This window comes from Cnephaeus nilssonii (genome assembly GCF_951640355.1).
Source record: "Cnephaeus nilssonii genome assembly, chromosome: 21".
Taxonomy (NCBI): Eukaryota; Metazoa; Chordata; class Mammalia; order Chiroptera; family Vespertilionidae; genus Cnephaeus; species Cnephaeus nilssonii.
The window spans coordinates 38,467,004-38,608,529 of record NC_137092.1 but is presented as its reverse complement, the minus strand read 5'-3'; the positions used below and the strand labels follow the sequence as shown (position 1 = coordinate 38,608,529).

Below are 141,526 nucleotides of genomic sequence, written 5' to 3'. Positions count from 1 at the left end.
TCAGCTGCCTCCTGTATGTCCCCCAATGGGGATGGAGCCTGCAACCTGGGTATGTGCCCTGACCGGGAATCAAACCATGACCTCCTGGTTCATAGGTAGATGCTCAACCACTGAGCCACACCAGCCAGGCTCATAGTGAAACTCTTAAAACACATCAGATCATGTTGTTCCTTGGCTTAAAACCCTTCAATGGCTCCCAGTCCCCAAAATGAAGTCAAATCCTTAGTAGGACATACAAGTCCCTCTATATCTGGCGGTCTTCAACCTTATATCCCATCAATCTCTGCCTCATTGTCTGCACCCAGTAATTAGAAGGACTAGCATTTATTGGGCATCTACTTACAAGCACTTCACAGACATTAATATGTTCACCTCATGATGACCTTAAAAGACAGATTCTATTATATCCCCAAATTATGGTTAAGAAAAATAATTCACAGTGGTTGCATAATTTGCCCAAGGTCACAAATCTTGCAAAGCTTGGAGCCATGCCCAGGCAGTCCAGTTCTAGAGCAGAAATGCTGAGCTTTTTGTGATTCCTACACACAAAAAAGCTGTTTCAGGCTTCCGTGACTTGACTTATATTCTTCTTTCTATCTGAAACGCCATTCTCTTCTTTCTTCCCCTGAATAGAAATCAAGATGTAATTTAGTGCTTATATTTTCAAAGTACTTTTCCCCCCCCATAAATTAAGTTAGAGTTTTTACATTTTTCTAGAGTGTATTGCTATAGAACCCGGTGAACGTCTTTATGTGAACATCTTTATGACCTCTGCTTATGTGTCTGTCCCATTTCATAGGTTTAAAGCAACTTGAGGACAGACCAGACCATATTTACCAAGAAAAAAGCTTGACCCCCTTCCCCCTCCAGCTGCCACTCATTTCTTTCCTCCGTTTTACAGCATAACTTCTCTAACCATTGTCTATAGTCACTGATCAAGAGAAGCACCCAACTGAGCCCGGCACGAATAGCCTACAGATCCATGGGCTAAATAAATGTTTGATTTTTAAAAACTGTCTTGCCTTATATTCTTTCTTGAGCGCACTTTAGCCAGGCCTCAACCCCCATCACACTACCATGAAGGTTTATGTCAAGGTCACTCAGGATTGCTTCATGTCAGTTCTCATGTTGACCTACTGTCTCATCTCGGCCTTTGACACAGTTGACCACTCATTCCTCCTAAAAATTGCCCCTTCCTTTGGCTTCCAGGACACCACACCCACTGTGTTTCTCTTGACTCTCCTCCAAAGTCTCCTTTGCTGGTACCCTCTCAGCGCCCTGACCTCTAAACCTTGAAGTGTCCCCAACTTCACTCTTTGGATCTTATCTGTACTCATGTGTTAGGTGATTCCATCCGGTCTCGTAGCTTTAAGTACCATCCAAATGCTAATGACTCACAGATTTATATCATCTGCTCACATTCTATACTGAATTCTAGATTCCATTATCCAACTATTTACCAGCTATCTCCACTTGGACGTGTAATACACACCTCAAACGTAACACGTCCAAACCAAGCTCCTCATCTTCCCTCGTGTCCTCCGAGCTCACCTGCCCAGACCTGCTCCTTCTGGATTCTTTTCTCTCTCAGTCAATGGCAGTGCCTCATCCTTCCAGCCACTGAGGCCATAATCCCAAGAGTCATCTTTGACTCTGCTTTCTTTCACCTCTTACATCTAATCTTTCAATGAATCATATCCTTCTCAGCATTCTCACAGCTCTCACCTTCGTCCAAGCCATTCTTACCTGATTGTTGAGCAGTCTTCCATGATCTCTCTCTTCTGGCTATTACCTGTGGCAGCCGAAATGTTCCTGTTAAAATATGTCAGGCCATGTCATCATCACGCCTCTGTTAACACCTCCCATGCAGCACGTCTTATTGATATTAAAAGCTCAGTGTCTGCAATGATCGCTAAGGCCCCCATCTGCCTTTCTGGCCTCTGACGTTCTGATCTGTCACTGTTCTCCTCGCCCTCTCAGCTCACCCTCTTTGCTGTTCCTTAGACACAGCCTTTATACGTTCTCTACCCTCTCTAGAATGCTTTCTTCAGGCTGGCCGGAGTGGCTCAGTGGTTGAGTGTCGACCTATGAACTGAGAGGTCACAGTTCGACTCCCAATCAGGGCACAGGCCTGGATTGCAGCCTCTATCCCCAGTAGGGGGTGTGCAGGAGGCAGCCAATCCATGATTCTATCTCATTATTGATGTTTCTATTTCTCTCTCCCTCTCCCTTCCTCTCTGAAATCAATACAAATATATTAAAAAAATAAAATGTTTTCTTCAGATTGCTGCATGCCTAACTCCCTCACCTCCTTCAAATTTTTATTAATATCACCTTTTTGGTGAATCTTTTCCTGGCATACCTCTCCTAGCATTTCCTATTCCTCTTTCTGCTTTAGTACTTACCTTCTTAGTAGTTATCATTATCTTACGTTATATATATATTATCTTACTTGTTTATAATATGATCTATTTCCCCTTCCTAAAGGCAGAAATGGCTTTTGTCTGCTTTTATCACTGTTGTTTCTCCAATGCCTAGGACAATACTAAGCACATAGGAGGCACTCAATAAATACGAGTTGAATGAATGAATGAATGAATACATGTAACCCTAGCACCTGGACACTCAGTAAGCCTTTATGGAACTGCACAAATCCTCTAAAGTCCACTCTATAGTGGTGTTTCAGCTAGCTGCAGACTTTCAAAGCATCATATGCCACTTCCTTCACATGTAAATACAGAAACATAGCCCCAAGCCAAAATTAGTTTTGTGTTCTGCTGTGTAAGTGGGTTGCTGTCCCATCTATCAGAGAGAACAGACATTGACTGGAATGTAGTTCACTAACAAATGGAAAAAAAGAACTTGAAAACCAGTTACTTGATGATCAAAGTTCTGGAAAAATGTTCTCTTCAGAAGGAGAGAGGCAGTTTCTGACTCACCTGGGAGGACATTTCTGGTTTATTGTGTTTCTCTCTGAAGTTACGGCTTTCCAATTCTGCCAGGAGCCGCCGAGGGAGCACTGCCTTTTACAGTGGGGCTTCCAATTCTGAAAAATTAATTTTAAATGGAGACACATTACACCTCCCCGCAGAGCATTTTAGCAGGAAAGTGCTGCTTAGACTCGGCTTGGCTGCCGAGCTGCTCAGGCGGGGTCCTGCCGGTGGGTAGCTCTGTCCCACTAGCTCATCCCCACAGGCCCAGCCTAGCTTCCAGCTCCACCTCCCTTCCAGAATGTTCACACGCAGTTTTGACTTCTCTTCTGCTTCTTATCAGCCATTTAAATTTCACAAATATTTATTGAATGCCTGTTTGTTATTCTGCACTGTGCGAGGTTCTAGGAAAGGGAATGGAGATAGAATGGGTATTTCATCATTTCATTCATTAGAACTGATGAAGATACATTACAGGATTCCTCAAGGACCACAGTCTTAACTAACTCACTTTTATTGAGTGCAGGCACTGTGTACAGGTCAGCAGACAAAAATGTACATTTATATTAAACATTGAATACTAAGAAAAATCTTTCAGCGCAAAGAGAGCAATGAGGCAGTTTGCTGTAGGGGCAATGACATGTCATTGGGATTCTGATAATCTGGGTTCAAGGTCCCTCACTGCTGCTTCCAGGTTATGGGTAAGTTTCCTTGGTTTCCTCATCCATGAAATAGAAATAATATTAACGCTCCTTCATTAAATAATGAATGGGTTGTTACTTAAATTGCTATTGCTTCTGATACATCTGCTGCTGATACCAGGCATAAGCATTGTTGCCGGTGGGGAGAGTCCTGTGAGCTCTCCAGGAGGGGTTCTTGGAGGAGCCAGATCTCAGAGGTGGGGTGCTGCAATCTACTCCCCTCTTTCTCTGTGCAGCCTGGCCTTGACCACCAGCAGCCAGTGAACTCTCTTCCCACAAGTCTGCTGCTTAATAACCTCATTACAACACAGATCACTCACTCCCCTGGTTCTAGCCATTATTATTATTTTTTTTTTTTTTTAAGGAGAAAGGCAGTTTTATTCTTCCAGGAACAGATATCAACAGAGCTTGGGAGCAGCTCATGGGACCCCCTGTGGCCCCGGGAGAGGAGGGGCAGGCCCAGGGGGGACTTTGTTCTGTGAGCACCGGAAATGGCGCAGTTGCAGCTACACTCACAGACAGGACAGAGGTGCTGGTCCCCTGTCTGTGATTCTCAAATTCTCACCAAGCCTTGGTCCCCCAGCCCTGGAAACAGGAGACCAGGCTCATGCCTGCCAAGCCCCTCAGGACAAGGACTAGGTGCGGATCTGAGAGCCCAGGAGCTGCCGGGCTTTCACCGGCATAAAGAGCCCCCCCTGCCCCCCCCCGCCCCCATATTCCAGGCGAGGGTCCTGGGGCAGGCGCTTCGGGGCGATCCCCAGCTCTGGGGGCCTGGCCGCGGGAAGCCCTAAATGAGCAGGGGCCGTGCTCTCTGAGGCGGCGGGACGTGTCAGCAGGAGCAGAGCCTGGGCAGGTGCACAGCATCAGCTTCCCGTCCTCAGCCGCCTTCAAGCTAGAGGGACTTGGGACTTTCCCGAGGGCTCCACACAGCCCAGCCGTCCTCTCTGCTTCTCCAGCCGACTTCGTTCCCAATGATTTGCTCGATGCCAACCTCGGAGCACAGTCCCCATTGCCGTCCTCCCCGCCGAGGGTCTGGGCAGGGGCTTCGGGGCCAGACTCCTGGGGGCGGGGAGTCCATAAAGCACTCTGACCTGGGGACAGAGGCCGCGAGTTTCCGACGCAGGGGCATCTCCCCCCACGCAGGGGCATCTCCCCCCACGGAGGGGCATCTCCCCCCCACAGGGGCATCTCCCCCCACAGGGGCATCTCCCCCCACAGGGGCATCTCCCCCCCACGCAGGGGCATCTCCCCCCCACAGGGGCATCTCACCCCACAGGGGCATCTCCCCCCCACGCAGGGGCATCTCCCCCCACAGGGGCATCTCACCCCCACAGGGGCATCTCCCCCCCACGCAGGGGCATCTCCCCCCCCACGCAGGGGCATCTCCCCCCACGCAGGGGCATCTCCCCCCCACGCAGGGGCATCTCCCCCCACACAGGGGCATCTCCCCCCCACGCAGGGGCATCTCCCCCCCACGCAGGGGCATCTCCCCCCCACAGGGGCATCTCCCCCCACGCAGGGGTGCGGTGAGCTCCGCCTCCGGCTCACACTGGGCCATGTCAGGGAGGAGCGCTCAGGGCGTCCTCCGTTCCAGACGTTGAGAACCGGGAGAGAAAAGGCAGGGCCTGGCGGGGTGTGCTCTGGGGGTGAGGCCGCAGGGGCCCAGGAAGGACAGGCGGGCAGTGTTCTCTGTGCCGGGGTTCAGGGCGGCAAGCTGCTGCTTCCACTGCGGCAGCACAGAGGGCGGGTGCCCGGCCGAACCCCCACTTCAGTGCCTCCAGCTCAGGTCCAGGTGGTGTGGCCGTGAGGCTGGGCCCGGGAGCAGGAGGCAGGCCAGCACCTGCTGCTGCTGCGATGGCTGTGACTGCGCTGGGCTGGGACGGATCCGCAGGGAGGCCCAGGGACTCGGTCACACAACGCGCTGGGAGCCACCTGGGTCACGCTCAAGGCTTCCGACCCCACAGCCCAAATCAGGAGGTGGCAGCCTCCAGCAGCCACCTGTGGGCAGGCTGGTTTCTGGCGAGGGGCCTCCTGGTCTTCGCCCTGCCTTGGGGGATGGGCCAGGGCTGTTGGCTGCAGACTCCCCTTCCCTCTGAGGGGTGGGCCCCCTGTGGCCCCCTCCTTCTCTAGCTCCACCAGCGAGCGCCCGGGGGCTGCAGGCTCTGGACCCTCTCAGGAAGCCTTGTTATGGCCGGACCTGGTGGCGACTGGTCTGAAACGGGAGGGTGTTAGGGGCTGAATTGTGTTCCCCGAATGTAGATGTTGGAACCCTCACCTCAGGACCTCAGTAGGTGACTGTATTGGAAACAGTATCTGAGAGATGTAAGTTACAGTGACGTCGTTAGGGCGGGCCCTGACCCAAGCTGACCGTTTGCTTATAGAAAGAGCCAGCAGCACAGACACAGACTCAAAGGGAAGACCGTCGAAGGCGCAGGAGAGGACAGCCTGGGCAAGCCAGACGGGGGTGGGGGGGTGGGGGGGGGGGGTGGGGGTGGGCCCAAAGGGAGCCGATCTTGCTGACACACTGATCCTGGATTTCCAGCCTCCGGAGCTGGGAGGAAATCCGTTTCTGGTGTTCAGGCCACACAGTCAGTCTGTAGAATTTGCTACGACGGTCCTAGCGAACCAACACAGAGGGGAACCGGGTGGGGGGGGGGGGGTGAGGGGGCAGGGACAGGGTGAGCCCAGGAAAGAAGCAGAGCCAGGGGCAGTGGAGAAGTGCGGGGGAAGGACAGGACCCGAAGGAAGGCGCAGCCTCTTTGGGGGATCCTGGGAGGAAAGGAGAAGAGCATTGAAGAGGGGAAGTGGGAACCGTGTAGGGAGGAGGGGTTCCGGGGGGCGGAAGGCAGCAGCCTCCTCTCCCTTAGGGACCAAAAGGGGCCACGTGCTAACCCTGACCAGCTCAGGGGAGGCCTGCGGCCCTACAGACTCAGAGACCTAAAATCTCCACAAAATTAAAACTTTTTAACGAAAATCACTTTATGGTGGGCAGTCCATGGCCCAGGCGAGAAATCTTCCCTGACGAAGGTCAATTTTCACCTTAACCAAGCCTGTCCGCTGTCTTTTTGCCTCTACGCTAACATACCTTTGGAATGTCAGAATAAACTCCTTTCTCCAGACCCCTCAGCGCACAGGTGCCACACCAGGTCGGAGACCACAAATCCCCTCCATCGTCATTGAGTCAATGGTTGGCTGTTAACTATCCTGCACCCACCTATGTAAAAGAAGTGTGTGTCTATCATTTTACTTTTTATCTAGTCCCCTCCCCCCTTTTTGCTCCCCCCCCCCCCCCCCCGCCTCCCCAATCTATCACCAATGAATTTCATGTAGCTCCCTTACGCTTCCTCCACTGTATAAAATAGGGTACAAAACTGCCATTCTCTGGAGCATTTTCTCAATTCATTGAGATTCTGCTTCCTGGCAATTGCCGTCAGTTTGGCTCAAATAAACCCTAAAAATTCTCCACAGGTTTGAATGTTTCTTACGATCACAATTGTATCCAGACTTGGCAGCCTCCCAGCTGAACAACCTTGGCAGGCTACCTGGCATCTGCGAAATGGAGAAAGCAAGTGGTTTCCAAGGAGAAAACAGGAAGTTATTTAGATGGGTGAGTGAGATTCACAGTAAAGCACTTGGAATAATGTGGGAACACAGTAAACTTAAGGAAAAGTGCTGCCACCACCATTATTATTATTATTATTATTATTATTATTATTCAGCATTATCTTAATAAAATCCAATGCTGTAAACAGATGAAACTAACTTTATGGGGCCTAAAGTGTATACAGTACTATTCGGCGGGGGTAGGGGGGGGTCCCTTAAAAAATACAAAATTTAAAATAAAAAATTAGATACAAAAATGAACATTTATTTTTAAAATGGAAAAAGGAATCATAGCAAGTTACAAATTTTAAAAAGTTAACAAAGCAGCCCTGGCCGGTTTTGCTCAGTGGATAGAGCGTTGGCCTGCAGACTGAAGGGTCCCAGCATCGCTTCCGGTCAAGGGCACACACCCAGGTTGTGGGCTCAATCCCCAGTGGTGGGCGTGCAGAAGGCAGCTGATCAATGATTCTCTCTCATCATTGATGTTTCTATCTCTCTCTCCCTCTCCCTTCCTCTCTGAAATCAATAATATGTTAACAAAGCAAACATTATTAAAAATTCAGAAAAATAGTCTAAATTACTTTTATTAATATACCTACCCATACATATTTTTCCAATTTTCTGGCTATATACCCTTTGATTCTTCATAATGATTTTGTATATAGAGAAGAAAGATAATTCAATTTTCCTCTAGTATGATTGATCAAAATTTATTTTTTATAATCTTTAAAAATGTCTGTCAACTTTTTAACATTCCTATTGGTAATGCCATATATAATTTTTGGATTGTTGTCATTTTTTTAAAGTACACTTTTGTCATAATTTTTAAAAGATATTTTTCTTGATTTCAGACAGAAAGGAAGGGAGATAGAAACATCAATGATGAGAATCATCCATCGCTGCTTCCTGCATGCCCTTTACTGCGGCCTGCAACCCGCGCATGTGCCCTGGCCATAATCGAACCATGACCTCCTGGTTCATAGGTTGATGCTCAACCCCTGAGCTGTACCTCCTGGGCCACCTTTCTCATAATTGAGCAGTAAGATTTCTGAACAGTTAATGTTTTCTCATGTTGTAACTAATCCTAAATACTTGTTATTGTGGATGAATACTAAGGAGTCACATACTAACCCTGACAGACGCATCTACACAAGCTAAGAGGATGCCTGCATGGTGTCAAACTCATGAAGAATTTTTGTGAGTTCATTTGAACCGAACTGTTGACAATTGCCAGGAAGCAATTGAATTGAGAAAATTCTCCAGAGAATGTTATTTTATACATTACAATCAAATGAGGAGATGGAAGTGGGAGAAATGAAGTCCATTGGTGATAGATTAGGGAGGTGGGAGAAAGCAAGTTGGGGGAGGGGGAGACCTCTGGGGTTGGATAAAGAGTAAAATGAGAGACACACACTTCTTTTACACAGGTGGGTGCAGGAGAGTTCACAGTCAACTATGAACTCAATGACAATGAGGGGATTTGTGGTCTCCACAGAGCAGTGCCTATGCTTTGAGGGGTCTGGAGAAAGGAAGCTATTTTGACATTTCATAGATATGTTACTGTAGATGCAAAAGACAATAGAGAGGCTCAGTTAAGGTCAAGATTGATGTTTGTCAGGGAAGATACCGGCCTAGGACATGATTACCTTCCATAAACAGCTTTTAGCTAGAAAGTTTTCATTTCAGACCATTCTTTGTGGTTATTTTAGGTCTGAGTTTGTAAGGCCACCCCGCAGGCCTCCCCTGAGCTTGTCAGGTTAAGTATGTGTCCCCTTTCCGTCCACAATGGCAGCATTACAAAGAATTTTAATTTTGACAAAGTATCCATGAGAACCAAACTACTTGCTGAACATTCGGTGTTTCGTGGAATTTTCTATGGACTGGCTCCTGGCTTCCTTGATCTCAAACACTCCCATCGCCACCACGGCCCCCTGGTTCTACTTCTACACGTTGGGACGCTGCATGAGTCAGTTTGGTGGCCACAGGAGCATTCTTGGAGCCACTTTACACCAGGAGACGTAGCATGACCACACATGCAAGTGGTTTTGACCCGCGTTACATAACCTTTTAATCCAACCTTTATATACTCGCAGCTCAATTTCCACTTACCCAAGCCCCTGAAATGCCTGTGGCTTCTCTACTACCTGACCTGGGGGCAGGAGGGATAGAGCAAAGTCCTATGGCAGAAACAGCAGTCTTAATAAAAGGCACTTACAATAGCTTGCTCTTGCCTCTTTTATGCAGAACCCATGTACACACACCGGCAAGGCCCTTAGCAAGTGCACTCCCTTAACGTCATGGTGAGTCTGTCTCTGGTTGTAGACTCTTGGGCTGGGTATAAGTTCAGAGGCCTTAGAAGGCATCTCTAAGCCTAAAGGTGTCTATAATTATATTGTTACCAGTGTGTTCCTTCGTTAGAGCATTGCCCCAGTGCTAGCTCTCGTTAACATACACCAGCAGGGGTGGGGGAGGACACGGAGTCCTCCCCATTTTAGTATAAACACATTCATCGGGGGAAGCTCCGAGCAGATGGGTTGTGGAATAAAGATTCAAAAAAGGGAGACCTGTCACCAAAGGCAAACTGCCTTGAGCTCACACTTTGCCTGGGGAATAGATGTGCTGGGTTCAGTGGCCAATGTTGGGGTTGCAAGTGGCCTATGTGGGAAGGCAGAGTGGGGGAGGAGCCCTATAGCATGACAGCATCATTTTGAGTCAATTTTCAATTGTGAGAAATAATAGGGAGATAGAAATTATTAATATCAACAGCAATTTTTCAACAAAATCACTTGGGAAATATTTTGGATTTTATTCAATGCGTTATACCACATGCTGGTGACTTAGCTGAGGTTGAATTGGAAAGACAAATAATGTTTCTTTTTTTAAAATATTTTTATTGATGTCAGAGAGGAAGGGACAGAGAAAGAGAGATAGAAACATCAATGATGAGAGAGAATCATTGATCAGCTGCATCCTGCATGCCACCGACTGGGGATCAAGCCCGCAACCCCGACATGTGCCCTGACAGGGAACCGAACCATGACCTCCTGGTTCATAGGTCGACGTTCAACCACTGAGCCACGCCGGCTGGGCAAGACAAATACTATTTCTGATTTACTCTGGCTTGCTCCCCCCACCATCATCTGCCCCCGTTTCCCAACCTCTGCTTGCAGGAGACCATGACTCAGGTCCCAGTCTAGCTGAACTACACCCACACTACCCCCTCCCACCGTGGGTCGTTCCTACTTTCCCTCAAGTAAGCATTGATGCTTTGTTGGTGAGAGGGAGACTGTCAATGCAGTTTGGCTTCCCTTTCCATTTAGACTAGATAGAGGTGGCAGTAAAGTCACCCAAGAAGATCCAGAGCAGAGGGGAGAATGGAAAGGTGACCTTCCTGCTGGCTCGGAGCTTTCTTTCCATTTAAATGAGACAGGAGAGGGCAAGGCCCACAGAACACAGACAGGGACGGTGATTCTCGGATAAACCTCCTCAGAAAACTCTACTTCGATAACCGCAGCACCTAAGTGAGACCCACTGGAAGCAGCTGGCTGTGTGCAGTGCCTTTGACAAAAGAAAGCAAATCCCAGAATATTATATAGAAACCAGGCTACAAGCACACAGCCCAAGGTCTCCAGGAGTAGAAGAAACATGGTAGAGTTTGACAGACTGGGTGAGTGATCCCACGGTCACATTTACTTGCTGTGTGCCTTTGGGCAAACTACTTAACCTCTCTCTTCTTGTTTCCCTACACCCACCTTGTCGTCACGAGGATGGAAAATAGTGCTGGGACAGTGCTTAGCACAGTGCTGGACAAGTGTAGATACTCAAGGGGGACAAGCTCACAGAAGGGATGGCCATCTGATGGAAGACAACATTCTCTAATCTTCTCCCATGTGGCAGGTCCGGGGCAGGAACCAATGTGTGGGCAAGGTGCTCACAGTGTGAGAGCAGACAAGACACGTCTGGACACGTAAGTAAACAGGGGGCTTGAGGAAGGGAGAGTGGAGAGTTGGTGGCGAAGGTGCATCATCCCATCGGGCAATTCGGTGAAAATGTTGCATCTGACTTGGGCCTTGAATGAGGAGTTTTGACTGGAGATTTATGGGGAAAACAAAATAAAATACATCACATGGAGGGGAAAGCACGAGCAAAGGAACAAGGAGTAAAAACCTAGGGTGTATTTGGGAAAACACTAATAGGTTGGAGATAAGGGACCAGGTGGTGTATGTGATAAAGCTGGAAGGCAATAAAGCCGTCCCTGAAGCCCAAGGGAAATGTAAGGCCTTTGCATGTCTTCGATGCCTGGCCTAGGAGATGGGGGACTATGGCAGGGTCTTTCTGTTCGTTTGTTCTGTTTTTTTAAAAAATGTTTTTATTGATTTCAGAGAGGAAGGGAGAGGGAGAGGGAGATAGAAACAACAATGATGAGAATCATTGATCGGCTGCCTCCTATACGCTCCACACTGGGGATCGAGCCCACAACCCAGGCATGTGCCCTGACCTGGAATCAAACCATGACCTCCTGGTTCATAGGTTGACACTCAAGCACTGAGCCACGTATGGCAGGTTTTTGATGGACATTTTTAGAGAGACAGCTTCATTCTTCAGAGCATCCAAGGAGGAGGCTGGCCCTGCCATTCTGTTTCATCGGGAGAACAAGCAACGTGGCCGTCATCAAACATGGCCATGAGGGAGGCTGGCGGGCAGGAGTGAGCACTGGTGACTTACACCATAAATACACGCTAGGCCGCGTGACGTGGCCACTGTGCTCAGGTGATGTCACTGACACTGTTGTATTTATAGCTTTGTTCACTGTTCTTTGGGATTTTTTTTTTTTTCCACATTCAAGGTAATATATCTCTCTCCCTCACAGTCATGCCATTGCCGCTCTCCTTCCAGGGCCTTGGGAGGATGCTTTTCTGGAACTTACCAAATGCCTAGTTAGTGGGGACGCGCCTCCTGTAGTGTAATTGCTAGCCCTCTGGCTCTGCAGTCTATAAAATGGAACTCAACCCCCTTTCTGCTATAGGAAATTATCAGTAGCATTCAGAATAGGGAACCTCTCTCTTTGTTCAGTCCTAAGACGCTGCTGTGTGCCAGGCACTATGGTGACAGCGTGAACAATATGGACACAAACGCCACTTGTCCAGGTCTTACCAGCCAACAGGGGGAACAGACACGGGATGCCTAATTACACGTGTGATTGATGCTGCCGTGGGAGTAGGGAGTGCTTGAGGGCCCTAACAGGGTGATCTAACCTGTTTGGAGGAGTTCCAGCGGCTTCCGGAAGAAGTGACAATTGGTGTGAGGTCTGAGGGAACAGCAGGACTTAGCCTGGGGGATGAGGTAGGGGTGGGGCTCTGAGGGAAAGTGGAAAAGGACATTGCAGACAAGGGAACAGAGCATGCGGGGGCCCCAATAACGAGAGATAGGTGGCCAGTTCCCAGAACTCAGAGAAGCCTATAGAGCTGGAGTATCAGGGGCATCAGGGATACTGGGGGGCAGTGAAGCTGGGAGGCAAGACACCTCCATACCAGTGAATTTTAGGTCAGGGAGTGAGGTGGTCAAATCTGAGAAAGACCACTGCAAACAACAGAATGGAGGAAGGGGCAGGAGCAAACTCCCAGCGGCCATTGCTGGTGGGCAGGGCAGGGAGGACGTGGGATGGTGACAGGAGATGGAAGGATGTGGACCACTCCCTTGGAAATAACAACCAACAGGAGCTGGAGGCTGATTGGGTGGAAGAGAGAGCCGTCAAGTACAGTCGGGCAGGTCTCTGGTTTGAATAACACGATGGAAACTAGTGCCATTAGAAAAAAATATTTTTATATTAGTACCATTTTTTTAAACCACATTATTGAGGTCTGATGACAAACAAAAAGCTGTACATATTGAATGCGTACAAATTGATGAGTTTAGAGATAAGTATGCATCCATGAAATAAGCCATCACCACCATCTATGCCATAAACATATCTATCACCTCAAAGTTTTCTCCTGCTCCCTTTGTTATCATTTTATTTTGTGATAAGAACACTTAGCACATACCCTCTTCGCAAATTTTTAAGTATACCATACAACATCGTTAACTATAGGTACTGTATGCTGTACAGTAGCTCTCTAGGACTTATCCTATATAACTGAAACTTTGAATCCTTTCGATTAATGCCAGCCCTCTCCCCTTCCCCGTCTCCGGAAACCACCATCCTACTCTCTGGGGTGCCCTCCTTGAAGGAGGACCTCTGAAGGAGCAGCCAGATTTCTGACTTTTCTCCCCCTCGGGGGCAACTTTGTCCTCTACCCTGGGTCTCTTTGCAAAGCCTCAATTTGGGCTCTCCCCGGGGAGGACTTAGTGTGCGGGTGGAAGAAGATAGGCTGAGGGCTGGTAGAGGAGGGAGACCGCCATGGCTGATGGAGGAGGATTTGGCACCAGACCTCATTGCTGGCTGAGTGTCGAGGCTGGAATAGAGGCCCTGGAGGGACGATAAATCAGCATTTTCTGCCTGTGCATTTAGGAAATGCTACCAAAAGTAGCCAGACCCTGCCTGGCAGCCACAGCCAGGCCTGTTTCCTGGCACAGAAGCTGGAGAGCCAGTGGGAGCAGGGAGCAATACCACTGGCCCAGAGTGTGGCTGTCACACACAGGAAGTCCTGCCACATCATGTTCAGAGAGTTAGGAAATGGTCCCTGACCCTGGACCTTGAAAGGAATTCTGCCTAGAAACAGGACTCAAGAGTTTCAAGAGCAGTCCTCGTCAGGCAGCGTTTATAGGGCACCCCTGTATGCCAGGATAGCACACCGCAGCAGGTATCTCAAGGGAATGGCCCCCAACTTCTTTTTAAAAATATATATATATTTTATTGATTTTTTACAGAGAGGAAGGGAGAGGGATAGAGAGCTAGAAACATCGATGAGAGAGAAACATTGATCAGCTGCCTCCTGCACACCCCGCACTGGGGATGTGCCTGCAACCAAGGTACATGCCTTTGACCAAAATCGAACCTGGGACCCTTCAGTCTGCAGGCCGACACTCTATCCACTGAGCCAAACCGGTATCGGCTTCTTCTTCTTCTTCTTTTTTTTAAAGATATATTTTAGCCGAAACCGGTTTGGCTCAGTGGATAGAGCATCGGCCTGCGGGCTGAAAGGTCCCAGGTTCGATTCCGGTCAAGGGCATGTACCTTGGTTGCGGGCACATCCCCAGTAGGGGTTGTGCAAGAGGCAGCTGATCGATGTTTCTCTATCATCGATGTTTCTAGCTCTCTATCCCTCTCTCTTCCTCTCTGTAAAAAATCAATAAAATATATTTTTTTAAAAAAAGATATATTTTATTGATTTCAGAGAGGGAGAGAGAGAAACATCAATGATGAGAGAGAATCATAGATCGGCTGCCTCCTGCACGCCCCCTACTAGGGATCAAGCCCGAATCACCGGCACATGCCCTGACCGGCAATGAAACTGTGGTTCAACCGAAACTGGTTTGGCTCAGTGGATAGAGCGTCGGCCTGCGGACTGAAAGGTCCCGGGTTCGATTCCGGTCAAGGGCATGTACCTTGGTTGCGGGCACATCCCCAGTGGGGGCTGTGCAGGAGGCAGCTGGTCGATGTTTCTCTCTCATCGATGTTTCTGGCTCTCTATCTCTCTCCCTTCCTCTCTGTAAAAAATCAATAAAATATAAATTTGAAAAAAAAAAAGAAACTGTGGTTCATAGGTCGATGCTCAACCACTGAGCCACACTGGTTGGGCCCAACTCCTTACTAAAGGCAAAAATAATACAGTTGTCAGAAAAATGAGTCCAGAGAGGGGGGCGGTCTATCTTATTTAAGGCCAATCTTGAGACTTTGACTGAAGGTCCTAATCTCAATTCTCAGTTCCAGGTAACTTTCCCTGATGCCTCCAAGCGGAGTTCAGTAGCTCTTGCTATGCACGCTTTAAAAACATGGGCATTTCCCATCTCCGCACCTCCCAGCTCCGCTGTCATGATCTGTTGGTCTTCCCATTAGACTATGGACTCCTGGAGAACAAGGGGATGCGCTTTATTCATCTCTGAATCTCAAGTGCTTAGCCTAGTGCCTGGCGCAGAGCAAGCTTTTAATGCCCGTTTGTAAGATGAATAGAGGGATGAATGAACAAATTAATTAATCAATCATAACCCAAGTCCTTAGCAAGCCTCTGTTGGGGCTATAAGGGTTAGAGTGACATTGTTAAGGGTTACACTTTAAGTTAATGGCTCCTCTTATAATAGGGGTCAAAGTAAGCCTACTTTGACAGGGGACCCCAGGCCGTACCCCCCACCCAGCGGGACTTGACAGGGGACCTCAAGGTGCACCCCCAGTGCTGGGTCGGGGGAACTCAGGCCGTGCCCCCCACAATACCCCTTGTATTCCCATTCATATACACCTTATTCAACATCACCCTTCATCCTTTCAAGACATGTGGTGACTTTGATACAACTTCAGGCCACAATCTTAGCTTCCTACTTAATCTCGTTTCTAGCTTGGATGCAAACATAAACCATAACCCTGGAAGCTAGTCCGATACTAATGACGGTGTGTCTAGGTCTTTGGAAAGCACTGGGGAATGCTAAGGATCAGAAGACTGTGGGCTGGGGAGTAGGATCCGGGGAAACAGGAGAGACTCCGCCTTCTCTTTAGCACCCTCACGTCTGCCCGCCTGATTCTCTGGTTTTCTGATACCGGCAGGAGACCAAAGCTACGCGATGGTCGGAGATGTCTGGACATAAGAGGGCCTTTGCTGATAAAAGCACGTGGAAGAAGCCCGGGGCGCAGGGCCGGGGAAGCTGGAGTTTGTGAGATGAATGAACAAATCCTGACCTAAGAGGCAAGAGGCCTGGGTTCTGCTCCCAGTCTTGCTCTTAGCTATAACTTGCTTTGTGACCTTGGACAGGTCATTTCACCCCCGGGAAGGTGAATGGACTTAGGGCTCATCTAGTTCTGTAGTTCTGAAGTCATTAGTTCACATTCCTTTCTCTATTTTTCCTTAATTAAGTCTATTCTCCATTCTCTCCCCCTCCACACACCCACTCCCCACCCCAGGGGCCCTGCCCGGGACCCCTAAACTTTAACCTTCTCTCTTTCGCCGAGCTGGGCTGCTGATGGAAAGCAGGACGCTTCCAATTCCCGTGAGCGTAGGCAATGAAATCCTCATTAAACCTAATAAAAGAGAACTGGTCCATTTAGCACAAATTGTCTACCGAGTTGGAGCTCGGAGGCAGAAATTGCTTCTGTATGGAAGGGCTGCAAAGGGGTGTCAGAAACGGATTGCCGTTGCTCACAGACCAGGCTGGCTCCTGTAACACACCTCGAAAGCTCGCCTTGGGCAAGGTCATCTTTGCTACGCCCGTGCCTCTGAGTAGCTCCCACCTATCCACGTCTCTACCTAAGGATGCTGGACACGCTTCCTCAGCAGACAGTCCCACCTAGGGTCTAGCCTTCAGTCGTCCTGCTTTCATTGCAGCACTGCTCCCTCAGATACCCTCTGACACCCACACCCCATCAAGGAGCCTGACCTCCCTGGTCTGCCTTCCCCGGAGGGACCACGAAGGAGTGGTCCGGGTGCTTCAACTGCTACTACTTTCCCCCCTGACCCCCGCCCCCTCCCCCGCCCCTCCCAGAGCACACCTGAGCCTCTCCCCTTGCCATGGAGGCTGTCCCCGGTCTCTAGTCTTAGTCTCACACATAGAAAATCCTAGCCTCTTAAGGGAAAAGAGAACGGGAGAAGACGGATCGGTATACGGCAGGAGCGTGCAAGGCCTAACCTCTGGGAGGACTTTCAGCGGCCACCTGGGCTACAAGACACACACACGGAACAGGAGTAGGGAGAGCCCCTTGCTGGGAAGACTCTGGAAAAGGGGTGCACCTCTCCCTGCTCCGGTGACAGCCTCTGCAGCAGGGGGGAGACGGTGGCCACTGGCAGTTCCTCGCCCTGGGGGACGCAGGCCTTCCTGTAGGGTCCGATTCTCCTCGAGGCTGAAAGTCAGTATCTTGGCCTTTCCCCGGTGAGCGGCAGGAACGTAATGTCCTGCCCTCTCTCAGGGCAAATAGGACAGTTTATAGAATTGTTCTGCTGCCGTTAGCCCTCAGTGAGGCACATAATTCATTGCCATCGCTCAGGCTGGCTTCTCGGGCTGGTGGACATAAATTGCCGAGCTGCTTACTCTCTGACCCCTTGACCTTGCTGCTTTCGTGTTCAAAAAATATTATTCGTACGTCTCTTAACTCCACAGGCCACCTTTGACTGCTTCTCTCCCTTTTTTTCTGAGTAAAGCAGCATCCTTGGGGATTACCCCTCTGCCTCTATGCCTGCAAGCTTCTGTCTGGACAGGGCCCTGTGCACGGGGGTGAAGATGAATTCTGCGAGAGGAAGACTTGAAAGGTGCCGGCTCTGGGGCGCTCCCAAACCAGGAATAATCACAGCCATCATCTGCTACTCCCGCCATCTGCTACTCCCGTCATCTGCTACTCCCGTCATCTGCTACTCCCGTCATCTGCTACTCCCTCCGCGCCCAGCACTGCTCTAGGAGCTGCGTGGACATCGACCCACTTAATTCCCACGGCCACCCCATAAAGTAAGTACTATTATTATCTTTCTTTCCAATGAAATAACCGAAGATTAGAGAGGTTAGGCCAATAAACCGCCAAGGTCACACCAACAAGAAGGGGCAGTCGCTGGGTTCGAATCCCCTTGGGCTGGTTTTGGGGCCCAGGGACTTTGTTTGCAACCACGCTGCTGCCTCTCTGGTAGGGAGGGAGTACCCAGGTCAGTGATGGCGAACCTATGACACGCGTATCAGCACTGACACGCGGCCGCTGAGGCGGCCGCATGCCGAGGATGAAACATTTGCGAAATAATGTTTTTTCCTCAAAGTGACACACTACCCGAGTTATGCTCAGTTTTTTGGCGAAGTTTGACACACCAAGCTCAAAAGGTTGCCCATCACTGACCCAGGTTCTCCCCGGCCCCCAGGGAGCTTCAGACTGAGGGAGCATAGCCCTTGACCCCAAGGAGCCCCAAGTTTGGTAGGGGAAGCAGATATCCTCTCCTGGGGGAGTGTCTAGTCTGATGGCAGGCTTTGCGTTGGGGAGCATGTGTCTGACCTCAGCCCCAGGATGCTCCCAGCTTGACGAGGGTTCTGATTAGATCCCCATGGAGCCAGTGAGTCCAATAGGACTGAACTGTGAACAGTGGGGTGAGAAGGATGAGAATGAAGCGAATGTTGAAGGAGCTTCATTGGAGTTCTCCCCTGACGGAGGGGAGTGTGACGCAGGACTGACAACAAGCAGAACGGCTGGTGGGAGGCAGAGGGCAAGGCCCCTGTGGGGAGCAGACTTGCTGACGGCAATGCCCAGAGAGCAGGGGTTTGCTTAGCTCAGGGATCCTCAACCCTGGCACCCATTAGAATTACCTGGAAGGAGAGGGGGGGGTGTGTGTTTAAAAATAGTCATGCTTGGCACTTCACCCCAGAACAATTAATCTCTGAGAGGGAGGCCAGGGCACTGGTGTTATTAAAAGCCGAGCAGGAGGTTCTAATGCACAGCTGGTGGTGAGGACCATTAGCTGGAGTTGGCATCTTCAACTCCGGGAACTGGGATTTTATGCGAAGTGTCAACCGACGGTTGTTCGCCATCCAATTCAACACCAACAGGAATCCTCCGTTTGGGTGCAGTGAAGAGGGAAACTTTATTTAGTACAAAACGGCTCAATTGTGGTGCAACACAACAGCATGGCTGTGGGGCCGCTCCCCTCAGCTCTGTGCTGGCCTGCTCCAGCAGGACATTTTCAGTGTTCCAGCTCTGCCACCGTCTTTGGCCTTGGCTGGAAAGGGAGAGTTGCTCCCAAAGCCAGAGGGGAGCTGACTTATACAGACAGAAGTCCCCACCCCTGCTCCCTGATTGGTCCACCCTCAAGCATAGGAAGACTCCAAATGCTCACAGTTTGATTGGTCCAAAAGTCACTGTTCTGATTGGTTAGAACTGCTCTGGTTGGGCGGAGCTGCACAGCTTAGATCAGATGGGGAAAAAAGCCTCAGTCCTATTGGTTGAAATAGGATTCCAGGAACTCCTTTATAAAGGCTGGCTCAGCTGACAGTGCAGGTAGGCAGTTCAGTGCTGAGGCAGATAGCTCACTGCAGGCTTCTACCGGAAGTGCAGTTTTAGTGAGAGGCCCTCGAGTGCAAATGGCTGGCAGGCTGTTTTTTTTTTGTTGTTGTTGTTTGTTTGTTTTTTTACCTTCAGTCCAGTTAGCCACCAGGATCCCTTCTTAGTACGTGTCTTCTTTCTCAGAATTCACACTAGGAACTGAGCTGTTAAGGGTTTGGGATTACAGAGAGAGAGAGGTGAGATTACTGCTTTGGCTGCTACGGATCTGGAGAAATTTGGTTCCTCTGTTGCTAGGGTTTGGAGGTGAGGTAAGAGGCCTGAGGAGAAGTAAAAGCTTTGACAACCCAGCCCCACCTCACACGGAGAATAACCATCAAACCTGCATACCAGAAGCTGGAAGGTGGGCAAGAAGCACTATGCTAAGAATACTCTCTGCTTCTGAACTTTTTCTTATCATTTTCCTCAGTCACTCTCACCATGGGCCCCCCTTCCATGAACCTTCATGCAGAGTGACAAGAAGAAAAGGCTGCCTCACTGATACTCCCAGAGCACTGCTACCTCAGGGCCTTTGCACGGCTGTTACCACCTACCTGCTCCATTCTCCCCTCAGAAGCCCGAGTCCACGAACCCCCAATTCCTTCAGGTGTCTGCTCAAATGTTACTTTAGCACAACTTTCTGTGACTGCCTATAAGATCAGTCTCTCCCTCCCTCCCACTCCCTATTCATTTGTCATGTTTTCTTTGTCTCAGCACTTACTACAACATGGTATATTTTTATACTGTCTCTTCATCTTCTACAGAATGAAACACTATGAGGGGAGAACTTTCTCAATATTTTTTTCTTTTCTTTTTGTGTTTTTAAACAATATTTTTTTTTTCAGCGAGGAAGAGCCAGTTGAGAGAGAGAGAGAGATATCAATGATAAGAGAGAATCATTGATTGGCTGCCTCTTGCATGCCCCCTACTGGGATTGAGCCTGCAACCCGGCATGTTCCCTGACCTGGCATTGAATGGAACCATGACCTCCTGGTTCATAGGCCAATACTCAACCACTGAGCCACACCCGCAGGACTGTCAATATTTTTTTTTCTCATTGTTATATCTCCAAAGCCTACAATTGTGACTGAAACATAAGCAGGTACACATTTGTGGAATGCAAATAAATGAAAATCACTTATGTATATGCACATTGGTGTGTGACTGTATATATTTAATTATATTCCTATTTCGTTGGGCTAGATATGACTATTTTATTTTAAATTTTTTCTTTAATTCTTTATTGTTTAAAGTATTACATATAGTATTACATATGTGTCCTTTTCCCTCATTGACATCTCCCCAGCCACCCCCACCCCCAGCACAAGCCCTCCCCTTCCCCCCAAGTGTCTGTGTCCATTGGTTATGCTAATTTTTAAAATTCTTTATTGTTTAAAGTATTACATATAATATTACACGACTCTATTTTTAAACTCTGTGTCTGCCTTTGCATATGTGTTTTTGAACATATGAAGGACTCTCTGGGTCTGCGCATCACGTTCTTCTGAATGTGAGCTTGTATGTTTTTCTGCCTGTTTCTGTACCCTCCAGTGTGTGTGGATGTGTCTGGACCATTCATCCTTAGAGGAAAGAGTGTGGCCGCCTCATGCCAGCAGAGGGGGCCAGAGAGCCATGCGCGGCCTCACGGGGGCTAAGATGGAGAAATCTTGGCGGGTAGCGTTAGGGACCCAGGAGACCTAGAATCCGCGAGGAGGCCTCTCTAAACCAGCAAAGTTGTGCAATGCCTGTTATTTCTCCTCAACCCGAACCCTGGGACGCAGACGTCCTGGCATCACCAGCAACCCCGGGGCAGAAGCACCCGGGCAGGGGTTGGAAGCGGAGCTGGCTGCAGAGTGGGCTCCTGAGGAGGAGACCCCTACGGAATGCCCTCCTTCCCATACCTGGATCTCTCCGCCCCACGGATCCCACTCCTGCCTGCCTAGCGGTCCTGTGACTGTCCTCTCCTTGTCCCTTCGAAGCGAGGAGTTGGCTACTTTCTCCTTCTGGAGGGGAAGGGCAAATGCCCGGGGTGGAGGCCGGAGTCCACTGCCCTCTCCCCCCGGGGGCCGGCGGGGGACTCAGCCTGGCTTCGCCGCGCGCTGGGGAGGCGCCCGGCAGGGGCCCCGGGCGGATCCAGGAAGCAGATTCCGCAGCTCCGGGGGGAGGAATGGATCCTCCGCAACCATCCACTAGCACATCGAAAATTCCCCGTTTGGGGAACCTGGGGATTCGATTCTGGGTGTGGGATTAGCAAGGAAAACAAAACACGAGAAAAGGATTTCATGCTTTTTGATGCCGCGAACCACCGCCTGCCCACCCCCACCTCTCGCCCCAACACACTCGCACCCAGACACACTCGCACACTCTTCCCCCCTCATCTCGGTCCTCCGCGGGGCTGGAGGCTCGTCCCCAGCCCGGGCCCCGCCCCCCGCATCCCGCCGAGTTCAGCAGCCCGGGACCGCGGCGGTGCCGACCCCGGGGAGGGCGGCGCGGGGGGCCGGTGCCCCGCCGTCCCCGTCCCCGTCCCCGTCCCGGCGCCCTCGATCCCTCTTTCTCTCCGCGCTCCTTCCCTCTCCGTTCCGGCGCGGGGTGCGAGTGTGCGCGCGCGCGTGGGGCGGGGGAGGAGGGGGGCTCGGAGGAAGAGGAGACGTCAGGGGGAGGAGGGAAAGCGGGGAAGGGAGGGAAGGGAGAGCAGAGATGAAAGAGACCCGGAGAGATAAAGCTGGAGACGAGAAATAATCCAAGCGGGAGGGGGAGGAGAGCGGGGCGAGAGAGAGCGAAGAGCCGGACTGGGAGGAGAGCGGGGCCGAGTGGAGGGAAGGGAAGTAGTTGTGCGCACGAGTGTGTGCGTGTGCGCGCGTGTGCAGGGCGGGCGGGCGGGCGGGCGGGGGCCGGCTCCTCCTCCCCAGCCCGCTCCTCGCTCCTCGCCAACTCCGGGCCCAGCCGCGGGGGCGCACGGCGGGCGGACAGCATGCTGAGCCTCCTCATCTGGATCCTCACTCTCTCCGACACTTTCTCCCAAGGTAAGGCTCCGGCCCGCCCGGGACCGTCTCCCGCCCCGCTCCGGGGGCGCCCTCGCCGAGGGAGTCTGGGGGGCCCCGGGGTCCCGGCGCCATGAGGCGAGCGCTGGGTCCCCCGCGCGGAGCCCGGGGCGCGGGCGCGGGCGCGGAGCCCGGGCTGGAGAGGACTTTCCCGTGGATCTGACCAAGTTGCTTCCTCGGCGGCGCGGGGGGACGGAGGGAAGAAGGGACCCGAACGGGAAAGTCCGTCCCGAGCCGCGGGCAGCCCACCCGCCTCCCCGCCCTCCGAGGCCGGGCCGGCCGCGGGTCCTGCCTGCGGGGAGGGCTGGCGGCGGGTGGGACTTCAGATTTGGGGGTGGGGTGGGAGGCGCGCGGAAAGCGGGGGACCCGGGCTCGGGAAGGTGTTGCGAAGGGGATCCCCTGCTCCAGCCGAGCCCCTCGGGGGACCGAGTGGGAGCCGGGGGCTGCCCGTCCGGGGGAAGGGGGCGCCTCGGGCTCCCGCCCGCCGGAGGCTCGCTGGGGAGCGGAGTTCCAAAGGCAGTTGCTGGCCGGCTCCATCTGGAGGGGCATTTTGGAGGGGTCGGTGAGCCCCCCACTTTGGGTCCGGAAAGTGTTGATGTTGTGAGCGTATTTGGAACTGTCAGGGGAGAGGAGGGAGAGGTGGAGAGAAAGGAGGCTAGTGGATCCTCTTGGGGGCGGGGGCGAGGGCAGGGGAAATGAGCCCAGACTCCGGGGTTCTGGGTTCTGGCCCTGTGGGTCTGACTCTGAGGAAGATTTAAGACTGCTGAGCGAGCCCCTGCCCTCCAAAAACGGCGCTGATGGAACTGACACACACACACACACACACACACACACACACACACACACAAAATAGTCCTAGACACTGAAGCAGACTCCTCACCTACTCACCTACCGAGGTAGACAGACCCACAAGCATCGCCCACACCGAGACAGACACATCTACACAAAGACACCGACACATCCGAGGAGACAGATTCCTCTCCACAGCGACACGTTTGCACATTCATGCACCCAGACACAGCAAACTCAAAGGCACAGTACACGTATGTAGGCATGTACCAGGACACAGCACACACACTCACACCGAAAACCTGCTTGTAGAGACCAACCGTCCAGCAAACAAAGAAACTCGAGTAGCCATCCGTATAGTCAGACACCTCTGGAGATGGACAGACTACAAAATGGAAGAGGGGGTGGTCTCTTTTTTTTTGGGGGGGGGGCGCGGATCTGAGAAGAGGGAAGTCAGCTTGGATAGAACATTCCCAATCGTCATGCCCTGCATTTGTGGGTGTGTTCAGGGGTGGAGTGTTACACTGGACCCCTTGTCTCCTTGTGGGGCCCCTCCCAAGCTCCAAAGGCTGAGTTAATGGGGGTAGATCTTGATCCATCTTTCCCCATAGGGCATCTGTGCCCCCCCCCCCCACATACATGAATATGGGAAGGGCACACACTTATGGGGAGAGCTGAGGAGGAACTGGTGCTGGGGTGGAAGGAGGCCTGGTCCTGGGGGTTGGCTGGCCAAGCTGCCACTTGGCAGAAAGTTGGGAAGATGACTGAAGTTCTCATTCTGCTCGGCTAGGCTGCTCGGGAGAAAGAATTGGGGGGGGGGGGGGGCAGCTGGGTCAGTGTTGGTATGTGTTGGGGGCGAGCTGTGTCTGTCCTTTCTCTGCAGCCCTTACATGTCAGCAACATGGACACGAATGAGCTTCAAGAAACAAAAGCTGCCGTTAGGACACAGGAGAGGCGTGTGGATTGGCTCGGGGAGGAAAATGGCCAGAAAGAGAGAGAAGGGTGTTGTGTGCCCCTCTCCCTTTGGGAAGGGGGGCGGGGTCAGAGGTCAGCTGAGCTCCCTGGTCCCTGCCTCCAGCAGGGGTGAAAGCAGGAGCTGATGGAAGTGTGCAGAAGTGTTGGGGGTGGGGGGATGGAGGATGAGTGGAGGCCGAAGAAAAGAAAGACAGAGAATAGACCAGAGGGGAGAGGAGCCACTGGGAGAGCGGAGCCAGGCCTGGGGTGGAGGCAGGGGCAGAGGCCGGCCATCTGGGGCGACGGTGTGGCCGGGAGGCTGGGACCTCCTCTGGCGGCCTCATCTTTAGAAAGAAGGAATTCCAGGTCAGGGACTGGGGCAGGGAGAGAGGAAAGGGGGGTGCCAGGGGACTGAGGGATGGGGGTGGGAGGTGGGAGGAGGTGGCAGGAGAAAGCACATAAACAGGGGAGCAGGGAGGAGAGGGAAGGGGAGACTGAGCTCAGGCAGAGAAATAAGAATCACATTTTAAAGAATGCCAATGGGCTTCATCAATCTTCATTTTTCACTAAATAATTTTCTGTATCTTATCTAAATGAAAACCATTATCCTTACCCCCATTTCCATCATGCGTCAGCTCCTCAGACTGATTGTGCCGAAAATTGAAATATTTAATCATTTTCTGGGCGATTTTCTCGCTCCCAGTCTTGAAGAGGAGAAATTGAAAAAGAAAGATTATAGCTAATCAGAGCAATGTGGGATGACAGGCTGGCTCGGGGTGGGAGCTGCCTCCAGGGGGGAGGGCAAAGGGGGGGGAGCAAAATCTGTTCCTTCAGCTCCCAGAGGTCCCCTGGGTATCCCTGCCACCACCTGGGAGGGGGTGAGGAGTAGAGGTAAGAGGCCTGGGGCTCTCCCAATTCCCAGGATTCAACTCCCGGAACACAGCTACATGCTGGCAGAGAACTTGGGGGTCTGGAAAGGAAAGTAGTTGGGAACTGAGTCTCCCCTCCCCACACCGCACACAGACACACACAGACGCACACAGACACACACAGTCACACACAGTTCTCATGCCCCGCTTCGGCCTGCTTAGCCCAGAGCAGGCCTTGGGGGTGAGGAAGAGGCAGGGAGACAAGGCAGAAATCAGGATATCGGACTCCCCTTCTGTTTTCTTTTTCTTTTTAAAAAATCTTTGTTATTGAAAGTATTACACATGTCCCTCTTTCCCCCCAATGACCCCGCCCCCACCCCAGGCCTTCACTGTCCCATTGTCTGTGGCCATGGGCCATACATATATGCATACAAGGTTCTTGGTTGATTACTTTCCACCCACCCACCCACCCCCGACTTCCCTCTGAGATTCCGCACTCTGTTCCATGCTTCCGTGTCTCTGGATCCACTCCATTCATCAGTTTATTTTGTTCATTAGATTCCACCTGTGAGGGAGATCATGTGATACTTGTCTTTCTCTGGCTGGCTTATTTCGCTTAGCATAATGCTCTCCAGGTCCCTCCATGCTGTCTCAAAGGGTAGGAGATCCTTTTTTAGTGCTGCATAGTATTCCACTGTGTAGATGTACCACAGCTTTTTATCCACTCATCTGCTGATGGGCACTTGGGCTGTTTCCAGATCTCAGCTACTGTAAATGGCGCTGCTAAGAACACAGGGGTGCATCCATTCTTTCTGATGGGTGTTTTGGTTTCCTTAGGATATATTCCTAGAAGTGGGGTCAGTGGGTCAAATGGCAGTTCCGTATTTAATTTTGGGGGGGGCTCCCCTTCTTGACTTTGATTGGACTCCCACCTTCCACTCACTCAGACCTGAGGGGAGGGCGCACATCCAGCCCTCAGTGCCTGGCGCTGCCTCTGGCCACAGCCCTGGGTCAGCAGGACACGGAGGCCTCCAGCCTTCCCGCCTTCTGCTGGTCACGGGAGCCGCACGGTCGGTTGTCTTGCGCTGCCTTGGCCTCTGGTGCTGTGGGGGGCCAGGAGGGCCGTCCTGTGGTCCTAGCGTTCACCCCCTGGGCCTGAGGACTGCGTGCTCTGATGGTCCTCTCTGTCCTCGGAGACCAGGTCTTAGTGTCTGTATGTCCTTTCAGTTTCCGGCACAGAGCTATGCACATGGTCAGTGGCCCTCACGTGTCTGGGTGATCTGATGAGAGCGCCACGGTGTTAGGCAGACTAACCGGTGATTGAATCACAGCCCCCTGGTTAACCCCTCCCTGGCCACGTGGTAGTTTCGACAGCTTAAACAAGGTGTGTGCCTTCTCTCGGCCTCAGTCTGCTCATCTGTAACGTGAAGACAGACGTAATACCGCGTAGGGTCTCGATGGCAGTTGAATATGCTAATCCTTGGAAAGAGCCTGGGACCGTGTCTGGCACAGAGAGATGCTCATAACGCCTCTGCTAGGACCCTGTGGCTGGACATAGGTGGACCGCAGTCGAGCTGTCTCTGCCTCTTTTTTGATGCTTCTCTTTTGTTTTCTTGCGCCAGCTGCCCAGATGGCTGATCCCGGCTTCAGCGCCCCCTCTGTGTCTCATGGAGAGGCCGGGGCTGTGGCAGGCAGACCCAGAAGGGGAAGGTGACCGGCCTCTCGGAGAACTCAGTCAAGGAAGGGGACTGGGGAGCGGGCAAAGGGGGAGAGGGTGGCACTCTAGTGAGAACTGGGAGGGACACTCGCCCCAGGTGGCAGCGTTTCAGAGTCTGGAAATAACACGGATCATTTATTGAGCCCTGCGCTAACTACTTTATATGCATTATCTAATGCAATCTATACCACGACCCCCTGAGATCAGCGCTGTAATGATCTCCATTTCATGGATGAGAAATCGAGGTTCAGACAGGTTAAGTCTCTTGCTGGCAGCTGTGGGAACCGGCTGACCTCAGAGCCTGCACCCTTCCCCTTTGCTGGGGTCCCACATGCCGGCAGTAATGGATGCTGGGCCAGCACAGGGTTCTTCCTGGTCCAGAATCCTCCAGAGGTGAAGCGCCCAGGGGGGACCTGGGGGCGAGCCCAGGACAATCAGCTTCCAAAGCAGCCAGGCCCTGGCAGACATGGAGGCCGGGTGGGGGGTGGCCTGTCCCAATCGGCTATGGGAGGCCTGGCTTTGGCTTTGGTGGTGAAAAGTGATTATACTGGTAGGAGGTGAGCTCCATACCAAAGCATCCAAATGACTTTTTATTGAATTCCTACTGTGCTTTTCATATGCATTGTTCTTTTATTTCTTTAAAAAAACTCTTTATTATTGAAAGTATTGCATATCCACCCCCCCCTCAGTTGACCTCTCCCTGTCCCCCACCCAGGCCTTCACCACCCTGTTGTCTGTGTCCAGGTTATGCATATATGCACACAAGTTCATTGGTTGATCCCTTCCCTCCCGCCCACCCTCCCCTGCCTTCCCTCTGAGGTTTGACAGTCTCTGGGTTGCTTCTCTGTCTCTGGATCTATTTTTGTTCATCAGTTTATGTTGATCATTAGATCCCACATATGAGTGAGATCATGTGATACTTATCTTTCTCTGACTGGCTTATTTCGCTTAGCGTAATGCTCTCTAGGTCCATCCATGCCGTTGCAAATGGTAAGAGTTCTTTCTTTCTCTTTTTTACAGCTGCATAGTATTCCCTTGTGTAGATGTACCACCGTTTTTTAATCCGCTCATCCGCTGATGGGCACTTGGGCTGTTTCCAAATCGTAGCTGTTGTAAAGTGCACCGCTATGAGCATCGGTGTGTATAGTCTTCCTGATTGGTGTTTCTGGTTTCTTGGGATATATTCCTAGAAGTGGGACCACTGGGTCAAATGGGAGTTCCATTTTTAATTTTTTTGAGGCAACTCCATCCTGTTTCCCATAGCGGCCACACCAGTCTGCATTCCCCCCAGCAGGGCACATACTCCTTATTCTTTTAAAGGACTTTGTGGAGTTAATGTCATTCCCACCGTGTAGAGGAGGAAACCAAAGCTGAGTTTAATTAACCTGCTCAAGGCCATCCCTGGGGTGTTAGACCCCAGAGGTAAGCTCTGTGTCTCAGTACAAACCCGGGCTCTGCAGGCCCCTCCACTGCGGCCACAGCACGTCAGGGCCTCTCTCAGCCCAGGCAGCTCGCAGGGAGCGCCTTCTCCTGCTCCTCCCTCCGCGGCAGGCAGGCTCCCGGCGCCCCTCGGCCTTCTTCCCCACGACCCCTCGCCCGCCCCAGCCCCGTGCCCTGCTCTGGTAACTGTTTACACACGGGCTGGAGAAGGCCACACGCCACCCCTCGGCTCTCAGGAGAGGGAGGGAGGGTTATCATAACTCAGCCCCTTTCGGGTCTTTTCACTTTATAAAGTGCTTTCCAATTTTAGCAACCTTTTCACATGTCCCGTCACATGTAACAAGCCAGCCCGTGAGCTAGGCAGGGTCGTTGTTATGTGTCCATTCACTAGATGAGAAAACAGTCCCGAAGAGGTTCCGTGACTTGCTAAAAGGTGGAGGTTGGACTGCAGGGAGGGCCTGGGGCAGTTGCTCCAATATCAATGTCTGGGGGCTCTTTCCAGCTGAAAACGGGGGGGGGGGGGGGGGGGGGGCGTGGAATGCTCTCCAGGGCTCCAGAGCAGAGAAAGCTGCTCCCTCCCGACCTACCGGGCAGGAGGACCTACCGGCTCCTCCCCGGGCCTTTCCTGGGCCTCCAGGCCATTGACTGGGCCGTGTCCTGGGACGCTTGGACCTGAGGGCTTGAGTGGGGTGGGCGGGGTGGTCCGCAGGGAAGGAGAGCCGGGCAGCCGTGTCCTTGATCCTGAAATGGGAAGCCAAGAGGAGGCAGTCTCAGCAGTCAGGACCGAGCGTGGGCTCATTCCACGCGATGGAGAGAGCCCTTCACGCTTGTGGAGGGGCCGCTTCGTGTTAATTGAATACCGACAGCGATCTGTTCGAAGCAGGCATTATCTTCCTTCTATCAGTGAACGAAGAGAAACCCTAAGTCCAAAACGATGCAGCTAGGAAGTGACAGAGCCAGGGCCGGGCCCCAAGCAGGAGGTTGGCGTGGAGCGAGAGGGTGATTCCCAGAAGGAAGCTCTGAAGACTGGCAGGTGCATGTCTCCTCCATCCTCCTGCACGCAAGTCTGCACACCTAGTCTGTGTGCAGTGTGTGCCCACATGCAGGTGCACAGATTCACACATGCCCTTACATACATTTTACACGTAGCCATTTCTCACCCCGTACACCTGTGGACAGATACCAGGGCCTTTAGCCCAGTCCTGCCATTCACTGGAGCATGGGTGTGCAGCCTGCCAGGTTCCTGCGTATTGTTTACTTCTGGCGATGGCAGCCACCATTACTTTTTGTTGTTGTTAATCCTCACCTGAGGATATTTTTCCATTGATTTTTAGAGAGTGGAAGGGAGAGAGGAAGGGGGAGAGAGAGAGAGAGAGAGGGAGGGAGAGAGACATTGACTGGTTGCCTCCTGCACATGTCCCAACTGGGGCCAGGGTACATGCTCTTGACCGGAATCGAACCCGGGACCCTACAGTCCGAGGGCCGACGCTCTATCCACTGCGCCACACCGGCTAGGGCCATCAGTGCTTTTGGAAGGCACAGCTTTTTTGTCTTGTCTGGCACGTTCTGGGTCCCCTCTGACAGAGGCACACACGACAAGGTTGGGGGAGTCAGACCCCCTGGGCTCCCCGTTCTCTGGCTCTGGTCCCTTCCCCTCCTGCAGCCAGTGCTCAAGCCTTCCTGCCCCTGACTCCCCGACGGTGAACCTGATGAAGGTCTTTGACCCCCGGGGATAAAAGCTGTCGCTCCCAGACATTGCTGATGATCACAGTTCTTTCTTTTTCCCCTCTCCCTCTCCCTCCATCAGTTCTCTCCAAGCTCCCCGTTTCTCCCTCCTCCCACCCCCCACCCCTCCCCAGCAACGTTCACCAACCTCTGCGGTCCGCAGGGGCCGAAGCCTCCTTCCTCTCCGCCCTCCCCTCCGAGAGCCCATTCAGCGACATTGGGATTGTAATGAAACCAGTGGGCCTTGCAGCCAGCAGCCTCCTCAGGACGAAGGGTCTTAAATCCCGGGCTGGGAACCTAGCACTTCCAGCAAACGTTGTTCCTTTCCCGGAGATAATGCTGTGGCTTTGCTCCTCGGGCCTGGCTCTGGGAAGGTGATGGGAGAGTCTCCCGGAAGGCAGGGGTGAGCTGGAGCAGGGAAGGACAGGAGGAGCCTGAGTCCCTGGTGCTCCGTGACCGCACGGCTGCGCCACCCCAGGCCACGTGGGGAACCCTGGATCCTTCCGGACTGGGCCATTTGGCGCTTTTCCTCTCTGCCCCTATTTCCTTCTGGAGCAACATGAAGATGTGAGGGGCAGTGAGGACTTGGTTACTCCATTCAGTAGGAACGGTTGTGTGCTTATTATGTGCCAGGCACTGGGATTGCTAAAGGAATAATACTGTCCCTGCCCGGCCAGTGTGGTTCAGTGGTTGAGCCTCCCCCTATGAACCAGGAGGTCATAGTTCGACTCCTGTCAGTGCATATGCACAGGTTGCAGGCTCGATCCCCAGTGGGGAGGCCTGCAGGAGGCAGCCGATCAATGATTCTCTCTCATCATTGATGTTTCTCTCTCTCTCTCCCTCTCCCTTCCTCTCTGAAATCAATAAAAATATCCTATCCTCTATAATAAAGAGGTAATATACAAATTAAACCTCATGCCCTCACAAACATGGCTGCCTACGACCAGGCCGGCAGGGGGTTAGTAAGGGATGACCAAACAACTGAACAGCAGGCTGCGGGGGGCGATCAGGCCGGCGGGGGGGTTGTGGAGGGTGACCAGGCAGGCGGTGGGGGGGGGCAGTTGGGGGCGACCAGGCCGGCAGGAGGAGGCAGTAAGGGGTGACTAGGCCGGCGGGGGGGGGGGGGGGGGCAGTTAGGGGCAATCAGGCTGACATGCAGAGCAGTGAGGGGCGATCAGGCCAGCTGGGGGGGGGGGGCAGTTAGGGGTGACCAGTCAGGCAGGCAGGTGAGTGATTAGGAACCAGTGGTCCAGGATTGTGAGAGGGATGTCCAACTGCTGCTTTAGGCCCAATTCCTGGGATCAGGCCTAAACCAGAAGTTGGACATCCCCAAGGAGGTCCCGGATTGGAGAGGGTGCAGGCTGGGCTGTAGGGACCCCCCCCCTCCCGTGCACAAATTTTGTGCACTGGGCCTCTAGCATTTAAAAAAAAAAAAATACTGTCCCTCCCCTTAAGGTTCTCACTTCCTGATTTAGGTTCAGATGACTGAACTTCGGTTAGACCTTAGTTTCCTCTTCCATAAAATGGGGAAAATTATTAATATTTTTTTTTCAAATCAGCAAATGTATATTACCGATGTGTAAAATATTGGAAGGCTTATGGGGAATTTTTTTTAAAAGGCTAAGCTGTGCCTGTGCCAGGGTGGTTGGTGCCTGGATAGCAGGTGCAAGGGCAGAGCTGGAGTCAGGAGAGGGGAATTGCTGTGGACGAGAGACCAGGGAAGGCTCCAAGGAGGAAGAGGACCTAAGGACGGACAGGACGTGGGTGTGGCAGGGAGATGGAGTGTTACCAGACTGGCTGGCCTTCCCCTGCCTGGTGTGGCTGCCTGAAGGCGCAGGGTACCTGGAGGCTGGCGCCGCGGAGGAGGTGGGGTGGAAATAATGAGGTGATCCAGAGCAGTGGACTGGGGCCAGACCTCTGAGGCCCGGAAACACCCGTCCAGAGACTTTCCCGTAAGAAGAGAGCCAGGGATTGATGTTTCTAAAAGCAAAGAATGTGTTAAAAACCCGTAAGACTCCCTAACTCATTCCGCACCAGCCCTCCTTAAACTCATCTGCTGGAGCTGCGGGAGGGATGTTCAACCCCTTCCATTAAAAAAGCAGAAAAAAGTGAAGTAGACAGACCGTCAGGGTGTGAGCACACAGCCACAGAGGAGTACCAGCTCCCCCTGGGGAAGCCTCAGATCTGCGGCGGAGCTGGGAGGCCTTGGGACGATGAGAAAACCTTCCTTTCCCAGAACCTCGGGGGCAGACACAGATGCCCGGAGGCAGAGTTCGGTGCCCGGAGGCAGAGTTCAGTGGCGAGAACCGGAGGAGAGCCCTGGGCCCTGGATACCTGAGGTCTCTTGTTGTTCCCCGGAGCCGAGGCGAGGCCTGAAGCTGGGGCGCAGAGTCGGAGGCCCAGTCCCGCAGGGTCAGGAGGGCTGTTCCCTCTGGTCCGTGGCCATAGATGTGTGTTCATTTGGGGAGCTGAGACTAGAGGCTTTTAAATCTCTGCAAGGAAGGGAGCTCCGGTTTTCCAAATGGAAACCTTTGAAGAGGGCGCCCGCCAGGGCGGTAACAGCCCGTGTGTAACTAAGACGGTGTTTGGTTTGGTTTTCATGGCTGGGCCGGGCACTCACCTAGGCACCAGGGTAAAAGGTAAGGGAGACCGAGTCCCTTTCCCGGAGGCCTCTCTGTGGGTGTGGGAGGTGGGTGCATAAGCACAGACTGGCGGCGCTGAGAGAGAAAGGCTGTGAGAGAGAGAGAGATGTGAAAACGCCGAAGTCTAAGTGTCCCACACGGAGACCACGGAGGGAGCGGAGGGGATGGAGGAGGGGACCCACCGATGTGAGGCCCGGGGGCTGAGGCTGGAGCCTCCGGACAATCCCTGATTGTGCCCCCTGCTCCGGATGGAAGGAGCGGAGGAATCTGGAGAAGCCGTTCCTCCCAAGGATTGGGATTTCCAGGAACAAAGGCCGTTTCTATGAAGCGCACTTTCCCAACTCTCCCAACCTCTTGTGTCCAACTGTTCCCTTCCCCGCCCCCCCACAACCCCTCCCCACTCCACTGAGCTGATTTCTGAATTAACTTTGTCTTTGTAATCAGTTTAGCTGAGTTTCTTTTCTCTCCTCCTTCCTGAAGTTTCAGCGGATCCGCCTTGGGGCCCTGCTTGCTCCATTACCCAGTATTGCCAATTGCCAAGCCGGGGGGTGCTTTTAACGGCTCCTTCCCATTGTTGCCCAACTGGGAGATTATGCAAAAGGCCAGGGACTGAGAGGGGAAGGTGTGGGCAGAGGAGGAGGGCGAAAGGGAGGGCAGAAGATGTATTCAAAGGAGCAGAAAGCCAGGGATAAGCAGGCTGGTGGTGGTGGTGGGGGGGGGGGGGTGGGGCTAGGGAGATGGGGGGGGGGTAGGGGATGGGGAGGGGGCGAGGGGCGGGGCTTTCTTCATCTGGATTCCCTGGTCACCCAGGCCTTGCCTCTGGACGGCAGGGCTCCTGGGTTTTAATCCCAGACCCTGAGCATTTGACTTGCTGCTCTATGTCTCACGCCCAGCCTCCTTGGAAATCTGCCAGCTTGACCTCACTGTGGGATGGGATGGGGGACACCCCTTTGCCTGCCTCTCCCACATACTTACCGGCTGGGGCTGCCGCTGCCAGTGGGCCACCGCCTGGTCAGCTCCCGTGTGCGTGACGCTTGGTCCCGGACTGATGTGCCCAGCACTGGTGCACACACCTGGGAAGTCGCCCCTCACCAGCAGTGGGTGAAGTGAGAATCTAAATGCATTTGAATGTCGGTTTGAACTGAATGTAACTAGGAAGGAAAGTCTGGCTTTGGAAAGAGAGAAAGGGAAGGAAGGAAGGAAGGAAGGAAGGAAGGAAGGAAGGAAGGAAGGAAGGAAAGAAGGTGGAAGGAAGGGAGGGAGGAGAAGGGAAGGGAGGGAGGGAGGGAGGGAGGGAGGGAGGGAGGGAGGGAGGGAGGAAGGAAGGAAGGAAGGAAGGAAGGAAGGGAGGAAGGAAGGGGAATACATTGCAAAACCGAGGTGAAGGGACTTCCGGATCATTGAGCCCCTGCTGCTCTCCGTTTATGCAGACAGTGGAAGGGCCTGGTGAAGCTGCACAAGGGCTGTAGCGAGTGCACTGCCTTTGGTTTCTGTACCAGCGTCACCTCTTTCAACACAACCCCGGAATTGGGTAACCAAGTGCGGAGGGCGCTCCTGGCCAGAGGGCCTGTGGGTAAACCAGCCTCCTTTTCAGCGGGGGTGCCACCTCTGCAATCGTGACCAGGTCACCATACTGGGGCCTCAGTTTTCTCACCTATAAAATGGACGCAGGAATACCTACCCCGGAGAGGTGTCGTGAGGACTGAATGAAGGAATCTATATTAAGAAACAGTATCTGTAACACATTAAATATTCTGTAAATCACAGCGATTCATATTGCACGGTGCCTGCTTTTTACAGCTCACAGGCGAAGGCAGACCTGAGGGGGGCAGACGATAGGATGAGTGAAGCACCAATAGTCCAGATACAGAGACGTCCGTTAGCTGTGCTGAGGGAGGGCGGTGGCCAGCGCGGTGTTAGCCCCGGATGTAAGGCCTCTGGCTGGCGGTGCGGTGGGGGCTCGGAGTCGGGCACAGCAGAATGGGAAGCACCTGCACGTAGAACTAGGTCTGAGTCCTGGCTCTGAGGATCGGCCCCTGCACCTCTGTGAGCCTCGGTTTCCTCATTTGTGAAATGGAGTGACAGCCGCCACCCGCCTCCGCCTTAAGTCCCGGGAAAGCAGTCCTGGGACGTGCACGGGAAGCGTGGCCATCCCGTTAGCCCCGTCTCTCCAGAAGGTCGCACCCCACCGTGTCAGAACGATGTCCCAGACGTCCGCCTGCTGCTGAGACACCTGGGGATCTTGTTCAAGCGCACGCTCTGAATCAGGGCGTCAGATGGAGTTTCTGCATCAGCACCGCACGCCCCGATGCTGCTGATGCTGCTGGTCCCAGGCCCACACTCGGAAGTGTGAGAGGGAGCTTCCTCCAGGGAAGTAGGTCTTCAGCAGTTGAATGGGAGGCAGGAAAAGACAGGATTCACTGAACGGAATTCACTCTTCAGCAGCTTAGTTGTCTAACAGTTTCGGCGGGGGGTGGGTCATTGCTTCTGGAGCCTCTGTACGTTTGTGGGGCAGGAGCAGGGATAGTACTTGCCACCGGGCCCATCTCTGACCCCAAGATGAACCTGCCCTGCCTCCTCTCTCCCTGCACCTCACAGCCCTCGGCCTCCCCCAACCCACCGCACTAAGTGTGTGCACTCATGCCAGTAGCTGGCAACTGCGAAGTTGAACAGCGACCAGCCAGTATGCTGATGGAAACCCCTCCATGCCTGAGCTAGCTGGTCATTTGCACTCAATTTTATTTTTCACGAGCTGCTAGCCAGGGCTTTGGCTTGGAAATTGGGTCATGAGCAAATTGTGTGATTGGGGCAGGAATGTGGCTCCCAGGCTTCGCTGGAGGCATGATTTGGGGGGAACAATGGAGGACCATCTCCGGACAGGTCAGTTTCTCACACTCACATGGAGTTCATGGTTGTTCGGCCAACGGGATGAGCTCACTCAGGCTTCCCTTCTCTTCCCTGCCTGTGTGCAGAGCCGCGGGCTGTAGAGAAGATTCACAGGCCAGAAAAAAAGAGAACCTCAACCTCCAGAGTTCTGATTCAGTGGGGGAAGCGTGGTCGTTATAGCTAGGGGATCCTGTCCGCTAGGGGAGACAGGAACGCCCATTAATGGCCCTTCATCTCTGTCCCCCAGAAAACAGACACATATTCTGCAATCTGCACGTGCAAATGGGGTCCTATGCAGACCACACACACAAATCCTGAGAGGTTTCGGAGTAAATGAGTAGGTGGGGTCCATCAATTTAGCTCCCTAGAACCTAGGTCCTGGGCTCGGGAATGAAAATGAGGAGCTGATTCTTTAAGAACCCCACCGTCTTCGGGCACTCAAGATACCTCCTTTAGGCAAGACTAAATTTGAATCAACCTTGACACATCAGTGTTTGTCCTTTTCCCGAAGAGAAAGGAATCTTATTAGCTCTCCCTGCTCACTTTTATATTTCCTAATCCCTGGCAAGCAGGAAGTTCTTTGTGTCTAACCTGACCCCTCCTTCTCTTGCATGAAAAAAAAACCCTGTCTTATTAGGGACTGTAATTGAATAAGCCTCTAGTATTCTCAGTATCTGGATAAATAACATTTTCCCCAGTAGATTAATTTTCTCTCACTTCAAGGCAAAATTCCTTCTAACAGAGAAGCGCACGCAGGGAGGTGCTGGGGAGATGGTCTCTGCGGCCCCAGGTAAGCCCGAGCAGGCTGTCTCCTGAGGGGTCAGACTGTTTTCCAGGAAACCCCCCAGGCGGTCCTGCCAGGGTCCCCAGCCAGGGCCAGAGGGACAGCTCCCAGGGACCTGGCTGAGTCACCATGCCCTTGCTTATCTGGTGTGCTCTTCTCAGAGCAGCTGGGGCCTGGAGGGCTCTGACGTCCTTCACATCTTCTCTAGCTGCGACCTGAGAGCCCCTCCTCCTCCCTTCATGGGGCCCAGGCTGAGAGGGGCCCTGGCATCTCTGCTGAACCAGGAACCTATAGAAAAGGGGGGCATGGTGGGGAGATGGCCTGGAGCCTCCCCGCAGTCAGGGCTCATCGAGCTTCCGAGCAGGAACATCCTTTCGGAATCGCCCAGGAATGCCCTCGGCCAGCCTTGCCGAGGTGGACTGGGGGGACCCCCAGTGACATCTGTGTGGGCAGAGACGGAGGGGAGGGGATACCGAAATGGGGCGTCTGCTTTTGGAGACCTGGTCTGACGAAGGAGTGCGGCATCTTCCTGGGATGCTGGGTCATTTGAGGTCAGTGCAGACTCTTAGCTCCGCACTTGAACTTGAGGGAAGAGACTTGGTCTCTGCTGTCGAACAGCTAATTGTCATAGGGAGATAGGTTTCCCCATCATCCTAGGGTCTGCACACAGACCAAGATCATCTCAACCAAGGGAGGGGGTTTCGCACTCTCTGGCGCATCTTCATTGAAGATGGAAAGAGATACTGAAGCTGGTGGGTCGGTTCAGGAAGCTTCCGGAAAAGGCCAGAGGGAACAATGGACCGGGGAGGAAGGACTGTCAGGGCAGGACCCCTGGAGACAGAAGGTAGAGGAGGCCTGGAGGAGGGCTGGGTGGATGGAGAGGGGGATGGAGAGCAGGGGCCAGCTGGGGCTGTGTGGGCTGGGGCTCTGGTTGCTAAGAGCTTCAGTGTCGCCTTGTCAAGTCGCAGCCCCAGCAGCATTCCCTCCGGCGGCCTTGTGACACACTCCCCCGCGCACAGGCACGGGCACCTCCGGAGAGGAATGTGAGCAGCAGCTCGGCTCCCTTCAGGCCTGGGAATGCGAGTCCTCCAGGGAGGAGGAGCGCTGGGTCTGGGGAGAGAGGAACTCGCCTCCTGCCCTCTGTCCTCCCCGAGGAGACAGGGAGGCTGGTACGGGCTCCAGCGTGGGCCCGCCTGTGGGCAGCTGCCTTTGCAAGGGCAGCTGTGGCTGGGGTCCCGGAGGCCTGGACGGTAGGTAGCCTGGCACGGCCCGTGGGCAGCACCCTCGGGCTGGCATCCACCAGCAGAGGCACGGGTTCCAGGACTACTCCTGGCTGCTCTGCCCGCAGCTGGGGGCGCCCCGGCCTGCCCGTCACTTGCAGGAGTGAAGTGTGTCTGCTCCTGAGCATTTGGTGCCTGATAATTTGTGGATTATAGCTAACTCTCGATAAAGATTCCCCTAATTGCTTGGCTCACCTCAGGTTCTGTCATCAAAGCAAAGCTGTGAGCTGCCCCCTCCTCCCTGCCCTCCTTTTCTTTTTATTATCTCTTAATTAATCACTCTGGCTTTCACACTTAGCAGGTAATTACAGTCTCCTGGATACAAAGCTCATTTTCATAACCTCCTGTTCCAAGCTGGCAGGGGGTGGGGATGGGGAGGAGGTAGGGGGTGGGGCGGCAGAGTGGGGAGAGAGATGCCGAAGGAAGGTGGGGGCAGCGGGGGGCAGGTGTGTGAGACCGAAGGAGGAGAAGAAAGGGACATCTGGGCCGCAGCGAGGGGGCACGTGGGGTGGTGAGCAGAACCCCTGGTCCGCCCAGCAGGCCCTGCCAGGGGGGCAGGGGGCCCGCAGTGTTCTCTCCGGAAGGCCCACCTGGGCCCCATCCCTGGTCCTGTGGCCTATGGGGTGGGGTGGGGCTGAGCAGGAGATCATCCAAAGTGAAGGTCATTTACCCATGTGCTGGGCCGGGAGGCCAGCTGAGGGGACGAGGTCAGGAAGGGCAGGGCCACCATCCAGGCAGGACCCAGGGCTCGGTCTGGGGATGTGTCTGTTTGGAGCAGAGCCAGACGCTCACTCTGGGTCTGACACCCATGGAAGCGACTAGGATATGATCTTAGTCAGACACCCATGGAAGCGACTAGGAAATGACCTTAGTCACGTGATCAGACGAAGAGGGAAAGACCTAACAGCGATGCACACCTACATCAGTAGGCGCTACACCACGTTTTCACAAGGTGCTCATCGCCCCCCTCTTAGAGGTGAGAAAAGGTGTGGGGCAAGGAGCTGCGGAGAAAACAGGTAGAGAGACTATTCCTGCCGGGCCTCCCCCACAGACCCGGGACTTCCGGTTCTGCCATCCCCACAGGGATTGGGGCTTTACTTGGGCTCCCAGCCCAGAGAGAAGGGGCGAGGACAGGTGTCCAGGCGATGGATGTGAGAGGCTCAGGAGACACCAGAGTTGACCCAGAGAGTTAGGTGCCAGCTGGATGAGAATGAAGCTCTGGCGTGGACTCCCGGGTCTGCCCCTCATTCCTGTTTATCATTGTGCCTCTGTGGCCGGGGCTCCTGCCAGTCCCGAGGAGGTGATGGAGAATGGGGGCCATTTACTCTTCTCTCTTTCCTGGTTGACTTTCCTTTAATACCCAACCCAATGTGCTCGGTCTTTAGAAGGAAATATGTTGGATCCTACTACTTTTTTGCCACTAACTAGCTGTACAACCTTGACCTTGTGATGGAACCTGGGTCTTAGGTTCTTTGTTGGTAAATGGAAAGCTTGAGAAGGTATATAAAACAGAATCCCTGGCGTCTGACAGGTTCTAAACCAATAGTCACTGTTACTGCTCTTACCGCTGTGGTGTTACCACTATCCAGGAGAGCCCCTCGCCTGACCCAGCAGAAACCACATCACGCAAGTTAATTTTGTAGAAAGCTGGTGAGGGAGGGCGGGAGGGTGCTTGAGCTCAGCCTCCCCAGGAAAGGAAGGCACCAGTGTCCGCCCTGCACTCCTGGCTGTGCTGTTGAGCCAAGCCCAGGCCACTCTGTCCCAGTTTTTCTTTCTACAAATAAGCCGTCTGCTCGAGCCAGGGCTGCTTCCAGGGCACAGCTTATTGGCCACAGCTCCAGGCAGGGCTGATACTCCCATTACTGCCCCGCAGGCCCCGGGCTGCCCCCTGCACCTGCTGCCTGCCTGCAGCACGGCCCGTGTTCACTGTGTCGTCTCGCGTGGCTCACAGCTTCAGCTCAGCCCCGGGGCTCCTGGGTGTTCCAGTGGGCGCACCTGTGTTCAGGAGGCAACGCAGAAAGAGCACTGTGGCGGGAGTCGAGCTATGGATTTGAGCCCTGTTGGTGCCTCTAATGGGGTGACCTTATGCAGTGATCGGGCCTGGTTGTTTTTTTGTTTTTTTTTAAATATGTTTTATTGATTTCAGAGAGGAAGGAAGAGGGAGAGAGAGAGAGAGAGGAACATCGATGATTAGAGAGAATCATCGACCAGCTGCCTCCTGCACGCCCCCACTGGGGATCGAGCCCGCAACCCAGGCATAGGCCCCGACCTGGAATCGAACCGTGACCTCCTGGTTCATAGGTCGATGCTCAACCACGGAGCCACACCGGCTGGGCTGGCCTGTTTTCTGAACAGAAAATGAGAAGATTAGTTTTCCAGCTCTTTGCCCTCCTGTGGGAGTTCACAAAAGGGACTGGTTCTTCCTGAGCGAGGCCCGGGTCGCGCTGGCTGGGTTTGCACGGCTGGAGGGGCTGATGCCGGAGGGCTGGAGCAGGGTACCCCCAGGGTCAGCCCATTTGCTCAGGAACCGGGATGGAAGCACAGGTTGTATACACTTCAGCTCTGGTCTGGACTTGGGATAAGAGAAGTAGGGGTCCTGCGCCCACAAATACCCCACTGTCTTGGGAACAGTCTGGGCTGCTCTAGGAAGGTGGGGGGCTCCTGACCCAGGGTGTGGGTGCATGTGGATAAGGGTCTCTCCCCGAAGAAACCGTGCTCTGGCTTTACCTTGAACTTGAGCTTTCGGTCTATGAAAAGGTTCAGCAGAGTCTTGTGGGAACACAAACATTTGGCAGGTTCCTTTCCCTGAAAGCTATTTCTTCTTTCTTTTTCTGGGAAATTTCAGCAGCAAGATCAAGCCTCCTCCACCCTCCGCGCCTCCCTCCCCTTTTCCTGAGGCACCCAGCCCCCTCGCCTCTTCTCCCCAAAATGTAAACAAAGTGAACTGGTGGGTACTGGGAACCAGCTCAGAGCAAACTGGGCCAAGAAGGAAGGACCCAAGCAAAGCGCTCTCTCAGGAGGAGAAATGATCGGGAGGGAGGGGAGGGAAAATAGGCAAATGCCATCGGTGGTGAAAAGTGAATTCCAGACATTTAAAATTCTTTTGGTTTTAATCATCTGGGAGGCCGACCGGGGCCGCGCCGTGGGGGAGGGGCAGGAATGAAAACCAGAGCCGGCCACCAGAAGCCAGCGCTCAGGAATCCGCGCTGTGGGCTCCTCGCCCTTCTCCATCCCTGCCTCCACCTCCCTCCCGCATCCCCTGCTCAGAAGGTTACCACCCCCCAGGCCCTCCCTGACGTCCCCGCCCCTTATCTCACTCCCCTGGCTCCCGTGGAGGCACTGACCTTTCAGTTTTCTACCAGATTGCAAGTTCCCAAAGCCCTGGATTATGTTTTGTTCAAAACAAAACCCCAATCCCAACAGCAAACCCCAGTCTCTTTCGTCAGTCACGCCTGGACCTTCCCGGCGAGGTCAGGGCCCCAGAGGAGCTTCTGGGCCCGTTTTCCTCCCTTTTAAATGGATTTGAAGAGATGAGCAGAACCTGCAAGAGACTCCAGAGGATCTGGGGGTCTGGGGGGAGCTTGGCAGGTCCCAGGGCCTGCTCTGCTCTGTGTTCTATGTTGGGAAGGTCAGGGTGGTCTAAAGGACTGTCCTGTTGGAGGCCTGGGGGACAGGGGCGGGCTTCATGCCCCCTCCCTCAGTGTGGGCGGGGGGGGGGGTGGTTGTCAGGAAAGGTAGCAGGACAAGCCCTGGGCGCTGGTGTGGAGGTGAGGGATCCTAGCCTGGGGGACAAGGTCTTATTTTTTTATGTTTATCCTGACCCAAGGACTCACCCTTGTCCCCCCACTAATGTTAGACATAGAGGACGGGAGAGAGAGAAACATCGATGTGAGAGAGGAACATCCATCGGTTGCCTCTCGTACATGCCCCACCTGGGGATCGAACCTGTAACCTCTTGGTGTACGGGGCGACTCTCCAACCAACGGAGCCGGGGCCAGGGTGGGGTTTAAGGAGGGAAGGAGTCAGGGACTCTCAGCCTGAGGTGGCATGGTGAGTGGCCAGATCAGGAGGAAGCAGAACCTGGGGTTACCCGGGAGAGGCAGGAGGTGCCAGGGAAGACGGGGTGATGTGGCTAGAAGCCATGCTCACAGGTCTCTTCTTCCAGGCCGGGGCTTCTCCTCCTAAGCATCTTTCTTCCTTCTGACCTCCCTCCCCGAGGCCTGCACCCCACCCAACTTTGCAATCTCTACTTCTCCTTCTCCATCGGAAGGCAGCTCTTTTAATTCTGACCACCAGCTGTTTCTCCCACTTCCCACCCCACTTTCCTCAAACTTTAATTCTTGGGCATTTGGACTTTGTTTCCTTTTTAAATATTTGTTTGTTTGTTTATTTATTTATGTTAATCCTCACCCGAAGATATTTCTCCATTGATTTTTAGAGAGAGTGGAAGGGAGGGGGAGAGCGAGAGAAACATCGATGTGAGAGAGACATATTGATTGGTGTTTCCCACACATGCCCTGACAAAGGCTGAGCATTGAGCCTGCAACTGAGGTAACTGCCCTTGACCAAAATCGAACCCAGGACCCTTCAGTCCTGGGGCCACTCTATCCACTGAGCCAGACCGGCTAGGGCTGGACTTTGTTGCTGATAGTGTACACCCCCCTCCCTGTCTTCAATAAGATGACAAACATTGAGAGTCTGAGGGTATGTTACAGTTGATTTTGGCCTGGGAGTCAGATGACTGGGGTTTTCATCTTGACTCTTCTTGGACTGTTTCTTCTTGGGCAAGTGACGCGTCTTTCAGGGCCTCCGTTTATTCAACTCTAAGGTCAGGAAGGAGCTCTCTGATCATACCCGCAGCCCGATGTGCTCCTCAGCTTGGGGATAGAGCAGCATCTGGAATACAGACTTCTCTAGGTTGAATCCAGGACCTACTGCCTCCCACCAGCGTGCAAGTCCTTTCACCTTTTTATTTTTCCCCTTTCGCCTTTTTGTAGAAGAATAGCAGCATCTGCTTCATAGGGTGGTGGTAAAGATCACATTCAATAATCTGGGTAGAATGCCTGGCAAGTGTCGGAGATGCGGTAACTGTGCAGTAGATGGTGGCGCTTATTGTTGATGAATCCTAACAGTCTATGGTGAAGAGCAGGGGTCCTTAAACTTTTTAAACAGGGGGCCAGTTCACTGTCCCTCAGACCGTTGGAGGGCCAGACTATAGTTTTAAAAAAACTATGAACAAATTCCTATGCACACTGCACATATCTTATTTTGAAGTAAAAAAACAAAACGGCAAAAACACCCGCATATGGCCCGCGGGCCGTAGTTTGAGGATGCCTGGTGAAGAGTAACAACACAACAACAACAACAAAAGCCCTGGCTTTGTAGCCAGGAGACCTGGGTTCAGATCCTAGCTTCCTTCCTGACTTTGTGTGACCCTGTACAAGGTCACATGGGGCTGTGAATAGAAGTTAACGTAAAGTCTTTGGGGACAAGGATCTTCTCTGTCTTGGTCTCGAATTTACTCAATTACCCCCCATGCCCTGTGCCTGGCACAGACACTCCGAAAGTGTGTGTTCTATGAATGACTGAGTATAAGGTACTTAATCTGTGAGCAAGGAAATTGAGGCTCTGAATGGGGCAAGGATCTGCTCGAGACGGATTAGTGAACGCTTTGTCATGGAGGCTGGTCTGTGAACTGGAGGGTGTTCAGCGGCATTCCTGGCCTGACTCACTGGAAGCCAGTAGCAACTCCTGCCCACAGGTGTGACCATAAGAACGTCTCCGGGCATTTCCAAATATCCCCTGGAGTGAAATCCCCTCGATGGAGAACCATGAGCTAAGCAGGGGAAGAGCTAGACCTGGAAATCAGGTCTTCCAACTCCCATCCGTATCGCTCTCTAACATACCACATTGTTGTCCATTTCTCTCTTCACCCAAATATTTAATCTCGGCCATGTCTCATAAAATTAAGAGAGTTTATGTTGTTGAGCAGAAAGTAAAATATTTTACCTTGCAGCCCATTTCAAAAATGATTAGGTTTCCACCAAAGCCATTACTTACCTCTATCCAAGGTTGGGGCTCGGGCAGAAGCCGGCAGGTGAACAAACCATGGGGTGGGTCGGGCTGGGGGGGTGGGTCGGGCTGGGGGGAGGGTGGATGGAGGCCCTGAGTTCCTCTAGAACCATCTAAAGTCCTGTTGTTAAGGATTTCTGGAAGGTCTAGCACATCTTGGCTTTAAGTACATACAAGCAGACCCCTATAGTGCCAGACAATAGGACTAACTGTTTTGGGTCCCAGGTGCCTTCTGCACCCCTTTCTCACCTCTTCCCTTCACTCCCCACCCCACCAGCTCTAGCTGCTGAGACTTCTCAGATGGCCTAGGGCACCTTAGAGTATTCTTTAAAAATCACAGATTTAATCCAACCCCGAAAGTTACCAATGAAAACCAAGACTCTGGAGGGTACGTGACTCACTGCCCCAAAGCAGACAGTAGAACTGGCAGCGCCACGTTGACCTGCCCACTCCCCGCCAGCACATGCACCTCTTCCCTCAGCTTGGAGGGCCCCTGCCTCTCCACGGACTTCCCTGCCTGCCCCACCAGTGTGAGCTGCACAGATCAAAAAGTCCTTTCTGGGTGACATAAGGATCCGCTAAGGAATTGAGGCCCATAGAGGAAGGTGGTGGTCCCCAAAGAATATGGGGGACACTCCTCCTGAGACTGCCAGCAGGATCCCACCTTCCCGGGACATGCCCTTATCCTTTGGCCCTGCCCCCATCCCCCCTCCTCGGGGGGTCTACTCTTGCTGTCATGGCAACCAGGGGATTAGGGCCAGCTTGGAAGCCCAAAAATGTGGGACAGGGAGGGGAGGCAGGTGGAAGGAGGAAATGAGCGAATCATGTAGTGATAAGGAAACAGAGCTGGGGTGGGGGAGGGCCGGGCCGAGAGGGAGGTGAAGGGAAAGAAGGGATGAGAGAGAAAAACCTCATTTATCCTGAGAGAAAAGGAGGAGGGAGGAGGCGGGGGGGGGGGGGGGGATGGAAGAAGAGAGAGAGAGAAACCTCAACTTTTATTTAAAAATCAGAGAGCAGTTGTATGCCTGGAGTCGTTGCCATGGCAACGGCAAAGAAAAGGAGATAGCTTGTGAAGCCCTGCAAACCCAGTAGGGGTAAATGTTTAAAGCCAGGAACAAAAACCATTGAGAGATGATTAACAGGCTGCAGGTTCCAGACTCCTGCCCATTGTCAGGGGACTTGGCCCGAGATGCCAGCCTGCTCGCCTCTCATCTCCACTCTCCGCCGGCCCCCCGCTCACGGCGAGGGTTTCAAAGTGGCAGCCGGGGAGCACCCGCCCTCCCTCCAACCTGCTTCCCTCTATCAAGGACGGCCCTTCTCACTTCAGCCCCGCCACCCCCAGGCCAAGGCTTTCTCTCCTGAACCGCCGGGGGAAACACAGCCTTTGTAGGGAGAACAGCAGCAAAGGCTTCGATCAGATAAACGGGAGAACTTCGGGACGCGGAATTAATTTCTGGGTGGGCAATTAAGCTGTGGATTCCCTTCCCCCGGGGTGGTTTCCAGGGTCGAAGATTCGGATGTCACTGCCAGGCTGACCTCTGTGCTGGCTGGTGGCCTCCCGAGCTCTGAGATGCTAGGGACCGGGGTGCTTCCGCCAGAGGGGCAGGCACATTACCGTCTGGTCTGGGGGCTTTGCTGGGGCTACTTCACCTGCTGGGGCTACTTCACCTGCTGGGGCTACTTCACCTGCTGGGGCTACTTCACCTCCTGGGGCTACTTCACCTGCTTAAGGCTGCTTTTACTTCCTCTTTTAAGGCCTCTTAGGATTTTCTCAGGAGGCTTTATCTTCCCAAGCTTTGTCATGGCCAAATGCTAAACTGATATATTGGGGTTAATTTTTTTTTTAAAAGATATTTTTATTGATTTCAGAGAGGAAGGGAGAGGAAGAGAGAGATAGAAACATCAATGATGAGAGGGAATCATTGATTGGCTGCCTCCTGCACGCCCCCTACTGGGGACTGGAATCGAACCTGGGACCCTTGAGTCCACAGGCCGATGCTCTATACACTGAGCCAAACCGGTTAGGGCTAATTTTTTTTTTTTTATGCCAAAGTACAATTTGCCTCACTCAGTCATCTCACTCGGACCCCAGACGTCACCACAGCTGCTGGCCCCTGCCTCCGCTCCCCAGGGAAGTCATCTTTAGAGCGCTGCCTCCCTGCCTTCAGCTGCCCCCCCGAGATTGTGACTCTCAGAAGGCTGGTGTTCTTTTCTCCCTCTGGTCTCGGGGTGCAGCTCTGAGCTAGAGGCCGAAGCAGCTGCGTCGCAGGAGCCCCATCTTCTTTCTGCAGCTTTCCCTCCCACTGCTCGGAGCTGCCTCCAGTCCATCCTCCTCCTACTCCAGACTTTCTCCTCAGATTCAGCCAGACCGTCAGAGAGTGGCACACGGAGGCCGAATGGTCCCTCAAGTGACTGCTTTTCCTGAGCAGAACATTGGCACGGTGCCACCCCCTCAGCGGAGGAATGTTCTAAGGAGCAGCCATGAAGCTCCTAATTGTGTTGGTGGTGGGGATGCTGCCCGGGACATGGCTCAACACATCACCGTGTCCTTTCATGCGGATCCACGGGAGAAAGTTCTGTAGTGGTACTTAAAAAATATATATCTATAATAATAAAAGTGACTATCGCAACGAACAGGCTGTGTGGGGCAACCAGGCCAGCGGGTGGCGGGGAGGAGTAAGGGGCGACCAGGTTGGCGGGGGGGCAGTTAGGGGCAACCAGGCTGGCAGGGGGGCAGTAAGGGGCGACCAGGATGGTAGGGGGGGTAATTAGGGGTGATCAGGCAGGCAGGCAGGTGAGCAGTTAGGAGCCAGTCATCCCGAACTGTGAGAGGGATGTCCCGGATTGGAGAGGGTGCGGGCTGGGCTGAGGGACCCGCCCCCCGTGCACAAATTTCGTGCACCGGGCCTCTAGTATATATATAATTGATTTCAGAGAGGAAGGGAGAGGGAGAGAGAGATAGAAACATCAATGGTGAGAGAGAATCATTCATCGGCTGCCTCCTGCACGCCCCCAACTGGGGAATGTGCCCTTGACTGGAATCGAACCCCGGACCCTTCAGTCCACAGGCCGATGCTCTGTGCCAAACCGGCCAGGGCTGTAGTGGTGCTTTTTCTAGGATACCGGTTAGTGTTTATTTTGTGGACACTGCCAATTGTGTTCCTAACGCTGATTCTTTTTGCACTGGCCGCTTGGAAGCTCAGGGCTGCCCTTGCAGTGCATCTCTGGTGAGACACTGTATTCAGGATCTTGTGGCATCTATTTGGTATTACCCCAACCTCAGCGTATTCCTCCTGTCCTCATTCTCTTTCCCTGGTGTGTGATCACACCGTCCCCTCCCAATGTCCATAGTCTTCTTTTACTTCATTGTTTGTATCATTGACCACATGTGTCTATGTCTTCTGCCTCAAGTCTTATGGAACAAATTAATTAATTAAATGGATAGGATAGGGCCTGGCAAACAGTAAGCAAGCAGCTACTAAATGACTAAATGCCGCTATTTTAAGTAATAAATAATATAAATTGTCTCTGATCTTCCTTTCAGAGGGGCCATAAAGGTGGGCTGGAGCCTGTAGGAAGCTTTTTTTTTTTTTTCCCCAGAGAGAGGGGAATTGGGGGGTGAGGGTGGGGAGAGGAGGGGAGAGAGAGAGAGAGAGAGAGAGAGAGAGAGAGAGAAGGAGAGAAACATTGATCAGCAGCCTTCCCCCATGCACACGCCCCAACTGAGGACTGAACCTGAAACCTAGGTATGTGCCCCACCTGGAATCGAACTGGACACCCACTGGTGCATGGCACAACCCTCCAACCAACCGAACCACACTGGCGAGGGCTCTGGGAAGCTAAGTCCCCAGATTTATGGCCATCTGTAAATAGTTAACTCCCAATGAACCCAGAACCCCCCCACCCCAACCCCATGGATAATGCCCAGTCACTGATTGTTTTAATCTCTTTTTTTTTAACTTCAGAATGCATCGTGATGCTAACGATAATAGCAATCAGATCTGCCTTGCTTATTAGAGTTGGACTCTTACTTGAAGGGATTTCTAATGCCCTGCTCACACCTAGACTGACGACTGGGTGGCGAAGGGAGTCAGCCTGCCTGAGATTAAGATTTTCCATGGAAAGCACCCACAGTGAGAAATCCATGTGCCAGTGATTGAGCGCTAACAGGGCTGTGCCTGGCCAGAGGAGGGAGAGACCGGAACCCCAGGGAAAGAAACTCCGGGTAAGACAAGAAGAGGCTGCCCTAACCGGTTTGGCTCAGTGGATAGCGTATTAGCCTGCGGACTGAAAGGTCCCAGGTTCGATTCCGGTCAAGGACATGTACCTTGGTTGCGGGCACATCCCCAGTAGGGGGTGTGCAGGAGACAGCTGATCGATGTTTCTCTCTCATCGATGTTTCTAACTCTCTATCCCGCTCCCTTCCTCTCTGTAAAAAATCAATAAAATATATTTATATATAAAAAAAAAAAGACAAGAAGAGGCTGACACATGTGACCTGTGTGCGTGAGCCCTGCCCAGCCCAATCCTGGCCAGGTTAGGTGCGCCCTGCCTTCTTCCTTTCTTGTCTATTCGTTTCCAACCAACCTTTCACTTGGTCCTGAGGGGAAAAGAAAAGAACTCCTGGCAGCCTTGTGTGGTTCGGCCCCGCATTTATTGAGCACTTGCTGTTTGCTAGGCACTGCTGGGTGGTCGGGTATGCAGAGAGAGGGGAGTGGGCTTGACTTCCCAAAGGCAGGATTCCAGCTCTTTCTCTGTTTGCCTAGGTTGGGTGAGCTGTTCCGTGGATGAATAGCCCAGGTGACCGGCCTCTCCTAGTGCTCAGCCGTTTTCCTCCCCCCCCCAACCCCCCTCCCCCTGCTCCCCCTGCGCACGCATTTCCGAAGGTCCTGCTTCCGCCAACTCTTCCCTCTCCTTCCCTCAAGGTCTCTCCCTCCAGCTCTCTCCGTTACCTCTCCCTCTTTTTCAAGGATCTTTTCCCTTCACATTTTCAATGTCTTTTCTCTTCTTTTCTGTCTTCTATTCTTTTTTTTTTATTTTAAAGTAACTCTTCCCCAATTACTTTCAAGAGGGGAAAAAACAGCCCTCTCAACCTCTCAGTTCTTCTGCTCAGAAGACAAAAGATCCTTCAGAATTGGAGAGGAAGGGGGGGAGGGGGGAGGGAGATTCCAGTTAAAAATCTTGATCAGGGTCAAAAACCTGACAGAAAAGCTTTGTTTGAAGGGAATGCGCAGGGGGAGGAGGAGGGAACCGGCAAAAAACAATCCTCAACCTCAAAAGGCAAATGTCTTGAGAGCGGAGGGAATCTGGAGATAGGGAGCGTTCTCGCTGGAGTATTGGAATAGCTTTGATTCCCTGTTTGACCCGAGTCTTCTCCTTTTGGGGCCTGTGGACTCTGCCGAGGACGGGGGTGGGGGGGGGTGGGGGGGGTGGGAAGGCGAGGGGAGCAGGCACTGCTGTGTTGATGTTACCGGGGTCAGAGTTGTCCAGAGGCGGAGTCAGGATCACGACAAACAAAGCTGAGGCCTCAGCCTGGGGCCCAGGGCGCTGCCACACCGGTCCTGCCCTCACACTCTCCCCGAGAGAGGACAGAGAGAGAAGTGAGCAGAGTGGAGGTGCAATGGGAGAGCCGTGGGAACTGCTCCCACGTGGCCGGTGACGCGAGGCTAGTGAAACCCTAGGAGAGGCCTGTGGGCAGGTGGGAGGCCACACGGTGGTGTTGCCATGGAGTCGGGATGGGAGAGATGGGTGCTGAGCTGGGAATGGAGCATGAGAGGTATGCGTTATGTGGACAGAGATGGGAAGGGGGGATTAAGGTGGCAAAGGGTCAGAACTTCCCTAGGACTTGGGGAAGAAGAAGATTCAGAAGTGTTCTTTGATTTGAAAAGAGGGAAAGCAAAGAGTAGCATGGGGCATTATTGAAGGGTGTCAAAACGGAACTACTAGGCCCCAGCTGGTTTGGGTCAGTGGGTAGAGCTTCGGGCTGAAGGGTCCCGGGTTCGATTCCAGTCAAGGGCATAGGCCTGGGTTTCGGGCTAGATCCCCAGTAAGGGGTGTGCAGGAGGCAGCCAATCAATGATTCTCTCTCATCATTGATGTTTCTATCTCTCTCTTCCTCTCCCTTCCTTTCTGAAATCAATAAAAAAAAATATATATCCTATCTAATGAAAGAGTACTATGCAGATTGATCATTACTGCAACACACAATATAGCTGCCCCCATGTGGTCAAAGATCCTGCCCCCATGTGGACACAAGATGGCCACTACAAGATGGCCAGCAGGAGAGGGCAGTTGGGAGGCACCCGGCCTGCAAGGGAGGGCAGTTGGAGGTGATCAACCCTGCAGGAGAGGGCAGTTAGGAGTGACCAGGCCAGCAGAGGAGGGAAGTTGGGGGCAAACAGGCTGGCAGCAGAGTGGTTAGGGGGTGATCAGGCTGGCAGGCAGAAGCGGTTAGGGGCAATCAGGAAGGCAGGCAGGCAAGCAGTTGGGAACCAGCAGTCCTGGATTGTGAGAGGGATGTCCGACTGCCCGTTTAGGCCCGATCCCTGGGATCGGGCCTAAACGGGCAGTCGGACATCCCTTGAGGGGTCCCAGATTGGAGAGGGTACAGGCTGGGCTGAGGGACAACCCCCCTCTGTGCACGAATTTCGTGCACCGGGCCTCTAGTATATATATATTTTAAAAAGGAACAACTAGAATGAGGACGAAAACACAAGAGAACACTGGAATAAAGAGGCAAGGACAAAGAGGGGACTGGGACCCATCACTCATTAGACCCCTATAAATGCCCACCTTCCCACAATGCCATGCTGATGGCGGAGGAGCCAGCTTGAGAATTATTGGTGGAAAGTCTTTAAGTCCCAGGCTGCTTTTGCCCGGCGCTTGGCATCCAGCCATCGATTAATGTGTGACAGGAGAATATGAAGCAATTTTAATATTAGCCCGAACAAAACATAATTAAGAAGAGAATTTACTTCTGCTGTTCTAGCTGCTGCAGAAAACAAGTGACACAAGGGTCCTTCTAATGACTGCGGAGCGGTTTTTCCTGGTCCTGTCCCCGTGTTTCTGGCGTGAACCAAAGAATGAGAAGCCAAGCGCTTCCTTCCACCCCTGCCCTCTAGAAGTCCCGGAGCCAGACATGGCACCAGGGGGCCGCTCTGAGACCCTAAGCCCGCAGACAGACACCGGGCCAGGGCCCCCCTCGAACAAGTCGGTGCATAATGAATGTGCGAGCAAAGCGGGAAAAGGGAGACGAGGGCAAGAGAGAGGAACGGATCAAAGCGGGGAGGAGTAAAGAGCGGGCCTTGGGGGGTGGGAGGAGTGGGGGGGAGAAAGAAAAAAACACAGGGACTTATCCTGAGATAATCGTGGGAGAACAAGATGGATTCTGGAAGGATCTGACTTTATGTAGGCCCTGTATTATTACTATTTCCACAACCTCGGGAAAGGATGTGAACATTTTGGCAGATGCGCTTTGGGAGGCTGGATGGGGGTGACGGTGGGGTGGCTTTCTGGGGGTGATGTTCCGATGCAGTTTTAAGGCCACAGACACATCCCCGGCTGAGCTCCACCCGGCCCCCTTCGAGCAGGCTGTTCACTCCGGGCACTGACTGGGTGGAGGGAGCAGGAGTGGAAACTCCAGGCCTAATTGCTAGGTCTCTCTCAGCTCTTCCAGGGAGCACAGGGCAGGAAATTCCTCAAATTCCAGGCTTGTAGGATCATTGCTGAGCTTAACCACAGAGCCAGGGAGAGACGCAGAGGGCTGCCTCCTCTCTCCATCTTTTCCCCTGGCAGCTTTAAAGCAGCAGCAAACCAGAAGGGTTTAGAGGGGCTGAGGCTCAGAGGCAGGCCCCCAAAGTAATGGTCCACTGTCAAGAAAGTCCCGGGTCTGGGAATCCCAGGAAGATTGGCTCTTAGTTGAGTAAGTTGAGGTTGCAAACACTGCTGTGAACTGGAACTGGGGCATTTTCCAGGGCGATTTTTTTTTTTTTTTTAAGCTCTGAAGAATAACCAGTGGGAAGGAACTGGCTTTAGGAGAACCTGAGCAGGAACTGTCTTGTAGAAATAAATGGTGACCGAGCAGGGAGCGCATCGGAAGGGGCCTGGGGTTTGCAGTTTTCCCTTGGCTGTGAGGGGGAGCCGGTCGGGTCCCCCCCCCCCACCCACACTCCTCCATGCACTGGGTGGGGAAGTGAAAGGAGGTGCTGGTCCACGGGTCGCCTCACTCTCCCCTAAACAGCCCCCCTCAGTTCCTCGCCTCCATGCTCCTTCAGCCCAAATGACCTCCTTTGCCCCTTATTTGCCCTTTGAAATCCGGGTTTGCCTTTAAGATGCACTTTAATATGTCTCTCTCTTACGGAATTCTCCACTCCCCACAAAGAATAAAATACTCGTTCCTCCTGGCTTCCAAAGAGAATTGCTTGAATTTCAACATACTTATCCTTGGTCTTAATCACAGCGAGCCATGCACCTCTGCCTCGCCACCAGCCTGTAATACTCCAGAGAGAGGGAGTCTTGCTCATATTGATAACTAGCTTCCTTCTCTTACCTCTTCTCCCCAGCACATAGCAGAGTTCCTGCCACGCAGTAAGTCCACACACGCACGCGCGCACACACACACACACACACACACACACACACACACGCCTGTTGAATGACTATTGCAGTTATTTCACTATGGTTTGTCCACTTGCTGGGTCCCTGTCATGAACGTTCAATTCGGAGTCTGGCTCCTCTTCCAGCTAACCACATCTGCTCCTTACTCTATCACCTAACGTGTGTTCAGAGAAGGCAAACACGTTTTTCATATCACCTTCCGCAGAACATGGCTAGACCCTGCTAAAAATTCACGATCATGCTTTCCGAAGCGAAAAGGAAGTGGCTCTCGTATTATCTGTAGCCCTGCTCTTCCTGGGGGAAGGGGGGGGGGCGGAAGGGGGGGCGTGGATGACTGAGGTGTGAGTGTTTTCATCATAGCTGGTGGTGGGCTGCCTTGGGGCAGTTGGGTGGACTCACTGGGCTGGAGGAGGAAGCTGCTGTAATTCTCCGTTAGACAGAGCACATGCTGTTGGTGGTCCCACCCTCAGCAACCTAAAAATGTCCATGAGGGCTGCAATCAAGGAAGTAGCTCCACCAAAACCTCAAAAATTCACAGCAAAGAACGCTGCATCCCGGGCGTCACCCCAGGCTGTTAAGTTCTTTCTCGGGATTGTACAACCTCTTCAGTTCTCCAGACCTGGTGTCCCCTTTTGTTACAGAACTCTTTTCCGGTGACCAGGACAGGCCCTTTATTGCCCTTCAGTGCAGATCCTCCACCAGGAAGGACGTCAGCTGGCTGCACGCTGCCGGCAGGGCTCCGGTCCCACTCACTCAGGCAGCGGGGAAGGCTCAGTCTGCGAGGGGTTGCCCACCTCCCAGCTCCTTCCTGACCGCTGCGTCAGCTCTGTGACTTGGAGCCGGTGCTTGATCTCGCTGGTCCTCCGTCATCCCTAACATGAGGAGTTTGGTTAGGTAAAAGCCGAGGCTGAGTTTAGCTGTTTTTTGTTTGTTTGTTGGTTTTTTGGTGTATTTTTTAAAATATATTTTATTGCCCTTACCGGTTTGGCTCAGTGGATAGAGCGTCGACCTATGGACTGAAGGGTCCCAGGTTCGATTCCGGTCCAGGCCATGTACCTTGGTTGGAGGTGTGCAGGAGGCAGCTGATCAATATATTTTATTGATTTTTCACAGAGAGGAAGGGGGCGGGATAGAGAGTTAGAAACATCGATGAGAGAGAAACATCGATCAGCTGCCTCCTGCACACCTCCTACTGGGGATGTGTCCACAACCAAGGTACATGCCCTTGACCGGAACCGAACTTGGGATCCTTCAGTCCGCAGGCCGACGCTCTACCCACTGAGCCAAACCGGTTGGGGCTGTTTTTTTATTTATATAAAAATGTATGTTTTTAACCTTCCTCCCTTAACCTGAGGAAGACTGAAGGGCCCCAGCGCTTGCGTGGATGTGGCAGCTCTGGTGGGCTTTGTGAAGGGGCTTCCCTGAGTCCCGTAGGTTGACTTTGAAGGAATGCTCATGCTTACCACACATACATGCCACTTCCGATAAATACAGTGCAACCTGAGGCGCTGAATGCTGAGGGGAAAGAAATAACATTGAGTATGGTTACAGATGTGGCTAGTTTGGCCAGACTTCCTTAAAGGGCTAAGTCCGGAGAGGGCTCAGAAGGAGGAGACCTGGCATGGATGGGAAGGCGAGAGAGCAATCCCGCCCTAGCTGCTTTGGCTCAGGAGGTAGAGCATTGGCCTGCGGACTGGAGGGTCCCAGGTTCGATTCCAGTCAAGGGCACATGCTCGTGTTGCGGGCTTGATCCCCGGTGTGGGGCGTGCAGGAGGCAGCCGATCGATGATTCTCTCTTATCATTGATGTTTCTATCTCTATCTCCCTCTCCCTTCCTCTCTGAAATCAATAAAAATATATTAAAAAAAAAAGAAAGAAAGCAATCCCCTCCAGGTGTGTGGGTGGGTAACGGTTGGGGGTTGGGTCTTGGGTCTTGGTGGGCGGCTATGAGAACCTTATTATACACCTGGGTTCTCAGTAGCCCGCTGTTGTGGGTTGTTGAAAAGTGGACCAACAGAATGACGTTTGAGAGACTATAGTCAGGCTTCTGGGCTTACGAAATTAGAGAAGGCCAAAATGCAAGCAAGATGCTGAAGGGACCATTATCTACACGAGACCAGTGGATCTGAGCAGTGTGGAGAGCGTTATAAATATCTGGAGAAAATGAGTCTTGGAGTTAGATCTGTTCACTCATTTAACATGTGCTAAACACTTGCTATGTTCTGTCTGGGGCATCAGTTCTGGAAGGACCTTCTTAGCGGTAGTCTATTCCTTGAGTTAAGAAATTGAAGACCATACATGCCCTAGCTCCGTGGTCGGCAAACTGCGGCTCGCGAGCCACATGCGGCTCTTTGGCCTCTTGAGTGTGGCTCTTCCACAAAATACCACGGCCTGGGCGAGTTTATTTTGAAGAAGTGGCGTTAGAAGAAGTTTAAGTTTAAAAAATTTGGCTCTCAAAAGAAATTTCAATCATACTGTTGATATTTGGCTCTGTTGACTAATGAGTTTGCTGACCACTGCCCTAGCTGGTTTTGCTCAGTGGATAGAGCGTCAGCCTGCGGACTGAGGGGTTCCAGGTTCCATTCCGGTCAAGGGCACATGCCTGGGTTGCGGGCTTGATCCCCATTAGGGGATGTGCAGGAGGCAGCCAATCAATGATTTTCTCTCATCATTGATGTTTCTATCTTTCTTTCCCTCTCCCTTCCTCTCTGAAATCAATAAAGATAATATTTTAAAAAAAGAAAAAGAAATTGAAGACCAGATAAGGGATGGGACCTGCCCCTGCCACACAGCTGATTCTGACCAGCGGATTCCTGATTTCTATTCCAGTGCTCTTTCTACCACAGCTCAGTGCCACCCATATTCATTGACCGCAATTTCCCCATTAAATTGGCGTTTAGTGCCTGAGGGGTTCCCCTAGGTGCAGAGTGACCTAACACATCCAGGATCTCTACTATAGATATGCTGCCTCCCTGTAGCCAAAAGTTAGGGTTTACCCAGATCCTTTGCCAGTCACCCAAATCCTAGGCCTGAGGTTTGAACTCCCCACACAGCCTCTTGCACAGGTTGCACAACAACGTAACCGGAAGGGAGGGAGAGGAGGGTCCACGTGTTCAGTCAGGTGCTGTTCCACTAAGCTCCTCCCTTGCCCATCCACATTTGTATGCCTTTGAATAGTGTAAGGACACGTGCAGGCCTTCTGCTGAAGTGCCCGGGCCTTGTTCCCAGCTTGCTGCTTCTTCCTGTGGACTATTATCTGCATATTCCCATGCTAGTGAGGAGAAAGCCAGGATTTGGTCCAGGAGGAGCCAGGAGCGACCACTCTAGATGACGTTGGGGTCCACGGGTACCTTCTGAAGTTCTTCTGGAGCCCTGTGCAGCCCCTGCTCTGACCTGCAGCCATGAAGTGGGCCAAGCAATCGCAGAGTTCTGGCCTGGAAGGCGATGCCTTCCTCTTTTGACCTTCACGGGCAAAAAGTGAGAAAATTTTTACTTAAGACCAACATAACGCCCATCTCAGACATAGCAGAGACTGACTACAGGGAAAGGTATTGGAGGATAGAGAACAAGCGACATCCCTGGCCACCAGACCTGCCAGCAATTCTCCCTTCTCTGATTAGAAGGCACCTTGGGGTAAGGGGAAAAGAGCACAAGAGTAGGAGTTAGGAGACTTGGGTGTCTAATCCCAGCATTGCCATTAATATTCTTTTTTTAAAATATATTTTTATTGATTTCAGAGAGAACAGGAGAGGGAGAGAAAGGAGAGAAAGATCAACGATAAGAGAGAATCATTGATTGGCTGCCTCCTGCACACCCCCTACTGGGGATGGAGCCTGCAACCTAGGCATAGGCCCTTGGCCGGAATCGAACCTGGGACCCTTCAGTTCCACAGGCCGACGCTCTATCCACTGAGCCAAACCGGCTAGGGCTGCCATTAATATTCTTAAAAGTGAGTCTTGAAATTAGATCTATTCACTCATTTACCATGTGCTAAACACTTGCATCAGGCAAAACAACGAATTACTCTGGCCCTCAGTGTCCTAACTCTAAATTGAGGTGCCATCAAACAAGTTCTTAGTTCTCTTCCATCTTTAAGATGGAATCAATCTAGGAAGGCTTTCTGGAGGAAGTGCTATGTCAGTGTTTAAAAAATGGGAAGGAGCCCGGTCAGTGTGGCTCAGTGGTTGAGCGTCCACCTATAAATCAGGAGGTCACGGTTCGATTCCCGGTCAGGACACATGCCCACGTTGTGGGCTCCATCCCCAGTAAGGGTGTGTGTGGGAGACAGCCCATCAGTGAGTCTCTTTCATCATTGACTTTTTTATCCCTCTCTCCCTCTCCCTTCTTTTCTCTGAAATTATATATATATATATATAGTTTTTAAAAATGGGAAAGAAACATGGAGTTATTTTCTGGGAAGGAGTGGAGGGGGAGAGAATGGAGACCAAGGGTTTTGAACAGATACTGTGAACAAGCAGTGTAGGAATTGGTCAGCCTGGAGCATGCGTGCGGGAAGGCCTTGGGCCCAGATGTAGACGATCATACCTGAAGGCATAGTGCTTTATGGTGGGAAACTTGAAACAGACCTGGCAGAGGGAATCCAGATGTTTGGGCGGTTTCCCTACAAGGCAAGCGTCCCCTCCCCCCACCCCGCCCCGCCCAGCTGGGCAGGATTGCCCTGACCTCAGAGCCGAAGGCAGCTTACCGCCAGCTGCATTTTTAGAAGGAGAAAGGGTGGTGTGCAAACCCGAGCCGGTCATTTCTCCGAGGTCGGAACTGCTTGCCCTCGGTTGTGGAAACCAGATTTAAAAGGAGGCCCTCCCTTCCGATTCCCTCAGCACCGGCTGTGGGCGGCCCAGGTGCGCCCGGCAGACACCCCGCCTCGGAGGTGACCCCCGGTCACTCCTACCCAGAGCTCACTCCGGCCCGTGGAGAAGGCCGCATCCGTTGTGTTTTTCTCCTTGGCCTCGACGTTTGGGACTAACTAGCGGATTTGGAGCCCAGAGGGGCACTTAGGATGAGATGAGCCAGAAGTGCCCGCCCCGGCGTTCCCCCCGGCCTCTCCTCCCACCGGGAAAGGAACGGAATGTATACAAATTGCTCAAAATACACATTTCTTTCCGTGAAGTGGAAGCGCTGAGTGGGAGAGGGGAAGAGGATGGAAGGAGAAGAACTGAATGAAGGGGACACAGGAAGAAAAGGAGAAATCGGGGAAAATGGACCAAGAAACAGGAGCTGGGGGTGGGGGGTGGGAGGGGGGCAGGAGCAGAAGAAAGAGATGGAGCGAAAGAGGAAGAGCAGCAGGGAAAGGAGGCTGCTGAGGCCAGAGCAAGGCTGAGGCTGCCGCGGGGCGGCCAGGTGGCGGGAGCAGGCAGCTGGGACGGGAAACAAAGGAGGGGAGGGGAGGGATCTCAGCCAAGGGGATGTGGGGAGGCTGGGGGGACAGGCAGGGGGGAATAACCAGAGAGAGAAGCCGGGCAGAGAGAGGATGAACATCGAGGTGAGAAGGGAGAGATCTAACCAGGGAAAGGGGAGGACAAGGAGGAGAGGCGGAGGGGCTGAGGACCAGGAGAGGGCGGTGGGACGGAGGAGATCCAGAGGCCAGGGCCGCAGACCCGGCAGGACCCAGGGAGGGAGCTGAGGAGAGGCGCGCACGGGTGGTGTAATGAGCCTCTCTCCTCTCCCACTTCCCGGGGAAGCGCAGCTAATCATGCCTCCTTCCTCCTGGGCAGGAGGAGGGCAGGAGGAGGGCAGGAGGAGGGCAGGAGGAGGGCAGGAGGGCCGAAGAAATGCCCTCCCCAAGCGGAACAGCAGGGAGCACCGGGCAGGGGCAGGTGGGAGAGCTGAGCTCGCAGGAGGGCAGGGGAGCCCTTTCCCGGATCAGCCAGGCCTCCCTTACAGGGTGGGGCGCCCTGCCAGCCTGGAGTGGGCCGGGGGTAGGGGACCCCCATGTCACTTGGCGCACTGGCACTGCGTCCTCTTGGGGAAGTCGTAGGAGAGCGGAGGCTCAGAGAGGGCGAAGGGGAGGAAGGCGCTGCAGGCAGGGGTTGCCTCCCCGGCACCTCCATGGGGCCTTTCCCCCAGCCCAGTCCCGTCCATCCAGCGCGAATGCTTCACCTTTAAACCTCAAATCACGGAAAGCAAACCGGGGGACCTGAACCTCCGGCCTCAGGCTGCTCACGCTCCTCCCTGCGCCTGTGCTGCTGGGTCGCATGGACACTGACTGTACTACGCGAACACCTGCACCTGCTCATCGGCTCAGACTGATCTAAGGCTCTCTGGGTGCAAGGAGGCCAGAGGGGTGAGCAGAGGCCACCCCGTCCCAGGGGTAGTTTGTAACCTCACGGGGACTTGTGAGAAATGGGAGACAGTGTACTTAGGGGATCTGAGGGAGTGGGACCCGGTGGGACGGTGGAAAGAGCGTGGCTTCTGAAGTCGGACGTACTCGGTTACAATCCCAGCTGCACTAACCCCGTGCCAGGCACCCTAAGTGATGATGCATTCGATCCTCACAGCGGTCCCATGAGGCTGACATTTTCTCATCCCCCCCCCCCCCCCCCCCCGCCCATATGACAGAAGAGAAATCCGAGGTACAGAGAACTTACGCGGATTGTCCAAAGTCCGGCAGCTAAGGTGTGACCGGGCCGCGGGGACCGCCATCAGAAAGGCTGGCCTGGAGACCATGCTGCGAAGCGCTACTCCCAGGCCTTCTTCTGAAATGGGGCTCATGCAGCTGAGCTAAGGGCTACGGGGGGATTAGATCCGCTGAAAGAGCTTGGCTCATAGTAGGGCCTCAGAGTCTGTGCCATCTCAGAGCAAGGCAGCAGATTAAACTGCCGTGTGAGCAACCTCACCATGAAGCTCAAAGCCAGGACAGATCCCTTGTCTTTAGGGTGCCCGGGGGCGGGGGGCTTGGTCGCATGGGGAGCAGGAGTTCAGTCTCAGGGAGAGAGCAGGGCAGCATCAGGGAAGGAAGGGCATTGCACAGAGCTCACCTCAGAAAGGACCAGCACTCCCACCTCCCCCCTGCACTCCCGCACTGATTTCTCCTAACCCCGCCCCCCCACCCCCATGCAACCCCTTCCCCAGCATCCCCCCAACTCCTGCCAGGTCTGAGGTAAGGCCTGCTCACTCTCACCTCCAGGCTGAGAGCATCCGCGGCCACTACCCGAGGGCCCTGTGTTACTCCCCCACCCCTCCTCGGAACCACCCTCAGGTCCTGCGGGAATCCTGCCTTTATTTGCTTCGTTGCGCAGGGTCCCAGTGTGCTGCGTGCTCCTTTGTACTAGTTGGTTTATTGCTTGAACAAACCATCCAGAATGGCTGGAGATGGGTTAATGCAGCTTACGTGAAATTTAGGGAGAATTCGGGCTATTTAATTTCTCTTTGGCTGTTCACAGACATGGGTGGAAGTCTAACTTCATTGTAGATTTTCAAGCTTTTGCAAGGACCTTTGGAGTATTCTTCCCATTGCTGCTGTGCCAGGCCCTGAGACAGGCCCAGGAGACCCCGGGAGCAGAACCGCTTTTGCCACCGGGGATGGAGAGCACCGGAGGTTCGCGGTGGCATCGTAGGGGCTTGTTCAGTTATGTGTTCATTTATTTTCCGCCCTCTTTTCCTAAGTAGCAGATACACGGCACTCTTCCGTTTACTAAGCATGTCTCAGTCCCTTGGTTTAACCTTCGCCCCAGCCCCGTGAAGTAGGTATTCGTACCTCCCTTCTGCAGGCCGACGCACTGATCCTGAGGGAGGGTAGCTCTCTCGCTCCGGAGCTGGGGAGAGCCGGGATGCAGATCTGGCCCTTCCTCTGGGTGTCCGTACATATTTCACTGCGCAGCCCTGGCTGGCAAAAATGACTCCACCTCCAGGCTTCACTTCTCTGTTAGTTGGAATAAATTACCTTTATCTCTGTGGTCATCTGCTCCAATCTTTATTAAGCACATAATTGTGTCTGGCTCGGGATGGATGAAATATGAAGAGCTACATATGGCCCGGCCCCTGCCTTCCAGGGGCTGTAACCTAAGCCAAGGCAGTGCCATGGATAATCGTGCACAGGGCATGTAGGCGGCGGCGTGAAAACAATAACCCCAACGTGAATCAGCAGCCAGGTAGCCACAGGACTGCGAGGCAGGGGTGAGGGTGCTTAGGAGGGGGCAGAAGGAACGGCTCCTGCCAGGCCGCCTGGGCAGGTCTCCACAGTGCCCGGGCAGGGGAGGGCATCTGGGTACCCATCCCGATCCTCCTCTTGCTCTAACAAAAGCGTGTGTGTGCATGTGTGTGTGTGTGTGTGCGTGTGTGCGTGTGCGTGTGTGTGTTCTTCGTCAGGCTGCCAGTACAATTGGGCAAGTAGTTATGGAAGTCCCGTGTTTAGGTAATGATAGGGAAACTGAGCTCTCCGGTAGCAATACAGTAAAATGTACTCTCCTCCAATATACATCAAATGTCAAGTTTATCTCCTAATACCAAGCTTTTATGAGATAGAATGAACACCTGTCATATCAGAGAAAAAGAGAGATCCAAATAGCAGCTCTGAAATCAGAGAAATGTGAATTTTAATGCTAGACCTGTTACTACTGAGTCACTTCAGAACATTGGGCAACGTATGCAAGTTTGCCAAACCTCAGCCGCCTCTTGTGCAACCGGGGACATTATCTCTGCCGCGCAGGGCTGTGAGAGAATTAATGAGATTGTGTGCCTAAAGCTTTCTATAACCTGATGACGTCGTGCATTGGTGTTCAGTTTTTACTTTTGTGTTTTTAGTTTTGAACACAGTACAACATTTAAAAAATGCAGAAGGGTAAACAGTGACATCTCTCCCCCTGCTACCTTCTAGCCACCATTTCTCTTCTCATTATGTGTTTTGGTCTCACACATTCTCTTGTGTTGGAGGCAGGACAGGGTTTGATATCTGTTTTTCAGGAATGGAAACTGAAGCTCAGAGAGGTTGAACCATTGACCTAAACTCACCCAGGTTAAAATGGTAAGGTTAGAACCCAGGTCCCCGTAATAATGACCCAATCTGTTGTATTCTACAATTTACAGTAGAAGGCGTGGTCAGAGATGGGACTCAGGTTACTGAATCTTACGATTTTGAAGCCATAGACTCTTTAAAAAAATCTCAGGACAGCTATTGATCCCCCACACTTCCTCATGCCATTCAGACCCTCACATATAATTTTATATGGTTTCTCTTCCGCTAGAAGCCCAAACCACCCCAAGGCCTTCCTTACGTTCTCAGCAGGTTTTGCTCTGTGGAGAGCAACACACGTGCCCAGGGCCTGCAGACAGGGCCTGGTCCCCAAGAAGCCTGGCTTCTGGAGTCAGAAGAACGGACGCCACTCCTGGCCGTGGCATGTCTTAGCTTCGCGACCTTGGTCAGGCCCCTCAATCCTCTGAGCTTCACCTTCCTCACCTGTTAAATGGGATCGGTGTTCTCTGTCCCCAGCGAGTGGTCTGTGCACATTTACACATTCATTTTGCAAACTGCAACGTTAGAAACAAATCGGAGGTATTATTTCTCCCTGCAGAGCTTGGCGGGAGTGAGGGAACTAGAAAGGAAACTCATCCTTGGAATCTCACCCAGTGGCTTGGAGAAGGACTGTCCTCCTGGCCGAAGCTATCTAGCCAGGTGCCCTCTCCGGATTGGGCACCCGGGATTAAGGTCCCCAGTGACAGGCGTGAGTGCTGAGTCCCGTAGCATTGAGCATCCCGTCATCAAATCTCAGCTCCATCTGCTTGTCCTGGTCGGAGGCGAGGGATAATCCCGTCATAAGACACGTCTCATTAAGACGTCGGTAAGATGGAGCCAGCGAGCAGCGCGGTGGATCCGAGGCCACTGCTGGGAGCCTTCCCTTTCCTTCCCCCTTTCGTTAATGATTATGGGAGGTTTTATTCCCTCCAACAAAAGCGTTAATTAGACATCATTCTGAACAGGGATATTACACAAGTGAATTAAACTCAATCTAATCATCAAGCCCGCGCTGAGCTCCAGGTCCCCTGATCGGAAAGGAATTGAAGGCAGTAACAGGACACGTGGCGGGACGTTTCCCTAATAGCGAAGAACAGGGAGAACGATTCCCTTTGCTTCTAGCATGGCTTCCTTGAGGCCGGATCCTCAACTGTGTCCTCCGGCTCCTTTGTCTTCTCATTTCTTTCTCTTTATTCCTTTTTCCCCATTCCGCCCCCCCCCCCCGCCCCCCGTCTCTGCAACACACACACACACACACACACACACTCCTGCCCTTGAGGCTTGCACCTTTAGGATTCCATTCTTGTTACAGACACTGCCCTGAACTGCCCAGGGGATGTTGGTGTTGCCCAGGTGCCCTGGTCTCTAAGCTTGGGGCTAGGATGGGGATGAAAAGGGACTAGACCCCGTCACAAGACCTCAGTTGCAATCCTTTTTGTCAGTCACCATCTTTCATTGTGAGTTAGTTGTCTCATCAGAAAATAAGGTATAGAATACTCGAGTCCCGTGGGTATTCGGTTGGTACTCCATAAATATTCCTCGAATCTAACGGTTGGGCGACATCTGGAAACACTTTGTGGCCTGGCATTGAATTCCTTGCACCGATCGCCCCCTGTGGGCAGAGTGGGAAGAACCGAGGGAAAAAGAGCCCCATTTTGAGGGCTCCCATTTGATGGGGAGAGAGATTGCAGGAGCCCGAAGCATCTTTTAAAAAAAAGACAAATGAGCACAAGATAGGGAAAAGCTGGTATTAAACATTTGGTGTGTGATGGTAGCTGGGGGGGTGGGGTGTGCTTCGGAACCAGGGCAGGATGGGAAAGTCCAGGGCAGGGATTTTTCTTGCCATGGGAAGGAAGTCACTTGAAACAGAGTCTGGAGATGATGGGGAGAGGCCGAGGTGGAGGCTGGGTCTGTGGCCAGAGCAGAAACCCACCCTGGGCAGGCAGATGAGGTCGGTGTCGGTAAGGGGCTGGTTGGGAGGGCAGGGCTGACTTCTCTAGCACCTCAGTGCCTGGCACATCATTGGTGCTCCAGGGAGTATGGAATTGGATTTGATGTGTGATAAGTTATAAGGGAATTGGGAGCTCATCTCTTTGCCTCTGGGATCACGAGTGTATTGAAGGCAGACTTTTTAAATTCTTTTCCTTAGGAATGGGATGCAGAGGATAGATTATGGAAAGGGAAGTTTTTCCTGGCATGTCTGCCTTAGGAGTAAGACACCCCCCCCCCCCCCCACACACACACAAAGTACCCTTTTCCTAGTTGTCCTTAGTCTTTTTAAAAAATATTTATATATTTTTATTGATTTCAGAGAGGGAGGGAGAGAGAGAGAAACATCAATGATGATAGAGAAACATCCATCAGCTGGCTTCCACATACCCCCTACTGGGGATGGAGCTGTAACCCGGGCATGTGTCCTGACCTGGAATCGAACCATGACCTCCTGATGCATAGGTTGACACTCAACCGCTGAGCCACATTGGTCTGGCTGTCCCCAGTCTCTTTATAAATCTTCCCCAAGCTAGGCTTGGAGATCTCTGCTTTTTTTTTTTTTTTTTAGAACATCTCCCCCGCTATCCCTATGACGCCTCTTTGCAGGAAATGTGAGTGGCCACCTTCCTACTCTCAGAGCGCGTCAGAGTTTTGGACCAGACGGGTGAACCTTTTGGTATCATCACTCCTTTCTTTCAGCTCATTTTCTTGTTCATTCCCACCACCACCCCATCCGGAAGTTTGATACTTCTCTCTAGGCCTACTGCTGCAGTCCACTTCCTCTTGCTTGGCCCTTGACAGAGGGTCACTTGACACTGTGGAGCTCACTTTAGAGAGAGAATATGAAGTTTTTCTTTATCCTTCTCTTTGAGTCTTGGACCTTCGTTTCCCATAGATTCCCCTCTATTTCTCATTCTGTTTTACTAGTATGTTTCAAGTGCCTGGCATACGTTAGTCATATCCCTGAAACGCGGGTTCTAATGGGATCCTGAGCAGTGCCCCCAGCAGGAGGAAGTTGCTGTCAAATCTCGGTTATCTCCTTACCAGGTCTGCGTGCCCATGTGCATGGGCCACTGGCACGTAATGTTATGTTCCTCCCTTGTGATTGAGTGAGAAGAGTGAGTGCATGTCTTAGGTAGGGGTCAGGCGATGTGGGGTCAAGTTCATAGCCCCTTCTTACTGGCTATACGACCTTAGGGAAGTCACCGAACCTTTCTGAGATTCAGCTTCTCATGGCTAAGGTTTGTGGTTTAAAATGTAAAATGGATATGACGGTGACTGATGAATTCTAAAGCTGTTCATCAAATGGAAAGGATTATTATGTTTTGCAAATTCTATGTTAGTCCTGTTGTCACTTACCCAGTCCGTAGGGGTTGAGGGATAGGAGGCCCTTATTGATGACCCACAAGTTGGGCAGCTAGACTAGGCATTTTTATTTTTTTTTAAAAAAATATATTTTATTGATTTTTTTACAGAGAGGAAGGGAGAGGGATAGAGAGTTAGAAACATCGATCAGCTGCCTCCTGCACACCTCCTACTGGAGATGTGCCTGCAACCAAGGTACATGCCCTTGACCGGAATCAAACCTGGGACCTTTCAGTCTGCAGGCTGATGCTCTATCCACTGAGCCAAACCAGTTAGGGCATGGCATTTTTAAATAACGCAGGGCTACTCAGTTATTTCTGCAGATCACACATTGTTTCCCCTCCCACCAGATATAAATGAATATCCCTTTTTCATTAAAGAAAGTGAGGGTTGCTAGGGAATGCCAACATTTAGATTCTTTCTACTCTATATTTTCTACCTAACAAGCATTTATATTGAACTGTGTGTGTGTGGGTATTTGTTTTTGTCATTGTTTTGTTTTGCTTGTATCCTTCTCTTCCGCCTCTTTTGTTGTATCTTGGAATCTGGGGATTGAAGCGGGGACCTGTAGGAGCCAACCTCCCTGCCTCCCGGCTTGGTAGTCTATTCAGGCGCCCTCCCTGCCTCTTGTAAAGGATCATTTACGTATCATCCCTCAGTTTCTTTTTTCATTTGGAAGGAAACCTGTCTAAAACAGCCCCCTTGGGACTGGGGCCCTGGGCAGTGAGTCCACCAGAGCAGGGAGTCCAGGTGCCGTGCAGCCGCACTCGTGGATGCTGACGGCGAGGACTGCAGAGCTCTCTCCCCTGTCTCTGGCACCTTCCATCCATCAGTGGAGGCGCAGAGGTACCACCAGGAGGGAGACTAGAAGGACCTGACCCTCACCGGGAGGGTAGGTACAGAGGAAGGAGGAAAACCAGGGGGGAAAGAATTAATAGGTAACGGGTACTCTGCACTAGACACACTCCTAGATAGTCTACTTACTGTTGACCCACTTAACGGAATTCTCATGGAGCTCCGTTAAATAAGGATTGTTAACCTGATTTTCTCGTGAGGTGTTAAGGCCCAGAGAGGTGATGGTGGAGCTGGGATTCAAACCAAGACTTTCTGACCCCAACGTCCTAGCACTTGTGACCAGTCCACAGTGTCTCAGGGCTCAGAGAACCGCTCTGATGAGGCAGACAGGGACGTCCCTGCTAGATGGAGACCGAGTGGCTAATCACAGTCACTGGACGTTTGGGTGACTTTAGCCACAGTTTATATTCTGGTAGCAGTAGTGCCAGTAATTTGGGAGGAACATGGCTTTGCCCCTTAAAAAGACAGTTTACTACCCCCAAAGTCCTGGAAATCTACAGAGTCCCACAGAACTACAGAGCCAAGGGGACAGATGTTCCCAGGGGTAGATTTATATGTAGACAGCATGTGCTGCCCGCCCACAATTCTCAACAATTGCGGAGAACGAAGGTGTGGAGAGATACTTCCCTAAAACCACCAGTTAAAACCAAGGGATGCTGGGATAGTCTGCAAGTGTGTGGCTGGTTTGCTCTTCGCTTTAGAGGGAAGCATGGGCATGGGCATTGCCAGACGAGGGACATGGACTGCAATGCAGGTGGCATCCCCTGGAGTACAGAATCAGAGTATGCAGTTTCAGAGTTTTAATTTAATCATTCCTTTATAAATCATTGTTCCCACCTTATCTTCCTGTTGGGACTTACGGAGGTGGAGACTGTGGGAAATGTGCCATGCTGAGTATACACATCAGCTGGGGGTGTTCGGGGCAGTGGTGGACAGTTAGGTGTTTAGGGAGCCGTGCTGGGTGGAAAAGGCACAGCTCCTTTACGGACAGGGGCATGATGGGACACGCGTCATGCTCAGGTAGCAGAAGGCAATCTTTTGGGTAACCTGTCTTCACAAATGGCGAAGGGGAGTATTTGTTTGCTCGGACCTCCATAACAAAGTACCAGACAATGGGTGGCCTAAACAACAAAAATTTGCTTTCTCGTAGTTGTGGAGGCTGGATATCCAAGATCAAAGTGTTGGCAGGGTTAGTTTCTCTGCTTGGCTTGCAAATGGCTGCCTTCTCTCTGTCCTCACCTGGTCTTTCTTCTGGGGCCACACCTTTGACATCTCTTATGCATGTCCAGATCTCCTCTTCTCATAGGGACCAGCCAGATGGATTAGAGCCCACCCTAATGACCTCATTTTACTTTTTTTAAAATGTGTTTTTATTGATTTCAGAGAGGAAGGGGGAGGGGAGAGAGAGATAGAAACATCAATGATGACAGAGAATCATCGATGGACTGCCTCCTGCACGCCCCCCCCCCCCACCCCCCGCCAGGGATTGAGCCCACAAACCCGGGCATGTGCCCTTGACTGGGATCAAATCTGTGACCCTTCAATCCGCAGGCTGATGCTCTATCCACTGAGCCAAACCAGCTAGGGCTTATTTTAATTTAGTTACCTCTTTAAATGCCCTATTTTCAAATTCAGTCACATTCTAAGGTACCAGGAGTTAGGGCTTCAGCATATGAAATTTGGGGGTGGTGGTTTACAGGGCGGGGACACAATCCAGCCCATAACAACAGGCACAGAAAATGTAATCAGAGAGGGAGCCTGTAACTCTCCAGGCCTAGGCAAGACCTTCATGGAGCAAAAGATGGTGCCGGTTCTCCCAGACAAGGTATAACCGTGTGAGGGAGGTGGCCCCATAGAGGGGACAGTCATCCCACTGAGCGCAGAGGCTGGTGGGACATGGGTCAGCCTGCTGGGGCTGATGTCGCCACTGGAACGGGCGGGAATTGGACTGGGTGATGCTAAGGCCTCCTGATGGCTTTCATGTGCCCTGCTCCAGGGATTGAAGCGGGGAGAAGGCGGTTGGGATGGAGAGCAGTCAGGCTACAGAAGAAACACTGGGAAGGCTGCCCCATGAAAGCAGGTCAACAGCAGGGAGGCCTCGGGGTGCGGGCTGTGACGGCCGGTGGGCTGTGAGGCCTGGCTATGACCTGTGTGTCTGAAGGGCCCGGCAGGTCTGTAGTGAACTTGAGAGCTTTGGACGTGGATGGTACAGTTTCAGCTCTGCCCTGAGGCGTGGCTTTCTTATAATAGAGAAATCCCAGAGGGTGCCCGGGGCTACTCATGCCCTGATGACACTGGTGCCAGGGGACCCACTGAGGCCACGCAGCAGTGAGTTCAGATTCGGAGCCCTTGACACCGTGGGTTCAAATCCTGGTGCTGCCAGTGACTAGCCTTGACCTTAGCCAAGTTACTTAATCTCTCTGAGTTTCTGTTTCTCTGTTTGTGAAAGGGGTTAAATCATATCTACTTTTTAGGGTGTTGTGAGCCTTAAATGAATTGGTGTCTATAAAGTGGTTACCAGAATACTTAACTGTTCAATATATGAATATTATTTGAAATTGTTAGCTATCAAACCCCTCTCTCCTTTTGTTCCCCTTCTATTGTTTTAGGAAGAGAGAGGGAGAGAGAGAGAGAGAAACATCAACAATGAGAGAGAACCATTGATTGGCTGCCTCCCCCATAGCCCACACTGGGGATCGAGCCTGCAAGCTGGGCATGTGCCCCAACCATGAGTCGAACCTCAGCCTCCTGGTTCATAGGTCGACACTCAACCACCGATCCACGCCGTCCGGGCACCCCTCTCTCCTTTTAAACCTTATTCGCGACTCCCCTTTGACCGAGTTCACAGGAAGCATCCTCTGACTGAGCTCACAGGACTCCGGTTGCTCTTGGACATGGAGCCGGCTCTTGTGGCCTTACTTCGGGTTCCTGAGTAGCTGTTGGCTTGTTGTCCCAAGTGTCCTAGACACATGCTCTCCAGAGCCAGGGCCTGCCTCTTGTTGTCCCCACATCTCTGCTCAGGCCCGGAGCGGATTGCCTCAGGGCCTGGGATGAGCCTGGGGGACCGACTGACTCCCTGCGGCTCACTTTTGTTTCCTCACCAGGAAACAGTCCCAGGATGTGTGTCCGCGAGACAGACACCAGGCAAGACCGGCACGCCAGCTGCCTGGTGGCTCTGGTTGAGGATTGGCCTGGCTCCGTGCCCTCAGACGTCCCGGGGAGGCGCCCCTCAGGCCTGCTGCCCATCTGCTTGGCTGACAGGGGAGGGAGCCAGCTCTTTCTTTCTTGGGCAGGAGATGATGCCTGAGCGATAGAGGTCTTTGCAGAGACCCCATTGGTTCAACAAATGTCTACTCAGTCCCTTCTGTGTGCCAGGCATTGTTCTCAGCCTGGTGATCAGCAATGAGGAGGCAAGCCAGGCTCTGTCCTGGCGGAGCCAGAGAGCTGGTCAGTGGTGGTGGCGTGGGTAGAGGACAGTAAGTCTATCAACCGGAGCCACTGAAAGCAGTGTTATGACCTGGAAAATAACGCAGGGTGACACGAAAAAGACTGACATCTTCCAGTTCCTTTAAAACTTTCTCTTCCTCTTTTAAGAAGGGCTCTTGGTGACCGTGGGGGCACCTGATCTTAGCCTCAGAGAATTCATAACCTGCAGACGGAACACAGCTGGGTCTGGGGGAAGGGGAAAACCTTGTAGACAGGGGCACTTCACGGGGTGTTGTTGTGCTCACGGCGGTAACTTCAGAACTAGAATGGTGGTGGGTCCTCACTAAGTATGGACTGGATCCAGAAGCCGGGGCTGGGATGAATGAATGATCGTGGACATTACAGAGGCAGAGCTCCATAGACTAGAAAGAAGTGCTTCTTAAGAGCCAGAGCTGTCCAGCCAATAAAAAGGGCTGCTTCACACCATTGACCATCGCCAAGATCTGGAGACAGCCCGAATGCCCATCAGTAGGTGAGTGGATAAAAAAAGATGTGGTACATTTATACTATGGAATACTAGGCAGCAGTGAAAAAGGATCTTCTACCCTTTGAGGCAGCATGGAGGGACCTGGAGAGTATCATGCTAAGTGAAATGAGCCAGTCAGAGAAAGACAAATACTATGTGATCTCACTTATATGTGGAATCTAAATGAACAAAATAACCTGATGACCAAAATTGAAACAGAGACATGGATACATGGAACAGACTGACAGCTGTCAGAGGGGAGAGAGGAGGGAGGACTGGGTGAAAGGTGAAGGGAAGAGACAAAGAACATGTATGCATAACCCATAGACACAGACAACGGCATGGTGATGGCCAGAGCGGGGGGGGGGGGGGGGGGGGGGCGGGCCTGGGCGGAGGCAGGCAAAGGGGATGGGGGAATTGGGGACATTTGTAATAGTGTCAACAATAAAAACAAAGAAAAAATGTTAGTTATCATTAGGGAAAGAGGCTCTGCCCTTGTGTAGCCAGAGGGAGCTGGCTAGCGGTGGTGGGAGCAGGTAGAGGACAATAAGTATATCAACAAGAACATTATCCTTTATAAAAAGAGGGGGGGCTGCTTCGTGAGCCCCGCTGCCTCGGGGGGTTCAAGCAGGGCTGGATGACCACACGCTGGGCCTGTTGGATCTGGGACTTCTGAATGAGAAGGAAGGTGGACAGTGATCGCCATTGCCCCTTCTAACACGGAGCGTCTGCCATGCCATCCCCACCTGTCGCCAGGCCCAGCCTGCCTGGTCTTGCATCATAAACACCTGCCCGGTGCTGACAGTGCCTGCGTCTTGCTTGCAATGGAATTGTCCACGATGAGGAGCCCTGGTGCCCAGCTGGCGTGGCTCAGTGGTTGAGCGTTGACCTATGAACCAGGAGGTCACGGTTCCATTCCTGGTCAGGGCACATGCCCAGGTTGCCGGCTCGATCCCCAATGTAGGGTGTGCAGGAGGCAGCCGATCAATGATTCTCTCTCATCATTGATGTTTCTATCTCTCTCTCCCTCTCCCTTCCTCCTGAAATGAATTAAAAAAAAAAAAAATTTAAAAAAAGGAGCCCTGGCTACTCAACACTAAAAGGGAAAGTCAGTTGGAAATAGACTTCGCTTTCCTGACCCTGCAGCTTAGTCCCTGCTTTATTTTTCTGTATCAAATGGCCAACAGTAAGATTTCTGGACTCACGGCACGTGCTGTTTACTTCCTTCATAGCCCCTCATCCCACCAGTTGGCCAGCGAAGAGAGCAGTTCGTGGCAGGCTGCAGGCATGAGAACATGGCCGAGCCGGGTGCGGGCTTGGCAGGCGGGATGGCGAGGCCCGCTGAGCGTGCACTCGCGTTGCCTTTGCGTAGAATGTCCCACTGCCTGCCCCCCGCCCACTCATCGGGCTGGTTTCCCTCCAACCTCGCTGATTGTTCCTGAGCTTCCCCCTCCCCCCCCCCCCGCCCCCCGTCTTGGGGAGCTGGGCCTGAGTGCAGTGTTCCCCTGGCCTCCCCATTCCTACATGTCTCCTAAGGGGCCGCTGGTGTAAATACAGTCCGTCCACGAGTGTCTATTCCTAGGCCTCTTTCCAAGTGGCCTAGTGTCGCTACCTGTGTTGGTGTGCGGGGCTCAGAGGGTGGTCCCAGGAGGAAAAGGACGCCTCTGTCTTGCTCTTTATAGGGAGCTGCGCTTGTCACCTCGGGGTGCTGTTGTTATGTTTTTTGGTTTGTTTTGATGTGTTTGATGTTTGTTTTTTGGCAACCAGGCCATCTCCTTGAGGGCTGTTGGTTTGCTTCCAAGCAGAGCTCCGAAGAGAGGAGACAGTTGGTGCTCAAGGGCTTCTCCCGCTCAGAGCATGAGGCCGGGTTTCCCTTGTGTGTTTTCCCCCTGGACAATTCCTTCATTGCTGCTCGTGCCTGCGGAGTGATGTAACCCTCAGTTCATCCATTCTGTCGCCCATTTATCTGCTCAATTAGCTACAGTTATTGAGGGCCTTCTGTGAGCCCATTCCTGGGCTTGGCCTCTGGGAGTGTGGATATATGTAAGAACAACCTCTATCCATACGTCTAACAGGGAACAGACAGGAACACCAGTAAATGCCATAAAGCATAGCGAAGAGGCCCCATAGGAGAGGCAGTGATCAAACAGAGGGAATAGCAGGGACTTCAGCGTCAGACAGATCAGGATTCAAAACCTGACTCTAGCTTTTCCTAGTTTTGTGCCCTACTTAAGCCCACGTTTAGCACAATGATAATATGATGTCTAGCTTCTAAGAACGTTGTGAGGGAGAATTAAATGAGGTAATACGGAGCCAGCACCCTATAAGTATGGATCCCTCTTCTCTGTGGTCTGAAAGAATATGGAAGGAGTTCGCTTCGCCTGGGGAAGTAGGGCTTCACCATGGAGGTGGCTGTGGAGCATGGTCTGACAGCACACAGCCGTTGTCCAAGTGGAGATGGAGAGGAAGAACATTCTAGAAAGTGGGAACAGGTATTTCCTTCATCTCTAATGCTAAGTAAAGAAAAGGTCTGACCTATTCAGAGAAAGAGGGCAAGAGTGTATGCTGTGGTCCAGCTGGCATGGCTCAGTGGTTGAACGTCAACCTATGAATCAGGTCACGATTCGGTTCCTGGTCAGGGCACATGCCCAGGTTGTGGGCTCGACCCCCAGTGTGGGGCATGCAGGAGGCAGCCAGTCAATGATTCTTTCTCATCATTGATGTTTCTCTCTCTCTCTCTCCCTTTCCCTTACTCTCTGAAATATATATATATATATATTTAAAGTGTGTGCTGTGTCGCCGAAACCGGTTTGGCTCAGTGGATAGAGCATCAGCCTGCGGACTGAAAGGTCCCAGGTTCGATTCCGGTCAAGGGCATGTACCTTGGTTGCGGGCACGTCCCCAGTGGGGGGTGTGCAGGAGGCAGCTGATTGATGTTTCTCTCTCATCGATGTTTCTAGCTCTCTATCCCTCTCCCTTCCTCTCTGTAAAAAATCAATAAACTATATTTTTAAAAAATAAAGTGTGTGCTGTGGAGTGGGTGGCAGGAGGTAGGTGGGGAGGAGGTTAGGGATCTGGCTGGGAAGAGCCTTGGGTGTCAGCTACAGACTTTGAGCTTTATCCACTGCAGATGCAGGAAAACAGGGTCTTCGTCTGTGCTTTCTGTCTGTCTGATTGTGGCCGCCAAGATTGAATTGAATGGAGGAATACAGGGGGGAAACATGGAGTTTTGGCAACTCAGAGATAACCTTGTAAACAACGAAGAGCTTCTTTATCGCCAAAGCAAAATCTAAAATATGAGTTTAATAAAATAGAATGTGAATTTTATTATAAACAGCAGGGGCATAATGGAGGTTTTTAAACAGTAAGTGATGTGAATCAGTTTTGTGCTTTAGGATAATAACTGGGGAGCAGTGTGGCAGTAGGGATAGAATAGGGGAGAGAGTGCAGGTTTGGTGTGGGCTGGAGAGAGACTATAGGCAGTCATTCAGCAAAAGTGTATTGAGCAGCTATTATGTGCCAGGCACTCTGCTAACTGTTGGATTACCAAGGTGAATTAAATAGGGCCCCTGAGGGAGACAGGGAAATGGAGATGACAATCAGCTGGGAGAAGAGTTGTGCTAGAGAGAAGCACAGGTCGTGCGTAGGCCCGCGGGAGGGACAGCTAATAGGCGAGGCTATGGACAAGGCCTCTCACTCACCTATACCTCTGCGCATGCGGGGGGCCCGATTCCCGGGGTGTCATTCACACCAGCAATTACACCAGGCGGTCCTGGTATGGAAATTGCCCAGGGGAGAGTTCCAGTTAGAACCAGAGGAGCAACAATTCAGAAGAGGAGGCATTTCACTTAGAGAAGTGTTGAGGAGTGGAATTGAGTAGAAAAGTGTTCTGGAGTGGAATTGAGTAGAAAAGTGTTCAGGAGTGGAATTGAGTAGAAAAGTGTTGAGGAGTGGAATTGAGTAGAAAAGTGTTCTGGAGTGGAATTGAGTAGAAAAGTGTTGAGGAGTGGAATTGAGTAGAAAAGTGTTGAGGAGTGGAATTGAGTAGAAAAGTGTTCTGGAGTGGAATTGAGTAGAAAAGTGTTGAGGAGTGGAATTGAGTAGAAAAGTGTTGAGGAGTGGAATTGAGTAGAAAAGTGTTGAGGAGTGGAATTGAGTAGAAAAGTGTTGAGGAGTGGAATTGAGTAGAAAAGTGTTGAGGAGTGGAATTGAGTAGAAAAGTGTTCTGGAGTGGAATTGAGTAGAAAAGTGTTCAGGGGTGGAATTGACGATTGGTTTGAAATAAGGGTTGCAGGAGAGGAAGGGGTCCGGGCCCTGTGGGAACAGTGCCTCGGCAGGTACTAAGCTCCAGTATAAGGAAGGGGCCAGGAGTGGTGAGGGGGGCTAGCAGGCTGGGGGTCTCTGCTGGAGACACACACCTTGGGCAGGCGCTGGGGTCTGGGCTCTTGTGCTGGCTGAGACCACTTCTTACCTTTCGAACCTGACCCTGAGGGAGGGGGTGCTTTCCCGTCACTTCCTTGGGCTGTCTCTTCGGATCCCTCAAGTCATCCTCCCTCAGAAGAACCAGATTCCAATGTCCCCTTCATTATCTGCTAATGACTGCCTGATGGTGAGCAAATCTGCCTGTCCTCGGTGAGACGGGATAATGGGGGAAATGCTTTTTGTACATTGCACAGCCCTGGGCTGATCTAGGTAAGTTTTAGCTGTCATCATTGTGGGCAGCAGGTGGGCCTGGTTGCAGTGGAAGGGAATAAGTTGGTGAGCTGGAGATGGGGAGGAGGTTAGGTCCGTTGGTCTGTTCCAGAACTTTCTGGGGAAGGAGGTAAGGACAAAGTTCAGAGCCTTCACAGTATCTCAGAGAACTCACTGCACTGCCCAGCACCTGCATAGCAGCCGGCAATGTCGGGGGAGGCACGGGGTGAGAGAAAACCAGAGATCAGAGGCAGGCCAGGCCTGCGAGCAGACAAGGGGGGGTATGACCTTTCCCCAAGACGAGATATGCGGTATGTGTGTGTTGGGGGACAAGAGGGTGTACGGGAGAACTGGTAACTGAACAAGGTTCCCAGGTGAATATGCAGGTGAGGGGGTCCCAGATAAGGGCATGGAGCGGGTGACCCTTGGGTCTTTCAACCACTTCTTGTTTCGTTAGGAGGCAGCTAAGCTAGGAGACTCAGGAGGAATCCTTACCAAGGGCCCAGACGCACGTGCATCCTTGGCTAGGCTGCCACCTAATTTTCTGTCACCTGAGCCTCGTGTGTGATGTGTAATGTGGGGGAGGAACAACTTTCCTCCACCCTCAAGGATCTTCTGGCTGGTCTAACCAAATAGAATGAGACAGATGAACAAGAGAAAACAACCAAATTTACTACATACTAGTACAAATGTATGGGAACCCCACATACATGAGAGCCAGAGACTCCACGTGCACAAGAGGTTCAGGGATAGAAAGGGGGATTGAGGTTATCAGCCTCTGAGCTAGGGATTAGCTAAGGTGCCTCGAGAGCTTCATTGCAGGCTGACAAAGACAGACATTTCGTAAATGGAAATGTGCCCTGCCCTACAGATAGGTCAAAAGAGGTTATCACTGATAATCTCTTACTCTGGCAAGGCCCCTAATTCAAGTTCTTCTAGGTAGTTAAAGGGAGGGGCAAAAGTTTCTCTTGAGCCGGAGGCTAAAATTGCCTTCAGCTCAAAACAATCTGCATACCGCAGAAGCACATCTTGGGTGGCTTGTTCCGAGCCCCACAGTGATATGCACGCTAGTCCCTCCCTCACAGCGCTATTGTGAGCGAGGTGAGTGAGACCTTGGAGAAGAAAGCACTTGCTCTCTGCCCTACTGCGGTGCAATAGCTGATGTGCTTTGAGTGCTTCCTAAGTGCCAGGCACTGTTCTGTACACGTTGCTCGTTGGATCTCCACCCAACACCCGAGGTGGGTGCAGTTGTTCTCCCCGCTTCCGCAGGGGAGAAAACGGGTGTCCAGACAGGTGGCGCAGCAGGTCAGCACTCTGGCTGTGCTGTGCTCTTCACCACCGGCTGCACGGTCTCGGTGTGGTGTGTTACTGCGTGCTGTGTGAGGATGGTTGGTTATTCATCACGGTAGGCACCAACACCTGCTGCAAGGAGGTGGGCTGAGGGGAGCCTGGGGGAGCTGCATGCGGAATGGGCCTGGGCATCTACACTGGGAAAGAGTGGATGGAAAGCGCCTGAACGGTTAGAAAGGTAGCCCTGGCCAGTGTGGCTCCGTTGATTGGATGGTCGTCCCGTCCACGGAAAGGTCACGGGGTTTTGATTCCCGTTCAGGACACATACCTAGGTTGCGGGTTCGATCCACAGTCGAGGTGCGTGTGGGAGACAACCAATCGATGTTTCTCTCTCACATAGATGTTTCTCTCTCTCTTTGTCTTTCTCTCTCCTTCCCTTCCTCTCTAAAATCAATAAAAACATATCCTCGGTGAGGATTTAAAAAAAAAAAGTAAACATTTATGTGAAAAATAAGAAGAGCTGGCATGGCTCAGTGGTTGAGCATCAACCTATGAATCAGGAGGTCACAGTTCGAATCCTGGTCAGGGCATATGCCCAGGTTGTGGGCTCCATCCCCAGTCGGGGGCGTACAAGAGGCAACAGATCAATGATTCTCTCTCATTGATGTTTCTCTCTCTCCCTTTCTCTCTGAAATCAATAAAAATATATTTAAAAAGTAATGAGAAGAAAGGTAACAAATGCAAGATACCTTTGACCAGCTGGCATCTCCTCTCCTCTTAAGAACCCTTGAGCCCTGGCCAGGTCGCTCAGTTGGCTAGAGCATCATCCCAACACGCCAAGTTGCCAGTTCAGTCCCTGTCAGGGCACATACCAGAATTAACCAATGAGTGCATAAGTAAGCGGAACAACAAATCTCTCTCTCTAAAAATCAATAAAGAATATTGAAAAGGAAATACCCTTGACTCCAGGCCACCCCTCCCCCATTCCTGCTCACGTTTACCTCCCCTTTGCTTGGCCCCTTCCGTACCCCTCCCTTCCCCCAATCGGTGGCACCCGCCCCAGCCTGGGTCAGCTATGGCCTTTGTCTTTCTGCCTGGCTGCTCCCTTTCAGGGGATCAAGTCTGGGAACACTAATTGTTTAGGGGAGCTCGAGGTGCAGCTTTGGGAAGTCAGGGTCCCCCAAATAAACCCCTTTTCTCCCAGCCATTGTCATTTCTCTTCATCGCCTTCCCCTCCCTGGGTACCTCATTACGGTTAAGTGTCAGGGGCTGTGGAGGAGGAGGTGTCTGCTTTCCTGGGTCCCTGCGAATGGGAAGAGGAGGAAACAGCAGAAAATGTGCGGACTGCAGAGGACTGAGGGGGCCAAGGCCTCCTCACCTGCTCTCCCACCACGTCCAGCTGTGGGGCTACCGAGCGGGCTGGGGCTCCCGGCAGTCTGTGCCTATTGGCTGGCGGTTGTTTCTTCGGGTGAGGCAGAGAACCATGGTGTAGATCACAGAAAAGCTAGTGCAACTCTCCGTCACTTGACAATCATCATTATTGCTCATAGCTGCTGCTTGCATAGCATTTACTATGGCTAAGCACTTCACATACTCTAGTTCATCTAATCTTTGATCATATTTTATAGATGAAGAAAGTGAGGCTCCCAGGGGTTTCTGCTCTGATCTCTGTTTACATTTCCATCGAGACGATGCAGCACCGAGGTTGGGACCGGGCTCCTTGATGCCAACAGACAGCGTTTATGCCTATATTTGCATCCCAGCGCTGCAAATTACTAGCTTTATGACATTAGGCAAATGACTTTATTTCTCTCAGCTTCCACATTTCCATCTGTAATATGGGGTTACTAATATGGATCATAATGATAGGTGCTGAGGCTTCAGTGAGATAATCCATGTGAAATAACAAGTTTAATGTCTGGCGCTTTCATTCATTCATTTAGCAGCTGTGGAGTGAATGCCCGGGCTGCGTTACATGCTAGATAAACACAAGTGAGCGAGATGGATTTGGAGCCCGCCTTCCTGAAAGCAAGCAGTGTCTGCAGGGCCTGATGAGTGCCGTGCGGAGGCAGCGTTATGTAAAAGGCAGCCGGAAAAAGCGACAGAGGGGGCGAGTTCCCCCCTGCCTGTCTCCCACGATGGGGCCAGTCCTCTGCACTGCGCGGGGCGGGGTTCGAGCCAGCAGAGCCCCCATCCTTTCGGGATGGCCGTTTTAATGGGAAGGGGGCACTCTGGACTCCCCTAAAGGAAGACGGTGGTAGAGCTTCTAGGAATCATAACGCTTATTTATTCATCCGCTGTTTTTAAGGTACCAAGTAATTTTTTTTTTATGAGCTGAGGATACAGCGATGAAGGAAACAGGAGGAAAATATTCTTACCCTCCTGGATCTTATAAGGCTCCCGAGACAGAGACAATAAATAAATTAGTAGTAAAACACATGGTAAGTTGAGGGTTGCTCTATGCTGTTGTCAACATCAGAAACATTCAAACCTGTGAAGATTTTTTGTGAGTTTATTTGAGCCAAACTGTCAGTAAATGTCGGGAAGCAGAGTCTCTCATCGGATTGAGATGATGCTCCGGAGGATGGCAGTTTTGCACCTTATTTTACATACTAGTGGCCGGATGCACGGCATTCGTGCACTGGGTGGGGGTTAGTGGGGATGGGGAGGTCCCTCAGCCCGGCCTGCACACTTTCGCAGTCCAGGAGTCCTCGGGGGATGTCCGACCGATGGCTTAGGCCCACCAGCCGTCAGCCCGGCTTGTGGCTGAGCAGAGTTCCCCCTGTGGGAGCGCACTGACCACCGGGGGCAGCTCCTACATTGAGCATCTGCCCCCTGGAGGTCAGTGTGCATCATAGCGACTGGTTGTTCCACCGTTCGGTCAATTTGCTTATTAGCCTTTTATTACATAGGATTACATCAAAAGAGGAGATGCAAGTGGGTTACATGAATTCCACTGGTGATAGATTAGGAGGTGGGAGAAGGCAAAGCGGTGAGGGGTGGAGGGAGTGTATGGAACCTCTGGGATTGGATAAAAAGTAAAAGGACAGACATAGACTCCTTTTACTTAGGTGGGTGCAGGATAGTTAACAGTCAACCATTAACTCCATAACAACGTGGGGATTTGTGGTCTGGGAAGAGCGGTTGCCAGTGCTTTGAGGGGCCCAGAAAAAGGAAATTACTTGGACATTCCAAAGATATGTTATCATAGATGCAAAAAGACAACACAAAGACTCAGTTAAGGTCAAGATTGACCTTTGTCAGGGAAGATACTGGCCTAGGACATGACTACCTGCCATAAACTGCTTTTTAGTTTAAAAAGGTTTTCATCCAGCCCATCCTTTGTGGTTACTTGGCCTCTGAGTGTGCAGGCTTGCCACGCAAGCCTTCCCTGAGCTTGTCCGGTTCGCCCATTTGGTCCGCACCAGGGAGAATGATACAGCAACAGGGAGTCGGAAATGTGGTGTGGCTTTTAGTAGTGTGGTTAGGGAAGAATTTACTCAGAAGGTGAGTATGGTCTAAAGAAGGTCAGAAAGCAGACAAATTAAGGGGGGAGCAGAGCCGAAACTGGTTTGCCTCAGTGGATAGAGTGTCGGCCTGCGGACTGAAGGGTCCCAGGTTCGATTCCGGTCAAGGGCATGTACCTTGGTTGCGGGCACATCCCCAGTGGTGGGTGTGCAGGAGGCAGCTGATTGATGTTTCTCTCTCATCGATGTTTCTAACTCTCTATCCCTCTCTCTTCCTCTCTGTAAAAAATCAATAAAATTTATATAAAAAAAAGGGGGGGGGAGCAGAAAATGCAAAGGGACTGAGGTTGGGGTGTGCCTGGGGTGTCTGAGGAAAATGCAACAGGAATGTAGTAAAGTGAGCAAGGGGACAAGTGTAAGGAACACGTCTCTGATTCATCTTCATAGGAAAGAAACAGCATGTGGCCAGGCTGTTACTGGATTTCCCCAGAGCAAACAGGACGTGGGGGTCGTGAGTGGGGAGAGGGGGAGAGCTGTACGCGTGGCTGACAGCACACATTCTAGGAAGATTCCCCTAGACAAAGAGAGGTGGAGGCAACTAGAAAAGGCCCCAGCCCATTTTTTAAATAACCCAATGGGAGACAGCAAGACCTGGTGTCAGAGGGAAGGGGGGAACTGGATGAAAGAAGGGGAAGGGATGAGCCAAAGAACGTTTTTGCATAACCCGGAGACACAGACAACAGCATGGCCATAGGCAGAGGGGAGCGAGGCGGGGCTGGGCGTAGGCGGCCAAAGCGGGGATAAATGGGGGCGGAAAGAGACTGCTGGGGCAATAGATGCATGATGCAGTGTGCAGATGTTTTATTGACTGTGTACACTTGAAACCTGTGTGGTTTTGGGAACCAATGTCACCCCAATAAATTCAGATAATTAAAAAAAAACACACAGAACAATGGACAGGACTGGCTTAAAACACGTTCACTGAAGAAGTTGTAGGCCTGGGCCATGACTGCCCATCATGACCTGCCCACTTAGGAATTTATGATTTATTGCCCACTCCTTTTTCGTCCCAAGGTCCATCTTTGGAATTATTTTTGGAACCAGAACTACTGGGACTTCCTGCTGGATGGAGCAGGGTGAGAGGGAAAGAGAGGGGAGGAGGGTGGCTCTGAAGTTTTGTCTTAGGACCTGGAGGAAGTTGGCATTAACTGAGAGGACCAGGTTTTAGGGTGGGAGATCAGGAGCTCGGTTCGGTACGAGATGCCAATGAGACACCCAAGTGGAGATGTCGCTCAAACAGTGACAGACGTGACTGGAGACTGAGGGAAAGGTCTGAACGGGACACATCGGCTGGAACATCAATATGGAGCTGGTATTTAAAACCATGCAACTGGATGAATTCACTGAAGGAGCGAGAGGAGAGAGAAGAGAGCAAAGGATCCTGGGACCTTGGGTCACTCCAACAGGAAGACAAGGAGGAACCAGCAAAAGAGACTGAATGGGCAGGAGAGCAGAGAACCAGGGAGCGTGGGTCCTGCAAGCCCAGGAGGCAGCGATCGACGGACACAAACACCGCTGACCCTTCAAGAAGGTGAAGGCTAAGATGAGGATTAATGTTGAATTTAGCCATTTGGAGGTCACTGGTGACCTTGACCCGAAAGTTATGGTGTGAATTCAGAGAATGGGAGAAGAATTATTATACAAACTACTCTTAAGTAGTCTTGCTATAAAGGGGAGCAGAGAGATGGGGCGGTAGCTGGATATATGGGACCAAGAGGGTTTTTTAAAAGGGCAGAAAATGCAGCCGGTTGTTTGCGGATACCAGTGGAGAGGAAATAGCAGTTTAAGAAACTAGGGATGCTTGGGAGACTCTGGGGTCGTGTCATAACTCCCCACATGCTTCAGATACTGTCATATGGGCCCAGCTGGCGTAGCTCAGTGGTTGAGCATCAACCTATGAACCAGGAGGTCACAGTTCGATTCTCAGTCAGGGCATATGCCTGGGTTGCAGGCTCCATCCCCAGTTGTGGGCGTGCAGGAGGCAGCCGATCAATGGTTCTCATCATTGGTGCTTCTATCTCTCTCTCTCTCCCTCTCCCTTCCTCTCTGAAATCAACAAAAATGTACTTTTAAAAAATACTGTCATATGGAAGAGAAGTAGATTCATTTTATGTAACTTCAGAAAGAAGAGCTAGGACCAATGGCTAGAAGCTATAAAGAGGAAGATTGTAGCGCAGCCTAAGTAACTGCGTGCATCCGTTTATTTTATTCATTCAAGAAATTCACGTTGAATGCCTACTATGTGACGAGCACCAGAGACAGAGTCATGACAGGCTCAGTTCCTTCTGGCTGGTGGAGGAGGGCTACCCAGGCAGACAGTTGTTGCATAGCAGAAAGAGCTGACCAGAGCCCCTGTGTCTGCCTGGGGAGGGGCCGAGGATGGGGGGCGGGGTTCAGGGGAGGTCGGGCTGGGCCAGGGAGCCATAGGTGTCCGCTGAGGATATGGCACCTTTTGACAACGGAGAACCCATTTGACCTGAATAGAGGAGGCTGACAAGTTACCTGAACCTCATTTATCAGGTACGGTTTCTGGCTGACGAGGCCATGTCGACGCAGCCTTAATAGCGATGATGGCTGAGGGGTGGGTGGTGCTTTATCATTCCGGGAGCACGTTCAATCCTCACAACGGCCCTGCCAGGACGGGTCCGTGATCCGTTTCATAGTTGGGTTAACTAAGGCGCAGAGCGTGAGCCTTGCCTGAGGTCACATCATGATCATCCAGATGGAGACGGGGCCAGGACTGAGTCCAGGAGCCCAGGGCTCTGTGCACCCCCTTCCCCGAGCTGCCGAGCGAGCACTCGGCCACACTGGTTAGGGGCTGCTCTGCCCCAGGAACAGCAGTGCTCTGGGGCCCAGTCTGGGTCTCTGATGAAGTGTTTCCTAGCCGGTGCCCCTCCGCTGATTGCTTAGAGCTTTTCTCCGTTTTCCTCACACTTCCATCTGTAAGCCAGGCGGTTTCCTGCCCTCTGCCTGGGACGGTCTCTCCTGGTCCTCCCCCCAGGCCCCAGCCCGCCCCTTTGCCTTGACCTTGCTTCATATTCTCTTATTTCCAGATCTCTGCGGCCCGACATTGGCTTGAAATTGGGATTCCTTGGGCTTCATCAGTGGTCCTTCGGTTCCTCTGATGTTGATGAGACCAAAAAAAATGAAAGAGGCTGAGATACCAAAAAATGTAAATAAGGCCCTGGCCGGTTTGGCTCAGTGGATAGAGCATCGGTCTGCGGACTCAAGGGTCCGAGATTCGATTCCGGTCAAGGGCATGTACCTTGGCTGCGGGCACATCCCCAGTGGGGGGTATGCAGGAGGCAGCTGATTGATGTTTCTCTCTCCCTTCCTCTCTGTGGAAAATCAATAAAATATATTTTTTTAAAATGTAAATAAGAAGATAGAAGAATAGGACAATAATAATAAAACTTACCCCTGGCTGGCTATCTCTAAAGAAGTACTGTAGTATCTTCATTTTATCAATGAGGAAACTGAGGCACAGAGAAGGAAAGCACATTGCCCCGGGTTGGGGAGCAGAACTGGCTACTGAGCCCACATGTTTCGCCATTATGTTCTGCTGCCTCCCTGGAGCGGAAAAAGGAGGGGAAGGATGAGGAAAGGAATTCGGTCCGTGCAGCGTGATGTTTTTGAGCCTCCAGCGTGCTGGGGCTGTGGGGGGAGACAGTTCCTGCCCTCGGTGAACTCCCAGCGGCGGGATCACAGAGCATCAAAGCGGAAGCGATCTCAGAGATGTCGTTCAAATTGCAACCCAGGGAGGCGAAGTGAGACACCTAAGAAAGGAAAAGGGAACACACACCTTTGCACACACAGAAAGAACACAAAACATACAAGTCAGCAGTTCAACGCAGGCCCTTAACAAGCACAGCCGAGCGGCTGTTAGAGTAAAAATCGCGCTGGCTGCTGCCACAGGTGGGAGGCAAAGGCTCTGACCCACAGCTGGAGGGGGAATTGCCAGGGGAGGAAGCAGGATGGCACTGACTGAGAGAGTGCAAAGCATTTCATGTCTCTGAGAAAGAGTGAGCAGTCCAATTTCCTAGGAGCAGAGCCTACTTTTAAGGAAGAAGTGAAAGGTAAGGTAGAGATGCTAAGGGATGTAATACAGACTGAGCTCAGAGATATCAAGAGAAGCCGTCGTCATATGGGGCTTATCAGGAAAGACTTCCTGGAAGAGGAGCCTTTGGGTTGCACTGAAGAGAAAGAAAAACTTGGATTAGCGAGTGAGGAGGCAGAATGAAGAAAATACTTGGAGGGGAAGGTGGTGTAGGCGGTAGAAAAGCAGGAGGGTCAACTTTTGGGTTCAGTTCAATACAACAGACGTTAGTTGAGAGTCTACTAAGAGCCAGCCACCCTTGATCAGTATACGGATAAATTAAAAATACAGCATCTGTCGTCCGGCCAGTGTGGTTCAGTGGTTGAGCATCGACCTATGAACCAGGAGGTCATGGTTCAAATCCCGGTCGGGGCGCATGCCCTGGTTGTGGGCTCTATCCCCACTGTGGGGCGTGTAGGAGGCAGGCAATCGATGATTCTCTCTCATCATTGATGTTTCTCTCTTTCTCTTCCACTCCCTCCCTCTCTGAAATCAATAAAAATTATTATTATTATTTTTTAAAAAAATATTTTTATTGCTTTTTTACAGAGAGGAAAGGAGAAGGATAGAGAGTTAGAAACATTGATCAGCTGCCTCCTGCACACCTCCTACTGGGGATGTGCCCGCAACCAAGGTACATGCCCTTGACTGGAATCGAACCTGGGACCTTTCAGTCCATAGGCCAACACTCTATTCACTGAGCCAAACCGGTTAGGGCCATGGTCGGCAAACTGCGGCTCACGAGCCACATGCGGCTCTTTGACCCCTTGAGTGTGGCTCTTCCACAAAATACCACGGCCTGGGCGAGTCTATTTTGAAAAAGTGGCGTTAGAAGAAGTTTAAGTTTAAAAAATTTGGCTCTCAAAAGAAATTTCAGTCGTTGTACTGTTGATATTTGGCTCTGTTGACTAATGAGTTTGCCGACCACTGGGTTAGGGCAATAAAAATTATTTTTTAAAAAATGCAGCATCTGCCCTCAAGGCTGGGGTTTTAAGGAAGACTCCTGGGGCACTAAGCCTGGATCGTGTCTTGAAGGATGAAGAGGAGGGAACCAAGTCGGGGAGAGGGAAGCATGCAGAGGCAGAGGGCAAAGGTAGGAAGCAGCTTGGAGTGTGTAGGCATGTCTGACACTCGGGATTTCTAGAAGGGGCAGTGCACATTGCAGAGAGGAGAAGATGATGCTAAAGGTGATTAGGACCTAACCTAATTTGAACTTCATCTGAAGTGACTGGGGAGCCATTAAAGGGTTTTTCTCAAGGTGATGATGTTAGATTTGTGTTTTAGAAAGATCATTCTGGCAACTGTGTGCAGAGTGGATTTAAGTGAATCCGGCTGGAGGCAGGAGAAGCAATTAGGAGGTTATTGCAATAGTTCGGGAGAGCGATGGCTAAGACTTCAAGGGAGTCTGGGAGGAAAGGGAGAGGGACGGGTAAAATTGGGACATTTAGGAGGGATGTTGATAAGACAGAGGAGAGGGTCTGGGGTGGGAGCCCGGTTTAAATGAGGGCGGGGAAGGAGCAGGGCATTGGGTAGAAAGATCAAGGAAATGAGGCTGGAGATGCCTGGTTCGCAGGAGGCTTGTGAGCCAGGGCCAGAGTCAGTCACAGTTTTTATGGACTGAGCTGGTCTCAGATGTTGGTGAGCAATTCTTGGCAATCCCTTGGGTGAAAACCAAGGACTTGGCAGTTTTTCAGGTTAAAGCCAAAACTCAGTGTCTGGAGGTGGGGGTTGGGGAGAGGGGTGTGCGTGTGCGTGTGCACATGTGTGTGATGAGTGGTTAGAGAGAGTCTGGAACCTTTAGCCCGGGTTCCAGGGACTGCTACCACCCTGATGTGTCCTGTGCCTCAGGCCGCAGCACCGCCTCCTGGCGAGAACAGAGGACCAGTCCCAACCCCCTCCATCCGGGGCTCTGCGGGGACTCGGGGAATCAGATGGAGGACGAGGAAGCTCATAAACACGGAGTCGCTCAATTCTGAGAGGCCACTCGACACTATGGTGCAGACGCTCTGTGATCAGGGACCTTTATGGTGACAGGGAACTGGGGTGGGGGTGGGAGTGGAGATGGCGCCTGATTAGAAGTCCCAACAGACCAAGTTCTGCTTCTGGTTTAGCTTTTGAGCAGCTCTGTGCCTTTGGGGCACTCACTTCACCCCTTTGGGCCTCAGGTTTCTCGTCTGGATCAGGCCATTCCCTGTGGGTTTCGGCCAGTTCCGATCACTTTCTGATTCGGAAGAGTGCAGCTGTCCTTTCGATACTTCCCTGGCCTCGCTATCTAAACGTCCCCAAGTCTCTTCTTGATTCTCAAAAACTTGAGAGCAGGAAGTCCTTCATGCCTCCCTTCCCTTTCTCCTGCCCTAGCATAACCTTCATCGGGGAGAAAGAACATCTGCTTAGCCCTAGCTGGTTTGGCTCTGTGGATAGAGCGTCGGCCTGCAAACTGAAAGGTCCCAGGTTCGATTCCGGTCAAGGGCACGTGCCTGGGTTGTGGTCTCCATCCCTCCATCCCCAGTAGGTGACTTGCAGGAGACGGCCGATCCATGATTCTCTCTCATCATGGATGTTTCTATCTCTCTCTCCCTCTTCCTTCCTCTCTGAAATCAATAAAAATATATTTGAAAAAGAAAAAGAAAGAAAGAACATCTGCTTACCACTGTTCGGGACAAAGCCCCCTCCTCAGCCCTTAGTGTTGGCTAGAGTGCCCTCCGCCCTGCGCTGTCCTGACGGCGGACGTGGGGAGGACGCTGGCGATCGGACAGCAGGGGCGCTGATAGCCCCGTGTGGCTGGAAGGTTTGGTCACACTGGACTTGGTGCCTTCATGATCCTCCTGCCTCTGCGCCTGTGCTCATGCTGTTCCCTCTGCCTGGAGGGGCTTCCTCCCTTCCATGGCCTTTCCGGAAGCAAAGGGAGGCGTGGGAACCCCGGCCCCCAGCTCCTCTTTCTGTCTTTGGTGATTTACAGTCACAGATGGTGTTATTAGTAGGAGCAGAGTAGCGGTATGAGGAGGAGGAGTAATGGTTCATGGTCACACAACAAACGACAGGGTTGACATTAATGAAATAATAGCAGTGTGACCGCAGCTAATCTTTTAAAGTATTTACTATGTGTATATCCTTTAACCCTCACAGCTGTCGACATTGCCAGCGACCAACACAGCCACAGCAATACCTGCACTAGAGTAACTGTCACTACACTTGACTTGTAGGGACATAGTAGATGGATACTCCTCTCTTCTCCCTCCCACTCGCCCCCTTCCGTTAAGTTATTCCTCTCTCTCGCTTACTCTTTCTCTGGGAGTGTTGTCCCGTACATCAATAGGTTACGGGTTGCATATGGGAGGCAACTGATCGATGTTCGTTCTCTCTCTCTCTCTCTCTCTCTCTCTCTCTCTCTCTCTCTCTCTCCTTTCCACTATCTCTAAAATCCATACAAACATATCTTTGAGTAAGAGTTACATTAAAAACTAATAATAAGTACATCAATGACCCAGCCCTTCCATAAATACCCAGAGCTCCAGCCATGCGCAGTCTTCCTTAGACTATCATCCACTTCCCTGCCTTTGTCTTTATTGTTCTTTGTGCCTAGGATCCCTTCGCTTTCATATTTGCTGGTTCGAGGCTTAATTGTGCCCCTTGCACAGCCCCCTCTCATATCCCCTGCCTCCTCTTTTCCCACCATTGGAAGTGATCATCTCGCCCCTGAACACCAAAGCTGATGACTGGCCTGAGCCTGATGCTCAGCAGAAACTCTGTCACATAGTAGGTCCCCAGTTAGAATAGAGTAGAATTGAACTTGGCACCTTCTTGGTGTCCAGGTCCCAGAGTTTTTCCAGTTTTTGCTGGAACCACAGATGGAAAGGTAACCAAGGAAGTGGTGGGAACGGGTTGGCGCGGAGGCGAGTGAGGGTGGAGGCAGAGGGAGACTGCTTCACCTTGACAGAAACCTCCCACAGGAGTTATAAACAAGAGCTTTTCCAAGCCAGGCTGTATGTAGCTCTAGTAAAGAGACTTTCCATACACAATTATGGCATTTCAGCAGGACCTGGCAGACCATCGTCAACAGCATACAGCAGCTTTCAGACTCTCTTCTTCAATGGACTACCAAAACCACAAGCCCCTTTATTTTATTTTTTATTTTTATTTATTTTTATTTTTAAAATTTCTTTATTGATTAAGGTATTACATATGTGTCCTTATCCCCCCATTACCTTCCCACCCCACCCCCACTCATGCCCTCACCCCCCTGTTGTCTGTGTCCATTGGTTAGACTTATATGCATGCATACATGTCCTTTGGTTGATCTCTCCCCCTTATCCCCACCATCCCCTACCTTCAAAGCCCCTTTAAAATGCAACGAAGCCCTTGCTTGATGCTCGGAGGAGGCAGTTTGGAGCGAGGGCTGACATTGCACTTGAAACATGTTGTGAGCAACTTTTCACAAGCTTGCCCTGACTTTTCAGGCGGTGAAGTGAAAATGGCAGAATTCTCCATCTGTGGAGCCACAATTTAAAACAGGAACCGCTTTTTTGAGGGACGCCATCTCAGTGGTGACACCGGGAAGTCCAAATTGCCCGACCTGCCGGGAACCAATCATTATGGGTGGGGCCCCCACAGGTGCCCAGGCTATGTTTAAAGTGGAGAGGGAGGGAAGGACATAACAACCAATTTTAGGTTTTCCACGGCACGAGGTGTTGGTGCCAAGGTGGCTGATGTGTGTCAACAGCAAGGGCTGCCTCCTGTGAGGAGCCAGGAGGACGTCATTCAAAACTAGAAGGGAAAGGTGTTTTCCCCACATGAATCCAGCTTTGGAGACTTTCTGTTATGACATAGGTCCTTCCCCAAAACAACAATAAAGTGTTCCGCTAACAACATCGCTTAAAAGAAAGTGAAAGAAAACTGCGTTTCGCTAACACTTGAGTAAAGTAGTGTTCAGGCCGCACAGCCAGCAGGAGCGCAGGGTCCCAAGACGCACACACGCCACGTGGCACCTCCCGCGCCCTCAGCTCCCGTGGCTGCTCCGTGTTGGCGTCTCCATTCTCTGCGGGGAACCCCAGCCTCAGCTGTCCCCTAGTCCCCTTTGGGTGCCTCCTCTCCCTTCTTTTCAGGGGCCTTTGTAGGCTGGGGCTCCGGCCTTGGAGGAGCAGGTGTAGCAGGTAACCTGGCAGATCTCTGTGGTCTGACCTTCACCGTGGCTTTGTCTCTGTTAACATCCCTTTCAGCCTTTCTCTTGGGCATCATGGTGACGGCACCAGGATTTTTTTGCCAACACGTTGCCTGTGGGTGTTTATGTAATAGCATCATTATTACTACTATTTAATTTTTGATCGTCCCAAACCGCATGCTGAGTCCTAAGTAACGTGCTTGATGACCAACCGAAGTTTGTGCCAGAAATTCCTCCCGGTCCTCAGAACGCACTCCCGGTCACACCTTCCCCAGGGTCGGAGGCGTCTTCCAGATCTGCCCGCACCTGCCCTTCAGAGGGGACACCAGGCCTTGAGAGCTTAGATTCGATCAGGAGGCAGCTCTGCCTCTCAGCCCGTGGCTCCGCCCTGGTCTCCCTGGGAGTGAATGGCTGGAGTCCAAACCCAGTTCTTCTGATTCCCAGAAGATGTGTTTTGTTACTCTCTCTGCTAACATCTCCCCTCATCAAATTTCCATTAGAATTCCTCATCCTCTATCCTCCTCTATTCTGTTTAGTTCAACAAATATTTATTTATTTGTTAACCCTTACCCAAGGATATTTTACCCATTGCTTTATAGGAAGGGAGGGAAGAAGTGGGAGAGAGAGAGAGAGAAACATCTATGTGAGAGAGACACATCGATTGGTTGCCTCCAGTATAAGCCCCGACCAGGCCGGGGATCAAACCCACAACCCAGGTACGTGCCCTTGACCAGGAATCGAACCCGCCACCCTTTGGTGCGCAGGCTGACACTGAGCACCACTGGCCAGGGCATCAACAAATATTTATTTTATCAAATGTCTACCCCCTACAGTGAGGCCTGCACTGGGGAGCATTGAGACAACAGCTGGGTAAGGTGAAGTTCCTGACCTTGACGAGTTGACTGCATGAAGTGTGGGTGGAGGGGGGGTGTGATGGGGTACGTTCCGTTCAGCATCCTCAGGGCTTTGTGCTCTCTCGCGGCCCCCTTCCTTGGCCCGCCCACTTTCCCCGGGTTATCTGTGATGAAACTGGGCTCTGCGAGGCCGAGCTGGCACCTGATGGAATCTAAGCTCCACCAGCTTGGGCCTGACGCCTGCTTCCCCTCGGAGTGAGTGAGGAGGACGCAGCCCCGGGTGCCCAGGCTCCTGGACATGGTGCTCCTGGACACGGTGGGAGTGAGGAGAGAGACCAGACCCAGGGGCAGAGGGAGCCCCTCCTCAGCTCCTCCCTCCTGACCTCGGCTGTCACCGCCAACAGCGGTGCCGTAGCTCACAGCCACTGTCCTCGCCCCGGAGCTGGGGTCCCAGAGGGGTGAGCTGGAGGTCCAGACCTGAGTCGCACAGATCTTTGCTGAGAAACGGAGGAGTCTGCATCAGCAGCCTGGGGGCCCCCAACCTCACGGGCAGACGCAGCGGCCCCCGCCCCGGGTCCTGGCTGTCCTAGCACCTCCTTGGCAACCAGCGCGGTTAATTTGTGGACCTTCCAAACCCTTCATTGGCATCTCCTGGTGTTGAGAGTCGTGTCATTCTGAGCAGAATTTATCCGACACTGCCTGGGCCCCCTCCCTGCATCTCCAAGGCCAGTGGTCGGCAAACTGCAGTTCGCGAGCCACATGCGGCTCTTTGGCCCCTTGAGTGTGGCTCTTCCACAAAATACCACGGCCTGGGCGAGTCTATTTTGAAGAAGTGGCGTTAGAAGAAGTTTAAGTTTAAAAAGTTTGGCTCTCAAAAGAAATGTCCATCGTTGTCCTGTTGATATTTGGCTCTGTGGACTGATGAGTTTGCCGACCACTGCCCTCGGCCCTGCGGTGTGGAAGGCTGGCTCAGAAAAGAATCAGGCCTCCTGGCATTTGCATCCACGTGCCCCCGAGTTAAGGTTTTAACTGAAAATGAGTTCACTGACTCCCCCTGCCTAATTATAAGCTGCCTGTGCTGCGAATGGAGCCCACGGACAGGAGCCCAGCCCCTCCAGGGGGACCAGGGCTGGGTCCTGGGGCAGGGCCGGCAGTGACCGGCAGCTTCCCTCTCCCACAGGCACCACGCGAGGCCTCCGTCCTCCCCACTGAGCAGGCGCCGGTCTTCGCAGGCAGGACTCTCCCCCTCGCTCCTGCCTGCCTGTTCCTGCCTGGTGCTTCTCCAATGGGGACAGGATGCAGCCGAGCCCCGGCTTCCTCCCTCTGCCCCAGGCGTACTCCCCAAGTCCCTGGCCTGCCCAGTCCTTTCCTTCCAGCCCAGCTGGGCACAGCCCGTCCCTGAGGTCAGTGCCATTCTCCTTGTCACCTCTGGGCCTGCCTGGAGGCCACTCCGCCCACGCAGGCCGCTCCTGCTCAGCCTTCCTCACTGCACTCCTCCACCGCCTGCTCTGGACCCTGCTCTGCTGTGAAGCCCATCATCCATCTATCTCCTGCCCCGTGTCCCTCCTCGGTTCTGGCTTCCTTCGCCCTGTGTAACTCCTCCAGGAGGCAGGGTAGGTGCTGCACCTGGGGGTGGGGGTGGGGGCTGCGTGCTGCAGCAGTGGCCTGGGGGTAAGAGACTGTGTCCCAACTCTGTCTGCCTTCTGGGGTGGGGGGGCGCTCCTGAAGGTTTGATCCCCGTGAAGTGGGAGAGGCAGGGGTCAGCTTGGCCGCCTCGCCTGGGCAGGGCCCTAGTGTCTGATTCAAGGCCGAGTGTCTGACTCAAGGCCACAGGTAGAGAAGCACCAGGACCTGCCCCTCGAGTGCCCGGGACTGCCGCCCTCCGCCGCCCTCGCCGGCCCCCGGCTACATGTCACAGCTGTCACCTTTGGTTCCAACAATAACTCCCCTGCCGGAGAGCAGGAGGAAGAATTCATTTCCCAGCTCCAGCTGGGTGGCTGTGAAATATGATTTCTAAAGTGTTAATAATGCATCACGTTTAGATAGCACTTTACATCTTCCAGAGCGGCTGCTGGGCGGGCGGGGGGCTGGCAGCCGGGGCTTGGGGCCGCGGGGCCGCCACCAGGTTTCTTTCAGGACATGTATGTGCCTAATCCCAGGTGCCTGGTTTCTCTTTCTGAAACAGAGAGGCATCCTTCAGTCTTGGCCTTCTGCCAGGGTGTGGAGGGACCTCCCCTGCCCCCCCCTCCCCCCCACTGCTTCCAGACCTGCCTTTCTCCTTCAGGTGCCTTCTGGAAAGGCCCCAACAGTTTTGCTCATCAAACCCGAGGACAGTGCCTGCTGGGTGCCGGGCCTGGATGCAGAGGTGCCACCGCCTTTGGGGCTTGGGTGTGGATGGGATAGAGGCGTGAGTCCCCTGCTCCCAGCGCCGTGGCCTGAAGCGCCAGCAGCTGAGGGGTGACCCTCTGCTCTCTGCTCTATTTGGGGTATGTGGGGGCGTTGGGTGCTCTCTGCTGGCTGCTAGGGCTTCGAGGGGACCCAGCTCATTTCTGTGGACCCGGTAGTCTGTTCAGAGCCACCGAGCCTGTAGGTTCTTTGACCTTTTAAGATCTCCCTTCATGGCCCCTGTGCCTTTCACACGTGTGTTATAAGCACCCCCACTTTTCCATGCCTTTCCAGGGCTTTTCACAGGCCTAGAATGCTCCCCTCTATCCATGCCACTGAGCCACCGTCCGCCTATCACTCCAGAGGCTCCGGAATGTCTCCATATCCCAGCCTCCATCTAAAGCCACTGCCCCCAGAAAGCCCTCCTAGAGTGACCTGAGGAAAAGAGAAGATGTATAGTGGTTATGGTGGGTTACCCCGAGTTTTCCCATTGTTCCCACCCGAGGGACAGCTGGCCTGGACACACTGGAGAACCGGCCGTCGGCCCCCGTGAGAAGTATATGGGAATTCTATTTCTGTAAAAGACTAATTTTTGGGGGGCCTGGATTTCTAGGTCCCAGGAGTCCTGCTCTGTCACCAACTGTGTTTGCGGCATCTTTGGGCCTCAGCGTCCTCGAAAAATGAGGCCGTTGGAAATGTGGTCCCCAGGGCTTTCTGGAACATTCTTGGATGACACTCCTCCTCCAAGCAATTCCTTGGTGGGTTATTAGGTAAAGAGAGGAAGCCCTTTGATGAGCACGCAACTGCCTTGCCGCTGATTGATCTCCTGGAGCGGAGCGGGCTGGAGGCTGTCTCCCGGAGGGTGGCGTGCCTGTGCTGGGTGATGTCTTCTGCGATTGATTGCTCCTGTCGGCAGCTGTGTCTGCGGCTGGGGGGTCTGGCCCCGAGTGGAAGCCCCCAGAGGGCCAGGTCTAGGCTCTGCCGTTCTGTTTGCACGCCATCCTCCCCCCCGGCCGGGTGCTAATGCACAGCTTGTGGGGCTGGGGTGAGAAGCACACTTCCCCCCACCCCCAGCCCTTCTGACTCGCGCTCCTGGGAAGACAATTCCTCACCAAGTTTTCCCAACAGAAAACGGCTGTTCCGCTGACACCGCAGCTGACGAGTTATTAAAAATCCTTCATTATTATTCCGTCTTTCTCTCTCCTTTCCCCCGCCCCGCCCCCGGCTTTCAGGCCCATGTCTGTCACCGAGAAATGCCTGGAGGCCCCTCTCCAAGCAGAGGCAGTGGCCCGTGCATGCGGGGGTGACAGCTGGCCAGAGGCAGCGGGTCTCACCCAGGGCCGGGGTTCTCGGCCTGAGGGCCTGGTCCTGACTTTGGCAGAACTCGGGGTGCTTGCAGGCGCTTTGGTGCCCAAAAGGTCTTTATACCACGAAGTGGTCGGAGAGGGATCGGCAGTCTCCCTGGGAGACGTGTCTGAGGTGAGCACCTTCCAGACGTCAGAGAGGAACAGACCTGCTCCATCATCCCTCGCCCTGAGTGGGGTCCACACCTGCTCATCCACCGCGCTCCCAGGGATCAGACTGAGCTGCAGCAAGAGCAGAACAGCACACTCAGCTCCCTCCCGGGTGCCCCATATCCGGAGAGATGGGAGAGCCCTGCTCCTTGGCGTTTCCAGGAGGGAGGGGCAGGGCCCAGAGGGAGAGGTGCCTGCTTCAGAGTCCTGTGGCAATAGGCAGAACCCCCCAGCACCCTCCCCATGCGGGTTCCCGGGGGCACCCCATGCAGGGCTCCTGGGCCCTGTGTCTGAGCAAGGGATCCCAGGGTCACAGCTGTGAGCGGAAGAAGCTCAGGCTGCCTCCTGGCTCGGGGTCTGTTCCCTTAGTCTTAGTGTGTCCCAGTTCTCTCTGCTCAAACCGGCCTCCTCAGACCTAACTCGCTCCAAGCATCAGGTTCTCTTTGGCCTGAACCTCACAGCCTTGTTCTGCTACTTTCTAGGACCCAGCTCCTGGGGCAGAATGCGGGGTGTCTGGGTTAGAGACAGGAACCACCTTCCATAATTAGCCTGAAAATACAGGGGCCTCCACGGCCCCCTGGAACTGGCCTGCAGGTTGAACTGATGGCTTTTGTTTGTCTCTCCCTTTGCCTGCCCAGATGAATTGTAACCATCTGCCCAGGGGTCTGGGGAGATTAGAGTTAATGAAGGGAAGTTGTCCTTACGGACAGCGGCCTTTAGGATTAGGGTAGGGATCTAGACAGAACGGGAGCTTGAGATTGAGCAGTGGCCAGTATGGGTATGGGGGCAGGCAAGGAGGGGCCAGGCTTGAAGCAGGGGTGACTGTTAAAGATGGGGGCTAAGGTTTGGTTTATGTGCTCGTTTTTTCAATCAACATCTATTGATCCCTACTGCTGGCCAGGCACTGAGGTTTGTTCATTTGCGACGGGAAGAAGCTCATGTTCTAGTTAGAATTTGGGGTTAGAATGATGGTCAGGATTAGGTTTGGGGTTGGGGTTGAGGTTGAGGTTACTGTTGATGTAGGAAAGAAGATCAGATTAGTAGAACCTACACAGGCTGGCATGGGGCTTCTGTGCAAGTTCCTTCTTCCCAGGCTCTGCTCCCTCCTTCTCTCCCCACCGCTCCCCCAGCTTGTCTCCGCTCCAGGGCTTCCTGGACGCCCTGGAATCCATTTAATGACAGCGACCATCTGCCACCCCTCAGCAGCCAGCCTCTTCCCCTGTCCTCCTGCATCCTCCTTCCCCTTTCCTGGCGGGAGGCCTGCGTTCTGCATTCCAAGGGGTGGGGCCTGATGGCCCCGGTCCTCTCTCAGCTCCGGCTCTGGGGGTCTCTGAGCCTAGGCCTTCCCTCTCCATCTCTGCCCACAGTCACAGATGAGCCACATGCACCCCAGGTCCAGGCTTTCACACTCCATCTTTCACACATTTGGGACCCTCTGTCTCCAGGGGAGTTCCCTTTTTTCCCTCTTGCCCTAAAGCAATGCGTTCTTATCACTCCCTCTCTCCTCCTCTGACCCATTTCCCAGAATCCCTTTGGACGGCCGCTTTGGCTCTTCTTTCAGACTGCCCTTCCTCCTCCATCCTCTTCCTTCAGAGAGCCTCCAGCCCCATCCCTCCAACTCACAGCCTCTTGGGCTGATGCTTGCCTTCTCATCTTCCCTCATCAGTCATGTGATGTGGGGCAGAGCCCCCAGAGGACGCCTGCCTCCCTGGCTTCCCAGCGGGAGTAGGTGGTCTTGTTAGGGAAAGACACAAGGTGTAGAGGAATGCTGGGGTAGAGGCCCTGAGCAGGGGGCCGCCTCCTCCTTCCCGGTTGCATTCCAGGGTGAAGGATGTGATCCTAAGGTCACCCTCTCCTTCCCCCGCTAGCCCCTGCCCATTGTGTAGGGGGTGGCTGCATGAAAAGCCAGGATTCCAGGAGTGGCTTAGGAAGGAAGTTCCAGAATTATCCGAGCAAAGGTCAAGCTGCTCCCATCCCCACCTCCCATTTTTGAGAATCTGCCCATAAACTTGGTGAAAGCCAGGTGTCCAGGGGCTCTGATTGCTCCCCACAGTCCGCCCTGTCCCCCACCCCCTCCTCTGCCCTTTCCTCGCTCTTGGAGCCCCCATGTGCTCCCGGGAGAACCTCCTCCCACCCCGCCTCATCCTTCCTTCTGAGGGCTGTGAGCTTGGTGGACTCATCATATCGGGGGAGGCATGAACTGCTCCTTGGATTGCACGTGCCTGTCCCCCTGCAGGGAGGTAACCGAGGAGGAATATCGGCTCCTCCAGCAAACGAGGCGCTAAATTTGCGTGGAGGTTGGTGTCACAAGCAATCAAAGGGAGCCTGTCCGCACCAGGGCCTGGGCAGCGAAGTGGGGAAGCATTGTGTTACTGTAGAGACCAGAGAGGCGAAGAAGGGAGAGACCCTCCCCATTTCACTGGGAGGGTCACAGGGAGATTGGAAAGGGGAGGAGAGAAGCGGAGAGCATGTGAGGGAAGAGGCAGGCGGCTCTCCCAGGTCTTCTCTGGCTGCAGTCCGTCCCCTCTGCCACGGGCCTCCCCACACATCTCTGCCTGCGCCTTTGTGAAGCCTATGAGCGTCTTCCTCAGGGGGGTGCTCCGGGCTTCTCCTCTGGCCTCTGGCCAGTCCCGAGGCTGACACCGGCCCCACGACAAATGGGCAAGTAAGCAAAGTGGGGCTCCCCAGAGCAGCGGAATTCGGGGTGAAAAGGGTACGTGTGAGAAGCAGCGGAGGGCGCAGGTCAGAGTAGCTGGCGTGAATGGGATGAGAGCGGGGAATCAATGTCTTCTTTACGAGCCCTCTGCAGAACAGGGAGCACCCGGAGCGGACAGAGCCCCGTCTCCAGCCCCAGCCTCCAGCCCCCGTGTCACCAACCCCGGAGGACCCCCTCCGGCCCTTCCCCCTGTGCCTCCCTGCCAATGGGGAGCCTCCTCTCCAGCTGTTAGTTACACAGCTCCCCTCGCAGGCCCCCTGCTCCCTGCAGCCAGTGAACACCCCGCGCCCCTCGCCCCTGTAAGATGAACCAGGGCAGGTGGATGGTCCGGCAGCTGGTCAGGGTGCTTTCACTGTAGCAGGACTGATCGGATGACCCTAACCTGGGGCCGTTAGAAGCGCCTTTGTGGGAAATCTTTTTTTTTTTTAATATGCATTTCTTTTTTTCGTTTTTTAAAATATATTTCTATTGACTTCAGAGAGGAAGGGAGAAGGAGAGAGAGATAGAAACATCAATGATGAGAGAGACTTATTGATCAGCTGCCTCTTGCACACCCCCCACTGGGGATCGAGCCCACAACTTGGGCATGTGCCCTTGACTGGAATCAAACCCGGGACCCTTCAGTCCACAGGCCAACGCTCTATCCACTGAGCAACACCAGCCAAGGTTGTGGAAAATCTTTTTAATGGAGATTAATTAGAAAAGCCTGGAGTGCTAGCTGTAGGCAGAAGTGCCCATTCTCTGTTTGTGGTTACACATTAACACTTGTATGTAGACATGTAGTAACATACACACGCTCACTAGACACATGAATTCAAACAAGGACACGTTACCTCACCACACACAGACGTTGCACCACAAAACACACACACACTCACACCATCAAATAGCAGCCTTAGTCCTTCTGATTCTAAAGAGATAGGTCCTCGGGTCCAGTTTCTTTATGTGCCTGCATTCCAGGCACTTCCAACTGCTCACTGGTCTTTTGTGTCTCTGTATCTTGGCTCACACTGTTTCCTTTGGAATGCCGCACCCCCCCTCCCGCCCCCGTCAAAATGCTCCTCGTCTTCAAGGCTCAATGCAGTTTTAGTAAGTAAATGTATATTTCTTGAGTATCTACTATGTGCCAAGCAAGGCCTCCATTGTCCAACATGTATGACTGTAGAAAGGGCCTAGAGCTGCCTGGCCGGCGTGGCTCGGTGGTTGAACGTCGACCTATGAACCAGAAGGTCACGGTTCGATTCCCAGTTAGGGCACATGCCCAGGGAATCCTCAGTGTGGGGCGTGCAGGAGGCAGCCGATCAATGATTCTCATCATTAATGTTTCTCTCTCTCTCTCTCTCTCTCTCTCTCTCTCTCTCTCTCTCTCTCTCCCTCCCCCTTCCTCTCTGAAATCAAGAAGAATATATATAAAAAATGGAAAGAAAGGAAGGGAGAAAGAAAGGGCCTGGAGCTAACGAAGGCCAACAAGATATGGGTCTCAGCCCAAGGGAAGGCAGTAGGGAAGCCAGGCATGTGAAACATGCAGTTCACTCACTGGTCCAAGGTGCTTTCTGTGTCTCGCTCCATCAGGTACCATTTGCTGACTGCCCAGGTACTGAGTCTGTTGACTAGCCTGGAAGCTGGGAGATGGCAGGACCAGGTTTGTCTTGTTCGCTTTGAGGCCCAGAGCCCAGGACGGTGCCTGGTAGGTAGTAGGCACTAAACCCGTTTGTTACCTGAATGAATGAGTATTGAATTGAGTTAACTTTTTCTGAGTGCAGGTGCGTTGTCCATTTTCATTATTAATTAATTAATTAATTAATTTTTAAAATATATTTTTATTGAATTTTTACAGAGAGGAAGGGAGAGAGATAGAGAGTTAGAAACATTGATGAGAGAGAAACATCGATCAGCTGCCTCCTGCACACCCCCCACTGGGGATGTGCCCGCAACCAAGGTACGTGCCCTTGACCGGAATCGAACCCGGGACCCTTCAGTCTGCAGGCCAACGCTCTATCCACTGAGCCAAACCGGTTTCGGCCATTCATTATTAATTTAGCTAATCAAATGAGAGTACCTGTTATGTGCAAAGCCTTTCGTACTAGTAAATTTGGAAGATGCACAACTAAGACACATCTGTTACCTCACCATCTAGTCAGGTGAAGAGGAGCCAGAATAAAATACAGTGCAGCTACAGACTAAACCAGTGATGGGCAACCTTTTGAGCTTGATGTGTCAAACTTTGCCAAAAAACTGAGCATAACTCGGGTAGTGTGTCACTTTGAGGAAAAAACTAACTCCAAGACTATAGTCGCAAATGTTTCATCCTCAGGAGCAGCAAATGTTTCATCCTCGGCATGCGGTCGCGTGTCATCAGAAATGGCTACGCGTGTCAGTGCTGACACGCGTGTCATAGGTTCGCCATCACTGGACTAAACTATAGGTCTAAACAAAACAGGATTCTGTTCAGGTCCCACTGTATTTCACTGACGTTTCCTGATTAATCGCCAGGGGACAGAAGCTTTACTGATGTCTTCGACTTCCATCCTAGACCATTTTTGAACTGTTCTTTCCCCTGCAGATGGCTCTGTTCAGAATTCCTTCCTTTACACTTCGGTGCTGCAAATCCTTTCAGTCCACCTCGATGGAACTGATACAAATTGATTATTTGATAGGTGTGCACCCCAAGTAAGGAGACGATCTGTGAGGTGTGTGGGTAGGATTTTTAAAGTGCCGGAATTGAAAAGGACCCGGAGCGTGCCTCGGAGCCTCTGGAGCGGTGCTGTCAGGTGCTCGTCTGCCCTTGTCTGGAACGCCGCTAGTGATGGGCGCTCCCTGCCATGTACTATTAGAAGGTTCTTACACGAATCAAAAAACCCGCCGCCCTGGGAGCCGCAGTCATTAATGTCTGTCCCGGGGGCTTGTAATGAGGCTCAGGAACGGGGCCCGGGGGCCACACCTGTGTTACAGGCGCGCAGCACACCTGCCAAGTCAGCCTTCCTCAGAGGAGCGCGTGGAGAGCCGACGCCGATTGAACGAGCATTCATCAGGGCCCGTGCCTTCCTGGCTCGTCAGTCAGGCCGTCCATCTTGCAAGTGCTGGGGAGCCTGCAGAGCGATCTGTGAGGCAGGCCTCCTGACGCTGGGAGGAGATGAAGATCTAACACCTGGGTCTGCTGCTTTTCTTTTTCTTTTTTTTAAATTTTAAGGGAAGTGATACTGGACACAACGGGTCCAGGCCGCCTGTCACTACTTGAGTCAAATTGAGCAGAGACAGGGTTGAATCATCTGTGAGCGTTTATTCCCATCCTGCGGGCAGCATGGAGAGCAGCAGGCCATCCTGTAAACTCCGCTCTCCCCTCTCGAACTGGCCGGCCGGTTACAGGTGGATAAGGAAGAAGGGCTGTGTGCAAGCGGGAAGGGGGCGGGATAAGGGCTGCAGGGTCCATGGTCCAGGGGTCTCCTGCCAGGACCTTGAAGCCGGATGATAAGGTCGTTCATTTTCTATGGTGTTAAAACCCAGCTCAGCCCGTTCCTGGGACTGGCGAAGGGTCAGCGTTCCTGAGGCAAACTCCCGAAGCGGGTCAGGGTCCTGGCCCAGCAACCAAATCAAAGTGTGTCCTGTCCTTGATTTGTTCTCAAGACGTATTTTCTTTCCTGAGCAATGGACCCATCTGGGCTCCGATGGGTCTCGTCTTTCTACAGCCCTGTTTCCCCCTTGTAGCTCATCCTCCAGTTTCCCAGGGTCGGTAAGAAACCCTCTTATCTATCGTCTGTGGTCCTATTCTTATTGCCTGTCCTTCCCCCGATCAGAGGGGGCTGAGAGGAGGTGGAGACATAGTATCCTATATAATAAAAGGCTAATATGCAAATTGTCCCCTTGGGAGTTTGACCAACCGGGAGTTCGACTGCTCGCTATGACGTGCACTGACCACCAGGGGGTGGCGTGGATCGAAGGAAGGCCCCGGCTGGCGGTCAGCAGCCACTAGGGACCCTACCTGTGCACCAATTTCGTGCACTGGGCCTCTAGTAAACTAAAAGGCTCATTCGACTTAGAAGTAGAGCAGTGTCCTTAAGAGCTTTTATCTGGTATCAGAAGACCTGGACTTCCCTCTGGCGCTTTGGTTTCAAGGTAAAGGAGAAAATGCCCTCCTTACCGCGGCCCCAGCCCTCTTCTGGATTTCTCAGATGCAAGGCTGTGTCGTCATGGAGCTGTTTCTAAAAGTGCCAGGAGACCTCTTTGTAGAGGGTCTGAGGACCAGCTTGCATCTCTTCCTGGGCATTGGGCCTATTGAGGGGACCCGGGGGGTCATTCTGGCTACTTTCAGATTGTACTCGGAAGCCATATTCCTGACAGTGGTGACGGAGAGTGTTAAAGCAACCAGAGGGTGGCCTTCAGAGCAGAACTTGAACTCCTCTGTGGAGGCCTATGCACAACCACCTGCCTGAGGAGGAGCGAGAGGGGAGGGGTCACTGTAGGAGGAGGGAACGGAGTTAGGCCCCAGGACAGACTTTTTGTTTGTCCTTGAAAAGGCAGGGTGGCGCGGAAGAGGGGCGACTCATTGATCTCCTTCCAGCGGGCACCCGCTGCCTGGAGCCAAGATCGGCTGCCTGGAGCCAGCCCTTGAGGATGCCCTTAGGGGGAGGCGAGAGGTAGCCGTCACCTGGGACATTCTTCTTGGGGGAGAGGCCAGGGCCCTGCCCTGAGTTGCCTTTGGAATGACCTCAGATACAACCCACCTCTTCTCTCCTCCTCCCTGCCCTTGGCTAATCCTTCAAAAATCCCTTCCATTTCTCAAGGATTTCACTCCATTTCTTTGACCTAAATGCTCCAGAACTCCCCTCCCATCTGTCCGCACAGCCCCCAGGCCTTCTCCAATTTCTTTCCTCTCTCCTCCGTCCTCCTCATGTTTTCTCTCCCAGATGGTCTTGTTACTTTTTTTTGTATCTACCTTTCCAGGCTTCTCCATAGTTTTTCTCTAAATGCCCCTTTTAGCTCCCCTCTTGCAGTGAGGGAGGGTTCCAGGTACATTCCTTACCCCCCATCACCCCCCCCCCCCATCAACACAGGGCGAGCAGGTGTGGGGTGTGCCTGGCCCCCGGGGAAGGGAGCCCTCTGTACTTGGGGGGGCTGGCTCAGATGCCACCAGAAATTTGGACACATGCCTGCCTCAGATATCTCTCTCCTCTGCTGACCCTCATTTTCTTCCAAATAAATGTGTTGGGTTGGTGATCAAAGCCCTTTCTAGCTCTAACCTTCAGATTCTCTTTCTAATTTAATTTTCTTCTCTTTCGCCTTCCTGTCTCTTTGTCTTATTCTCTGTCTGCCTCTTTCATAGCAGTGTCACCTTAGCCCCTTCCTCCTTCCTGCCGGCCCTTAAAGCAGCCTCCCTCTCCTCTCCCTGCCGCCCGCTCGCTCTCCATCTCCCTCGCTCTCTGTACTGGGCCTGTGACTCTCCCGTCCTTTTCTCTGTGGTATTCTCATTCGTCTTGGCACGTGGGCCATCTCTCAGTGTCCTGTGTCAGTTCCTTTCCTCCCACTCTGTGGACGGGGGCTGCCGGCACTGGGGACCCTCCCCCCGTTGCTTCTTTAGGTTGGGGGGAGGAGGGCAGGCAGGCCATGTCTTCCTCTCCTGCCTTCCCACCCTGGCTACTGCGCCTTCTCCAGCGCTTCCAGCCTTCGGTGGCTCCGGACTGTCCTAGCTGACGTTCGCTCGTCTCCTTCCCTCTTTCTGTCTTTTGCTCTCTCACCTCCTATCCCATATGAGCTGAAGTCCCTGCCCGCCACCTGCCTCCTCTCTCCTGCAGGCTTCTCTTGCCGGCTGAAGCCAGCATGAAGTTCGGTTTTTCAGCAGAGCCACCCACCATCCCTGCCTCCTCCCTTTCTGCTCCCTCCTGTCATACCTGCTCTATACCCACATCCCGTGAGCTCACAGAGCCATTGTCCTTTCCATAAAGCATTTCAGGGTCCCCTGCCAGAGCCCATTTACATCGAGTTGCCAGATCAGGTCTAGCCCAAGTGCAGAGGGGGGTGGAGGTCCCAGTGGGGGGTGTGTGTGGGGGGGGATGGGGTGCAGTGCATTCAGCTGCACCTGTCAGTCTTATATATATATATATTGATTTCAGAGAGGGTGAGAGATATAAGAATATCAATGATGGCAGAGAATCATTGATCGGCTGCCTCCTGCACACCCCTAACTGAGACTGAGCCTGAAACCCGGGCATGTGCCCTGGCTGGGAATTGAACCATGACCTCCTGGTTCATAAGTCGACGCTCAACCACTGAGCCACATTGCCGGGCTGCAAGTCTTTTTTTATTCGGGAGCTCACAGTCCTTGTGACTGGGCCTGGGCTGGCAGGTCACTTCAGAGACCCGAATCGCTTGCTCTCTGTCCTTTTTCCCACCATGCACCTAGAGGAAGGGGGTGTAAGGAACGCTGGTGTGGAGTCCTTACGGGGAAACGAAGAAAGGCCTTTCTTTTCCTGTGCGGGTACTTCCTCTGGGTCCTCCCAGCCACCGTTCGTGTCACAAACCACAGACCTCCCTCTCCACCCTCCGGGGAGGAAATGCCAGGATGGGCCCAGGCATACCAGCTCTTCCTCAGTCTGAGGGGGACGGGCAGGGGGTGAGTCCTAAGGTGTGTCAGCAGGTGTGGCTGAGGTCCCAGGAGAGCAGAATCGTAGAACATCAGAGCTGAAAGGCCCTTGGGGCCACGTGATTCTGCTCCCTCTCGTTAGAGTTTCAGGAAGCTGAGGCCAGAGGAGTGAAGTGACCTCCGCGGGGTCACTCAGCTGGATGGGGCAGAGCCAGGACCAACAAGCCCCCACCTTCTGACGGGGCCCCGAGTTCTCTGTCCCTGCAGGCGGCATCGGGCCAGGTGCCATGCCTCCTGAGGAATCTGTTTCTGCCTCTTTGGGTGACGAGTTACGGGCCAATCAACTCCTGTGCCCTGTCCCTGTGAATACCCGCCAGGCCTGTGGCCGGCCTCTGTCGCCGGCCTCCGTGGTCTGCTCAAACCCGAGGAAACCAGGCCAGATAGCGGCCACTTTCAAACCCCATCTGGTCCCTGGGAAGACCCCCCCCCCCCCGCCCCCCGTCTCCTGCCCCAGCCTTGGGGCAGACACCAGGGAGGCTTGGCCCAGCAGTTGTGGGAGGGAGGAGACACTGGTCCTTCTGCCCATGAGTGCGGCCTCCTGGGATGAGAGAGGACCCCACATGGGGAGGCGGCGAAGGCTGCTGGGCCCGTGGAATCAAGGCATTTGAGGTCCCCACTCTTCACTGAGTCATTTTCATTCCAAATTGTGAAGTGAAGGCAAAGTGCTGGTGGGCGAAGAGTGGGGGTGCTAATCATCTGTGAATGTTTGCAAACCTGTCTGTGGGAGAGGAAGTCACAGCCCACGTTGGCATTTTCAGACTCTGGGCTGGGCTCTGTCTGAGGCAGAATCCACAGGCCTGATGCCCGTGGGCTGGGCTCTGTCTGAGGCAGAATCCACAGGCCTGATGCCCGTGGGCTGGGCTCTGTCTGAGGCAGAATCCACAGGCCTGATGCCCGTGGGCTGGGCTCTGTCTGAGGCAGAATCCACAGGCCTGATGCCCGTGGGCTGGGCAGGCCTGGTGCTTCCCTCCCAAGAGCTGCTGGCCTCAAGGTCCTAGTGAACCGGGAACCTGCTTCTCCATTTGCCTCCAGGGGCCAGTGTCTGTCCTTCTCTCCTATCTGTCCTCACTGCCCGGCCCTTGCCAGCACTCCCCCCGCCCCCCTCCAATCCCCGCTTCTCCTCCACCTTCTGTCTATCCAGTGCTAACCTCAGTTCTCCTTTCCTTTTCTCTGCTGGCCCTGCCCAGGGAAGGCAATCCTCTTTCTTGGTGAGAGGATCCAATGGGAGGCGCCCTCTCTGGCTGTTGTAGTTTTCACAGAACAGGACAGGAATGGCTGGGATTGGAGGGGGAAACATTGGGGGCGGGACGAGTGGGGAGAGCAGGGAGAGGGCGGAAGAGTGGAGTGTGGAGAGATTTAGTTCCATCTGAGCGCTGTCGGTGTGAATCAGAGGCTTGTCTTGGAGCGGGCAGCTGTCTCGGGCGGAGAGAGTGGGGCTGCCGCAGCCCAGGGGTTCATTACTGCTCACAGGGTAAATCTGGGGAGACAGGGCCTGGCCTCCACCCTCCCTCTCCTGCGGCCTGGCTCCCTGGGCTTCTCTGTGCTTGGCCCCCTCCTTCTCCGGTTCCTGGCAGACCTGGCCGGCAAGGCTCTGGGAGCATGACTGCCAGGGCGCAGGTACCCTGACGTGGGCACAGACAGATGCCCATGGGGTGCAGAGACATGTACATAAACGCACAGGTACAGAAGAGGGGTGTGTGTGGGGGGGTTGGATGCGCCCTTGTGTGTGATAGTACGTGTATGCTCACAAGAAGTATACGACGCGTGTCTGAGAATCTGGAAGCATTTTCGGCCTCTCTGTAGTAGAGTTAGAGGTCACTTAGTTCCCGGTCAAAAACGGGGTTCCACCCCTCTGTCTTCACTGGGCCTTTGTAGGGAAGCCGCATCCCAGCCCCAGGGCTAGGCCCAGTGGGACAGGAGATGTGTTCACACACAGAGGCTGAGGCAGGCCTGGCTGGCTCTGAGCCGGGCTCCTGGTCTACCTCTGGACCCCGGTGCGGTGCTGAGGATGGTAGAGGGGGTCGGCGAACAAAGCTGGAAGGCAGCGTCGTCATCCAGGAAGATCGGGATTGAGAACAAGAGGTGGGAGGGTGCTCGAGAAGAAGTGTCCTGGGTGAGGGGACAGTGTCAAGGGGAGATGGAGAGGCCCAGGGGACAGGTTTGGACAATGGCCCGAGTCTGAGGCTCACTTTCTAGGCTTTTCCTCACCATCCCCATATTCTCTCATGACCACCCCCTGATTGCATCAGAAGCTTCCAGAGTTCTGTATCCTCCACCTGGCCTACCGCTACCCCCTCCTCCAGGGAGCCTCCTAGGACTGCCAGCCCTGCCCCGCAATGCTTCTCCTCTGCTGCAGGGGACCCTGTCCTGTCCCTCCATCCCCCTGGGCCCTGCCTCTGCCGGGCTCTGTGGCCTGGCCTGGGCAGGGCGCTCTGCCTTCTTTCCTGGTTTCTCAGGTAGGACCGTTGACCCAGGCATGTGCTCACTCTCCTTCTGTCAATCAACAGACCTGCTGTGTGACTGGCCGCCAGGCCCCGCTAGGTGATGGGGCTGGAGCTCCGAGGGACATAATGTCCCCGCCCCTCGGGCAGGGCAGGGATGGGGTGAGCAGGGCAGGGTGGACCTTCTGTAGCTGAGGTGAGACGTGAGTGCAGAGGGCTCTGAAGGCTCGCAGGCCAGTGACCGAGGGCTTCACGGAAGAGGTAACTCTTTGAATCCCACAGGAGGGGAGAGAGCAGTGGCCCATCTGGGAAAGGCCTGGCCACGGGCACGAGGGGTGGCAAAGGTGTGGGGTGAGCAGAATAGAGAGAACGGGACTGGCAATGCAGGCTTGGGGCTTCCTCCCCATCACGGACCAACCTGTGGGCATTGGACTCGGTCTCATTCTGTCTTGGCTGCCGGGGCTGTTTGGGGCCAGGATCTAGGCTGCCTTCCCATTGAGTTCAGTTCCCTAGCCCAGTGGTCGGCAAACCGCGGCTCGCGAGCCACATGCGGCTCTTTGGCCCCTTGAGTGTGGCTCTTCCACAAAATACCACGTACCCTAATTAAGTTAATAACAATGTACCTACCTATATAGTTTAAGTTTAAAACATTTGGCTCTCAAAAGAAATTTCAATCGTTGTACTGTTGATATTTGGCTCTGTGGACTAATGAGTTTGCCGACCACTGCCTTAGAGCATCCCTTTCCCTTCTCTGGACTCTCTTCAGGATCATTGCCTCCATTCTCCAGCCTCCAGACTAGATTGCTTCCACCAGGCCTACACCAAGAGGGCATTTTACTTCCAAGTCCCCAGCAGGACACACACCTTCTTTGTCCCTCTCCTTACCCCGCCCAGGAGAGATGAGGGTCATAGCTCCCACTAGTGGGCACGTGCAAGGAATGCCCCTGGCATGTCACAGCCTCATCTGGTCAGTCCTCACAGCGCTCCGGCGGGTGTTTGCATCGCTCAGTTCACCGATAAGGGCAATGAGGCTTAGAGAGGGAGTGACGTGGCCAAGGTCACACAGCGAGCAAGGGGCAGACGCACTGCATGAGCCTGTCCGTCTCCTGAGCTTGTGCTCCTTAAAGGGGCCTTTGCAGCTCTTAGTCCAGACTTGTCTTTGGAGTCACTGCACAGGTGAGCACACACAGGCCGGACAGGGGAGGGGCAGGCCAAGGTCACGGACTCCGCCCTCCGGCAAGATCTCCGCCTCTGACTCTGACCCCAAGGGCTTCTGCTGAGTGTCCCACTGCAGGTCAGCCGCCTGCTTGCTTCAGTGGACAAGGAGCCGGCTTCTCCCTGTCCTTGGAGACTTCGCTGGAAAACCAGGGTGCCCCAGCCCCAGGCAGGAGAGCTGTGAATATCAATTCCATCTCCGAGCCAGGGCTCACCGGCTGCCCCACTCCCAAGCCCTTGACTCGGGCTCTGGGGGCTGTGGAAGGAGAAACATGAGTGTGGAGAGTTTGCAGCATGAAGCGACACTAGAGAAATGCGCAATGATATGAATAAATTTAAATAATAATGAGGACAGTGCCTGAATTAATAATGCTGGCTGCTCACCTGACCCACCTCCTCCCCTGGAAATATGGGCGAGCCCATCCTTTGCCTCTTTGGAAGACGCGGGTGGACTGCCAGGTCAGCAGAGTTGGGGAGCTGCTCACGGGGGTGGGGGAGGAGCCCTGTGTCTAACTCCCTGATCCCCTGCAGACCCAAAGAGCTAGGTTTGCACACTTACCCAAAAGATGCTTCCTCTGTGCATTAAATCATAAGCTGGCCATCCGTCACTCCTGGCCCCGCCCCCTCTTCTTGGTCCCTGTGTGCGCAGCACCAATTTGGATGTCAAACGTGCAGGGAAATTTAGAGGAGAAAGATACCACAGCCCTTGGCCTTGAGCCGAGGTTCTCATTCTGGTAAACAGGGCAGACACCTCACCCACCCACTGCCCTGTGTCCATGGCAAACAAAAGCAGGGGCACAGACCACCTGAAATCCCATGGACAAGCTGTGTTTGCCCAGGGCGCTAAGGGACCAATCCTGGAGGACGTCCTGGAAGCGGAGCAGGTTTGGAAAGAAGGGGAGAGATGAAGCTGGGGGAGGAGAAAAAAGAAGAGGGGGACAAGCCTAAGGATCCTGTCTTTATTTACTGGGACGTCTTGGAATGGGGAGGGACAGGTTTCATTTGCTTCCTTATACCCAGAATAACGGGGAATCAGAGAAATTTTGGAAAACTTAGTTTGGAAACAGTTGGATTTGGGATGATGGTCTCTGTAAAGACGTGGGAGCTACAGAGGGGAAGAAGGGGAAGGACTCCTGGGGAAAATTGATTTGGGTTACAGTGCTGTGACAGATTGGGGACGGGGCAGGATGCCGCAGACCTCTCCCTCGCCGTCCCGCAGCCCTCCATCTCTGCCCTCGTCCCCACAGCCCTGCCCGGGAGCTGAAGCTCTGCTCCTGAGGCCACGCGCCTTGCCCGGGCCTGCCCACCGCTGGGCTGGGCAAGCGGGCGGCAGGCGGGCGCAGGGAGTGGTGGGGAGAAGGAACCGCTGTCCAACTCCCTGCTCCACTCAGCTCCACAATTAAAGGCAATTACTCTGCGGTTCTCTCATCCAGTGCTCCGGGCCGGGCTGCCAGCGGGCGGCTGTATGCGGCTCCCACAGAGCCAGGGCTCCACGCACAGGGCAGGGCGTGTGCCACGAAGCAGGGTCCCGGGCACTTTGTTTTGGATGCACAGCCACTCGGGCCACTGTGCCCACGTGGACACACCTGCCCCAGAGAAGCTGCCCTTAGCACTTGCTGGGCGCATTCACAGGGAGCGGGACCACATGGTTGCACATGTGTGTTCCCTGACATTGGCTCACACAGAGCATGTGCAAGTAGGGTGCAGTGGTGTATTCACGCCTCAGGACTAAGGGGACCGCGACGTCACCGGCCGCGTTGGCGTGGGCTTCCTGGAACTGGAATGTGCTTTCCGCCTTCTTTGCTCCAGTCTCTCTCTGCCTCCTGCCCAGGCCGTGTCTGCTTCAGAGGCCAAGACCATTACAACAGCAGTCTGAGCACTTATTTATTTATTAATTCAGCAAGCCTTTGTGAAGCACCGTGGGCCAGTGCTGACTGACACGGGTGCCCAGTGAGGGGCAGTGGGAGAGAAGAGCCGGGGCCTGGAGCTCTGCGGCTCCGGTTCGAATCCCAGCTCTGCCTTTAATCCACCGGGTGGCCTTGGTTAGGGCCTCAGTGTCCTCATCTGTCGGCTGGGAGGGTTTGACGAGTCCCGCCTCCGAGGCCTTTGTGCAATGATGTGCCACTTCCTATGGTTGCTGAGCACTTGGGCTCCCGACACCGTCCCCGGGGACCGTGGAGGGAGGGAGGGATGGGGTGAGCCTGTGACATCCTGCAGGGAAGGTGCTGGGCTGAAGTGGGCAGACGGGAGGGTCCCCGGCCCAGGCCTCCTCTCTCTCAGGCCAATGCAGGGCCGGGGCAGGAGGCGGGCATGGCTGCCTCTGGGTGGCGCCCCTCTCCCCATGCATCTCCTTACCCGGCGCCGCCTTTGGCTTTGCCAGGGACCCAGACGCGCTTCAGCCAGGAGCCAGCCGACCAGACCGTGGTGGCCGGACAGCGGGCCGTGCTCCCCTGCGTGCTGCTCAACTACTCGGGGATCGTGCAATGGACCAAGGACGGGCTGGCGCTGGGCATGGGCCAGGGGCTCAAAGGTGAGTGGTCACCCCGCTAGCCCGGCACCCTGACGATCCCATCTGTGGACCCACCGCCCCTCTGTCCCCGGACAGACTCCGGGCCTCGGCCTCCCTTCTCTGCTCCAGGCTCTTCCCGGGGGTGTGGCCGGGCTCTCTCCTCTCCTCCCAGCTTTCCCCAAACCCTGCTCTTCTTTGTTTCTTCCTATGGACTCGCTCAGAAAGGCAACGAGAGACCAAAGGAAACCAGGAGATCTTCATGCAAAAGAGTTCAGACAGACAGACAGACAGACACCAGGAGAGCTGCTTCAGGCAGAAGGAGGGGAAGAAGGAGGTGCTGGGAGCGTTCCCTGCAGAGCAGGAGAGAGACAGGCCACGTTTATGCCACTGGCTTTGCCCCTGCCCCTGCCCCTGCCCCTGCCCCTGCCCCTGCCCCTGCCCAGCAGTGTCTGCTCAGAGGCTGAAAACTCACTCTAATATCAGCCTGAGCACTTATTTATCTATTTATTCAACAAGCTTTTATTAAGCACCCCGGAGCCAGTGCTGAAGCAAACATGAGTTGGTAATAAGTTAAATAAACAGACAAACAAACAAACCAAAACCCAACTCTCTGAATTCCAAAGTCAGGCAAGATTCTTGGAGCGGCCGCCTGGCAGAGGAGCTGCGGAGTCCAGACCCGGGTGCTGGTGCTCCTGCCACCGCCCTGCGGGGCCTTAGGGAGGTCGCCGCCCCTCTCTGGCCTCGGCCTGCCACCGTGCACAACGGCGTCAGTCCCAGGCCTGTCCGCCTTGTCAGTGCATTTGTGGGTTTCGAACCAGAGGAGAATATGCTTTGTGAAAACACGCTGTTCATCATAGAGCCGTGTAACGACTGTGTATGGTTATTATTGTCCGAGGGGGTGAGATGACCTGCTGTGGGTGTCACGTATTAATGCAGGTGGGGGAGGTTTGTTTCTATGAAGCAATCTGATGAAAGGGAAGAGATAGGTCTGGTGGATCTATGGATGATTGGAAGGTAAAGAAACTGGGAGAGAAAGAGATCAATGGATATGGAGTGAGAAGAATCAATAGCCTCTGGGCAGAGGCAGAGAGTGGGAGGGAGCTGATGTGGGGCACAGGAGGGGGGGCAGGAGGGTGAGGGGCTGGGCAGTAGCAAGGGAGACTGAGTCGCAGAGCCCGACTCTGAGGCCCACCGGCCACAGCCACGGCTTCTGCAGGGAACAGGGTCTCAGATTTCGGGGCTCCGCAGGGAGCTGGTGGGACCTGCCCCACCATCCCTCCCTGAGCTCATGTTTGTGCTACAGTGTCCCACACCTCCCCTCTCTTCCTCTTCTTTCTCTGTTGTCACATTTATTGTTTTCTCTTTCCTATTATTATGAGGGACCATTTTCTGCAGACTGCTTTAGAGATTTGCTCTCCTTTCCCCCACCGCCCCCCCACTTCCCGTCTCCACCCTGCCCCTCCTCCTCCTGCGTCATGGCCCCAGCCTCACTCTGGGAGGTTATGACGTCACTGGTGTCCACATCTGGGGCCTCATCCCTATCCACTGAGGTGGGTTCTCAGGAGAGGGCGGAGGGTGGCGTGTTGGCTTGGGATGGGATGCAGACCCTGGTGTGGGGTGAGAAGCGGGCAGAGGATATGCACGGGTCATTCAGGCTGGTTCCCACGTGGGGGAAGACTCACACTGGGCTCCCCCTTTCTGTCCCTGCAGCCTGGCCACGGTATCGGGTCGTGGGCTCCGCAGACGCCGGGCAGTACAACCTGGAGATCACAGACGCCGAGCTCTCTGACGACGCCTCTTACGAATGCCAGGCCACAGAGGCCGCCCTGCGCTCCCGGCGGGCGAAGCTCACCGTGCTCAGTAAGAGCCCCACCTCCCTCGGTGCCCTCAGCCCACTCCTGCTCTTTCTCTTGGCATCTGGCAGTCCCTCTGCTTCTCCTGTTCCACCTTTTCACCTTCCTTCTCCCTCTGCTCCTGGCCTCACGCCTGCCCCATGTCTCTCTCTCTGCCTAGCATTCCCTCCCCATCTTCTTTCAACTTCTTTTCTTCTTAGTAATATACTAGAGGCCCAATGCACGAAGATTTGTGCAAGAATGGGCCTTCCCCTGGTTGCCGGCACCGCCTTTGCTGTGGCCGGAGCCGCCTTTCCGCCTTCCCACCTGCCCAGAGGCCCCCAGCGGCTGGGGTGGTGCAGAACCCCTGCGCCGTCACCATGGCTACAATGCATGTGTCCAGCCCCGCCCCCGGCAGCTCCCTGCCAGCATATGCAAATTAACCCACCATCTTTGTTGGGTTAATTTGCATACTCACTCCTGATTGGCTGGTGGGCATCATGAAGGTATGGTCAATTAGCATGTTACTCTTTTATTAGTTTAGATTTGTATTGATTTCAGAGAGGAAGGGAGAGGGAGAGAGAGATAAAAATATCAATGATGATTGAGAATCATGGATCGGCTGCCTCCTGCATGCCCCCTACTGGGGTTCGAGCCCGCAATCCAGGCATGTGCCCTTGACTGGAATCGAACCCAGGATCCTTCAGTCCACAGGCTGGCGCTCTATCCATTGAGCCACACCAGCTAGGGCGTTCTTTCAGCTTCTCCTGAAGCCAGATCCGGATTGAAGAAAGTGGAATGGGGGCTTGGGCAGCCACTGGAGGGACCTGTGCGGGTGTGAGGTCTGGCATCCTGTGCCGGGCTGTCCAAGGACAGGCTCCCTGGGCCAGAGCAGAGTGCTGGGCTGGAGACCCTGCCTGCTCTCCCCGCCTCTCCCAGCAGAGGGAGCTCCTCCCATTCTCTCTCCCACTCCGCTGTCTCCGACCCCAGAAACTGCCCCTTGGCTCCTTCTCAGCCCTTCCTCCCCTTCTCCGCCTCCTTTCCGCCTCAGCACTCACCCTCCTCCTCAGAGTCCCCTGGACGCCTCCTCGGGGAGCAGGGGAGCAGGGGAGCAGGACTGGAGGGCCCTGGAGGAGGCACTGTCTCTCCGCGGCCACCCCAGAGGCACGGAGCCCATGCTCCTCTGTGGCAGCACCAGGGCCATTTCCACGATGATGGGCCTCTCCCCCGCACAGTGCCAGAGTGTCCTGCTCCACTGCCGGCCGCTCTGTTTTTAAAAAATATATATTTTTATTGATTTCAGAGAGGAAGGAAGAGGGGGAGAGAGAGAGAGAAACATCAATGATGAGAGAGAATCATTGATCAGCTGCCTCCTGCACGCCCCCTACTGGGGATTGAGCCCGCGACCCGGGCATGTGCCCTTGGCCGGAATTGAACCTGGGACCCTTCAGTCCGCAGGCCGACGCTCTATCCACTGAGCCAAACCGGCCAGGGCATGCCCGGCCTCTCTTGCAGGACCTCCGGCTCCACCATCTTTCTGTTCCTTCAAGCTCCGTGGCTCTCCCTGGGCCTCTGCCTCTCGTGTTTCTGTCTCTGCCTTTCCTTTCCACCTGCCTGTGACCCTCTGTCTTCCTTTTTGTTATCAACTCCATCCCTTCCCTCTTCCTGCCTCTGTCTGATCTGCCCCGCTCCCTCCTTTTCTTCCTCTAACCGGAATTCATTGAAGTCGGGGAGGCCCCAGGAGGGATAGGAGGAAGGAGCCAGGTAATGAGATGAGCGAGCTTGAACACAAGGACGTTTTTTCCTGGGGTCCGGGGGAGGCTTGTGAATCCTTTGAGTGTGGCAGGCAGAGCCCTGGACTGGGGGTCAGGAGACCTGGGCCGTTTTTTGCACCAAGCGTCAGGAGAGGTCACGACCTCTGGATGGTAGTTTTCTTATCGGTAACGTGGCATCACGAAGCGGCCTTTTCTTAGCAACTGTGGCTTTGCTGCGGTCCGCGCAAGGAGCTGTGAGCTGTGGGGTCTGGGCGAACGAGAGAGGAAGCCCACAGCCAGAACTGTTGGATGCAAAGGCCCTGCAGGACCAGGACAGAAGGCTGGCGGGTGGCTTGCTTTTCCTCTCTGGTGAGGACGGAATGGGAAGAATTCGCGAGGAGCAGGCCTGAGATTGGGGAGCCAGCATTAGTCAGCCGCCAGGGGTGGGCGTGGGAAGATGAGATGCGCCATCTTCCATCCCTGGTTAGAGGGTGTGAGCCCCATGCTGGAGCAGGCATTCCGGGGGAACCGTGGGCTTCTTCTATTCCCCTTTCTGACGCCTCTGTTTTAGGTGCTAGAATAGGTGCCCTGGAGAGCTCCCGTCCAAATTAGAAGGTCTGATTACTTTCCCTTCCCTTTCCTTTCCTACCCGAGCACTACAGGAACAGAGACAAATGAAGAAAGGCCAACCAAACCCCTAGACATTGCAGGGACGGGGCTTCTCATGGTACCCAGAGGCTTGGTTCAACCCAGGAAGGCTTACTGGAAGAGGAGACTATAAACGGGAGCCCTGCAGGGGGGAGTCACTTGTTAAAAGGCTTGCAAGCCAGTAAGGCAGAGCCACATGAGTGGGAGAGCTGACTGGCCTGTCGGGAGGGCAGGGTTGGTGCTGAGGTGTGGACCTTTGTAGCCATCTGGGCGACTTGGGCAGCCGAGGGGAGCAGGAACAGGCCCCAGGCATAAAGATGAAAGCTTAGTCTGACCGCTTCCTTTTCCTCCTTGTCTCTCTCCAATTCTCAAACTGCCTGCCAACCCGGGTCTCAGGGAGGCAATGAGAAGGCAGGACGTTCCTCACATCCTACCCCGCTGACCTGCGTACACGCAGCTTTTGCTCCTGACAACCTGGGGCCCAGACACCGGGCAGGACGGAGTCAAGTGTGGACTGTGTCCCGTGCCCGGTAACGGCCTCCCTGCACGGGGCTGGCCTCCAACGTCCCCCCTCCTCCCCCATCAGCAGCCAGGCCCCTCCGTGCTCTCGCCTCCAAGCCCCATCCCAGGCTGCCTCTTCACAGAATGGCCTTTCCGCCTTCCCGCAGCGAGGCTTTGACAAGCTGCCTTCCAAGCCCCGCAGACAGACAAGGGCATCATCTCAATCTGCAGACCTACGCTCCTCCGTTCTTCACAGCGGTGACGGCTCCAGGGCAGCAGTGAGGAGCCTGCTCGGGCTCAGCGGGCCGGGGCCGGGGCCGGGGCCGGGGCCGCCGCCCAGCCCGGCCCTTTAGCTCAGACCTCTGCTCACCTCCCTGAGCTCAGCACCTTCTCTGTAGATTGGGAGTCATGGCATTTACCATGAAAGGATTAATGACATACGTGTGTGGTGAGGGTTCAGTGACATCATATGCACGAGGCACTTGGACACCTGATGAGCATTCAGGGTAGATGACCGTGTTCCCAGGGGCCGTCACATTCCTGACCTCAGACCTCATTTCCCTTCACGCTAACAGCCCCAGGGAATAGGTGTCACTGTTCTTTTGTTTTTGGGGCCCTGACCAGACTCGAACCTTTGGTGTACAGGCAATGCTCAGCCAACAGAGCCACACCAGCCAGGGCCCAATGTTCTTTTTTCATTTATACAAACAGGGAAACTGAGGCCACCGACACGTACATATGGATATGCAAATTTGTCACGAATCATAAAAATGTGTTGGTAAACAGACAGGTGCTGTCTCACGTAGGGCTGATCAGATACGCTAACAACCTCTTTCTCTTTGCCCCAGATTCGCAGTGAAAGGTGGGCAAGTGGCAGGTGCCAAACAGGCTGTCTTCCCGAAGGGGCCGCGGGTGCCGGGGAAGGGAGAGCCGGTGGGAAGAGAAGCCTGCTCACAGGAGGGGCTCCTGTGTCTGGAGTGTCCCTCACCTCCCGTCCCCACACCCTGGACACCAGGGCCTGTGCTCAGCCAGGACCTCCCTCCTGGACGAGATGGCAGGCGTGACCTGGGAGGGCCCCAGGCGGAGCGGGAGACCCTGAGTGGCAGCTCTCTGTCTGTCTTCCCACTTTTCTTCCACCATTTCCAAACCTGCACCCATCCGCACTGGGCCCCGGTATACCAGAGGGCAAAGAGGAGAAGCCAGGCAGTCAGTGGGTGATTCGCTAGCTCCGTGGTCAGCAAACTGCGGCTCGCGAGCCACATGCGGCTCTTAGGCCCCTTGAGTGTGGCTCTTCCACAAAATACCACGGCCTGGGCGAGTCTATTTTGAAGAAGAGGCGTTAGAAGTTTAAGTTTAAAAAATTTGGCTCTCAAAAGAAATTTCAATCGTTGTACTGTTGATATTTGGCTCTGTGGACTAATGAGTTTGCCGACCACTGCGCTAGCCGGTAAAACGAACACATTCCCCACGTCTCGGGCCCTGCACAGCCCAGCCCACACCCAGTGCCCCATGACCTTCATGCGGTCCAGAGCAGGCGTGCCATGTCTCTGTTGAAGGAACGAAGGCTCAGTGACTTGAGGGGCTGACCCGAGATCGTAAGACACGTACATAGAGGTGCCAGGGTGTAGGACCAGGGCAGTGGATTCTCCACTCATGCTTTCCCTCTGCCGCTCCGCATGCGTGAGGGGAGCAGGGCTCTGGGACAGACTCCCTTCTGCTGGAACTGCAGCCTGGAGACCACCGGTCCCTAAGCTTCAGGACGCCCCGCCCACCCCTGACTCCGCGGGCCTCCCAGGGCCACTCGGTGGGGTTCCCTCAGCCCCTCCGAGTCTTTCCCAGCAAACGACAAGCAAAACCCTTGGCGTTTCTGGCCCAGTGAACACCAGGTGGACCAGAAAGATTGTAATCAAAATGTGTCCGCCTGTCTCATCAGTCGCGTACTCAGTGACTCAGGGAACAGCCCCGAGCACCTGCTCACCCAGCTCTGGGCTGGACACTGGAGCTTTAACATAAAAGAAGCAGCAGTCCCTGCCCGCAGGACGCTTGTGGTCCGGTCACCTGAGCAGGTAGAGGACTATGGGGACAGGACCGGGAGGGGGTCCCCGATTTCCTGCATCTCGATGTCTGAAGCACTTAGCGAGAGCCTGCTCCAGCCAGGTGCTGGGCATGGAGGCTGTAAACATCAGTGAGACCGTCTCTGCTTTTCCAGGAATAAGGATTCTGGTGGGCGGGGTGTGGATAGTCAGGATCAGTGACCCAAGCACAAGGGGCCTGGTGGGAGGAGCTCTGGGTGGCTGGCCAGGACCACCGAGGTGGTGTTGGGGGGCGGGGGGAAATGGCAGGGAAGGCCTTGTGCGGCAAGAAGGATGCAGATAGGATGGGGAGCACTTCAACAGGAAGGAAAGGAGCGAAAGCAAAGATGGGGACGTGAGCAAGAGCAGGAGGAGCCCTGAGCAGCAGGCTGAGGTGTTGGGCCTCATGCCCACGGGGGGGTGGGGGGATGGTCGCCACTGAAGGTGTGAGCGAGGGAGGGGCCCCATCTTAGGAGAGAGTAACCTGCCGGCTGTGATGGACGGGTCAGAGCCACAGGGACGGAGTCAGGAGCCACTGGGGACCTGCTGAAGCGGACTCGCCCCTCTGGCTGCCCCAGGGCAGAGCAGCAGATAGCGGGGAATGGACTGAAGAAACTGTGGAGGTAGCATCTTTCTGTGCCAGGCCACCCTCCCCTCCTGCCCCCCCCCCCCCCCCCTCCATAGGAGCTGTACTCAAACCCTGAGCTAGCCCCGCCCTTTCCTAATTTGGGGCCACTCCCCGCTGTATGTAGCCTTGAGAATGGGGGGTATAGCATCAGAATACGGTCCAGGCTGTAAAAGAATGGCTGAAGGAGGGCAGGAAGCTGTGAGCGGAGGGCCTTAGGTGAAGCCACAGGAAAGCACAGGTGGAGTGACATCCGTTTAGGGGGTGCTGGTGGCACTGCCTTCCCCAGGGTGGACATACCAGGAGAGGGATGCCTCCAGGGCAGGGGTTTGGCCATCAGGCAGTGCTGGACCCTGGACCGACGGCTCTGCTCTGCTCTCTCCCACAGTCCCCCCGGAGGACACCAGGATCGATGGAGGCCCCGTACTTCTGCTGCAAGCGGGCATCCCCCACAACCTCACATGCCGAGCCTTTAATGCCAAGCCTGCGGCGACCATCACCTGGTTCCGGGATGGGGCGCAGCAGGAGGGCGCTGTGGCCAGCACGGTGAGACCCCGCATGCTCCCCACCCCCTCCTGGGCCTCATCCCAGGTCATCTTTCCTTCTTTCCCCCCTGAGGCTGACTCGGATGCAGACAGAGAAGGAGCCTTAAAGGTCATCTGGACCAACCGTGTTGCTGTATGATTGGGAAAACAGGCCCAGAGAAGAGAAATGAATCTCCAGGTTCATGATGCCATTCAGTCCTGAGCAGAGACCAAGAACGGTAGTCAGAACAGCTACGCTAGGAAACACCCACTCTGTGTGGGCATTGTGGATGCTAACTCTCTGTGGACAGCGATTCTGACCCTCACAGGAGTTTCATGAGTTAGGTGTTATTTCCAGCTCACAGCAAGGAAGCTGACGGTCAGAGAGGTTGAGAGCCTTGCCCCAGGTCACACAGCTGGCATGCGGCAGAGCGGGGTTTGTGCCTCGGTCAGACTGTGCTCTACCTGCCCTGCCCCTCGACCTCCTTCCCAGCCTCTAGTTGGCTCAGGCTGAGGAGGCAGGGACCACCGTGTCCACTTCATGGATGAGCCTGTGGCAGAGAGAGGCAGCAAGCGACTTGCCCGGCATCACCGGGCAGAGTTCACGGGGATCTCCTGTTCGGAGTTCCTTCTGCCGGCTGCGGGCAAGCATGTGTGTGCCCAGCCCTTTGCCGGGTGCTGCAGCAGACACCGCCCCACACCGTGTGGGAGAGAGATGCTCACCGTGTGCCTGGGAGGACGGCCCCAGGGCGAGCTGGGTTAGTTCCGCCCTTGACACCTTGGACAGTTCACTTCTCCTTGGCCTCAGGCTCACCGTTTGACAAATGAGAATTTGGCCTCAACTCTTCCACCACCAAGAACTCTGTTCCTTTCCTCCTTCAGGGCTACATGTTTTGAAATACTTTGGCAACCAAACAAGCTGACTTGTTAGTGGCATTTGGTGTCCACCCCCCGCTTTGACATTCATGAAAGACCTGGCTCTGCCAGGCAGCACAGGGAGCCACAGTTTGGACCCAGGAGAGGTGTGCAACCTCGGCTCACAGCGCGGCATGCCTTGGGCAGCGTGCAATAGGAGAACAGCCCCAGGGCTCCTTTGAGCCAGAGTCGGTATGATAGGTATGAGACTTAGGGCCTGTGAGCTCATTCCCTGCCCTCAAGGGGTTTATGGACCAGCAGGAGAGACCCATCTCAGAAAAACTCAGGCCCAGTGCCTATGGGCAGGGCAGATAGCGCCCAGAGCAGCGTGCAGGACAGACTGCCTGCGAGGGGCACAGGTTCAGCCGGGAGCGTCCTGGGGGCTGAGGTGGCCAAGGAAGACTTAGCGGAAGAGGAGGGACTTGAGCTGGACTCAGAGAATTCCCGGAATCAGGCTCAACCAAAACCATGAGGCTAAGTCTGCAGCAGCACACAGAATTAGCTCTGATGTAAACTATGGACATGAGTTAGTAGTGAACGTGTCAAAATTGGTTGTAACACGCAGATCACACTAAGGGATCATGTTAATAACAGGGAAACGGGTGAGGGAGGAGGGCACATGGGCATTCTCTTTCAAAAATTTTTTTTGGTAAATTTAAAACTTTTCTAAAATATAAAATCTACTAATTAAAGACAAAACAAAACCCAAGGAGAGGTGGGGTCTGGGGACAGGGATGAGCTTTAGGTTAAAGCACCCTCCAGCGGGGTCTGGCCCTGAGTCCGCCATCCTGAGAGCAGGGAGGGGCTCTTAGCCTGACCCTGCCTTCCACCTGGTCCCACCTCCTGTCCAGGAGCTGCTGAAGGACGGGAAGAGGGAGACCACCGTCAGCCAGCTGCTCATCAACCCCACAGACCTGGACATCGGGCGTGTCTTCACCTGCCGCAGCATGAACGAGGCCATCCCCAGCGGCAAGGAGACCTCCATTGAGCTTGATGTGCACCGTGAGCTGGGGCCCGGGGGGAGCAGGGGCCGGGGGAGGGCAGGGGAGGGCAGGGAGGGGAGATGTGGGCACTGCAGAGAAGTCAGCAGAATCCTCCGCGGGCCCAGGACAGGCTCGCTGTCTGCCTCTGTGATGGCTCCCTGGTTTGACCCAGGGGCGCTGGGGACTGGCGAAGAGGCATCAGCGAGGAGTCGAACCGTTCATGGGTCTAAACCAGAGTGTGGCTTTGGGCAATGATTTAATCTCTGTGCCTCAGTTTCCAATTCTGTATACCTGCAGAAAATAAAATGCAGGCCTACAATTCCTTATCCAAAATTCCAAAATAACAGAGATTTGGTGGCAAATAGTCATACGTTTCGCTGCAGAGGGATTAATGTATGTGGCCATGGGTGTTGCCTGGACCCTGCTGGAGGTCTTGCATGGTAAACAGTCCATGCACACTATTACCTTTCTAAGATTTGAAAAATTCTAAATTCTGAAACACGTAGTTTCAGTGGTTTCAGATAAGGAATGTGGACCTGTACCTGCTTCTCAGGGTTGTGAGCATTAAATGATATAGAGTGTAAGAGCTTCTAGCATGGAGTCTGCCAGCTGGTCTGTGCTCGATAAATGACCTCTGCCCTGGGTAGGGTTGGATCTGGGCAGCAATTGGAGAAATGCCCCGCCCCCAGCCCTTTTAATGAGCCAGGGGAGCCCACACTGACATCTAGTGGCCACCACTGGCCTGTACACCCATTGACTAATTTGTCCCTTTGGCATCAGCCTTGATCGTCACTCTAGATGGCCCCCTAGAGTCCATGGGGGTGTGGGTAAAGATGAAGAAGACAGGTTTATTTATTGGAGCTGGTTCACTGCACACGGTGCCCGAGGGGAAGTGCCAGGGAGAGAAAAGGAAACCTGGGTACGGAAAAGACCCTGACTTCCTGTCCCCTGCTTTGCAGACCCTCCCACGGTGACGCTGTCCATCGAGCCACAGACGGTACAGGAGGGCGAGCGTGTTGTCTTTACATGCCAGGCCACAGCCAACCCTGAGATCCTGGGCTACAGGTGTGCGGAGCAGGGCGTGGGGCACCCTGGGGAGGGCAGTGCCGCTGGGTGTGGTGAGAGGCTCCAAGCCCTAACCCCAAACCCCCCCACCCCCATGATGCCTCTTCCCCCAGATGGGCCAAGGGCGGCTTCTCCATTGAAGATGCCCATGAGAGTCGCTATGAGACGAATGTTGACTATTCCTTCTTCACGGAGCCTGTGTCCTGTGAGGTTTACAACAAAGTGGGCAGCACCAATGTCAGCACTTTAGTGAACGTCCACTGTGAGTAGCTGCAGGGGCAGGGGCAGGGGCGGAGGGCAGGGGTGGGACATGGGGCGGAGGGAGGGGCCTATGAAGGGCCTGGGGTGGAGCTGGGAGGCTCCACGAACCTGAGGAGATGGGGAAGAAACTCGGGGAGGTAGCAGGGCAGGAGAAAGAGGAGGCTGATGGGAGCTGACCCCAATGACACCGCTGCCCTCTACCTCAGTCGCCCCCCGGATTGTGGTTGACCCTAAACCTACGACGACAGACATTGGCTCTGATGTGACGCTCACCTGTGTCTGGGTTGGGAATCCCCCCCTCACCCTCACCTGGACCAAGAAGGACTCCAACATGGTAAGCCCCTGGCTGCCTCTCCCGGGTGCCGGGAGGAAAGAGCTATCTAGGGAGGGGCAGCATTAGTTTTCAAGTTGAACTTGGGATATTTCTAAGGTCTTGGGACTTAGAGGACAAGGACAGTTTCTGCGATCAACCCCCACCCCTCCTCCAAGAACAACTGTCCGGGTCCGGGTCTGGGGCCATGGGAGGAGGGGGAGGGCCTGAGAGGAGGCTCTGGGCTGGCAAGGGATGTGGTGAATGCTGCATCGGAAGGTGGGGGGCTGGAGAGGTCACGAGAGAGGGGAAGGCTGAATTCACAGCCCTCCAGAGACCGGCATTGAACAGTTTGGGCAGAAGAGGGACTTCAGGGTGAAATTGTCAGGTCATCCGGGGAGACGGCGTCCTCTGTGACCTCATCCGCCCTCTGGGCCACCTGCCGCTGTCCACCCGTGCAGAGCTGGTGTGTTTAAATGCCAACCTGTTTAGAGCCAGGGGAGGGACCAGACAGACTCCTGGCCCTGTTTCCCTTCTGGGAATTCACTTGTGGCCCTTCCTGCTTTCTCTCCGATACATCCAATGCGGGCCCCCCGGACCTAGGGGCCCAGGCCTCCTGGCTCCCCACCCGAGGCTGCTCTCTCTGCCCAGGTCCTGAGCAACAGCAACCAGCTGCTGCTGAAGTCGGTGACCCAGGCCGACGCCGGCACCTACACCTGCCGGGCCATCGTGCCCCGCATCGGAGTGGCTGAGCGGGAGGTGCCGCTTTACGTGAATGGTGAGCGGCCCGCGAGGGACGGGGCCTGGGGGGCAGGCGCTGCGGGCTCCGGCGGACCCTGACTGCGTCTTCTGCTCGCAGGGCCCCCCATTATCTCCAGCGAGGCAGTGCAGTACGCCGTGAGGGGCGACGGCGGCAAGGTGGAGTGTTTCATCGGGAGCACACCTCCCCCAGACCGCATTGTGAGTGCTGGGGCGCCCGGGGCGGGGGCAGTCAGCGCCTGCTCTCCGCTCCGCGCAGTCTCCTCCGCTCCCTCTGTCCCTGCTCCTACTTCTCTCTACTTCCGATCCTCCAACTTTAGTCCCTCTGTCCCTTTCCTCGCTCTGTCCCACCACCTCTCTGACTGGCGTGACCCTGAGCAAACTGCTTAAGTGTTTGCACCTCAGTGTCACCCTAACATGGAGCACGTGACAAGCAGCAGGAACAGCAGGGGTGGGAGGCCAGGGGGCGCCCTCGCTGTCAGTTCCCTCGGTACCACTCTTTTTTTTTAATTGATTTCAGAAAGGGAGAAGGAGATAGAAACATCAATGATGAGAGAGAATCATTGATCGGTTGCCTCCTGCCCACCCCACACTAGGGATCGAGCCCGCAACCGGCATGTGCCCTGACTGGGAATCGAACCTATAACCTGCTGGTTCATAGGTCGATGCTCAACCACTGAGCCACTCTTGCTCTCCTCCCTCACCTCCTTCCTTCCTTTGCTCCTGATCTTTCCTTGCTCCCTCCTCTTCCTCTCCCCTCAGCCCTGCCCAGCAGCTCTCCTTCCCACCCCGTCCCACAGCCACTCCCCTCCCTTCTCCTGGCTCTCCACCGGCTCCCGCACCATCCCCCTCCTCTCTCCTCTTCCCCACACCATGAGCCATTAATTCCTTCCGTGGCCATTAACCGTCAAACCCCTCATCACATTTAATAACCATTTGGCTGCCTGCAGGGCTGCCCAGGGACACTTCATTACCACGGCTGCCGAACCGGGAGTGGCTCGGCTCCCGGGGGCTTTGCTTCCGAGCGGGGACAGCTGATCCTGGACAGGAGCCAGTTCTCAGCCATCACCACCCCTCACGCTCTCCTCGGGGGGAGGGGACGCACGGGGGCTGCCCTTCGGGAGCTCGGAGGTGACAGAGCCTGGGACCCCCTCTCCTGTGGTAGCTCTTTGCCATTATGAGCGTCTGTGGCTGGGTCTCCCGAGGCAGCGGCAGGTTTGCGTGCAGCTGGCTCTGGTTGGGGTAGGACTGACGACTGGCTTATGTGGAAGAAGCCTTGTTGTCCAGTCTGGTCCTCTCACTTCACAGGTGAGGAAACAGCCCGGACAGGGAAGGGAGGCCACATGGGGACTCTAAGGGAGCACCATGTTCTTGACTTCCCCCCGCCCCCCCCCCCAGGGCTTTTTCTACAACATCAGGGGTTCCCAAATGGTGCACCCACGTCACATACATCACATGGGCCCCTTATAAAAACACAGGTTCCGCCCTAGCTGGGTGGCTCAGTTGGGTGGAGCGTTGGCCCGCACACCAAGAGTTTATGGGTTTGATCCCTGGTCGGGACACATATGGGAGGCAACCGATCGAAGTTTCTCTCTCACACCAGTGTTTCTCTCTCTTCCTCCCTCTCTAAAAATCAATGAGCATATTCCTGGGAGAGGATAAAAAAAAGGGTGGGCCGAAACCGGTTTGGCTCAGTGGATAGAGCGTCGGCCTGCGGACTCAAGGGTCCCGGGTTCGATTCCGGTCAAGGGCATGTACCTTGGTTGTGGGCACATCCCCAGTAGGGGGTGTGCAAGAGGCAGCTGATCGATGTTTCTGACTCTCTGTTCCTCTCTCTTCCTCTCTGTAAAAAATCAATAAAATATATTTTAAAAAAACAAGGGGGGTGGGGGTCCTATTTAGGAGATAAGTCCCAGGAATGGGCATTTTGGAGAACGTCCCTAGATATGTCTGAATGTCTCTGGCATACGTCTCAGTCATGTGTGGGAGCCGCCGCTTCTCCTAGACCGGGGGTTCAATGCCACGGTCTGAGGCAGTGGGTGTAAGAGTGATTAGGCTTGCTGCAGGGGGTGTGGGGCTGGGCCGCGTGGCACACAGGGCACAGGCCTGGAGGAAGGGTGAGGTGTTCCTCCCCCCGGCCCCTCTCTCACCCCCCTGCCCTCCCCACCACAGGCGTGGGCATGGAAGGAGAACTTCCTGGAGGTGGGGACCCTGGAGCGCTACACGGTGGAGAGGACCAACTCGGGCAGCGGGGTGCTGTCCACCCTCACCATCAACAACGTCATGGAGGCCGACTTTCAGACCCACTACAACTGCACCGCCTGGAACAGCTTCGGGCCCGGCACCGCCATCATCCAGCTGGAGGAGCGAGGTGACGGCGGCGCTGGCTGGTGGCCGGGGCGCAGGGCAGCCTGGGGGTCCTGCTCCCCCCTCTCCCCGGGGCTCAGAGGGGGGGGTCACGGGCTTGGGCCTCCCCACTGGAAGCTGGCCTATTGCTCAGCGGGGGAAATCCGCTTACTTGTTGAAACGTTGGTTGTGCATCTGTTATATGCCAGGCCCCGTGCTAGGGGCTGCAGGGACCCATGTGCACGTGGTCCCTGCCCTCAGGCCACGTTAGTGGTGGAGCTTACACGGTGGCAGCACATGACTTCAGCTGGAGAAATGGCAAGTGATCTGTGAGAGGGAACGGCCTGCCTCACTGGGTGGGTGTGAGGGTTACCTGAGAGTACTCGTAAAATGCCTGGCATATGACAGATGCCAGGGAGTTCAGGTTCACTACCTCTTCAAGGATCCTTAGTGTGATGGGAGACACATTTCCCCCCCTGAGGCACTTCTAGTATAACAACAGCAGGCATTATCTTTGCCTTTTTTGGAAGTTTCCACGTCTGAAGAGGGAAAAGGCTTTTATATATACACTAGAGGCCCGATGCACGAAATTCGTGCAAGGGGCTTGGCCCCCAGTGCAGGCCTCTGCCTCAGCCCCCGCTGCTGAAGTTTTGTCGGGAAAGTTGTCTGGTCTAATTAGCATATTACTCTGTTATTATTTTTTACATACATACATACACATACACACACATACACACACATATATATATAACTAGCCATTTGACATGGGAGATGGGAATAACTGGGGATCCATCAGTTCTCAGCTGAGGGTGCCAGCAAGGAGGTGGTAGAGGAAGAGAATAGAGAGTAAGACAGAGTTCCGAAGGCCAGGCTCTGCAGGGGAGGGGTCTTGACCCATCCAGGACTTCCGGGAGGGGAGAGAAAGCTGGAGTCGGAGTCCCAGGTGCTTCTCAGCTCCGGGGTGGGGGTGGGGGGGACAGGGGGACATGGTGGCTGTTGGGAGTTCTGGTGGGTGGGTGCACAGGGGGCCTTCACGATGCTGGGATGGTAAAGGAGGCCGGAACACACGTGGCCGATGGGAGAGTTTGGAGACAGCTGACCTCACACAGCCCAGCCAGGAGGGAGAGACCAAGGCTCATAGGAGGGTGGGACAGGAGAGGGACAGACGGACCACCAAGGCCAGGGTCGGGTGCCCCAGCAGCTAGGATAAGGTATCACCACGCCCTCCACTCTGATCAAGCTTAAGCTCTGGCCCAAACCCAAGCACAATGCAGGCCTTCCTCTAAAATCCCACCTTGACGTAAAGCAACCCGAGCACAATCCGGGGGGGGGGGGGGGGGGGGGGGGCCTGCGGCTGTGGCCAGCCTGGTCCTCGGCCAGCACTGAGCTCAGAGCCCCGGGGGTCGGGCTCCGGCCTTACCTCCTTTCCTTTCTCATCTGAAGAGGTGCTGCCTGTGGGCATCATCGCCGGAGCCACCATCGGGGCGGGCATCCTGCTCACCTTCTCCTTCATTGCCCTGGTGTTCTTCCTCTACCGGCGGCGCAAAGGCAGTGAGTATGACCCGTGGGCACGGCCCTCCCCTCCAGCCGCGGGGCCTCGCTCGGGGGGGGGGGGCGGGGGGGGGGGGGCTTCCCAGTCAAGGCGGGTCCAGAAGTCAGCCCTGCGAGGCTGGCCGCGAGCGTCCAGGCCGTCTCCCCTGTCCCAGGTCGCAAGGACGTGACCCTAAGGAAACTGGACATCAAGGTGGAGACGGTGAACCGGGAGCCACTCACCATGCATTCTGACCGGGAGGACGACACCGCCAGCGTCTCCACCGCGACCCGCGTCATGAAGGCCATCTACTCGGTAAGGGGCCCGCCCCGCCCTGGCCCACTCCCCTCCTCACTCTCCGGGGACCGGCCCCCCCTTAGTTCTCTAATAACCACTGTCCCGCGCTCCTCCTTCGGTCATCTGGCCTTGGTCCACACACGCGTATGCACACATGTTCACACATGCTCACATACACATGCACACATGCTCACACGCCCTCCAGGAGGATTTCCCGCCGGCAGAGGCTAGGCAGGTGGGGCCCCCCCGCAGACTTCCTTTGCCCCATCCTTTCCCTGCAGTGTCAGAACTGGAAACCCCTAGGATTTTTCACATCCGACGGCCTCATGGCTGGATCCCTGAGCGGGGCAATGACCTAGCCCCGGTCACGTTGTGTGTTAGTGACACAATTGTGCTAGAGCCAGGTCCCTGGCTTCTTCCCACCACATCTCCAGTCTTCGCTGGGAGGGGGTACCAGCCTCAAGCCCATCCAGGACCCCGGCCTTTCCCATTGAGGATGGCCTCTGGGTGTGGGGATGGGGTGCGTGGGAGCTAAGAGCGGGACTCCTAAGGCCCACTCCTGCTGCTCTGCAGTCCTTCAAGGACGACGTGGACTTGAAGCAGGACCTGCGCTGTGATACCATCGACACCAGGGAGGAGTATGAAATGAAGGTGGGAAGGGGGAAGGGGCCGGGCCCAAGGGTTGGGGGCAGAGGCGGTTGGGGGGGGGGGGGGGTCCTGGGTGCTGAGGATGGGAAGGAGGGTGGGTCAGGGAGGGAAGGCCAGGAGGTCCCCTGAAGGAGCGAAGGGGGCAGGAGGTATTTGCTGGGAACACAGGGGCGAGCCAAGGAATCCCCGAGGGGGCCACGGCCAGGTGGGACACCCCGCCACCAGGGGGCGCGCCCTCCACCCGCCTCTCTCGCCGCCCAGGACCCCACCAACGGCTACTACAACGTGCGCGCCCACGAGGACCGGCCGTCCTCCCGCGCCGTGCTCTACGCCGACTACCGCGCGCCCGGCCCCGCCCGCTTCGACGGCCGCCCGTCCTCCCGCCTCTCGCACTCGAGCGGCTACGCGCAGCTCAACACCTACAGCCGGGCGCCCGCCGCCGACTACCCCGAGCCCGCCGCCCCCGGCCCCGCCACGCCCGCGGGCGCCGACACGGCCAGCCAGCTGTCCTACGACAACTACGAGAAGTTCAGCTCCCACCCCTTCCCCGGGGCGACGGGGTACCCCACCTACCGGCTGGGCTACCCGCAGGCGCCCCCCTCCGGGCTGGAGCGGACCCCCTTCGAGGCCTACGACCCCATCGGCAAGTACGCCACGGCCACGCGCTTCTCGTACACGTCGCAGCACTCGGACTACGGGCAGCGCTTCCAGCAGCGCATGCAGACGCACGTGTAGCCGGACGGACGGACGGCGGGCGGGCGGGCGGGCGCTCTGCGGGCAGAGGAGGAGCGGGTCCCTGATATTCAGGGGCGCTGCTCGCCGCTCCTGTCCCCAGCCAGCCTTCCTCCTTCCGCCGCGGCAGGTGGGGGACAGGTCTCCCCCGAAACACCCACCCGAGGTGCTCTGTGCTGCCCAGCCTCCCGGGCCTGCCCTTCGCTCTCCCGCGGGAGGGTGGGTGTGTCTCTGACCTGCCCTGGCGTGGGGCTGGGAAGGTGACGGTCGGTCGTGGAGAGCAGAGGGGGCACTTTTTGGCATTCCTATCCCTTCCCGTCCCGCCCCTCTGGTCTCCCAGGAGTGGATGGGGGTTCGTGCGGGAGGGAGGCGGCTCTGGCCCAGGGGACCTGCAGTCTAGGGGTGAGTGGCGCTGGCACATAGCGGTGGAAACGGGATGGCCCGGCCGGTCCTCTGTCATCTGCATGTGTACCCCGGTGCACCCCCTTCCTCGGGACTGCAGAAGGTCCTGGGGTTTATTTTACCTCGGTCTAAAGAACAGCCCTGGCACCGAGTTCAAGTCCAGCCCTCATCCAGTGAGATGGAAATGCCCGCCCACCTGGCTGCCCGTCTGTCAGTCTGCAGAGAGATCAGGTGCCCCCCGCCCCCCCCCCCTCCCAGCTGCCCCCTTTCCTTCTCTGTGCGGGGCTAGCCAGACATGTCAGGGGTCATGGTGGAAGAAGGAAAGGCCAGGAGCCATGTCCTGACTCACCAGCAAGACGGCTGTGTGTGACCTAGCCGTTTCCAGAACCCACGCTAGGGGCGCCCACCCAAGCCCCTTTCTCTCCCCAGTCTGCCCCCCTTCCTGGTTTGAATTCCTGCCTGGGGAGATGTGGGTGAGAGGGTAGGAGTACTATAGGGTATTTTTTTCAAAGAAAAAAACAAAACAAGAAACCCTCCCCAACAACAATAAACATCTCATTTGGGAAAAAAAGATAATAAAGCTGTAGGGATTCCCCCGCCCAAACACAAGTCCCAGTGGGAAGGAGAGGGCACCTGCTCTTCTCCACCAGCTTCCTGGCACCGTCCGTTGCTTTGTCTCCGAGCACGCTGAATCTCTCTTTAAACATCCCGTGGTGAGACCTGTCTTGTGGATGGGCTGACAGGCTTAGGGAGGGGACCTGGCTCTCGGACACCCTGTACCACCCCAACCCACAGCTGCCTAGAGGCCACCTTCCGGGGGGTGGGGGGGGGAGAAGATGTGCTCTTTACACGGGTTTTGCTTAAGCGTCTTTTTCCCCCTCTTGGGTCAATCCTGTTCCTCCGCTTTGCAGTGCCTTGTGCTCAGGCTGGCCGGCCCTGTGTGGGAGACTGCAGGGAGCGGGTATTCTGAGCCCCTGACACTGTCAAGTGCTGCAGGTTTTAGGGGACAGAGGGGTCAGGGGGCCCGGTAAAAGGAAGGGCAGACTGGGTAAGGTGGTCCAGAGGGCACTGCAGGCGGCCGTGGCCCATGCTGACACCCACACGTGCACGCACACAGTCCCCATGGCTCTCGGCCACCACCTGCTAACCAAAGAGAACCAGCACTCCAAAGAAAACCCGTGTGGACCGCCCCCTCCCAAGAGCAGGGTCTGGAGTGCACCCCCACCTCGCTCAGCCCTGACGACACAGGTGGGGCCTCCTGAGTGATGCCCAGGATGCGCATCGGCCTTTCTCGTGGTCGCCGTTCATTGTCAAGTTCGCTTTAGTGAGTTCCATGCTCCTCGGCCGTGGGCCATGGGCACCCTTTGGATGGGTCTGTGGAGTGACATTCCTGGCCTCACAGCTACCTCTGTCCTCCAGGAGGGGCCAGAGCCCTAGTGACTGCCCTTTTGAAAACGTCCAGGCTCCTACCCATATCCACCCTGGAAGCGGACAGCTCCCTGCGGTCCTTGTAGGTGAGCTCAGTGAGAAGGCCTCAGTGTGAAGGATGCGGGTTCCTCTGCAAATTCATGCATCTTGATGATTTTCACAGAATCCAAACGTCAGGGGCAATCTGTTAAACAACAGGAATATTCCAAAAGGCGTTTTTGTTTGGGGTTTGGTCAGATTCTCCTCTTTCCCCCTTTTTGGTTGAAGTGTTGGGTCCATTCTGTTGAAACGATGGAGAGGAGGGGGCCAAGGTCACTAGGTCACTCAGCTGACGTTGAGGGACCCATTCATCTTCTGAGGCCTGATACAGAGCTGCTGCACTGTCCTCTGTCCCTTCACCTTCCCTGGGGCCTCCTGGGTACCAAGCAAGTGAGGCATTTCCTGCCCAGCGACCACTTACAGGGTGAAGCCTGCCGGCTGAGGTGTGGGCACAGGGGGCGAGGCCCGAGGACAGCTGACCCCTCTGTGACGGGGCCTGTAGGAAGGGCATGTGGGTCCAGCACTTCTGACAAATTCTGGATCTGGAAGCGGTTCTTGTGCTGCTGGGTGAGCCAGGGTTCCTTTGCGGAGGGCCTCGCCTGCATCCTAAATCCTGGACCCCTCAGCCCACCCACAGAGTTTGCATTAAGCAAAAACCTTAAGTCAGGAAGGAAAGTGGCCAGGGCTTAGAGCAGTGCTGTTTTGCTCGGGATGAAATGGTTGGTTTGACCACCGTCTCCAGGTCTCCAGGCGCTGTGTCTTCTCACCCAGCATCATGAGGCAGCCTTTCTGCTTCCCAGGGGGAGCACACTGCCCTGGGGTCTCTGCCCCCGGGCCCTCTCGTTACCCAGTTGGCACGCTGTCAGGGGCCGCACGTCCTGGGCTCCTTCAAATGGAATCAGGTGGTCTGTCACTATAGGGTTTGAAGAAAATGATGTTAAAACCCAGACCCCAGCTGGACTGACCTGGCTTAGTCACTGCCTCTCTGCGGTGTGGACACTGTCCCCACTGCTGCCCTGCCCAGGCCAGCCCAGCCCCAGCGCCCCCGGCTTCTCTGCCGCTTCAGTGCTGTGTGCGCCGGCCAGGTGACCGCCCTGCCCCTGCAGCCACGCGTGCTGGGGACTCACCCGGAAGGCGTCGGGGAAGCCCCTGGCCACGGTGGGGCCAGAGAGGAAGTGATCACAGAACTGAAGTGCTCAGGCCCAGGGATGCCATTGGGAAGGCATTTATTTTTGTGAAGCGGCTATAAAATTGGCATTTAAATATCCCATTCCCTTCTCTCTGCTCTCCCTCCCCAGCTTCCCCCACCCCCTTCTCTCGTCTCCTGGAGGCCATCCTCCTGAAAGGCCTCGCCTTGATCAGCTTGTCCTGACCTTTAACCTCTGACCTCCAGGAGAGGACAGAAAGACGTGGCTTGGGAGACGGAGGGGAGGCAGAATCCCATTTTCCTGCATCACTGTGAGGGCCAGGTCCTGCTCCCAGAGAAATATTTGCTGCGCATATTGGGGGCACCGGTACAAGCCTGCTCTTAAAAACAACTCCGTTTGCATGTAACTCACTCATTCTTACCAGTCTCCTGCCCCTGCTGGCTTTCTGATGGCCCCAGCCAGTCGTCTTGTCAAGTGTGGGTGTCCATGGCTCCTCAGAGAGCTGATCTTGAGATGCTGCCCCTGTGAACACCCCCAACTCGGGCGAGAGCAGCCACGGTGCAGTACAGTCAAACTCTCCGCTCACTCTGGCTAGCAATAGTGACTCAAGATTTGGCTGCTTCCAATTTCACCAGAAAGGGGCCCAGGGCTCCCTGTGGTCCCCTTTTCTACCCCAACCGTTCTTGGGATTACAACCTCCATTTCTGGCTCCAAAAGGATTTTCCCCACGCGAACCCCAATACTAAATGGATCCATGATAATTAAAAGAAGAGAGAAAAATATTTTTGTTAGGACAGACCATCGTAGATTTTTAGCAATGTGTATCTGTGTGTCCTTCACAACTTTTCCTATTCTGCCTTTTTTTCATTTTCCTTTTTTAAAAAATATTATGTACTATATTTTTAGTCTCAAACACACTATATATTATATATATTTAATTTTTATATATAAATATAAATGTTCTAAAAAGTACCATGTTTTGTGTTATTCATGCATGAACTGCTCCAGATACGTAAAAGCTTGCCTGATTTGGGGTGAAATGGTCCAGACTTTGGGGAAAGATAGGAGATTTCTGGATTGAGATCGCAGACAGCGTATTTGTATCACCTCCAGGCCCTGGGCAAGCACCTTTCATTGTTTGTGACGTGCAGAGCCCCGAGGCCAACTATGGCAGTTCAGGGACAAACAGCTCCCGCCTCCGCGCCTGGGGACACAGCATCCAAATGCTCTATGCCAAGTCTGATTATGGGATGGGGAAGGGAAAACTGAGTCAGGGATCGAGATTGTTGTTGTTCATCCTCACCGGAGGGGATTTTTCCATTGATTTTTAGAGAGAGTGGAACCGGGAGGGCGAGTGACAGAGAGAAACATTGATGTGAGTGAGACATATCGATTGGTTGCCTCCTGCACACACCCCGACCAGTGATCCAGCCTGCAACCAAGACTCATGCCCTTGACCGGAATCGAACCTGGGACCCTTCAGTGGCAGGCCGATGCTCTATCCACTGAGCAAACCCGGCCAGGGCAGATAATGTTTTTGAAAGCTATAAATCACTAGAGAGCTATAAAGGGTTGGTTGTTTTCCTCATCCAGTTAACAACCAACCAAACTCGAGCTGTTCCACCGTAGCCTCTTTGTACAAACAGGACATGGGACATGGAGACAGAGAGGGGGGTGAAAGCTGAAAAAATACGTCTGAGGTAATGCCACCCATTTCCAAGAAGGTTGGCGTTCATAGCCCCGAGCTACTGCTGAGGGAGGAGCAGGGAGCTGGGCTGCAGTTTGGAGGCCTGTGTCCAGGACCAAGAGCCTGTAGGTGGCCCACAGCAAGTCCAACCTGGTTGGGAAGGAGGCCCAGGTACAGGGTGAATCTTGAGGCTGCAGCCAGGTAAGTTGAACTGGCACAGGTAATACAAGGCATGGTAGTTGGAACCGAAAGCAAACAGAATAGGGCAGTGATGGCGAACCTATGACACGCGTGTCAGCACTGACACGCGTAGCCATTTCTGATCACACGCGGCTGCTGAGGCGGCCGCATGCCGAGGATGAAACATTTGCTGCTCCTGAGGATGAAACATTTGCGAAATAATGTTTTTTCCTCAAAGTGACACTCTACCCGAGTTATGCCCAGTTTTTTGGCGAAGTTTGACACACCAAGCTCAAAAGGTTGCCCATCACTGGAATAGGGTAATGGTGGGGGGGGGTGAGGGGGGGGGACAAACAGGAGAATAAGCCAGTGTATGCAAACATGGAGGCCCAGGTGAATTCTATTAGGCCAAGGAGTGTTAGCGAGGATGCTTCCCGTGCTGTGTGCACCTGGGATGCGTTTTATTCCTCGCTGCATCCCCAAGCCCAGGAGGGCCAGCAGGCGCTTTAGGACAAGTGTGTGAGCTAGGTAGGCCCCACAGGAGGCTCCAAGGAGCCAGACCCACTCTCTCCTCGAGGCGCAAGACAGGCCACAGGAGTGTGTGCCCTGTGTCAGGCCTCCTCCTGTGCCAGGCCCCCAGCCCCTCCTTTATGTCACCCTAGACCCGTGGTCAGCAAACTGCGGCTCGCGAGCCACATGCGGCTCTTTGGCCCCTTGAGTGTGGCTCTTCCACAACATGTCACATGCGGGCGCGCACGTACAGTGCGATTGAAACTTCGTGGCCCGTGCGCAGAAGTCGGTTTTCGGCTCTCAAAAGAAATTTCAATCGTTGTACTGTTGATATTTGGCTCTGTTGACTAATGAGTTTGCCGACCACTGCCCTAGACTGAGCATAAGTAATGACACCAACAACCCCTTTGTCACCATTCTTTGCAGCTTTAAAAGCCACCCCTTTAGGAGTTGGTCTGCCCTAGGCACAGACATGCTCCTGTCTGCACTTTCTCACCAAAGTGTGAAAGTTCAAGGTCCCCAAGAAACTTTAATTCCCAAAGGATCCACTCCTACCTTCCCTTTCACCTACCGACATCTCAACACAGTCGATGGAATCGTGCCTTGTTTGGAGTAAGCCTTGCCCTCTCCTGTCCCTCTGTGCTCCTGCCCCTCTGTGCTCCTGCCCCTCTGTGCTTTTGGCCAAGCTCTTCCCCCGCCTGGAATGCCCAGACCCTTCTACCTTTCCATGCCCACATTTTACTTCCCTTACTCAAAGGCCATCTCCTCCGGGAAACCTTGCCCAAGTCCCAGGACAGGTGGGCTGTATCTTACTTACCTCACTTACACTTGTCTGATTGCATCACAGGGTTTGTGTATGACACATTAGCATTAGCACTTCCTTCTTAAAATAAGGGCATTTAAAGGCAGAGAGCATGCATCATTTATTTTAGTATCCTCATCATCCAACAGAGTGGCATGTAGCCGCTCAATATGTGCTAGAGGAATGCAGGGATGGAGGGAGAGGAAAAGGGGAAAACAAACCCATAAATGCAATGCATCAAGGCAGTTTAACCCAGGAGTCACATGCTTGATGGAGCGGTACAGCCACACTGATAGGCTTTGCCAGGACTTACTAATATTGGGTTCCCCCTCTCTGAGTCGCCTGGCAAGGCCTACCTGACTAATCTGGGCCAATGTACTATAAAGAGAAGTAACATGTTCCTTCCAAACCAAAGCGTGTAATCGCTAGTGCGAGACCTGCCGGCTGTTCGCCATAGCAACGGGAGCACATTATTCCAGGCGGTGCAGCTCCGTGATGGTGGGTCCCTCTCTGCCTGGGATCCCGAGGGACTGAGTGAAGCAGGGACCCGCTGCCAACCCGTGATGAACGTGTCCTTTGAGAAAGAAATGGATCTTTGTTTTGTTAACGTACTGACATTTTGGAGTTGTTTGATATTGCGACATAACATATCCTGATCAATACAGAGTGTCACCGTCTGCTCCTACCTGACCTTAGGTAAGTTACTTTACCTCTCTGCGTCTCACTTTTCTCCTGGGTGACATGGACCAATAATAGCTCCTATCCCTTGTACAGTGCTTAGCCGATTTCCTAGCACAGAAGTATCAGTACACATTAGCTTCTGTTAGCCTGGAGCGGGTGGGGGGCAGTGGGTATTTTCCCCCTTCCCCTGTGCCCCTTTTCTTAGAGACATCTGAAAGGTGTCAACAATTGCCCAGGGGTTATGAAAAGGGCATGAACTCTGGTTAAAATCCCAGCAGCGCCAACAGCAGGTCAGCACACCTTTCTGAGCTTTTTCTTATTTGTAAAAGTTTCGAGCACTCAAGGAGATGAGCTATACAAGCACCCTTTGCCAGTGACTAAGTGCTGCTCAAATGGGAGTTGGTTACTTCTGTCTATTAACACTGCATCACCCCAACCCCAGCCCATCCCCACGCTGCAGCATCCCACGCCACACAGCTCACTGCCGCCAACACACTCCCACCCCTACACATGCCCACTGTGTGCTGGCAGCTCCGGCACTGACCTGGAGGGGGGAATGTGCCCATCCAGACGAGCACAAGAGCCTATCAGGGTTCGAAAACCAAAAGACCAGCTCTTTGCAAAGCAAGCTTCTGGGGGAGAAGAAAGATCACTTCATGGACACTCGCTTTCCCATTTCCTTCCTCATGTAATTAGCTGCAGAGCCGTCTCCTGGGGAGAGCAGAGCCATCCACTCCCAGAATCGAACCCAGGAGCGCTGTCTGTTTTTCCTCCCCACACAGTACTGCTCTCCTGATGGTCGCTATGCGAACACATTCTGCATTCGTTGGCAAACAGGGGAATAGTTCGTATTTTGAGGCTCACATTAATGCTTTACTGCCCCAAAGGGCAGTGGTTGGGACTTCTTTTTAAACAGTATCATGCCAATATCCTGGTCTGGCACCCCAGTCATTCTGTAGCCCAGTGGTCGGCAAACTCATTAGTCAACAGAGCCAAATATCAACAGTACAACGATTGAGATTTCTTTTGAGAGCCAAATTTTTTAAACTTAAACTTCTTTTAACGCCACTTCTTCAAAATAGACTCGCCCAGGCCGTGGTATTTTGTGGAAGAGCCACACTCAAGGGGCCAAAGAGCCGCATGTGGCTCGCGAGCCGCAGTTGGCTGACCACGGCTGTAGCCTGACGGATGACCAAACCTTGTCTTCTCAGGGCCTCACCAAAAGAGATGCTCAACTGTAGATGCTCAACAATCTCAAAAATGCAAGGCACCTCAGGGCCATCTGGCCCCACCCTGGCCCCAATGCGGGAGCCCTCCTTCTGCCTCTGAGACAATGGGCTCTGCATCGAGGCCATCGGGGGACGCGGACAGCCCGGCGGCTTTTTATGGAGTTTGGACTTTGGAACCTGAGTGTTCCAGGCACAGAAGGTCACCAAGGCAGAAAGCCCCAGTGCCTAACAATGGGCAAAACTGGGAAAACTAGGACCTCACCCCCAGGGGGACCTTTCCTCCCCTAGCATATCGCTGGTCACGTGGTTTAGACCCTCTGACCTTTGATATCACTGGTCATACGGCTTGGACCCTCCCCTGACCTTTCCTCCTTTGGCATGTTGCTAGTCATGTGGGTTAAACCCCCATAGAGGGGGAACAAACAAGAGGGCCCGAGAATAGCCCTTAAGCATTAACCCCTCGGGATAATACCTAGGCCTTAGTTGTGTTTCAGCTCCAGCCCCAGAAAAGCAGCAAAATCAGCCAAGTGACCCCATGGCTGACCTCAGGACCAGCTGCATTGACTCATGACCTCTGCCCTGGTGCCTCTCAATCAGCAGAGACCGAGACCCCGAAAGGACACACCTGAAAAGCTGATGGATGTTCTGTTGGGATCCTCCCCTGAGACCTCCAGACAAATACGCTCAAGAGGAGAAGCCAACACAGCTCTCTATGGAGCACGCCTGCGCCTCCCCCCTCCCCACCCCCGGCGTGTTTTCCCTGCCTCTCTTTTCCCCAAGCTCTAACTGCCCTTCTTTTGCTTCTGTAACTTGTTTCCTGAGCGAGTTTCTTCTACAGTTCACTTCTTCTACCTCTGGGACTTTCTAAATAAACTTCCTCTTATAGTTTGAGTCTTGGCCCTGAATTCTTTCTTAGCCAGAACTCAAGTACCGAAGTTGCTAAACCCAGTTCTTGACTCCACCGGTCTAACACCTGGTACCGTTTTCACCACCAACAGTAAACAAATAAAGTGTGTCAGATAGTGGTAAGAGTTGTGGAGAGACACAGGGCAGGTAAGGTGAGGGATGGTAGGAAAAGGGGGTGTGCTATTTTACGTTGGGAGATCAGAAAAAGCCTCGAAGATAAGGGGGCAGGGAAGCTTGGGGAAAGGATTCTAGGAAGAGAGACCAGCAAATGCAAACACCCTGAGGCAGAAATGAGTTTAGAGGGCTGAGGACCAGCAAGGAGTCTGTCTGGGGGACTAGGAAGAGGTGGCAGGAAATCCTGTTAAAGAGATGGGGGTAATTTGTAGGCCATTAAGAGAACTTTGGGGCTCCTTTCTGTTGGCGGATGCCGCTAAGTAAGCATCGTGGGAGTCTCCCCTCCCGCGGTCCTCATGTCTAAGTCAGTCCCCCCAAGGGCTGGAACAACTGCGGAAAGCTCTTCAGCGGAGCTTGGAGCTTTGAAACAGCCGATGGGAGCCCGAGGAGCCATCCTGAGCCATGGGGGCGCTCACAGGCTGTGGGGATGAGAGACTCCAACACCAAGGGCTCCGGGGGCTCTGGTTTGTCACGATGCCACTGGGGGGGGGGGGGGTGGATGCAGCCACGAGTGAGGGCCACACGGGGTGGACGGAAGAGTGAGGGACCGAGAGGGCTGTCTCAAGAGAGAATTCTCAAAGACCCGGTGCCCACTTCACTGTGGGAAGGTTTTGTCGGTGGTGTGGAGGATGACACTGAAGAACATCGCCGAGAGGTTGTTTGAACAGCGTGGGAAGACTGAAGCGACTGAAATCAGGACTGACCGAGGCCGTGGCAGAAAGGAGGCTTTGCTTGGGTGACCTTTGGTGACCGTGACTCTAGACTAGGCTGTCCTTCAGAAGCACCACACTGCGAATGCCCCGCTGTGGAGTAAGGGGAGCCCTGTCTAAGCAGAGGCCAGTGCTTCCTCCGGCCAAAGTGGTTCTGGAAACTTCGGTGTTGCTCGTGGAGGTGTTTTGATGGGAATGACAACTTCGGCCGTGGAGGGAACGTCAGAGGTGGCAGCCGGGGGTGGTGGTGGTGGATGTGGTGGTGGTGGCATGGGGATGGCTGTAATGGATTTGGTAACGAGGGAAGTGGTCTTGGAGGTGGCAGAGGCTGCAATGATTTCGGCAATGACAACAATTAATCTTCAGATGTTGGGCCCAGGAAAGGAGGAAGCCTTGGAGGCAGAAGCGCTGACCCCTGTGGGGGTGGAGGCCGCACTTTGCCAAACCACGCAACCACGGTGGCTGGGCGGGCCGGCAGCAGCAGCAGCCGTGGCGGTGGCAGCAGGTGTGAGTTCCCGCCGGGAAACAACGCTGAGCAGGAGAGGAGAGCGGAGGAGGGCCGGGCAGCCACAGGTCACAGCGATTTGTGAACGCAGCCCAGCTCAGAGGTGGCAGGGCCTACCTGCCACAGAGCAGACCTGGTTTAGACACACTCCTGTGAATGAGCGAAAGCCTCAAGGACTGTATTTGTGACTAATTGTCTAACAGGTTATTTTCCTTTCTGTTCTGAGGAAAATGTAACGCATTCCAACAAAGGGTCTTTTTTTTTTAATATATTTTATTGATTTTTTACAGAGAGGAAGAGAGAGAGATAGAGAGCTAGAAACATCGATGAGAGAGAAACATCGACCAGCTGCCTCCTGCACACCCCCCCACTGGGGATGTGCCCGCAACCAAGGTACACGCCCTTGACCGGAATCGAACCCGGGACCTTTGAGTCCGCAGGCCAACGCTCTATCCACTGAGCCAAACCGGTCTCGGCCCAATAAAGGGTCTTAATGTAGGCTTTTTTTCCCCCCACCATGCTGTTGATTGCTAAATGTAATAGACTGATCAGAATGCTGAATAAATGTGTCTTCTTTAAACATTTAAAAGAAAAGAACTTGGAAAATAATTCCAGAGTGGCAAAATGTAGTAAGTTAAGCCATATGAAACTGCTGTTTTTGTAGGTCAGATATGGTTGAACATCAGAAATGTTATATGGTTCAGCCTAATGGGTGGAAACATGCCATATTGCTAATTTGCTATTGCCACTTTCTATTACCGGTCAGAATTAATTGGAATACATTTCTTCTATTGAGTATAACCCTGTCTCCTGCAACTTCCACCCAATGGCTATCATTCTGTTTTCAGGGCAATACCGAGTAGTGGAGGGAAGAACCTGCCCCAAGCAGCTCTTTTCATATTGAAACAGAGTTGGCATGATGCCATGAATCTTCCGAGTGAAATATTTCCGGTTCTTCCTTTATTTTATGATACGGTTTCCTGACTAATTCTCATCTTGCTCACTCTGCCTTCTGAGTGAGTTTTAATCAATTGGTAGGATGTAGCAGTGTTTTCCACTGTGCCCTAGTCCCAAGGAGAACTCCCCACCTCAACCCACTAAGGTTCTGTCAATCAATGGTCACTGCAACAGGAATCCAGACTTGGGGTGCAGTGAAGAAGGAAACTTTAATCAGCTCAATTTTTATAGGTCAGCTATGAGGTGGCCCAGGGGCCAGGGGCCAGGGGCCTCTAAGAGTAGACAGCGCTGCTGTACAGCTCTTCTCTGGTCCACGCAGGTCTGCTTTGTGCTATGCTCCGGTTCGGTCCGGTCCATTCTGTGCCAGTCTGCTGTGGCCTGCGTTGGTCTATTCCACTCTGCTCCTGGGAGACTTCTTTGATGTTTCAAGGCAGCCAGGGAAACACAGTCTTCAGTGAAATGGGAAAGTGGCTGCCAGAGCCAGAGGGGAGCTGGCTTAATATAGACAAAATCCCTACCCACCCCCTCGGCAAACCCATCCCTGATTGGACTGCCGCCATGCAAATGAGGACTCCAAATCCTCACAGTTTGATTGGACCAAAAAGCACTTTCTTGATTGGTCAGAATGGAGCTGCTTTGATTGGTTGGTGAAGAAGCTAATGGGGATATAGCTGCACAACTCTAATTGGATGGGGGAAAACCTCAGTCTTAGTCCTTAAAATAGGATCCCAGGAACTCCCTGATAAGGGCTGGCTCAGAGGCAGAAACTGCGGCAGAAGGGGCAGGGCAGAGGCCCATAGTCCAGTGCAGGCTCATCCATGACGTGCAGTTTGCATGAGAGGCCCCTGTGCAGGAATGGCTGCCAGGTTCTGACTTTTTTTTTTGAGCCCAGCTAAGCCACCAGGATCCCTTTTTAGTAGGCATCTTCTTTTTCAGGGTCCACAGTTCTCTGTGCTCCTGACCTTCAATAACTATAGACACTGTCTTCTGGCTCCCCGCTCCCCCCCCCCCCCCCAGGGAGTGGCGGCCCCTTAACTTCCCAGTGGCCCTGAGAGCCATTCCCTCCACGGCAATGGGAGGTGGTGCCAGATTTTCAGACATAAATTCCTGGAGGTAGAATAAGAGGGGTTCCCAGGTCCAGGAGCTTGGCTATGGCCATGCTGGCACCACAACCTAGCTCTTTCGTATGTCCCAAAACTTGGAGTGCTCTGTGTGGTGGGCCTTCTTGGAATTAAAAAGAAATTATTGATTTCAGAGAGGCAGGGAGAGGGAGAAAAATAGAAACATCAATGATGAGAGAGAATCATCTGTCGGCTGCCTCCTGTAGGCCTCCAACTGGGAATTGAGTCTGCAACCTGGACAGGTGCCCAGACCGGGAGTGGAACCATGACCTCTTGGTTTACAGGTTGACACTCAACCACTGAGCCACACCAGCCGGGGTCTCTTCACTTATTAAAACACATTTTTTCATGCCTGGCTCTTTGGTCCTGTCTACATGTCACAAAAAGAAACTGAAATCCCAGACTCCCCTTTGGAAGGGCAGCCCCCTCAACAAGGTAGGAAAAGACAGGCCTCATGGCTCATGAGCTATCCCTTTTTAAAAAAATATATTTTATTGATTTTTTACAGAGAGGAAGGGAGAGGGATAGAGAGTTAGAAACATCGAAGAGAAACATCAATCAGCTGCCTCTTGCACACCTCCCACTGGGAATGTGCCCGCAACCAAGGTACATGCCCTTGACTGGAATCGAACCTGGGACCTTTCAGTCCGCAGGCCGACACTCTATCCACTGAGCCAAACCAGTTAGGGCAGCTATCCTTTTCTTATGGGGAGACACAGCTCCCCAGTGCTGGGCACGGGTTCCTCGTGGATTTAAAGTCTCCATCCAGGGGAAAGAATGTCAGGAAACAGTGGGAATCTGGTGAATTGAGGAGAAAAGCCTGGTGCTGCGTTCAGGCACATGGGCTGCTTGTGCTGGTCTGATTCGGGGGTCTGCGGTGTGTCAATACTGCTGAAGTTCCCAGAGGGCAGGAAAGCACATTCACGTTTCTATCTGTCATCAATCAGAATTTCTAGGACCAGACGGTATTGTCAAAGGCAGGAGATCAGACCCCTGGGGTCCATGATACTGATGCATTTTAGGGGTGCCAAACTGGTGGAAACGAAGCAACTTGGATTTTTAGGAGAGTACACTTCCAATGTTCTACACCAACTTTTCTCATTCAGAACACGTGGCTCCTGCATCTCACATGCCCAGGGCAGATCCATGGCCCCAGGAAGGATCTAGGCTTCTGACCCCAAGGCTGTTCCACCGCCGCTTGTTTCCCTCACACTGGCACTGACTCATTACATCTCCGACGCCCCCGGGACTCCACAATCACAGCAAACAAGGCTTGACGCACCCTCATTTAAAGAGCCAGTCATCCTGGCTGATGTGGCTCAGTTGGTTGGAGCGTCATCCCGTATACCAAAAGGTCTGACTGCTGGTCAGGTCACATACCCACGTTGTGGGTTAGATCCCCGGTCAGGGCATGTTTGGGAGGCAACCCATCGATGTTTCTCTCTCTCTCTCTCTCAAATAAATTTACAAAAAAACTTTTTGAAAACAGTCAATTAGCAGTTACCTCCTCAGGGAAGTCCTCCGCCCATCATCCCTTGTCATCTCATAGGGCCTCTTCTCGGCTCCTCTCCCTCTCCATGTGCCCAGGGCAGCTTACCAAGGTACTGAGAGTTTAAACAGGAATCGAGGTGCCTGCTGTAAAGGAAATCCTTCCTTCTTTCCACAGTATGGTCATCACCTAATACCCAATCTCCCGTCCAGTCACAGCAAAGCATCTTTAGACCCACGGCCTCTGCCTCTCGCACCTCTGCTGCCCCACCCGAGCGCGCTGCAATCTGTCTTCTGCTCCTGCCAAGCCTCCACACAGGTCTTGCTCCAGCTGCCAAATCCAATGGGCACTGTTTAATGATTTTCTTCTGTTACCGAATCGTTTTTCAAACAAAACTTAAATCATGATTTTCATGCAAATATAAAGTGAACATGCATCAAAACTGGTGCTTAATCATTTAATTAATGAGAGATCCAGTACAATGTTTTAACCGCTTCAAAGAAAAATTCTGAATACCACACTGATAGGGGCCAACCAGGAATTCTGAAATGAATTTGCCAGTAAATGTAAAGCTGATCTGTCCACAAGGCACTAATCAATTGCACTCTACCACAAACAACTAATTTGCATTTCTATGGACAAGAATCCTTTTCATGATCAGTTTTTTTACAACTTACAGGATTGTAAAATACCTGATAGACCAAGGCAGGAATCAATGGGAAAGTTAGACAGAACATCTATTTTTTTTTTTTGCCCCCTTTAAAGTCTTTCCTGACACTTCCTTGACTTTTCTGCAGCATTTAACACCAATGATTGTCAACCTAAGAAAGCTCGAACCTGTAGAGAATCTTTATGAGTTTCCGTGAGCCAAACTGATGACAACTGCTGGAAAGCAAAACCTCAAAGAATTGAGAAAATGCTCTGGAAAATGGCAGTTCTGCACTCTGCTTTATACATTACAATCAACAGAGAAGCTGTTAGTGGGTTACATGAACTCCATTGGTGATAGATTAGGGAGGCGGGAGAAAGCAAAGTGGGGAAACCTCTGGGGTCGGCTAAAAAGCAAAATGATAGACACATACCTTCTTTACACAGGTGGGTACAGGACAGTTAACAGTCAACAATGAACACAACCATGACAATGAGTGGATCTGTGGTCTCCACTCTGGTATGGCGCCTGTGCTGAGGGGGATCTGAAAAAGGGGAAACTCCTTTGTGCAAAGGCATGTTTATCAGGTATGTTATCCTAGATGCAGAAAGACAACAGATAGTCTTAACTACGGTGAAGATTGACCTCCCCCGGGGACAATTACTGCCTTAGGACATGGCTAATCTTTATGAACTGCTTTTAGTTTAAAAGTGGTTTTTTTTTTATTCTAATTTTTATTT

The 141,526-nt window shown here is 53.7% G+C and overlaps 1 protein-coding gene across 2 annotated transcripts; it reads left to right on the top strand.

The window, feature by feature from the left end:
• The first annotated feature begins 22,195 nt into the window (after positions 1-22,195).
• Positions 22,196-130,158, top strand: KIRREL1 (kirre like nephrin family adhesion molecule 1). Of its 2 annotated transcripts, none has more exons than XM_079761817.1 (15): positions 22,196-22,408; positions 108,238-108,387; positions 110,077-110,226; positions 116,187-116,344; positions 118,089-118,239; positions 119,180-119,285; positions 119,399-119,547; positions 119,753-119,880; positions 120,460-120,634; positions 120,716-120,816; positions 122,788-122,986; positions 124,405-124,512; positions 124,668-124,807; positions 125,363-125,440; positions 125,699-130,158. In XM_079761817.1, the coding sequence occupies exons 1-15, from the start codon at positions 22,357-22,359 to the stop codon at positions 126,170-126,172; spliced, it is 2,319 nt and encodes a 772-aa protein (XP_079617943.1). In that variant the 5' UTR covers positions 22,196-22,356; the 3' UTR covers positions 126,173-130,158. The 2 variants fall into 2 exon arrangements, with proteins under 2 accessions (XP_079617943.1, XP_079617944.1); XM_079761818.1 differs by having other exon boundaries at positions 22,198-22,408; positions 120,508-120,634.
• The last annotated feature ends 11,368 nt before the right edge of the window (positions 130,159-141,526 follow it).

Excerpts from the sequence above, each read along its gene's own strand:
- KIRREL1 (XM_079761817.1), top strand. The coding sequence starts at position 22,357 with ATGCTGAGCCTCCTCATCTGGATCCTCACTCTCTCCGACACTTTCTCC. Across the intron at positions 120,635-120,715 it reads GGTGCCGCTTTACGTGAATG|GGCCCCCCATTATCTCCAGC; the intron begins GTGAGCGGCCCG and ends TTCTGCTCGCAG. Across the intron at positions 125,441-125,698 it reads GGGAGGAGTATGAAATGAAG|GACCCCACCAACGGCTACTA; the intron begins GTGGGAAGGGGG and ends CTCGCCGCCCAG.